We start from the raw sequence: 144,179 nt of genomic DNA on the forward strand, positions 1-144,179 counted from the left end.
CCAAAACTTTCACTCTCGCTGATCCCTGGAGGGGCCATAGCAACGACTAGTGACTAGATGAGTTTCTGTGTTCGGTGTGATGGCATTTAATGTCCCCGACAACCTCTAAAGTCTCATTTAGCCACTTGTAAGCAACCACCGTTTTTAGGATACGTAAGCCCTTCATAATTTAGTTTTGTCGGACACTTGTGAATTTTATGTCATAGAACAAAATGTGTAAATATCTTAAGCCCGTGTTAACCACAGACATTATTTTAGGTATTTTAACAAAAAATTCCTCAAAAAATAACAAAGATGTGTAAAAATGCAAACTATTTCCCGGGTTTTGGGACTTCAAACTACACCATCTATAGAAAGTCGAAGTCACGCCCTTTCCAGTTTCCCTTATTTTGGAAAAAAATATGCCTGGCAGTGAATTGAGGAAGACAAATAATTTTTTGATACCGCTTGAATTGTGCCATGAACTACACATACGATGTTTGTCAATTTTTGATAAAAAAGATAATTTTTATACTTGAGAAAGCTGCAGTTTGTCATGTAACTAATGAAATATAGGACTGTGAAAATACGTAATTAAAAACACTGGTTGCTAAGAATAGAAAAGCGCTAAGCTATGTAAATACAATCCATTTACCATACATATAAAACCATGAAACGGCAGTGCATGCAAATGCAACGGCTGGTAGCTCCTTCAGATTTTTTCGGCATTATTGCTGAAACAGTTATTACCTATGACAGAATTTATTCTTCAGCATTGAAAAATAAACCCTGGGCTTTGGATAAAGAAGAGCTGACTTTGTGATGATGAACACTGCCCAGGGCATCTTTCGACCATAGAGCCTGACCAGCCGGACCACCCCAGAGAAGAGAGGGAAGAGATCCAGGATGGGAGCCACAATAATCCAGTTTGGATTTATGGCTGCTCCTGGTTGATGTCTGGGTAAATCAGAGACTGTAGTGACTACAGTGGGACAAGAAGAGGTGGACTCTGTGTCTACATCATAGTCAAAGTTGATGAACAGTGTTACTCAGATGTCGAACTTTTGATGTGAAGATGCCGACAATATTTTTATCACTATCTTTTTGCTGCTGTTTACGTCCCAACGCAAATTCAGAAAATGCACTAATGCACCAAATTAACTGGACAGAGAATTTGAGTGAGCCCCTTGTTGTACCCAAATAAAAGACAAACCCAACTAAATATACCTTCCCAAAACACTGACTCATTCAAACCCTCCTCAGACAGCTCTACAGTAGAACTGGCAGGAGAATGTTGCATGTCACAAAGCAAAACATATTTTAATGATTAAACACTCCCCACTTTTCTTGTATTTAATTGTATTATTAACTAGGCCTATGTTTTCTACTTCTTATAAATAACTTTATTCTTTGTCAAAATGTTTGATCGTAAACTTCATGCCAATTAAGCCAATTGAATTGAATCGAATTGAGAGAGAGAGAGAGAGAGAGAGAGAGAGAGAGAGTAAATGCACTAAAAGCTCAAAGAGCCCTACATGCAATTAAGAGAAATGTTTTAAATTTCCAAATTCCAGTCAAAATCTGCCTTAAAATATTTGATAGTGTCATCCAGCCCATTGCGCTGTGCGGTAGTGAAGTATGGAGTCCACTCAGTCATCAGAGCTAAACCCGCTGGGACAAACATCTAACAGAATCTTTACATGCAGAATTCTGCAGACACATTTTACACAGAAACACACCAACAAATGCATGTAGAGCAGAATTAGGCAGATACCCACTGATAATTAACATTCAAAAGAGAACGCTCAACTTTTTAACCACCTGAAATCCAGCCAGAGACACCCTCCACTCCAAAGCCCTCCAAACTCAAGAGCTGAGCCCAGAAAAGAGTCCCCAATGTCAGCTGGTACTGAGGCTAACTGCCCCCTCTCAGACAGTCTGACCAGCCTCACAACAACACTGCTCTCCAAACACCAATCAGAGTAAAGCAAATTATAACACAATGTAAAGAAACCTACCTGGAACTTTGGAAAGAAGAAACTAAAAGCCAAAGTAGATCAGAATGTGATCTAGCCCTAAAAAGAGATGATGAATGAACAGTCAGAGATAGAAAGCAGAGACAGATGCTCACCAAGTACAGGCTCAGTGACCACAAACTGACAATCCAAACAGGAAGACACAAACAATCATGGTAACCAAAAGAAAACAGAACATGTGGTCACTGCTCGACAGGTGAGGCTGAGACAGATGCACTTTCTCCTACAATGTAAAACATTCAACGAAACGAGGAACATTTATTTTAATAAGTTTAATTCGGTAATCTCAGAGTTCAAAGAGCTAATTAAAAATACTCCTGGGAGAAGGAGACAGGGCATATCTGCTGCCCAATATGTGTCAACATGCCACAGCCTGAGGGACAGTGAACGACCGACACACACACACACACACACGCAGGCACACGCACACACACACTGTATATACTGCATAATTAATGTAAATCAGTCTTGGTGTTGTGTTTGTGTTGTTATTTGTTATATTCTGTCCGAATGTTTGGGCAAGTTGTGTTTTGATGCTTTGGCAACGTTGTTGTAAAACTTTCATGCCAATAAAGCCCCATTGAATTGAAAAAAATAATTGAATTGAGAGAGAGAGAGAGAGAGAGAGAGAGAGAGAGAATAAGCCCCTCCCCATTTAGAGAGCTAGGCCTGGCTGGCAAAGTGCTGGGTCGACTTCGTATTGCCATCGGATTGTGATTCCGTGGTGCGGTGATCTACACGGAGATCCTGCCGTCGCTGGATCCTACTGTAGGTAAGCGTTGTCAAAGACCCTATCGCTATTACACGTCAATGACCAGCCGGGTCCACAGCGAGAGGTCCTTGCGTCAGACCGCGGTTATGTCGCATGACTCAAATAATTGACACTGACTCTCTTCGTCGGCGATTGTTTTTGCTGTTAAACCGTCAAAGCATCGGGCTGTGCATCATTCTACAGTACCCATCCATCAGGAAAGCAGCTGACAAAGCATCTGCCTCGACCAAACAACATATTATTAAGTGCTAAACAGTCCGATAAAAATTCATAACCAGTCAGATCAAGTCAGAACCAGATTTCTCAGAGGACTAGACACGCGAAAAACACTTGCACAAACATCCCTTTGAACAAGTTTAAAATTCCGTAATCATATTAATGCACACTCACTCTCTAATGCCTGATATTTTTTAGTTTGTGCTTAAATGAAATGTCTCAGTAAAATGTTTCTTTCTTGTCATTGTTGCGATGGCAGAGGAGCAGACGGAACGTGTAGTTTATGTCGTTGGATCAAATAGCTTACACAATTTTTTATTTTTTTTATTACTGCCTTTATTTTTTTCCTTTGCCTTTACACCATTGGCGGCTCCTGCCAAATCTCTTGTGGGGCAACTCTTGTGATGATGGCTAATATGATAATTATATGTTAATTGTCCTAATTCAGTGACTATTGTCATATTGCATTGTACTAGTTCACCCTCAAGACAGCTTTGGATGTAAAGGCAACCACTTACTGGAGCAGACTGAAGAACAGCCTAATAATGTGCATTAAAAAAATAAATGCCTACTCACTTTACTGGAGTATTTCAGTTTTATACTACTTTATGCTTCTACTCAGCTACATCTCAGAGGCATATTTTACTTTTTACTCCACTACATTTGTCTAAATGCTTTGGGTACTAGTTACTGTTTCGATTACATTTCTCTTCCTTTTCCTGTCCAGTGAAAACCATGCATCTCCAGATTTGTTGATTTCGAACATTTCTGATAAACTGAAGGATGAAATGTTCTTTGTGTTGAGAAAATCTCCTCCTTAAACTAAATAAACTATTAGAAAACCCTTGGATTCACTGAAAAATTGTCACAAAGCTAAAAAAAAAATAAAAATAAAAAAATGTTTTCTGACTTTTTTACTGATATGTATAGTTCTCACAGGACAGCCACGCCACAAACATAAGATGATTTTTTTGTGATGCATTGGTGTTGATTAAACAAGCCAACAGCATATAATGTTAAAATAGGCTCAACCTTAACTATGTATCTTATCTATGCAGTAAAACGACTCATACACATTAATGCAGCAGTAATATTTATCCAGAAACATCAGATGTGGAAAATATAACAGTCGGACTGAACGCTATGGGCAAGTAGGTGCAGTATATGTTAATACACAAAAACAGCAAATGACAACATTTTGGTGCTCTTATTTTTCACACATTTGTAACTTTGTAATTTGTAACTGAATAAGGGAAACATTATTGAAATAATAATAAAACACACAGAGCTTTTGATTTTTTTCTCATCCACATACAAACTAGAGATGCACTTATTCATAATTTTCAGTCCAGATCCGATTGGATATCCGCTGATACCAATGCTTGAACCGATACAGAGCTAGTTTTTGTCATTCTTCTTCTTCTTCTTCTTCTTCTTCTTCTTCTTCTTCTTCTTCTTCTTCTTCTTCTTCTTCTTCTTATTATTATTATTATTATTAATATTAAACTAAACTTAAGTTCAGTTTTGAACCGCGATCCAAGGTGTTGATTTTGGATATCTCTAATTTGACTGGTATAGTGATATATATGTAGAAGGTAATATAGTTCGTAATGGCAACTGGCAACTGGCAACAAACTGTCTCAGTTAGTACATGCCAAGGACCCTTGAATGGGGCCATTATTGTAGCAAAACTATGTGTGTGGAGAGTTATATAACTGTATCTCAAGGTGTCTGTGCGTATTCATGTCTGTAAATGTGTACGAGAATCTCTAAATGCGTACTTAGATTTGTGAATGTGTAAAGGAATCTACAAATGTGTATTCAGAGTGCGTGTGTGCATTTGAGATCTGCAAATGTTTAGACAGATCTGTAAATGAATGAATAGATCTGTGAGTGTTTACACAAAGCCAGTTGTTCCCATGAATTAGACACTGGCGGGCCCGCCATGTCTAATTTCCCCCTCCATAGTCTCATATTGATCTGAAAAATATTTTTCACTTAACATAAAATATACTCCATCTAGTAGTTCTAAATGTTGTTTTGCAGCGTTGCTTCAGCAAAGCATCCTTCACTCCCAATCGGTCAAGATGGAAAGCAATGGATTGATACTGACTACTGACTATAGCCTATAGGCTAGTGTTAATATTGTATAGCCAAAGCAGCAGAGCCAATGCTCAGTGTTATATTTTATATTTTCCTAGAGTTTCTCATTTATGTTTATGTTATTTATGATATAGTGTCTTAATTTTTCTCTTAGAGTGCACAAGATTGATGAAAATGTGAAAAAAAACATGAAAATGTGCAAAACTTTCTTTCGTGGGAGCATGCCCCCGGACCCCTCCTAAAGGGTCTGAGGTCAACCCACCATAGTCTCACGAATCCTATGGGAAACATTGAAATCTGTATGCATTTACAGATGGTTGAAAAGTCTATGTAGCTTTGCTTGAAGAGCTGGAAACACAGACTAGTTACCAGTTCCAACTGTCAGTTGACTGTCTTTTACACATGACTTTTGCTACACTTCTGCCATGGCAGAGATCTGCAAATGGCTATAACAATTTCTCTGTGTGCCTCTGCCTCAGTAGCAATTACAATTACAAGTATACAATTCCTACACACCACCAATCTGTGTTTTTGTGAGAGAATTGTGCTTCCGCATTAAAACAAATTATAAAACAAAAAAACAAATCGGAAGTGATGTAAGGCAATGGAGACTGGCAAAGTTGTTTTTTTTTGGCTTCACTTTATTGATAATCTACAAATGTAAAGAACTACAAAAGTATGGCAGCATTAACATTTGATTTCACAGAGAATACAACAAATGTAGGGTAAACAAATGTAAAATCTCATAATATAAGAATGACAATTGAATTGAAGTGCAATTATAGTGGAATATAATAGAAAAGAAACATAGAAGACAAACTAAAATAAATAAACATACAAGGGGGTAAATAATTTTACACCAGTTTTCTAATTCAATGGGGAAATGTTTCAGATCATCAAAAACCAATTTTTGTGCCATTTTTTCTTTTATCAATTTTAAAGATTTAAGGTACAATTTTCAAATTCATTCAGAAAAAAAACAATATTGTGGTATTTCAAAACTCGATTTTTTTGTGTATGAAAAATTGACACAGAATCACATTAAGACAGAATTCATCATTTTAGTTTTTGTGTTGTGACTTTTTGTGTTATCCATTTGTGAATATCAACCCAGATCATATTAATTACATTACATGAGAAAAATATATGGTCTGTAGTTTAAATATAATTTTTGAAAAATGAGTACATATTATAATCAATATTAAATCGTAGCCTAGGCAATTGTTTGGAAGTATAAATGTCATTTATAATTTTGAAATGTGTTTCTTTTGTTTCTGTAGGTATAGGAAATTTTAGATACATACACTACCAGTCAAAAGTTTGGACACACCTTCTCATTCAATGGTTTATCTTTATTTTTATTATTTTCTATATTGTAGAATCAATACTGAAGACATCAAAACTATAAAGGGACACATAGAATTATGCAGTAAACAAAAAAGTGTTAAACCAGAATATGTTTTATATTTACAGCTTTGCACACTTTTGGCATTCTCTCAATCAGATCCATGAGGTAGACACCTGGAATGATTTTCAATTAACAGATGTGCCTTGTCAAGAGTTAATTTGTGTAATTTCTTGCCTTCTTTATGTGTTTGAGACCATCAGTTGTGTTGTGCAGAGCTAGGGTTGGTGCACAGTTCAATACAGGGAACAGCGCTATTTGACTACTGTTCTAATCCATATTATGGCAAGAACCACTCAGTGTCTCTCAAGTAAAGAGAAATGACAGTCCATCATTACTTTGAGACATGAAGGTCAGTCGATCTGGAAAATATCAAGAACTTTGAATGTATCCTCAAGTGCAGTAGCGAAAACCATCAAACACATGATGAAACTGGCTCTCATGAGTACTACCCCAGGAAAGGAAGAGTTATCTCTGCTGCAGAGGATAAGTTCATTAGAGTTACCAGACTCAGAAACCACAAATTAACATCACCTCAGATTAGAGCCCACATAAATGCCTCACAGAGTTCAAGTAGCAGACACATCTCAACATCAACTGTTCAGAGGAGACTGTGTGAATCAGGCCTTCATGGTCGAATTGCTGCAAAGAAGCCACTACTGAGGAAGAACAACAAGAAGAAGAGAAGTGCCTGGGCCAAGAAACACAAGGAATGGACATTAGACTAGTGGAAATCTGTACTTTGGTCTGATGAGTCCAAATTTGAGATTTTTGGTTCCACCCACCATGTCTTTGTGAGATGCAGAAAAGGTGAGCGGATGGTTTCTACATGTGTGGTTCCCACTGTGAAGCATGGAGGAGGAGGTGTGATGGTGTGGGGGTGCTTTGATGGTGACACTTTTGGTGATTATTCAAAATTCAAGGCACACTTAACCAGCATGGCTACCACAGCATTCTGCAGCGACATGCCATCCCATCTGGTTTGTGCATAGTGGGACCATCATTTGTTTTTCAACAGGACAATCACCCCAAACACACCTCCAGGCTTTGTAATGGCTATCTGACCAAGTAGGAGAGTGATGGCGAGCTGCGTCAGATGACCTGGCCTCCACAATCACCCAACCTAAACCCAGTTGAGATGGTTTGGGATAAGTTGGACCGCAGAGTGAAGGCAAAGCAGCCAACAAGTGCTAAGCACTTCTGGGAATCTGATTGAGAGAATGCCAAGAGTGAGCAAAGCTGTCATCAAAGCAAAAGGTGTCTACTTCGAAGAATATAAAATATAAATCATATTCTGGTTTGTTTAAAACTTTTTTGTTTACTGCATTATTCCATCTGGTTCCTTCATAGCAGTGTTGTTTTGATGTCTTCAGTATTGATTTACACTCTAGAAAATAATAAAAATAAAGACTATTGAATGAGAAGTTGTATTCAAACTCTTGACTGGTAGTTTGTTTTTATTGATTTTTTTATTTTATTTATCAAATTTGTGTAAAATGTTGTTTTTGTTTTGTCTTCCAGGGAATACATTTTCCTAATGAAATAATTTACACATACCACTTTGTCACAAAAAACATCCGTGAAGTTTGGTTAAATAATGAACTATTATAGATCTTTTGAGTCAAAAATATACATACAGCAACTTGAACTATCAGTTTAGGTGATTATAGAAATTTTCTTTGTAGCATGACCTCTTAACTTCTTTTGAGTAATTATGATTGATAACGGCTGATGACTTTCTAGGAACCTTTTTAATAGGGCTTGTTTGATACACCCATTAGACTGGCTACAAACACTACATTGGGAAAGTCTCAGGAGCTCATTGAGCACATATTGATTTGAACAGTCAGGAAAATCACTTCAAGCCATTTCAAAGCAGTTACAGGTCCCTGCATCAACTGTGCAAACGATTGTTTTATAAGTATAAAGTGCATTGCACAGTTGTGTCACTGCCACAATCAGGAAGAAAAAGCAAACGATCACCTGCTGCTGAGAGAAAAGGATGGTCAAGAGTTTGCTGCTGATCACATGGACAAAGAAAACACTTTCTGGAGAAAAACTTTGTGGTCAGATGAAACAAAAATTGAGTTGTTCGGCCACAATGACCAGCAATGTGTTTGGAGGTGAGAAAGTGATGCCTTTAACCCCAAGAACACCATACCAACTGTTAAGTATGGTGTTTGTAGTGTTACGCTGTTGGGCTGTTTTGCTGCCAGTAAACCCCAACCTGAACATTTGAACTGTGCTGGAGAAACAAGTCTTTGCCAGTAACCTAACAAATTTGGGAGGACTGTCAAAGTTAACGTGATAATAACTCCATAATAATGCTACATTCAGGTCAATATACCCATCTGTTGTTGCTTGTTGGGCCTGAGTTTGCCTTGTTGTGCTTTCAGGATATTTTTTGAGCATGCAGTACCTCTGATGTTATTCTGCAAAATATTGGGGACAGTATTTGTCATTGCTTTGGATTGTTGCAATAATGATAAACATATATCTGCATAAAGCAAGTACTGTATATGTATCTACTCCCATGTTAAAAGTATTAAAAACTTGAAAAATATCACTTCAATATTTTAATTGATTGACAGCCCTAAAATTTAGTTTAGAGTGATTAAAAATTCAGCATCTAATTGAGGTGAAAATGGCCAAGGGACATTTAACCAAATATTAAAATTACTGTATGTATATCTTTGATTTGGTCACATTTTTTGAAGATCTATAATAAATTCATTATTGAACCAAATTTCAAGATTTTTATTCTCATTCCATCACAGAAAAAGGAGAGTTGTAGAAATCACCGGAACTCAAGTCTGCCACATGTTCTTTACAAGTTTATTTAAACTTTTGACCATGAGTGTACATCTCTTTGGAGCCATGAATTTAACTTTGCTTTACATATGTGTTCTACATTCAATGATTGACTTGGTTTTTGGTCCTTTATAAGATAAATTCCCAGGTATTTGATTTCTGACTTGACAGGGATATTACCTTTTACTGGTGTGTCAAGTATAGCAAATTGTTCACATTTTCTTCAGTTTAATGGTAATCCAAAAGCCTTTAAGATTTATCTTCAATAGTTATTAGAATGTGATGCCTTTTTTATTCTTGAAGTGCTGTGACTCAAATAAGCTTTGTCTCCCCAATGCTGAGACAAAAATGAACTGTCTTTATCCTTCATCCAAAATAATGCTATCATTCTTCCTTTTAAAGAATATAAAAAGCTTTTTTGCCACATTCCTTAGACCCCTTGCATTAATAGAGATAAGAAAGATGTAATTTTTTAGTTGAAACATAGAACAAAAAATACGAAAATAGAAACAGAATAATCTGAACTGTAATAGAACACGAGTAGATGTGTTATCTAATAGGTAATTTTTAGGATTTATTATCCAAGCATTTATTATCCCAGATTAATTGGGATAATAAACTGAATATTTATGACAAGGGTGTTTCGACATTTAAAAAAACTTGACACCACAGGACATTTCTGGCAGGACCACAACAGCGGGGCCAGCCCTACAAACATGTTGACTAAGCGACAGAGTTTAATTTGTCCAGGCAGTCAAGTCATGTTTCATTGACCAATGCCCTTTCAAAAATAATTTGCGTGAATGGCAGCACTTTCTCCTTCTATCCAACTGTTTGATCAATTCTCCAGTTAACATCCTGATTTTCTAGTGATACGAATCAAATGGGTGTTTCTCAGTTTCTGTGTGGGATATGTGTTGTGGTACCTGGCGACCCACCCCAGAGGAGCTGTGAGCAAGTGCAAACTGGCTGCTTGATGTTTGTCACTCATCCTTGTGTTTGCCTCCAGGCTTCCAGGTTTGCCCCTGCATTTAATAATCAATAATTCAAATCATAAACTCTACCGCTGACTACCTCAGTAACAAATTGGACACATTTCTGCACTTTGACTAACCATATACTGTACTCGGTTTTGACTAGATTTGTAAAAGCGACCTCAGGACACTTTCTAGCTGTCTGTGTGGCGACAAAGAGCGGATGTTTTTGACGGGAAGTCAGGACATCTACAGTCGTGTTTGTTGCGACCAAAACAGGTAGCTTATTAAAGCCAAAACACAAAAAAATATCATTTTTTGTCTTAAATTAACTTTTGCAAAGTAGCTATTTTTTACTATTAACTATGGTCAGCCAGCACCACCACACTCCTAGTGACTGCTCCACAGACACCGGTACTCAGTGCTAACGTGCGTGAGTTGCAGGTTGAAGGGCAGTGGACTCAACTACTGTGAGGCATTAGTAGGGGGGGGACCAATCTGCTCAGTCACAAACGAAGAGCTGCCAGGACCTTGCAAATACGTTGTGCTGATTAAACTTAGAGGGCACTCAAACTCGTATTGAAATCAGCTGGAGGAGAGCTAGTTGGCCCAGTTAGCTGTTTGCAATCGGTCAAAAGCTAAGAGTTTACAGCAGAGCTAACGTTAAAAAAAAAAAAAATCCTTACATTTTGTTTCTGTTAAGAGGGACATTAATGGAACACAACAGGTTTAAACTAAATAAATAAAAGAAGAGAAAAAAGTACTTTGAGTTTTGAGTTACAGACACTTCATCTTCATCTTACTAAACTGCTATCAGAGATGGAAGTGTCCAGGTACAATCAGTGAACAGGTGGTGGTCACAAAGACCTCAGTTCAGTGCCAGACAGCATTTTGGATAAAGCTGAAGTTGACTGAATGTGACTCTTGATGCAAAGAAACGCTCATAGTTGGAATCATGGAGGCCTACTTGCTTTATATGACTTCTATATGATTATCTGTTAATGACCGCAATATATAATTATGCAATAATTTCTTGTTACAAGATGGCAAATGCAAGCGAAAAAAACAGCCTATAACAAAACACTCAAGCACTTTAAATATCAACAAAAATGTTGCTGTGGATCCAAAAGAGGCGTGGCGGTACACGTCATGATGATGACGTCCGTGTGTTTTTTTCAACGTGTTTCCCCGGCGTCTACCTGTTAATCTAAACATGTACCTGCTGACTGTTTATAATCATATGGATGCTGTTATAGTGTGTTGTGATTGAGATCCTGACACACCATGCATCCTGGAAAGTACATTTTTCGCTCTAAATAACATAATTACAAAATCGCGATCAGTAAACAGGACGCTGTCTGACTCTCTCACTCGTGGGGAGTGATGCTGTTTTCTGGGGGAAAGTTCACAGTCTCGGTCGCAAGGGCTGACCGTCGCTGTGATTTTTTTCAAGACAGTAACTACAACAACACAATAGTGGAAGGAGACAAACACTTGGTGAGTTAAAGTTTTTTGCGGGGGACAAACGCTGTTTTTAAGGCAGAAATGTGACAAAGAGTCGGTAGGACAGACAGGTTGACAGAGGCTTTTCAACGTATAACTGTGGCAGTTTTTTCCTCATGTAAGTTGCCAAAGACACTACCAGTTACTATGTTGCTGTTGTTTGGTCATGTAACGTTGCTTTGTGGGTCATTTCTCTTTTATTTGATGAGTGATGGATCTGTTTAGCTGTAAGACTGTGAAAACCCTTCAGACCGACAAGCCCGCACTCCGCACTGCTGGGTTATCCATTCACACATGTACAGTTTGCTTCTGCTGCGCCTCTGATACTACCTCCGGAGGCGCATCAGAGCCGCAGCCAAATTTCACCCCTCGCCGCATCTGACACTTCCACATAGTGCTGGGCGGTATACCGGTTCACACTGAATACCGGTGTATATTTTCGTTATGATGTGAATTTTTAATGTACCGCCATACCGGTGTATTTGATTACACAACGTTCGGAACGCTATGCTGTGCCGCGCGACACTGTTTCAGACCGGACCCTTTTCAATGTTGCGCTTCTAAACACGCATGGTGCGACTGCGAGGCGTGGTGAGGGTAAACAGTAGTGCTCTGGTGTTACGCTACGGTGAAGATGGATAGGATAGACATTAGCCTCATTCACAATGCCATTTGTATACGGGGATCCTGTGCCAATTCTCCGCATCCTCCTTTGTGTGAAAGTCTCAGATTCGGCGAGGGGTGAAATGTCGCTGCGCGTCTGATGCGGCTCCGGGGGTAGTATCAGAGGCGCAGTATTGGCAAACCGAACCAGTGTGAACGGATAAGCCGGCGGCACGGAGCGAGGGTGTGTCGGTCTAATGGTGTTCACTGTCTGAAAACTGTACAGGTCCTTCACTCAACAAAATATAGATAAATGTCCCACAAAGCAACGTTACATGACCAAACAACAGTAACGTAGTAACTGGTCGTGTCTTTGGCAACTTATATATGGAAAAAAATACAGCAGTTATTCGCGGAGAAGTGTCTGACCGACTATTTCTGCCCGATTCTGTCCCCGGCAAAAAACTTTAACTCACCAACTGTTTGTCACGGTGAAAAAATCACAACGATGGTCAGCCCTCCCGACCGAGGCTTTAGCTAACTTTCCCCCATAAACAGCCTCCCTCCCCGCGAGTGAAAGAGTCAGACAGTGTCCCGTTTACTGATGGCCATTATGTAATTATGTAATTATGTAATTAAGAGAAAAACTCATTTTCCAGGGTGTTTGGTGTGTCAGGATCCCAATCACAGCACGTTATAACATCATCCATATGATTATAAACAGTCAGTAGGTACATGTTTAGATTAACAGGAGGACACCGGGAAACACCTTGAAAAAAACACATACGTCATCATCATGACATGTACCGTCACGTCTCCTTTGGAGCCGGCCTCTTCACTAAGTCACACTTGTTTTATATTAGCTTTTTAGATTTACTTGAATACTGTGTAATGTACCTGGGCTTGAACTTGAAGCAAAAGTATAATTATTACAAGTTGCACTACTTTTTGTATTGGTCTTATAAAAGATGTTTGTGAAATTTGCACAGTAAAAGTTCTGTATTTTGACTGCAGTTGTCTTTGCATTCTGATTCCTCACTTCATTAGAATCATGAGTGGCTCTTCTTCGTAAACAGCATCATTTTCTGGGGCCATGCAAACCTGTATTACTACTAGTGTGGAATTATTCTACAATATTCACTCATCATGACAGTAAAATAGACCATCCTAAGTCAATCTACTGCAGTAATTCATCTCTCAACCAGTAGAAAATGCTGTGAACACCTCATTATGCATGAAAAAAAAACTACCCTCATATACCGTGAAACCGTTAGAATTTAGAAAAATACCGTGATATACATTTTTGGTCATTCTGCCCAGCACTACTTTCACACAGAGGAGGATGCGGAGAATTGGCGCAGGATCCCTGCACTCAAAGGGCAGTGTGAATGGGACTAGTGTTTGCAGGAGCAATTAACATTTCCTCAGCTGGTGACAGAATGTCAGTGGAGTTAGAGCACTATTTTGCATGTCTCCCTTATATAATTGTCACCTCCAAAGTTGATGTTAGATTTTTGCCCCTGCATGTTTGTTGCATTTTGTTTTTGAATGAGTTTAAAAGACCCCATATGTACTTTTTGTATGAAGACATCAAGAGCCCCTCTGCTGCCGGCAGACACATAGAATCCTCCAGGACAGTGGACTTTGTGAACACAAATTAGGGGAGCCCATGTCTTATTAAGAGGAGCCAAGCTTCCACTGGCTTCCTTGTAGTTCTTACTCTGCCTAAACCGGTCACACCAGACTGGTAGAGACATGTACAGTAATGCCATGCATGCAGCTCTATTGTAGTTTTGTTGATAACAACACAGAAAAGAAGAAAATGCTAAAATTAATAGTTCCACTTTTGAATTAATACTCTGTGTTAAGTCTCCTCTGTGACGGAGAGTACACAACAGACAGGATAAAGTGTACTTTTTGGGATATCTGCTTATGAGAGCTAGCCTTAGTTAACATGACTACACTTAGCCTAGCCACCGTAGTAGAGGTGGACGGGATACCGGTTTTGTCACCATCACCAGTGTCACATTTGACCACAACATGGATTTTGCAACACCATTATGACCGTGTAGTGCATGTTCAAAATAATTTGCTTAAGAGGGCCAAACTTCCAAAATTCATAAATTAAAAAGTTCTGGATTTTGGGGGAGTTGGCATAATGACCCACGGGTGAAAAGTTTTCAGTGAGGGAATCGAAATTGATGTGGAAGGTGAATTTAAAATTAAGTTAATAAGACCTTGGGAGGAATGGAAGGCCCAGTAATTTTGGCAGGAGACTTCAATCAGGTCCCAGATGCTTTTTTAGACAGAAGCAAATTTAGTGGCCTGGTAATGCCTAAGGATAGAGCTGCAATGCAAATGTTCAGTGAAGACATGGGTTTGGTGGACATAGGTGACTGCTATACCTCAGTGAAAGGGAATATACTTTCTTCTCACATTGCCATAGACATTTTTCTATTATGCATTTATTCTTGATATCAAACAACATTATAAAACAAGTCATAAATTGGCTCATAAATGCAATGGCTCTTTCTGATAATGCAGTAGAACTTGGCATTGATATAAATACGGACACAGACATAAAGCTAGATGGAGAATTATTTTGCTGTTACCAGACAAGACTTTCAATTCATTGCTGAAGGAGGATCTTAAAACTTTCTTTGAAATTATTGTTGGATGTACAAAAGCAGTGGAATGGGAAGCTTGAAACACTTATATTGGGGGGGAATGATAGCACAGTCACAGAAAAAAGAGGATATGAAGAAAATTAAGGAATTGTAATCTGAAGAACAAAAAGATGCACTGTAATGCTAATGATGTGTTTGGGCTGTCTCACTTCCCAAGAAGGGCAGAGGATGTTTGTGAACACACTTTTATAAACTGATTGCATCTCTTTTATCAGCCGCCACTGCGTGAGGAATTTCTGATAGAATATCTAAAAAAATATATATTGCAGCGCAATAAGAATTGTTTCTGCTGAAAATGTGTTTGCATTGAATGTGGCACACCTGTCCCCTGAGCGTAAAAGTTCATGGGTCTTGTAACCACCCACACCCAGTGAAATATTCAAACCAAATACTCTCAAAGTTGATATTTAATGATTATTAGGCTACATTGAAAAGTCCAAAAGTAAAAATATATTGAAAAAAGATGATGTGATAATTTACAAAATCCACAACATGTTTTTACCTAATGAAATATTCTGCTTCAATCTAAATCTGCTGGCGTTTAGCCTTTCAAATACATTTTCACTGTGGCAAAAAACAGTTTGCCCCAGTTTACACACCTCGCAACTTGGTCTAGCAGTAATCTGACACGTAACTGCAATAACAAACAAGGCTCTTACACTATAATAGTCTGTCCTGGTTCCACAGCAGATAAAGTCAGCCACTCAGACGAGCGCCGCACATGCAGCTTTTTTCTTCCTGATAAATCATTCATTTCCGAACCGCATTACTTTAATTTTCATGCAGTACTGATGAAAAACAAAGAGCTGATAATATTTATGACCATATTTATGATATGGTCATAAATATATATAATATAATATAATATAATAATAATAATAATTATTATTATTATTATTATATATTATATAATATTATATATTATAATCATTGAATATGCTTTGTGTGGGAATCACACTCTCTCAATCACATCAAATACTGTGTGCCTGTGATACAGTGAGAACAGCTGATTTCATGCTGAAGCAATGCCTCAGCCTCCATCATCACTGCTCCCCCTGGTGGATAGATAAACCATTGCAACTGGTATCCACACATGGTGCTAAGAGGTGTTTTGATTCAGCCCTGTGTTCACTATATCATCGTGGGGGACCTCATTCCAGTACAGGACCCGACCAGGTCCGAGCTTGGACCCGTCACGGATCGGTTAGGGCCCCGTCATGGAGGAACCTGAAGTTTGAGGGGCCTGCAACCATACAAAATTAATTGGATAAAGCCGAAAGCTATGCGTCTATCTGGATTTTGTAACCCAAGGTCACAGTGGCGCCCCCAGAACATTTTCATAGGGGTGGCCAGATTGGGCCAGTGAAAGTCTTAGGGTGGCACACCAAATTGGTCCTCCTTGTGGCAACTCAGATTCAGTTCCAGTCTGTGGCTGTGTATTGCGTGCCCCTTGACTCTTTTTCATTAAAAAAAAAAAATATGCATCCAACACATTTACCTCAAGTTTGAGAAACACACAAACATTTCAGAAAAACACACAAATGTTTCAAATAATTTTCACTCCACCTTGATTTAGCTGTCACAAAACATACATCATAAAAAATAAACAGGATGTATCCAAAACCAAACAGTGCAATTCTAACAAAAAGTGCAATTCTCTCTCATCATTCTTTTTAGAACAGCTTTATTCTCCTGTTGCTCTGTCTTTTGGCGAAAACATCAACAAAATCATTAAGGTTGATACTCTTTGCTCTTTTTGACTCAACACTCAAGACACCCAAGTTGCTCAGTCGCTCATCGCTCATGGTGTTTCTCAAGTGAGTCTTGATTAACTTGAGCACAGAAGAACTGCGCTCACACGATGCAGTGCTCACAGGTAATGCAAGTGCAATTTTGCAAAGTTTAAACATTGTGTCAAACACCTCACTATATGGCTCAAGGAAGACTGTGAGCTCCATCAAACTCTTTGGGATTTCCAAGCCACTAGTTTTCTTCCTTTCCAGAATTCGTTTAAGCTGATGTAACTCATATTCTAGATCCTCAGAGTTGCAGTTGTATTGTGAAGCAAATGCAAACACTGTATTTTTCTCACAAAATGTGGGACAGGGGCATTGCCAGACACTTTTTACCGGGGCACGTGCCCCCCTGTAAAATTCCAGATGAAATTTCATGAATGAGTCTATTTTTCATCACAGACAGTTTATGATCACAGAATAATATCCGTACCCCTGCGCTATGACTGACGCGTCTAGGAGTAGTTGACAGCTCCTGTGACAATGTACATTCATGGTGGTATTACCATGAGTGAACACAATCAAACAGGAAAACTCCCTTATTGTGACACTGAGAGCATGCGCGTCGCCAGACACTTTTTACTTTGTGTGTGTGTTTGTGTGAGTTGTGGGGATTGTAGAACATCTGAAAGAAATTTTACCTCACCAAAAATTTGGGTGAATGACACAAGAAGGCCAACAAACTTCAAATCTATTTGGGCTAATAGACCTCTTGCCTCTACAGCTCTGTCACCATTTCTCTCATAAGATATTTCTTTCAGTAGTTGTATGATGGCTGGCAGTCCTACATGCCCACCGTGTCTCTATCAGCCTTTGCAACTCTCTTGGGGCTGTCCCCGGAAACATCTCCCTCTGTACCTCTAGCCACCTTTGGTGCACATACGACCCTGAGACAAACACATACAGTCTCTGCAGAAGAGAAAAGAAACAGTAGACTTCGGGGATGCTTTTCACAGTGTCCTAGGGCTGCCACTAACGACTAGTCGACTAGTCGTTATAGTTGTCGATGACTTGTCGACTATCAAAATAGTCAGATTATGAATTGCACAAAAAACAATGGCTCTTATTTAGTTGGGGAAAGTGAGATGTCTCACTCTGAGCTATTTCAATTGGCTATGGTGAAACAATGTTTAGCGTGGCATTGCATGCCGTGGGATACACACACGATGATGTCACTAACGACTAGTCGACTATTAAATTAGTCATTGACTAATTTAGTAGTCGCATTTCGTAGGCTTGTCATTTTTCTTTTCACCTCGTTATCATGTTTGGCTAAAAGTTCCATGATGGACAGGAAATTGCCTTTGTTCTCACCTTCTGTTTCATTAAGGCCTCGCTATGGAATATTTTGTGTCGCTGTGAGAAGCAGGGTTTCGGCAATAGTTTTGATATATTCTCTATTTTCCCTCACTATTTTTTGATATTCTGCATTTAAGGTCGCTGAAAGAGAGCTATGGCTTGCAGTTGCCTTCTCATATTCTGCCCAAGCTAACATAGCATGAACATGTGGTTCAGATTTAGCATGGCTTGCAAATCCCCCATCTTTATACATGGCCTTCCAGTTACTGAACACGTCTACAGAAGCAAACGTCTTCTGTCTCCCTGAAGAGTCCTGGGGAAAACCTTCAGGTGTGGCTGTTTCGGCCCCTCTGCTCTTGACTGAGATAGATCTAGGATACAAAAGGAAAAAACAATTAATCTGATTTTAAAATACTGGCCTATAACCTTTTCTATTCAGACTATTCTTAGCCTTAACCACTGATAGAGGTGAATCATAAAGGTTTTATATAATTACCATGAAATTTCCTCACTCACTCTAAACATACTATAAACCATAGATTTTTAAAAATGATTTTACCCTGTAGCCATCCATTTCATTTCATTATCATGGGCGCACACAGATAAATTCACCTGTTGGTCGAGGGACAGGTTGAGTGGCTGAAACTTCACTGCTCTCTGTGGCTGAACTTGCTCCCTGTTCCACACTTTCAGGTAACTGATCTGTCTCTGAGTGTCCTTCATGCTGTCTTGCTGCTCCTGCCTCGGCTACATGGTCATCCACCTTCACACTACTGTCAGGAAACTGCGTCTGCAGTTCCTCCACTGTCGACTGAGTCCTCTCTGTGCTTACTTTCTTACTTGAAAAATAGGAGGAAATTGGTGGTGCGGCGGACTTTCTCTTCATTGTCTGCAAATTAACATGGAAGCCATGCACATCACGGTCAGCAGCACACACATTGACTAACATTGCTCATAGACTAGGCCAGCGTCCGCTAACGTAACTCTCTCTCAGCTGTATGAAAATCGTCATAGAAAGCCATGATAACATAAAGGCTCAGGCTGACACTGCTTAAAAACGAACCTTACAGCATTAACGTACTTACCGGCTACTACCAGCGTTAGCTTGCTGTCAGCTGTGTCCGTGGACCGGGGTCATGCCTATGTTCCCACAGCCCAATGGTCCCACAGCCCTATGTTCCCACACTTTTTGGGTTAGGGAAGGGGAAGAGGTTAGGGTTAGGGTTAGAGAAAGGGAAGGGTTGGGTTTAGGGAACGGGAAGAGGTTAGGGTTAGGGTTAGAGAAAGGGAAGGCTTGGGTTTAGGGAAGGGGAAGAGGCTAGGGTTAAGGAAGAGGAGGTGGTTAGGGAAGGGGAAGAGGTTAGGGTTAGGGAAGGGGAAGGGGAAGAGGTTAGGGAAAGGGAAGTCATTAGGGTAGGAACATAGGGCTGTGGGAACATAGGGCTGAAGGAACACAGGGCTGAGGGAACATAGGCATGCTCTCCGTGGACCGTGGACTGTGGGAAGATTCTGGCAACAGAGAAGCCAGAGGGGAAATTAGAGTCAACATGTGTGAGGCGACTGAGTTGTGATTAAAGTTTACAAAATGTGGCTTCTTTTCAATTTAATTAAACTTACGGCGAGTGATGCTGTGGTGCCCAAACTGCACTGTTTCTGCTTCTGTTTCTTCTTCTGCTTCTTGCGCTGACTTTCCGGCAGACTGCATGCCTTTCGGGACATTACCGCCCCCACAGGTGGAGATTTAAATTGCTGTTCCTCATTGAGCCAGCGCCTCAGTCAGTCAGTGAAATTGGTGGGCCCTCTGGGGGGGCCAGTGGGGTGGCCAGCAATTTTCCAGGGGTGGCCACGCCCCCCCCGGCCCCCCCTTGGGGACGCCGTTGCAAGGTCATTAAGACATTTTGGCTTTCAATGGATAGTAAAGGGGATGGAATACTTGGTGATCAAATTAACAAAAAATGCTACAAAGAAGACCAGGATGAAACTTTGTAAAATGTGTTCTTCTAGGGACAAAGGAGGCCGAGGGTTACCAGATTCAAGATTATACTGTAATTCCTTTTAAATGGCCAAAATAGCCAAACACTGGGATATACCTGGTGCAAAGTGGTGCACAGTGCAGTGCAAGTGTCATTGCAAGTTTCAGACCGATGTAGTTGTCATTCTCACGCCCAGTGCCCAAGTTGTGTAAACAGCAAATGTACAGGCGCCCAGATGTGCGCTCCTGGACGTGTTTGTTTTAAAGTGAGGTGTGGTCAGGCACACTGATGGCGCACTGCTATCTTGAGGCACCATAGACCAACAAAAAGCTTGTCGAAAGTCAAAGTTGCAGTATATTTCCTTTAAAGGACACACAGTAAGATGCACCTACACAGGCAGGTTCACAGGCGCGTACGCTCTGATTTTATGATTAGAGAGGCTGCTTTCAGTCATTTTAAACATTTCCATTTGCACTGTATAAAAATTTAGTGGCCCATCAGCAAAACTAAAAGCTGTAGTTATGAACTCGGAATTAAACTTTTATCTTCTGAAATTGATATTGAAGGACAGGATCTCAGGATTTATCAGGAGAAAAGCTGCTTCACTCTGAGCTATTTTACTGTATGAATCTGGACTGCGTATGCAACCTTTCGTTATGTAGAAGAACACAGACCATTAATTACCATGAAATACTAACCGATCCTGTTGAGAGTCAGGAGTTTTAAACAACTCAGTTTACTAAGGTCCCTTGTGCACAAATGCACATGTTAAGGGAGAGATAAACATATTGTTTCTTCTGCTGGAGGATTGCTACAGGTAATGTCATTAATGTTTTCCTCATTAGAGACATATAACCCATCTGCATCCCACCTGCACCCCACCTAATCAGAATGATAATTTTTATGACCTGTCCCTCCCGATCCATGGGCTGAGATCTGCACATCACTACTACACACAGGGGGACATGCAGCAGCGCTCCTCTTCCTCCTTAGTTGAATATCAGTGTATTTTCTTATATGCAATCAAACAGAGTTGTTGATTGGACAGATGATTGTGAAACGGCGGGGCAGAGGGTCCGGGGACCACATCCCTGTCCTCGGGAAAATATTGAAAATTGAAAATAAGCTATAATTTCCATTTGCCCCATTGACATATGGAATCCCATCATGTCGTGTTTACAACTATGTTCTCTCTTATGGCATAACTCTGTGATTAGTATTGGAAAGACACTAGTGAACTGGAAGAACTATGTTTTACAGATCAACCAACCAACCAATTGCTTGCTGATGACTGTAAAAGCCAACAGAGAATTTGGGAAAATGAATGGCTGAAAATGATATCTAACAACGGGAGGTACATAATGGAAGCTAATTGGAAATTTACCCAATATTTCAGTATATTGCCATATTGATATTTTAGCACAGCTCTAATCATAACCTACTTTTTATAGCACATACATGCATGAAGATCCTGTTTAGAGCTTATCTTTTCATAAAGCAGTAACATCAGTGTTCTATCATAAGCAGACAGTCACACTGACTAACAGCCAGACAGCAGCTTGCTTGGACCTTGCCCCCTGCCAAAGTCAAACTTACAAATATGAATTCACTTTTTGTCTTGCAACCTAGCTTGTTGAACAAACAATTACCGGGGAAAAGTGTTTAGCTAACGTCAGTTTGCAATCCATCTATAGCTAAGTAACTGCTCAGCTGCAACACATCAACCTGTTAATGCCACTTAGCCCTGCTTAGTCTTTACAGTAACACTGCTTACAACAAACTATCTGCTAGTGATGCATGGGTCGACCCGTAACCTCTGGGAACTGGGAACTCACCTGATCAAAAATATCATGGGTGCAGGTGGGTGGGTCAATGACTGTCAAAGGCAGTCAAAGTTGTTTATAATGTAAAGCAAAAACTTTAAAAAATAAACTGTGCAATAGTTCGCTTTCCACTTTTTTCCCCCCACTTTTCCCTCTTTCTGTCACTCTCTCTGTCTTTCAGTCAATTCACAGACACACACACCATACGCACACAAGCAGTATTATTGTCACAAGGCTCACTGTGAGTTTTTTTCCCCTAAGTAAGTGGCATCCGTATTTTTATTTTTCCTATCGACGTCCTTGCCTTTTGGAGGATCACCGTTGTGCATACCCTCTCCTCTCTGAGTGCTGCGGTGTATTCCAGCAACAAGCGCATCCAGTGAGTGCACCTTCAGTTCTGCTTGCCGTGTACTCGAAGCGTGTCCAAACAGGTTTAAAACCTGGGACTGTGGACTCTATTCTTTTTTTGCACAGTGCAGCCAAACACTAGGCTAAAACAGTGAGTAGTCCGACACATAAGGCTACTATTTTGGAACAGTTCACCGTTACGATGTGATGAGGGCCATTCCAAAATTGGAGGACATTTTACATCCCACCCATGAAATTTCAAATAATACATTTACAAAATACAAAATCATGCAGTTGTTGTGTAACTTTTACATGTACTTGTCCAGAGACTAACTCTAAATAAACTGGGAGAAAAAAAATAATTTGAAAATATTTTTTAAAATACCAAATAAGTCTGCAGGGTCGAGGTGAAGTCTGAACAAGTGAGTCTTGAGTCTTTTGCGAAAGATGGCGAGCGATTCTGCTGTCCTGACGTTGGTCGGAAGTTCATTCCACCATGGGGTGCCAGAACAAAGGAGAGTCGGGATTTCACTGTGCGGTTTTTGTTTGCTCTCAGCGATGGCGGTACCAGCCGGCCGGCCGATGTAGTAGAGCGAAGTGCTCGTGATGGGGCGTGTGGTCTGATCAGTGTTTGGAGGTAGACAGGTGCAGCTCGGTTGACGGCCTTGAAGGCCAGCACCATGGTCTTGAATCTGATGTGGGCCGCAACCGGAAGCCAGTGGAGGTCACGGAGTAGGGGGGTCACATGGGAGAATTTGGGTAGATTGAAAACGAGGCGTGCTGCAGCGTTCTGGATAAGTTGCAAAGGTTTAGTTGCAGAGGCTGGGAGTCCAGCCAATAGCAAGTTGCAGTAGTCGAGGCAGGAGATGACCAGCGATTGAACCAGGAGTTGCATTGCTTCCTTTGTGAGGAAGGACCGGATCCTGCGGATGTTGTAGAGGGCAAATCTACAGGATCGGGCCACCGCGGTGATGTTGTGGGTGCAGGAAAGTCCATAGTCGGATAACACCCAGATTCTTTGCAGTTGATGAAGGCGATACTGTGACGTTCTCGACAGTGACTGACAGGTCCATGTGAGGGCAATCTTTCCCCGGGATGAAGAGGAGTTCAGTTTTACTAAGGTTGAGCTTGAGATGATGGGCAGTTGTCCAAGCGGAGTTGTCTGCCAGACAGTCCGAGATGCGCGTGGCAACATGGGTGTTGGAGGAAGGGGGAAAGGAGAGGAACAGCTGGGTGTCATCAGCGTAACAGTGATAAGAGAATCCATGTGATGTGATTGCAGAGCCTAGTGATGTAGTGTATAGTGAAAACAGAAGTGGTCCGAGTACTGAGCCTTGAGGGACACCAGTTTCCAGGGAGCAGGGTTTGGACAAGGAGCCATTCCACATGACCTGGAAGCTGCGTTCTGTGAGGTATGATGTGAACCAGGTTAAAGCAGAGCCAGTAATGCCAAGTTTGGCCAGTGTGGAGAGGAGGAGTTGGTGGTTGACTGTGTCAAACGCAGAGGATAAGTCGAAGAGGATGAGGACTGAAGAGTGGGATGAGGCTCTGGCGGCCTGGAGCGACTCAGTCACTGTGAGGAGGGCCATCTCAGTGGAGTGAGCAGTCCTAAAGCCTGACTGATTAGAGTCAAGGAGGTCGTTTTGCAAAAGGTAAGCAGACAGTTGGTTGAAGACAGCACGTTCCAGGGTTTTAGAGAGGAACGAAAGAAGAGATACAGGTCTGTAGTTTTGAATGTCAGCTGAGTCTAGAGTGGGTTTCTTTAGGAGTGGTTTTACTGTAGCTGTCTTGAAAGGAGCTGGAATATGGCCTGAAGTGAGGGAGGAGTTGATCACGGTGGTAAGGTAAGGCAAGATGTCGTGCGAGATGCTTTGGAGAAGAGAGGAGGGAATCGGGTCAAGGGAACAGGTGGTGGCACGGTTAGACGTCACTAGTGTGTGAACATCTTCAGAGGAGAGAGGGCTGAAGCAGGTAAGGCTGTCATAGGTGAGGGTTGGGGGAGGTGCTTTCTGGTAGGGCATCGGAGTAAATGAAGAGCTGATGTCTCTTACTGTCTTCGTAAAGTAAGTTGCAAAGTCATCAGCAGTGAGGGAGGATGGAGAGAGAGCGGTAGGAGGGGTGAGGAGAGAAGAGAATATGGAGAATAGTTTCCTGGGGTTGGAGGCAGAGGAGTTTATCTTTGACAGATAGAAGGCAGATTTGGCTGCTGAAACAGTTGATGAAAAGTCAGACAGGAGGTGGAGGTAGTGTGCAAGGTCATCTGGATGATTTTTGTTCATAGATGTCTTGTAGATGGGGAAACATCTTTTTAATAAAACAATGTTTTAAATAAGTATTGTTATGCAAGAAACCGTGTCCCACAACTTGCATAAAGGGTTTCCCAACAGCATGGGTAGAGCAAAGGTATGTCCTCTCTTATATTCTTCATATTTTTATAACATTGTCAGCCTTGCTTGAATGTCTCACTCTACCTCACGCAACCCTGTTATGCATATTTCTAGAACAATATAAATACTTAAAGTTCCCATATTATACTGTTTTTCATCAATTTCACACAGCTGTCAGAGGTCCAACAACACTGTATTCGAAATGTATTGCCCCAAACCCATCCGTGGTCCTGAATTTCAGCTGTCTAAAAGTGGCTCCAGTGAGCTCTACTGAGAGCAGGCTGTTTCTGTGCCTGCACCTTTAATGCTAATGAGCTCCGTCCTGCTACACGCCCCTCTCAGGGAGAGGATGCCGTTCACGCTAGTGGTAGCATGCGCTAATGTTTACGGTGGATGTATCACTATGGCTCTCCGAGATGCTGTCGTTCAACCACACCAGTTTGACCCAGAATCGGACCCAGAAGGAGAGGCTCAGAAAAATACAGACTCTGCGGCTGCAGCAGGACTCCCCAACACAACCACCCGGCTCCCATCCCCCACTGACCAGCAACAGGTAACCTCTAAAAACAGTTAGCGAAAGCTGTGTTTGTCTCCAACACAGTCTCCAAACTCTTGGACACTGTCCGCAAAGTCTCTGTCTCCAGTCTGCACGTTTCCAGACTTTTTACTGTGACAACCAAGCTCCCTCGTAATATTATTGACATTAAACTCGCTTCAAACGCGGTTGCATAGCAGACCGAAGCGGAGCTAACTAGTTAGCCAATTTCAAGCTGACTTCACCATACTCGTAGGCAACAGTAAATACTATCAAAACATGGCGACACTCACCTGTGGCTCGGGTGCAGTTGCTGGGTCCCGTATGGTTGTGACTGATCCTTTTAGGAGGGTCAGTGTCGAGGCAAAGCCAGCATTGTACTGACCCTCGTTACTGAAGCAGTCCGATGTGAAGTAGTTAGCACACACAAACAGACTCACAAGACTTGTTGCGCTTCAACATGGTGCTTTCGATAGCGTAATGGCGGATCTCCGAGATGGTAGTGCTTTACCTGGTGGGTGGACACTGTGGGTGGGATTATTCAAATGACCGGTCGTCGACGTCGATGACCAAAGCCAAATTTGACTCGCTCATCTGGAAATTGCAGGCAAGACACCGTCAGAAATCTGTATCTCACTCAAAAAAGCACGGATGGTCTTTTTTCAAAGTTTGTATGCGTGTGGCAGCACCATAGACCCAAAATAACACCCCAAATCCCAGAAAGAGTTTTTCATAATATGGGACCTTTAAAAAAAAAAAACTTTACTTGTTTACTGATGTAAGTTTGTCATCTTGGTAAATGCAAACAGCTAGCTAAACAGCTAGCATAGATGTATTTGCATGTATTTGCAACCCTGTTACTTGCAACCCTGTTACTGTGATTAGAGAAACAGGGTTGCACTGCATTAACAGGGTTGCATCTCCTCAGTTTACACAGAACTGACAAACTATTATTTATGGTTCAATTACATATTTTACATAATATAAACTAATTTAGTTTAATCTACATATTTTAAACATCACTGAATTTAAAGTCTATCTTTTCCTTAATTTCACTGACTCAACATAAATTAAACTGTATTTAAATCATGAGTTACAATTCACACACTAAATTTAAGATAGTAATATACATATATATTTTAATTTTTATTACAGCGTGATGGTCAACTAATGAGCGCTGCTGAAAAGCAGATATGCTACCGTGCCAAGCATGATGCTGATGTACAGAGGAGACAGCAGTACTTACAAACAGAGAGAAAAATGGAAAGAAGACATAGCAACAGGGAAGGGTTAGGGTCAAGAGGTGAACGAGACCCACTGCCAGGTGAAATGCATGCACAGAGTGGGCAAAAAAACCTTTTTATGGCCGCTGAGGGATGATCTCCATTGGTATCCCTTTGAAGATATGCTGACCATCATTCCTCCACCACAGAAAGTTAATTCACGCCACGTGGCCATTGCAAGTGAAATCTGGAATACTCTGGTCAGCCATGAAAAGTAAATTTGAACATTATTAGATCGATGTTCTAAAACAGATGGCAAGTTCTCAGCCAAGTGTTAGTGTTAAGAAGCTAGATGTTTGTTCCATGATGCATGTTCCCTTTTGGACTTGGACTTGCTGTGGGAAGTTCTACCATGACAGTTGTACCTCTTAACCAATGTTTACAGCACATTCAAAGAATTTAAATATTTTTGCTTTTTTGCTTGTTTTTTTGTTTTTGAGGAAAAGTAGCAATTATTTGTTTTATCTATTGTTATTTGAATTATAGTGCAGACATACAATTATGAAGAATTATTCAATAAACATATAAAAATTATTCCAAGAATATTTATGTGGCCTTGAGCATTTATTTATTTTTCTCTATAATAAAAATAACATAGCTATTCAACCATCTTACTTAATGGAACCCTGTTACTCTAATTTCAACCCTGTTACCATATAATTTTAATCAAAAATAATCATAAATGACATTCTGAGCTCAAAAAGGTTTGACCTTTTGTCCTTTAAGCAGCTTAAGTTATGATATGCAGGAAGTCTTATAGCAAATATTTGAAAATAAATGCTGAAATTAGTAAAGTGAAACATGCCAATTTTGAAAAGTCGGGTACAATAGATTTTTAAAGTTGCTTAAATTAATTTAAATCAACTCAAATCTGAAGTCAGATGGTTATTCAGAGAGAATGTAACTTCCTTAACCTAAAGGTAAAGGAATTATATTTAAAAAATGCATTTATGTACTTTTTCAGGTTGCTGAATGTTGGTAACAGGGTTGTGCCAGATTTAGCAAATATCAAATGAAACATGTAATAAAAAAATCCTTTTATGCCTGAGATGAGCCAATAAAGCTTTTTAAAGTTTAATACCTATTATTGATGAATATGTAACAGAAAATTGTCAAATGGAAGGTACATTTTTTTAAAATTCCAAAGCCCAAATGTCCTCCAATTCTGGCATGACCCATGAATGCTTTGTTCATGTGTGAGAGAGGAAGAAAAGGCCAGATTCATGTTCAAAGTATAAACTTGTTGAAATGTTCAGACCTTTTTTGTTGCTTTATTCAACAATAAATACCAAAGTTCTGATATTTCCCCAGACAACATGGCAACAATAGTCGTGAGTGAAGTGATTGAGCGAAGTTACAGGATTGGTTAAGGCAGTCGAGTAGTGACGAGTAACTAGCGACAAGTAGTTACTGCATCACGGGGGATTGTTTCCCACTCAGCTGCTGCACATAGGTTATAGCACTGATGCCCTCCCCTTCCCACACACAGAAGCTTGCTGACTGTGAAAACATGAAGAGTGACCAAACAGTTGCTTGGAAGAAATGAGAAGGAGGTGGAAGATGATGCTTTTTATGAGTATTAAAACGTAATTTAGACGCATAGTGTGCAGCTTTTAGAAGTTGACACAGACAAGGGAGACAAAGCAGCAGCGGTTGAGCAAGTGATTTTGTCACAGTGTTCTAAAGCAAAAACATTTCCGGTGTGGCGGACACACAAAAGAGTTCAATTTGACTTCCTGTGTCCACCATGTGGTGCCAGACAATATTCACTTATTACAGTTAATTTCAGTGGGTGGCATAATGACTTTACCTCCTAATTGCATGTAGATGTGTTTTGGCTTGGACTGTGACCAAATACATCAAAATTTGGGGAAGACTGGACAAAGTATGGCAGTTAATGTGTTACGACAGCAACAACATCAAATGAGAAGCCACAATGTTCACCACAAAGCATTATCATGGCCTTCAGGATTTTCTGAGCAAATTTAAGGTGAATCTGGTCAACCTAGGGAGAGAACAGAGTATAGAGAAATTATATTTTCAATTGCCACTAGGAGGCACTATGACTAACAGAATATTGGCATGCTAATATCTTCAGGCAGGGTCTCTTTTCAAATGTAAAGATGAATGTGAACATGAAGTTTGAACCGATTCGACCGTGTATAATGAAGTTAGAACAACCTCCTGTGTCAGAAAATATTCTATCTTCACCATGCTGCCATGTCCACACTGTTTTACAAAAACTCACAATCCTCACAATACAGGATCATTAAGGACTTAATTCAAAATGGCTGACGTCCTGTAGGGTTTAGGTCATACGCATGTGTACCGAATTTCATCAAACCAGCTGCAGGGGCTGCTGTAGGAAGTAAAGAACAATGTAATTTCCTGTTGCCACTATGTGGCATTATGACTATAACAGAATATTGGCAGGTAAATGTCTTCAGGATGGGACTATAATGAAGTTCCAACAACTTCCTGTTTCACTATGGATCATCGACCTTCACACAATAGCAAGCCACTTTGCCCCGTCCATTTTCGGGAGTTTTTCTATGTTTAGGTACTCAAAAAAGCAATTTACTTAGAAAGAATGATAATTCCTTGCATTTCAAGAAAGTCCCCACACCGTTTCGGTGTTTGTGCCCTAATGATTCCTTCAGTTTCAATGGGGTCTTTGCTCTTCTCTCTTTACTCAACTCTGGTTAAATTAGTTGGCTAAGGATGCAACCAGACTATCAAATTTAAACTTGGAGACAGTTTTAAGCGAACGACACGGCAAATACGGCTCCATGTGTGGTTTATATCCACGTTATCAATCAGAATGTTTTTCTGAGTCGCGCAGGAATTCTAGTGCTCGTGTTTTGAAGAAACATGAGGGAATGTTGCAAGATGGAACAGGGCAAACAGAATGTCCTTGGATTGAAATTCTCTCTTAACTTGGTTATAATCCTTCCTGCGTTTCATGAGCCTGGTGCTCAGTTCAGGAAAAAACAACATAGGCTTCTCCTGTACATGATAGGACCTTTATATTCTCTCAACTGTGTGGTGATACGTAGGATTTTGTCCTGATCTTGATAATTGCGCAGGTCTATAAGAGCAGGTCTTGGCCTTTGGTCGGCTGGTGGATGGGGTGCAAGAGCCTGATGTGCTCACTCTATAATCAGGGGCTAGGTAAATGCTCCAGGGTTCCCACACATTTTCATGGACAAAATTTCAAAACTTTTCCGTGACTTTTCAAGGACCCATAATAAAATTTCCATGACCATTCACAACCTATATAAATACACGAACAAAACTGTATAGTATACTTTACTCCAACTGTTAATTATTGTATGAAAACTAAACAGTAAACCTTTTTCAATCTCTAATAGTTGGTTATGTTTGTATTCACTTCATATATTTCATTTCATATACTTCATTTTATATATATATAAAAAGCAGAGGCTAATTATGTTTATATGTTGATATGGTTTCAAGTAACTACTCCTGCCCTCCACATGTGCGCTGAGATTGCTTGTATAGTTAAAACATATAGTCTCATCTCTTCAAAAGATCTTCAGGTTTACAGTACAAGCAGACACATAAGCTTCTTGTGTCATGAAATACATTTTCCATATTAAATTCATATGTTTGTACTAAACTACTGTTACACTCTTCAAAGGTCAATTATGTATGAAAAGCATGGATTAAAGTAAAAAAAAAAAAATCTTTCGACTGAAATGTTTTTTTTTTCGAGCTGTAGCCAAGTCATATTCCCAGTTTGTAATTTGTGAAACATTTTACAGGACACGTTACTTGACACGTACTAAAATAATAAGTTTCAGGGTGTTCCTGTAACCATGGTAACTCACGGTGCCCGAGGGGAGGGAGAGACGCTGAATGAAGCCGTTAACACAGATACACTGCAGACAAAGTCCAGACTATAGTTGTTATTTCACACATGTAGCACACAACAGGAGACTCTCCGTGTCAGACGAGTTCTCACGTGCTGACTAAACTCAGTTGATAACGTAGCAGCGCGACGAATCCTTGCTAGCTAAGCAGCTAAACTTTAGCGCCACTCCGTGTTGGGATCCCGCCCCGTGTGGGTCACTGCACTGTCATTGGTCAGGCGCGCACATGCTGTTAACAATACAATTGGCTGTAGAGTGTGACAATCTGTCAATAAAAATCAGCCAACAGTTCTCCTCTGATCTACACTGATCTCACAAGTCGCCTCTGTGAAGTTTGAATGACGGAAATCTGTCGTAGCGACGGAGAACTTTAATCCATGGAAAAGTATGTTTTTTGATAAAGACAGGAAGAGGGGCTTTAGGCTTCAACTGTCCAATCAACAAGCTTAATGTTTTTCTATGAACTGACGGCGCTAAGCTACATGGACGGAGTCATGCCCTATTGACAGAATTAATGTAACGTTGATGGCAGACGTATTGAATCGATATGTTGCTACACTGATATAGATGTTACATGCTACGTAGACAGAATTGGCAAGATCAACATGTATGCCACATTTAACTCTTGTGGGAATCTGCAGCCTCCAGGTGTGCAGAGATATACTATTGTTACAAACCGCTAACGGCAAATCCTACCATTTCTGCCGTTATGTTACATTACATGGGAAGTTATCCACTGTAACAATTAATTTAATTTCACACAACAAAATTCCATGACTTTTCCAAAACTTTAAAGAATTGTACTAATTCCATGACTTTTCCAGGCCTGGAAAATTAGTTTTCAAAATTCCATGACTTTTCCAGGTTTTCCATGACCGTGGGAACCCTGATGCTCTCATCCTAGGGTGCCTGGCATCCAGTTGAAAAAAAAGTTCACCAGGTCGTTTCAGTCTCTCTTTTCCGAAGATTTTAGACCATTGATCACTGGTTGACTGTAGTTTTCCATTTTTTTTCCTTTTCATTTGAAAGTTGTTTTCCACTCATCCTTTGACCGCGAGAGTCCAGCCCCACCAATTGGTCCTACATCATGCCGGATGTGCTACTCTGCTAGCAATGCGGATGCTGGGTTTATATATCATAATCTTTTCGGTCCATAGATGGATTAATTAATTTCTGCAGTTTTAGAGTTGCATTACTATAGAGGGTTTGGTTACCATTCCTTATCTCTTGAAGGATAAGTGAGTCTTGACTGTCAGTTGTTCTCGTGCTGCTGCAATTATACAAACTTGTTGGTCTCCAAGAAGAAGTAGTTTTATCTGCAGATGTTGGAATTTGCTCACTAGCTGAAGTTCGTTATTTGTTCCTGGATTTTAGATCCGCACTACAGCTGACCAATCAATTTAAAAGTGAATTTGCTTTCTGTTCTTTTAAAATGAATTTTTGGTCACTTCGCATCAGAAGCTGGCTTTACAGCACACCTTCGACTGTGGCTATTCAACAGCTCAACAGCTATTTACACTTTAACATATTTGGTAGTTCTTTTCACAAATAGCCCAGCCTAGGGTGTCAATAGCCAGACAAGACAACATTCTTATTGTCACTGTTACAAGAACTTGATTAATGAAAATAAATGTATGAATTCACAAGGCCAGATAAATGTAAATGGCATTTTAATGTCAATGGTGCTTTAAGTATCAGTCAGTAAAATCATTTCCTTTTGCATAATTTCTTTTTTATGTTGTGATATCTATGTTTAGGACCACCAAAATCTCCAAACCACCATGAGAAATCAACCTTGGTTTCAGACTCCCAGCTCAGTATTCCATTAGGCATTATTGCTTTGCACTTCCTTTGTGTTCAATTCCAGCTAATCCCAGTTCAAACTTGCTGTGTTCTTTCAGCCCCCCTCCATCACTTGATTATACACACCCCTCACATAACCCACCCTACCCCTCTTGGGCATATGAAGATGCAGTCTTGTGTAACTCATACACTCTAAACCAGTTTCATCCAGTTCACGAGGTGTTGCCAAGACACTGGCTCAGTGCTAATGTGCATTCATGCATTCGTGTGTGCGTGCGTATGTGTGTGTGTGTGTTTGCGCATGTGCATGTGTGTTGGCGCATGTGTGTGAAGGGCCGGTTCATTTGCTGTGTGAAAGCAGATAGCTGGAATTTTCCTGTTCCTGCTGCCAGTATTACATAAGAGCTTGGAAGATGAGAGAGCAGAGTGCCGTGCCTTTTGTGCTTTCACTCTGCCCATGATATCTTACATGTATTCTTTGATAATGAAATGATATTGCCATAGCTGTTAACAAGAATGTCCAATTTTGAATTGTTCTGATGTGTGTGTGCATGTGTATATCTATCAATATTGTGTTTAGCTATTGAGTATCCTACTGATTATTATGGTGATGAATTGAGTAATTAGATAAGAAATAATGTGTGCTTGGAAATTTTTTTATTAAATTACTTTTGCTTCATTCAAGAGCAATAGTAATACACAAATGAGAAAATAAGTCTCTTAAATTAGTAAATAAATTGGTTTTTAAGTGTGGGTCTGTGTATCATAGCTTCATTTGATTTTCAATTGAGAATCCACAATCAAAAAATGAAAAAGAGATTTGTAATTTGTTTATGAATGTGATACAAAAAACAAATAAAGCTTTTTGTACTTTTAATTTTATACTCAGACCAAAAATAGGGAATGAAGAAAACAGGCCATCAGCCGAATTACATTTTGAGATTTGATTTCTTCGATTTGTGTGACCCAGAAGTTATTTATTATGGCTTTATTGACTCACGCAATAGGTCTGGCTCATAAGCTGCTCTGTTCATGGCAGTTTGTGAAACTAAAAAAGTTTGCAAGTCCCATGAATTTAATAGAACTGTCAACAATTATTATTATAAGGGCCCGAGCAGGGAACCTGCAAGGACCCTATTGTTTTTGTAGTGATAATTTTTTGTCCCAAATGATCGCATTTTTCACTGCCTGACCATACCCCAAAACTCACCAAACTTGGAATATATGTCCCACCTGGCCAAAAATTTTATAATCTGTTGTCATTGTGAATTTCCATAACTAGGTGGCGCTATAATCAACGAAAGTGCGTTTTGGCTAATAACTACCACATACTTTGTCGCACATTCAAAAACCTTATATCCACGCGTTCAGTCAATTGTACTGAATCTCCTGATGTAGGCCATGCCCATATCCGCTTAAAGTTTTTTTTCACTAGCTCGCGAAATGTCGCAAACCTACTTTTTTGAACTCCTCCCAGCCAATTTCACCAATTTACTCCAAACTGTGCAGACAGCATCTCTGGACCGTTCTCACAAAATGTTATTAAAAGAATTTTGATATTCCAAAGAATATTCTATTTATTAAATAACAACTTCCTGCACATTTCGTTCAAAACAGTAAGTGTTGCATATCTCCACATTGGTTCGTCCGAATTACATGAAACTCAGTATACTACTTCCCCATGAGCCCCTAAGGCTATGTGCAAAATCTTGCCCAATGACCACTAGGTGGCGCTCTTTAAATCGAAGTATTTTATATCTCCACATCGGTTGGTCGGATTAACACAAAACTTGGTACACTCATTGCCAATGCCCTCCTTAGGACATCTGTTGAAGGTTATACCGATCCATCACTAGGTGGTGCTCTGGTGGCTGTTTCATTAGGACCCCAGCAGGCAACCTGCCATGTCCCTATTGTTTCTGTAGTGAGCAGTATTCTTCTTTTTCCGAAATGATCACATTTTTCACTGCCTGAACATGGATGAAAACGCTATTTTATTTGACAAACACATTAGGCCTGGTGAAAAATTTTAAAATCTATGGTCATCCTGAACGTCCATCACTAGGTGGCACTATAATCAAGGAAAGTGAGTTTTGGCTTATAACTCCCATATACTTTGTCGCACATTCAAAAACCATATATCCATGCGTTCCCTGAATTCTGTTGAATCTCCTGATATAGGCCACGCAAATTTGCGCCCTAGGTTTTTTTTTCCGCAAATTTGCTAAATTTCGCAAACCTACTTTTTTCAACTCCTCCCAGGCTATTTCACCGATTTGCACCAAACTTTGCACACTGCATCTGTGGACCCTCCTGACAAAAAGTTATTAAAAGAATTTTGATATTCCAAAGAATACTCAAGTTATTAAATAACAACTTCCTGCAGATTTCGTTCCAAACAGGAAGTGTTGCATATCTCCACATTGGTTTGTCCAAATGACATGAAACTCAGGATACTACTTCCCCATGAGCCCCTAAGGCCCTGTGCAAAATTTGATTTGACATAAAACACTCATTGCCAATACCCTCCTGAAGATAGCTGACGAAGGTCTTACAGATCCGACACTAGGTTGCGCTCTGGTGGCAGTTTCATTTTATATTTGGCACTGTGCCCACACCATAACACTTATGGATATGAAACTGATAGGGGTGGTATAGACTGGCGCCTGTAACTCACACACCAAAAATGACCAGCAGGTGGCGCTATTATCAACACAAAAGCATTTCTGGCTAAAAACTCCCACATAATATGGCGCACATTGTTAAAACTTATATCTATGTTTTCCCTGCATACAGCTGAATTGTGTGATGTAGGCCACGCCCACTTTCACACTAGAATTCCATTTGCAAATTTGCAAAATGTCGCAAACCTACTTTTTCGAACTCCTCCCAGGCAATTTCTCCGATTTGCACAAAACTTTGCACACAGCATCTGTGGACCCTCTTGACAAAACGTTATTAAAAGAATTGTGATAGTCCAAAGAACGCCCAAAATATGAAACAACAATTTCCTGCACATTGTGGTCAAACAGACAGTCTTCCATATCTTGATGAAATACATTCCCATCAACACTAAAGTTTTTTTAATTGTGTTCCATGGCCCGATGACGGTTTGTGAAAAATTTGGTGCCAATCAGCCAATAGGTGGCGCTTTTATTGCTAAATGACGAAAGAACCGCTTCACTGCCTTCACTTTTCATTGTAAATTCAGGCTTTCTCCAACAGACGGCACTGCTGCATTGCTAACGGATAAAAACCTCTGTTTAAGACTCTGTAGGGTCACACAGTGTAGTTGTCTCATTGTTTGTTCTTCATGTAGATTGCAGGGAGTTCTTCCAAATTCTGCATACATTATTTACTACAGGCAGGAGAAGCCCACCCAAACACGGACAGTTAAGACATGTGTGCATAATAATTGGGCAATGGGGCCGGGTAAGCAGCACGCTCCGACAGCAGCGCACCCCGACGCGCGTGGACTGCGAGGGCCCGTTCATCGCTGCTTGCAGCTTTAATTTTGTATATTGTAATTCAAAGGTATACAAAAACCTTTGCATATGACTTATACAGTAAATGGGTCACTCCATGCCAACCCAAATCCAGAACTATTCAATGTCATGGATTTTCTCAAAAAAAATAAAATAATAACTATACGCCCTATACGCCTTTTTTTCGCTAGCTCGCCAAATGTCGCAAACCTACTTTTTCGGACTCCTCCCAGCCAATTTCACTGATTTGCATGAAACTTTGCACACAGCATCTGGACCCTCCTGACAAAAAGTTGTAAGATGAAGTGCAAATATGGGCGTGGCCTATATAAGGAGAATCAGCACAATTCACTGAATGCGTGGATGTAAGGTTTTTGAATGTGCGAAAAAGTATGTGGGAGTTATTAGACAAAACGCGCTTTCCTTGATTATTGCGCCACCTAGTGTTGGAAATTCAGAACAACAACAGATGTTTCACCAGATGTGACATATATTCCAAGTTTAGTGAGTTTTGGGGTATGTTCAGGCAGTGAAAAATTCGATCATTTTGGCAGAAGAAAAAAAACAAATAACTAATAAAAAAAAATAATAATAATCACTACAAAAACAATAGGGTCCTTGCAGGTTCCCTGCTCGGGCCCTAATAATAATAATAATAAATAATGATTGTCACAGTGTTCAACTTGTGAATTGACTGCGATTACTTTGACAAAGGTCAAGTTGTTTGTGGGCAGCCCATTTTCTGTTCTTATCCATTTCATAGATAAGGATCACTAATCCGCACTCCCTGTTTCTCTCTCTTTCTCTCTGTAGGATACTTAGTGAAGTTGGATTTAAGAGCAGTTGCTGCCTCTCTCTTGCGCTTCTTCCTTCATCAACCATTTTGTCATGGCATCCTCCTTGATCAGCCGTCGGTTTGCTCTCTCCCTACAGACAAACTTGTGGCTCAGTGCTTCAGGTAAATCCAACACTCTTCAATTGAAATCAAATCCTTTAAATCCACGTATGTAGTGTGTCACCAGGTAAGTGCATGTTGCTTTGCTACAAATATCACCTCAAGGATTAACCTAGAAATGTAAGTAGGACTACTTCTTTGCTAAAATGCTTAAATACTTTGTTTCACGTACCAATTGCCTTTTACCCTGAAACAGAATGTTTAAACCACTTATGTGTCCTTTTGTATTTGCTTAACTGGTCTTGTAACAGAAAAGTCTGAGAAAGCAGCATCATCAGTAAATTCTACCAAATCAGATTTTGGAAAAAGATGCAAAAAATGTGTCTATACCTCACTTTTATATTGCTCCTATCCATGCTACATCTGCACAACTCTAAGGTCTGTTATGCAACTTATTTCAGATTTTACTTCCAAGTGAACTTGAGAGTAACTTTAATTTTTTAAAACAATTTTAATAAAATATTATCACTGAATGAAGTCATAATACCTATACTTTTCTAAAGAATAAAAACAATGAACTGCATTTCAGTGAAAATAGAACAGTAGTATTTAGTCATTGTAAATGATTGACTGACTGAGATAATGGTTATCATAAGTGTACATGCATCTCAAAGGTTGGAGACTTAGTGAGGTCTCAAAGGTCTTCTCTCTTGTCAATCATCAATAGGCTAATCGGTTTGGATAAGATTTACTAGTTCAATTCAAGTACTTAGTAGACATTGTTAACAATACTAGAACATTTCTTGGTTATCAATAGCATGACAGGGCGATGGAAAAATTCTGGGACTTAATGAGCTCTGGCTCTATATCTATCAAGAGTGTCAGAGTTGGAAATCTGTACTAGATTGCTAAAATTGCCAGAGTGATGCATATTTGGTCCTCCTTTAAGGAGGTAGATGGTGAGGAGTTACATTTACTCCATTACATGTACTTGAGTATGTTTTTGGGGTAAATTGTACTTTTTGATTAGTTTTAATGCTGCATACTTTTACTCTTACTGAGTTGATTTTCTGAGAAAAGTCTTTCACTCCATTACATTTTGTTGAAATTCAATGGGAATATTAATTGATTATCGATTATTAATAAAGTTATTAATGTTAATCAATGAAATGTATGTTATCACTATTCATTAATAATCACCGGAGCACCACCCTGGAATCAGGGATCAATAATCAATTGATGTGCTTTTAGTCTCAATGCCTGAAATTTATCACAAATTGTTAATATCACAGGAATATCAATAATGAGGGAAATAGAAGGCATAAATCCGAACACTGGACTTCTCAACCAGCTGTTATTACAATATCAAATTGTGCAAAATAATCACAGGAAAATGCGAAATTATAATCAACAGTATTTATTAAAGCTTGTCCTCAATCCACCAACCACTCACTTCAACAAACAGTCGCTAACCATAACTAGCACATCTATAAAACAAAAATAAGCAAGCACAGATATAGGAATGGAGGTAGACCTGTGTGTGTGTGTGTGTGTATGAACAATGGCCGACAGTGAGGTCTTTGGAAAGACTACAGCAATGGCCGAACCGGACGTCGGACTACAAATTTGCAGACGTGACGTAGGGGAAGTCACATTCGTAGGACTACAAAATGGCCGGAACGTGATTTGGTGAAACCACGCGCGGACACAAATTCAAAGGGGTGATATTGATTTTGCTGAATCATATACCTGGAATTAAAAAATGGCGGACTGAAAGCGTCGGCCAAAGGTAGTCACTCTAACGAGAGCGCAGGATTTTGAAACAATGGTGGTGGTTACACCACCATGGCCTTATATGCACTTTGATTGCACACAAGATGAATTTAGAGGGAAAATGACCCACTGTTCCACGAAAGGTAGCCGTGCTACCAAGAGGCGTCCGCCTCTAAAATTATGAATGGGAATACTAGAGACACGCGTCTCTTATGCTATAGCGAGGTTATTACCCGTAAGTTTACACCACGTTACTCATAAGATCACGACACTCGGACATGTATCTGTGCTCCTTAATCCCTCCCCTCCAAGCTCGTATTGCTCTTCCCTCGGAGCCTCCCGCAGCACATCCCCTCCCGCAACAAGCACCAAGAGCAACAAGCTGGCCGGCAGAAACCAAATATAGCGCCAGCTTTTTTTTTTTTTTTTATAACTTTTATTTATCAAGTGCAAGTCACAGACATAAAGTGCATACAGGAATATAGTGTCTTTTCTTTTTTTTTAACTTAAATGAACAAAAAACAACCTTAAAACAACTTACTTCTCAGTCATCAAAGCAAGTTTGCTATGTTAGAGTGTCTTAGGGCGGACAGATCATGAGGGGACGGCTGTCTGTCGCTGGCAGACCGGAACAGAGGGGAGAGTAGATATATACCCACACAGCGGAACTTTACAAAGAGACATCACGAGCTGGCAGCCCATCTAGATAGTTAAGTAGTGGCCGCCAATGAGTGTAGAACCTGTTAAATGACCCTCTAAGTGAGAACTTGATCTTCTCCAGTTTCAGAAGACCTAAAATATCATGTAAGCAGACTTTGATTGATGGTGGTTGAGGAGATTTCCATAATAAAAGAATTCTCTTACGAGCAATAAGGGAGGCGAAGGCAATAACGTTATTTTGAATGGCTGTAATACGGGAGCCGTCTGGGGGTTTGCTGAAAATAGCGATATGTGGGGTTGGAATTAGTGTTATGTTTAATATATCTGAAATTGTTTTAAAGAATAAATGCCAGAATTCTGACAGCTTGGGGCATGCCCAAAACATGTGGGGAAGCGAACAAGCATCTATTACATTTCTCATCAAATTTGTCTGGATAGAGCTTTGATAGTTTTTCCTTACTACAGTGTAACCTGTGGAAGACTTTAAATTGTATTAAAGACAGTCTAGCGCAGCTGGATGACGAGTTAACAGCCCCCATGGCCCTCTCCCAGAAGATCTCGGAGAAATTCAATTGGAGTTCTGACTCCCAGTTCATCTTGATCTTATGTAAAATAGATTCACTGCCTGAGGACAGTAAATTATAAAAATAGGAGATATGGCCCTTTGACAGGGTTTTAGCCTTGAGAGCCAGGTCCATCCCGCTCGGTGTTGGTGTCTGTGGGAATGACGTAGCATGTGTTTTTGCAAAGTCCCGCAGCTGGAAGTACTGGAAAAAGTCTGATTTATGTAGATTAAAGGTTGAGAGTAATTGGTTGAAGCTCGCAAATATACCATTAATGTACAAGTTTCCCAAACTATGTAGCCCTTTGTTTTCTAAGACGGAGAATCATGATTCAATCTTTGCTGGAATGAACAGGTGATTATTGCAAATAGGAGTTGCTAGATGAAGGGTGAGCCATCCAAAGTGGCGTCTTATTTGTGTCCAAATTTTTAGTGTTCCAACAACAACTGGATTAGAGGTAAAGCTTGACGGGGAGAGGGGCAAGGTACTACATGTTAAAGCTAGCAGTGACAAGGAACAGGAGGCTGACTCACTCTGACACCAACTGGATTGAGGGGAAGTAAACCAAGATATTATCTTATGCACGTTGGCCGCCCAATAGTAGCCCGATTAGATTGGGTAGACCCAGTCCCCCAGCCGATCTATCTCTATAAAGCAGTGTACGACTTGCCCTTGGCCATTTACCAGCCCAGATGAATGATGAAATAATGTCATTTATAGCTGTAAAAAAGGATTTGGGAAGGAAGATGGGCAGACATTGAAAAACATACAAGTATCTTGGTAGCACATTAATTTTTATAATTTGTATCCTACCGGCTAGGGACAACGGCAGGTAATTCCATCTTTGTAAATCGGTCTTGACCTTTGTTGTTGATGAAGTAAGATTTTGCTCTCGCATTGTTCGCAAGGATCGTGTAATTGTAATGCCAAGGTATTTAAATCCTGTGTTAGCTATTTTAAAGGGTATAATTGATGGCGATATGTCTACAGCCAATTGGTTGATTGGGAAGTATTCGCTTTTAGAGATGTTTAGCTTATATCCAGATAGATTACCGAAAGAGTTTAATAATGTCAGAATATGTGGAATGCTTGACACAGGATCACTTACATAGAGAAGCAGATCATCTGCATATAATAAAACCTGGTGTTTTATGCCCCATCTTTCAATCCCCCCAAATCCCTCCCCCATTTTTAGAGCAGCTGATAGTGGTTCAATCGCTAGCGCAAATAATAACCGGGATAGTGGACACCCCTGTCGTGTTCCCTGAAAAAGTGGGAACGGATTAGAGCGTTGGTTGTTTGTGCACACTGAGGCGCAGGGAGAGGAGTAGAGTAATCTGACCCATGATATTAAGTTAGTATTAAAACCAAACTGTCTCAGGGAGAAGAGGAGATAGGCCCACTCCACCCTGTCGAAGGCCTTCTCGGCGTCAAGAGATATTATTACCTCTGGTACGTTAGAGGAAGATGGAGAGAGGATGACGTCGAGAAGCCTTCTTATGTTGGAGTATGAGTGTCTTCCCCCTATAAATCCCGTCTGGTCCTCTGAAATGATCATGGGCATAACAGATTCCAATCGCCGAGCTAAGATTTTTGCGAGTATTTTAACATCTACCGGGAGGAGTGATATTGGTCGATAAGATGCACAGCTCATTGGGTCTTTACCTTTCTTATAAATTAGGGAGATGGAAGCTTGCATAAGAGTGGGTGGCAGGGTACCTTGTTTAAATGAGTGGTTAAACATTTCGAGTAGTAGAGGGGCTAACTGATCTGAGAATTTTTTATAAAACTCGACCGGGTATCCGTTGGGGCCTGGGGATTTACCACTGTTCATTGATTGTATCGCCTCTTTGATTTCTGAGAGAGCGAGAGCAGCTTCTAGTCTTAGATTGTCCTCTGGTGACACTTTAGGTAAGTCCAATTTTTCAAAAAAGTTATTTAGTTGGTTTTCATCTGAGAGGGACTCTGAAGCATACAGTTGGGAAAAGAATGATCTAAAAGTGTTATTTATTCTGTCCGGGTCAGAGGTTATTGAGCCTGATTCGTCTGTTATCTGAGTAATTTGATTCGATGCTGATTTTGCCTTCACCTGTTGAGCCAGAAGGCGTCCAGCCTTGTCACCATGTTCGTACACCAACCCCCTAGAACGAAGGAGAAGCTGTTCAGCTTCAGAAGTGAGAAGGAGATCAAGTTCCGTTTGGAGCCTTATTCTTTCTTTATATAAATCCGGTGTGTTTGCGGATGAGAGTGAGCTATCTAGATCTGCGATGGCTTCCTCCAGCTCTTTCTGCCGAGATCTGCGTAATTTATTTGTATGAGATGTGAAAGAGATAATTTTACCCCTTATGTAGGCTTTAAGAGTATCCCATAGTATGGATGGGGAGGTTTCATCATTTTTATTAGTTTCACAAAAGAAAGTGATCGATTCGGAAATCTGCTTGTAGAAGTTGGCATCTGTCAGCAAGAGAGGATCTAGCCTCCAATGTCTGAATCCCTTTGGCTTCATATTAAAGTGAAGATCTAAGATTACCGTGGCATGATCCGACACTGTTATGGGTAAATACTGGGTGGAGACAATCGTTGGAATAAGTTTTTTATCTATCAAGAACTAGTCTGTGCGAGAATGAACGATGTGGGGAACAGCCTGACATTCCGAAACCCCTCCATTGCGAAACCCCTCCATCCCGACACACCCCACTCCGACACACCGCTGTTCCGAATCCGACTTTCAACTTCCGATTACTTCCCAATATGGTTGGGGTTAGGGTCAGGGGTACCACAATAGCCTTTTCGGAATAGCGGGGTCTTTAGAAAAAACGAGAAACCACGCCATTACGATGAATGGAAGTCTATTTTCGGAACAGCGGGGTTTCGGAAAAGCGGGATGTAACCAACGATGTGCATGGGAGAAAAAAGAGTATTGTCTTACAGAAGGGTGCGAAAATCGCCATGGGTCCACCAATCCATATTGACTCATAAACGTGGAAAGAGCCTGGGACATTTTCATGGACGTAGTTGACCGTAGGCTAGACCTGTCCAGTGCTGAGTCCATCACACAGTTCATGTCTCCTCCTATTATCAGAAGGTGAGAATCTAAATCTGGAATGGTAGTAAATAATGAGCTCACAAAGTTATGGTCGTCCCAATTGGGAGCATAGACAGATACCAGGATTACCTGCTTTTCGTACAATGTACCGGTAACAATAACATAGCGACCGTTTGAGTCTGTCCTTACTTTATCTAAGGTGAAATGAACATTTTTCCGAATTAGTATGGCCGTGCCCCTTGTTTTTACATTGAATTGAGAGTGGAAAGTTTGGTCAATCCAAGGTCTATTTAATTTTCTATGGTCAGAGTTGCATAAATGCGTCTCCTGAAGAAGCATTATGTCCGCATTTAGATTTTTGAAGTGTGTCATAACTTTTGTACGTTTGATTGCAGCATTTAGCCCACCAGTGTTTAGTGAAATAATCCTCACAGCCCGTCCGCCCACGGCACCCCCCTCGGCTACACTAGCCATGGTTCAGCGTCCAACAGTAAGATTGTCAGGTCAGTCTCAAGGAGCAAGCAGCGAAAAGCGAGTGGAATCCTCTGTACAGAAACAGCACAATGCAAAATGAATACACACATAGCACAGAACTCAAAATAAACAAAATCAGGAGAAGACATCATTCCCCGTCCCCTCTCCCCAGTTCCATTCATCAAAACTAAACCCAAGTGGTCATACTTCCCTTTCTGCGTCGTTTTCCTCTTTTCTTTTACTTGTCCCAGCTCCTGCAGCTTTAAAGAGCCAGTTGGGAGTAGATATCAAGATAGTCTGAATACTAAAAGTGATTCAAAAGCAATAAAGTAATTAAATAAAAAGTTGAGAAAATAAGAAAAAGTAAACGCAGAGTAAAAATAAAATACAGGGTATTAATCACTCAGAATAAAACATTGAGTGAACTGCAGAGTTAGTCCTCCTTTCCTCATAATAATAGTTTCAACCGTGTATTAGCTTGACAACCTTTTAACTTAAATTATATGCAATAAAACAAAATAATACAAGTTATTATTTTCTTTAATTAACGTTAACTTCAGATTTGAATTGAGTGGCCCCCTGGTGGCCACGGGGGCCCAAGCAGCCCCTTAGTTCGCTTATGCCTCGGGCCGGCTCTGCTTTTCCCTTTGTTTTACGGGCTTCGTAGTGCATGGGGGCCGCATGTTAGGCTTTGGTTTACATGCAGGCCTCTCTAATGATCGGACCACGTGGTGAGGTCCCAACACAAGTAACCAATCAGATAGTGTTGCGAGAGCCAAAGTTGTGCATTTTTAAATGAATTTATTTTATCGTCAATAAAACACAAAAACAGGGGTGCCTCAGTAGCTTGGTTGGTAGAGCGTATGCCCCATGTACAGAGGCTGGGTCCTCGCTGCAGGGGGGAGTTTCGACCTGTGTCCCTTTGCTGCATATCATCCTATTTCCTGTCATGTCTCGAGCTGTCCTATCGAACAAAGCCATAAAAAGTAAAAAATAAATAAAAAATACTTAGAAAAATAAAATAAAACAATAAACAGTGATACTGATAATTGAAAAAATGCTGTATATCGGCTTAACTGATATTCACTTACAGAAGGATTTTTCTTTCATCCACTGTGGATACTCCAGTGCTTGGTCTTCTGCAGGCTTGTGAGTTTTTGATCGTAGTGCTGGGCGGTATGACCAAAAATGTATATCACGGTATTTTTCAAAATTCTAGCGATTTCACGGTATATGAGGGTAGTTTTTTTTCATGCATAATGAGGTGTTCACAGCATTTTCTACTGGTTGAGAGAGGAATTACTGCAGTAGATTGACTTAGGATGGTCTATTTTACTGTCATGATGAGTGAATATTGTAGAATAATTCCACACTAGTAGTAATACAGGTTTGCATGGCCCCAGAAAATGATGCTGTTTACAAAAAAGAGCCACATATGATTCTAATGAAGTGAGGAATCAGAATGCAAAGACAACTGCAGTCAAAATACAGAACTTTTACTGTGCAAATTTAACAAACATCTTTTATAAAACCAATACAAAAAGTAGTGCAACTTGTAATAATTATACTTTTGCTTCAAGTTCAAGCCCAGGTACATTACACAGTATTCAAGTAAATCTAAAAAGCTAATATAAAACAAGTGTGACTTAGTGAAGAGGCCGGCTCCAAAGGAGACGTGACGGTACATGTCATAATGATGACGTATGTGTTTTTTTCAAGGTGTTTCCCGGTGTCCTCCTATTAATCTAAACATGTACCTACTGACTGTTTATAATCATATGGATGATGTTATAACGTGCTGTGATTGGGATCCTGACACACTAAACACCCTGGAAAATGAGTTTTTCTCTTAATTACATAATTACATAATGGCCATCAGTAAACGGGACACTATCTGACTCTTTCACTCGCGTGGAGGGAGGCTGTTTATGGGGGAAAGTTAGCTAAAGCCTCGGTCGGGAGGGCTGACCATCGTTGTGATTTTTTTCACCGTGACAAACAGTTGGTGAGTTAAAGTTTTTTGCCGGGGACAGAATAGGGCAGAAATAGTCGGTCGGACAGACACTTCTCCGCGAATAACTGCTGTATTTTTTTCCATATATAAGTTGCCAAAGACACGACCAGTTACTACGTTACTGTTGTTTGGTCATGTAACGTTGCTTTGTGGGACATTTATCTATATTTTGTTGAGTGAAGGACCTGTACAGTTTTCAGACAGTGAACACCATTAGACCGACAAACCCTCGCTCCGTGCCGCCGGCTTATCCGTTCACACTGGTTCGGTTCGCCAATACTGCGCCTCTGATACTACCCGGAGCCGCATCAGACGCGCAGCGACATTTCACCCCTCGCCGCATCTGAGACTTTCACACAAAGGAGGATGCGGAGGATTGGCACAGGATCCCCGTATACAAATGGCAGTGTGAATGAGGCTAATGTCTATCCTATCCATCTTCACCGTAACGTAACACCAGAGCACTACTGTTTACCCTCACCACGCCTCGCAGTCGCACCATGCGTGTTTAGAAGCGCAACATTGAAAAGGGTCCGGTCTGAAACAGTGTTGCGTGGCGCAGCATAGCGTTCCGAACGTTGTGTAATCAAATACAACGGTATGGCGGTACATTAAAAATTCATGTCATAACGAAAATATACACCGGTATTCAGTGTGAACCGGTATACCGCCCAGCACTATTTGATCGCCTGCCACATATCTTTAATATTGTTGATTGATTGATTGATTGATTGATTACCTGCTCAATTTGGAAAGTGTCTTGAGATGACTTTTGTTGTGAATTGGCACTATACAAATATTGATTGATTGATTAATTGATTGATTGATTTTGAGGTCTCTCTCCGGTCTCTGCTGATGTCTGCGGTTTGCCTCATTAATACCAACTTTCAACACTGTTGTTTTGTTGTATGCTTCCTTGTCACCTGACCAAAAGACAGTTGTTTGGCTCTGGATAGTGCCTTCGCTTCTGCATACACCCTGGTCAGCATCAGAATTCCTTCATTTGTCCCGCAAATGGGGAAATTTCTTTGTCACAGCAGCCAAAGGACAGTAATTACAATAAACAACAATAAAAAGTAAAAAATAAACAATTTAATAAGAAGATAAGAAATAAAATTGACTCGTATATACACAATATTTACAATGAACAGTGTAACCATAAACAGTCTGGTATCTTTATTTACAAATAATAAATAATAATTATGAGTATTAAAAATTGTCCAGTGCAAACCAAAATGTATATGGATATGTGTAGAGTTTTTTATGGCATAGTGCACATTTGAGGTCTACTGGGAGCAGTGCTGGTTGTACAGTCTAACAGCAGCAGGAAGGAGGGACCTGCGATACCTTTCCTTCACACACTTGGGGTGTATCAGTCTATGGCTGAAGGAGCCAGGTGCTGCAGCTGGACCTCCATCTTCCTCCTGTAGCTGTTCTTCCCCTCTCTGAACTTCTTCCTCAGCTCCTTCTGCGCAGCCTTCAGCTCCTCCTTGTTTCCTGACCTAAAGGCCCTCTTTTTCTCCTTAAGGAGAGCCTTTATGTCAGGATTAATCCAGGGTTTGCTGTTTGAAAAACACCGTACAGTCCTGGTGGGTACAGTGTTATCAACACAAAAGTTTATATAGTCCGTTATGCAGCCTGTTAAACTGTTGATGTCCTCCCCATGAGAAACACAGTTCTTCCCACACAGTTGAGTCAAGTCCATGTCTTAACTGTGCTGGTTTCAGCTGGTTGCCTGTTAACAAGGGGCTTGTAAACAGGCAGGAGATGCACCAGGTTGTGGTCAGATCTTCCCAGGGGAGGGAGGGAGGGGGGATGAGTTGTATGCCTTCTTGCTGTTGGCATAAAATAAGTCCAGTGTTTTATTGTCTCTGGTGTGGCAGGTGACATATTGTGTGAATGTGGGCAGGGTGGAGGACAGAGAGGCATGACTGAAGTCCCCAGAGATGAGGAAGAGCCTGTGGGTGCTGTGTCTGCAGTGAGCTTGTGACTGAGTGGAGAACGTCACAAGCTGCATCAGCGTTAGCAGAGGGGGGTATATACACAGCAATTACAATCTCCTGTGTAAACTCCCTCGGGAGGTAGTACGGCCTCATGCTAACCGCTAAAAGTTCAATGTCCTTACTGCAGACCTGTTCTTTAACAGTGATGTGCCCAGTGTTACACCATCTGTCATTAACAAACAAAGCAGCGAGCAGCATCGGCACGGCACCCGCTTCTCCTCCTCTTCAGCTCGCGCGGGCCATCGGGCCGCTTGAGCGGCGGCACCGCAGAACTACTACTGTCTCCATACTGCCTGGACAAAGAGCTCCAAAAAGAAGTAAATAAAAAAAAAAAAAACAGTTAAAAAGTATGAAAAGTAATATAAAAAGAAGAAAAGGCTGAAAGGTGAGCGAGAGCTGCTGTAACAGGCTGCCACTCATGTAGCGCCATCTTACCAACAATATATATATAAATATATATATATACAATATACACATATACAATATAATATATAGCAACAACAAACACACTGTGTTTACATAAATAATGCTTGGTGCTCAAACCCAGATTCTGCCTACTGTCCTCTTACCGGAGTCTGTTCTGTTGGCTCTGCCCATCTAATGCAGTAGCGTTATCTAGGATGTTTCATCCATTTTGTTTTCCTGTGATGGGACAGAAGTAGATTTAGTCTAGGGTCAAAAGCTCATTTATCCTAGCTCTGATCCTAGCTGTTGTACCTCTCTTCATGATAGCATCACTTGCGGTAATGTCTGGCTGGTCTTACTGGCTGGTCAGGAGATGACTTTGGCAGAGATCATCTCAAGGTCTGATGCCTTTAAACCAATCCCCACATTTTCTTTCCGATGTTGATGGCTGTCATAAGTAATACATGCTTCAGTGATAAAGGGTAAAAAATGTAGTAAACTTTGAGTGAACTACTGGCCACATATATTTTATCTTTTGATGTTTTCTGTGTTTTCTCCAGCATGCAGGTATGTCAGCAAGGCCGCACCAAAGACCCAGGTGGACTTTGACTATGATGGACCCTCCATGAAAACTTCAGTCCCTGGACCACGATCCCAGGTAACAAAGACACACACAAATCAGTACATTCTTTTCCTTCGGCAGGTATTACTGACTATAAGTAACTACTTCTAACGCTTTTTTTTTAATTTATTTGTAGGAGCTGACAAAACAGCTGGGAGACATCCAGGTGAGCTGTGTGTGTGTGTGTGTGTGTGTGTGTGTGTGTGTGTGTGTGTGTGTTGTTGATAATTTGATGATTTTTTTGTAGTTCAGGGTTTCTCAAATGTATTACTCAAAGGTTCACATCTGATTTTAATTCAAGGTCAGGGGTCTGGAACACATTGACAATAACATTAAATCAATTAATTACTGTGATATATTTCTATTTTATCTCTTATGTCTTACGTCTAAAGTATTACATGTTTTTTAAAGTGGTATAGGAAAACAACCTGAAAATTATTGAAGACAGGCCATGTCGGGACCTGTTGTACAATGTGGTCGAGTTTTCTTTCTCCCTTCTTTCAACCCTGTCCCTTCAACAATACTGTTTGACTGTATTGAGCAAATGCACCAATATTTAACTATGGAGGAAGAGGAGGAGGGCTGCTGTGCCTCCCTCTGTGGGTAATAGTGATACTCAAATCAGGTGGGATGGGTCATAAAAGTTATCATTCTGATTAATAGTGGATGGGATGCAGGTGGGCAAAATACAGCCCGGAGCCAAATTCTGTCCCATCCAAAAACTCAAGAAGAGGTTAATGAATGTTACTGAATCTCGAGGCAACGACTAAAATGAGTCTGCATTGCTATTGCTATTGATTCTAACAGAGGGCCCTGTCTACATTTTGATTGGACAATAGGCCTCAAGTTGACTCTTGCTCATTCACCTCAAGTAACAAGTTAGAACAGCGGGTGTAGAGACGGAGATATGATTTTACCACTTTGGCTGTCACAGCTGCAGTGTCTCCGGGCTTGTAGGTGGCGCAAACAGGGTGCCCTAGAAGCGGTGGTAAGAGTCGGTCTGTCCGCTCTACCTAACGAGCCCGGACATACTCCAGCAGCGAAGAGCGGTTCCGGATGACGAATGACACCGAGAGGAGCAGCAGAACACTGGGACAGAGGCCGAAGGGGTCGGTGTGTTGGCTGGCATGGCTGCGGCTTGTAGGTCACTGTATCAGACAGCATGAAAAGCAAACATTACTACTGCGTAAATCAATGATGAGGTATCTATCGCCAATATATATTATCGTTTTATCGCACAGGCCTAGGTGGCATGGCTTTTCATGTTGTCCTTCATAAATATCTTAGTTATCATTCATTCTCATAGGTTAATTACAGTTACATCTGTGAAACAGAAAATAAGTTAATGTGATCTTAAACATGAAGTTTAATGGTTTGTTGAGACCAAATGCAAAGAAAAACCTTGCGTTGCATTACTCACGTACGTCGGGCTGTGGCGCCGTCGGAGGCGCGTACATCCTACCTAAATAGGATACATGTCACCCAAAGCACAACAGTGAAATTTGCAGTGACTTCCTGTGTCCAGTGGGTGGCGGTATGGATATGACACAGTTTTGATGCATAGTCGTATTCAGGGCAAACCCCTCTCCATGTGTGACGAATTTGGTGTAGATGGGAAATTGTATGTTGGAAAAAAGAAACTGGCAGCACGCCAATCCAAGATGGCCGACTTCTGTTGGGGCGAGAAATTCCACAAAATTAATTCCTGTCTAAATCGATGAAACTTATGAGTCCTGCAAATTTCATGAAGATCGGAGAAAGTTGTTGTTCACGTGACCTGGCGTTAGGGGGCGCTATAGATATGACACAGTATTGATGCATAGACGTATTCAGGGCGAACCCCTCTACATGTGTGAGCAATTTGGTGTAGATGGGAAGTTGTATGTTGAAGTTATAAGGACTTCCTGCTTTATGGCGAAGGATTGAAATTGACCGCACTGCCACGCCCACCAGGTACAATGGAGGCAAAAGCTTTTGATAACTTTTCATCTTCAAGGTCTGAAGATCCGTGGTAGTAAATCTGTAGGACGAGTTTGTTAAAGTACGAGGTGGGAAATGGGTCAAAACGGCGGTGAAATCTGAACTTGGAATCATATCAGATATCAATGTTCGTGACTGGTGATGGATCCGCAAAATTTGGTGTTAGTAGGAGTTTGTCTGTACATACCAAATGGGAAAAGGCATTAGGGGGTGCTACTGAGCTGTTGTGCTGCACTTGTGGGCAGTTGTGGTATCAAATTAAAGTACTCCTGATTTTGAACCTACGTGTCAAATTTGGTGAGTCTGCGAACATCCCAAAGTACTGTAAACGGTGTCGGAGCACACAAATGTGACGTATGTTCCGAGTTTGGTAAGTTTTGGGGTATGTTCAGGCCGAACGAAAAAATAATCCTTACAGATACAATAGGTCCTCGCGCTGACAAGCGCTTGGGCCCTAATTATAAACAACTTTGGCAGTGTATTGTTATTAATAAATAATAAATATGGGTATGAACATTGCCCAGTTGAGAAATGGGTTATGTATAGAGTTTTTATTGCACAGTGCACGGTGAGGTCTACTGGGGGCAGTACTGATTGTAGAGTCTGACAGCAGCAGGAAGGAAGGACCTGCGATACCTCTTCCTCACACACTTGGGGTGTATCAGCCTGTCGCTGAAGGAGCTGCCCAGTGCTGTGATAGTGTCCTGCACTGATGTTGATGCCAGATGTTCTACCGATCTGAACACAATTTGACACAATTGATAACTAACATGTAGAGTGTGTCATTTTTGGTAACATTTGTTGTTACCAGTGGTTTATTATTTTTTCATATTTTGAAAAATATAGAGTGATGAAGTTTTGCCACAAATTAGTGGATGTATGAAAAAATGTCAGCTCCGTAAGACTTACATGTGATTTTAAATGAATTTCTGTTGGTTGGAAGGGGAAGGTTAAATTAATTATTATAAGCCACGCCCACTTTAATTTTGCACAGTGACTCATTGCAGCATCAGAAGCTAGGGTCATGAGTTTCGTGTTAATCAGAGTTACTGTTGCCTAGATATGCAACACCTCCTGTTTTGACTGCTGGCTACAGGAAATGAATACACTCTTCAAAAACAACAGGTTCCTTGCACCTCTGGTGCCAGGCATTGTTCTTTTGGTGCTCGGGCTCTAATAAATGTTTTGTGGTTTTCAATACATCAAAAGGTCACACACACAGTTCAGGTTCGTACAGTAAAATTATGTGGAGAAATGCAGCCATCCTGAGCTCCATCAGAGCTGTCTAAAAACAATTTATTTAATTTTGATTTAATTTATTTTAATTTATTATACTATTTTTAACCCCACAATGGGGAAATTCTCTTTTTCAGAAGCTAAAAGCTTAATTCTGTTTCCTCTGGAGAGTTTCCTCTGTTTATAACTACAGCTTTTAATTTTGCTGCTTAAATGTGCCACGATGATTGCTGCAGTCACATTATTGCATGCATGGAAAATGTCCAATGAGTGACTGAAATTGCAAGAATGACATAGGAACCAAACTCACACCAAAAACAAAAAACAGACCTTATAACAGATACAGCAAAAAAGTGGTTTTCCACCAAAAACAGATTGCTGTCTGCTTTAAAGATATTTAAACTTGTCAAAAACACTGGATTGGTTTTAATCTAAGGCTGACAGCCAATCCAGCTGTGACCAGCCGCAGCCTTAATCAGAATCCGATGTCGCTCTAGTGCCACTTCAGAGAAAAGGACGTCTCATTTCTCTTAAAACATATTTCTTCATCTACTCTCTCCTTGCATGGTTTGGAAAAGACACAAGTGAGGGGTGCATGGATGCAGTTTAAGGGAAACAGGATGTACCCATGGACTAAATATACAAGGACTGATTAACTATTGAAACGCAGGTGAGCAGAAAAAGGGTGGGGAAAAGACAAAAACAGGAACAGGAAGACAAAATATGACACGAGTTCATTAAATAAAATTCATTTAAATTCAAATGTATCCAAAGTCTTATTCCTGAGTACAACCATCTCTTCTTTATATAGATACATGTATCTAGGATAACACACCAACTGGTCAGAGTGCAGCAGTTCCTTCACAAATTAAACAAACCATTGATAAACTAATTTTATCAATGGCCGCAGATGGAGCTATTGGTGCCATTCTTCAGTATGTTGTGCTCATGTTCACGGAGGGCTATTTTTCAAGTTTCATCTTGTTAAAAACAACAGAAATGTACAGTGTTGGTGACTTACAGTGTTTTGGTGATACCAGCCAAAATTGGGGGTAATTGAATCTTGCCTTAAAGACATATGGTGGCAAAGCCACACGGTAGGGCTGTTAGTACTATGCTTCAATATGTCATGCACATGGTAATGGAGAACTTGTACCAAGTTTCGTTTTCTTAAAGACAACAGAATTGTAGAAATATGACTACTCTTAAGAAATCCTAATATCCATGTTGATAATGAAGTTTACAGTTGTAGCCATGGCTCTATGAACCCTGGATAACTGCCAGAGACAGTGCTTGTCATTGGATATCTTCCGTCTCTCAAAGGCCCAGGCCGAGTATTCATATCAACAAAATCACATGTGACCTTGGATATCCCCTGCCCAGGTACAACTACCAGTGTCATCCTTCTTGCAGTCATCCAGGGATCATAGAACCATCCATAACCGCTATCCTATTCCACCTTTCCTGACTGGCAGAGGCAGTGCTTTTCACTGGGTGACTTATGACAACAAAGTCTCAAGGAATCCAGAATACCTACCTTATAAGGATGAAGCAGAGGAGCTCGGCTGAAGTACCGCACCCAATGGATGGGGGGTGGCCACATTCACTCTGTAGTATCTGGAAAATGTGAGGGGTTTAAAGGTTTAACTTAACCTCTTTATTTTGAATTGAGCCACTTTATCAAGGCACACTAGTCATAATTTATGTTAACACAGCAAGGAAAACCACACAAATCAAATTACATAGATAAGTAAAAATACTGTCATACAGTACCAGTGAGAAGGACAAACAGGCCGGGTGGGGGAGCAGTGGCAGTCAGAGCCAGCCTGAGTCCTGCAGCAAAGAGCGGCTCCAGACTGAAACTGAGAGGAGCAGCGGAGGATTGGGACAGAGGCGGACCCCGGAGGGGTCTGTGTGTTTGCTGATTGGACTGGTTTGGCTTGTAGGCTGCCATATCAGAAAAGCAGACTTTAACACAGCCACTGTGTGACCTAACTCACTTCACACTCTTCTGTTGTTGTCAGTCACATGGCAATGGTGTAACGATTAGCTTGTTTCACTCGTAGCACCTAGGGATTTGATAAGCAGTTTAATTGAGCCACGGAGAGTGCACACGTAGGATTTGTCTGTTCAATGATTGGCTGTCCGTGTGTCACTCGTAGCTCGCTCCTTTATCAAGGGATATGACAGGCTTTTTATGAGCCAGGATGGTGCTTATAGGCCATTAGTTTGCATGTAATGCATACACGTGAAACTATATAACATTTAATCAAACTATGTTCTTTTTGCTATTGATGACATGTCTGATCGCCAAGGCCCAGGCTGGGGCTGCATGTGGGCATGGGCTGCTCACGTCAGAAGCCACATGCTTCCCCCTCAGGTATGGCAAGATGTGCCTGAGTGCACAACCCGTAGCTCCAGCACATTGACATGCTCTCTGTAGTCCTGGGCAGACGACTGCGCCCAGTTCGGCCACACTGCACTCCATCCTAAGAGGCAGGTGTCCATCATGACAGTCTCTTGGTGAAACGGAATGGAGCCCATGGGCACGACTCTTGAGAGATGCAACCTCTCCATCCCAGAGATAGAGCAAGGAGGCACCACCATGACACCCTGAGCTTCCTGTGCATGTGCCACTTCGGATCCAAGTTGAAGCTGTTCAGCCACCTTTGCAGGGGGCGCAATTTAATTTCTCTCTGAGCGAGAGCACTTTAACTAACTGTGAGAACAAGATATCAGACAAAGTATAACGCTACAGTGATAGGGGAGTGAGAAGACTCTCTTTACTGAGACCGTACGTAATGTTAGTCAGTATTAGCCAACATTGAGTGGATACGCTCTCTTCAGCGCACCACTGATAAACTGTTGGCTTCAGAGGGCACTCGACAACCTTGAAAACAGCAAGGTTACAGAAAACAATACATTCAGTAAGAGGGAACAGAAGATGCTCCTCTCACTGACACAATAAGCTATATAATGCTAATTGATCTTACCATTGATGTCCACAGGTGAAACAGGTATTTATCACGCTGTTGGAAACAGAGGCATTAGGTTTGGTCGAGGCAATGGCTAAATGGAAAACCGCTCTCCCATCAGAAAGAAACAGCTTTTCGCAGTCTTTGGAGGGCGAGCAATCTGCAACTCCGACTGCTGTGATCACAACACTACACGTAACAAGCTTTCAGTAAACTTAACGACAGGTGATTCAACTCAATGCTACTACAGCAAGTGACCTGCATAAGCGAGAACATGATAAGGGAATGATCGGGAGGATGATTTAAAACCTGGTCAGTGGTCACACATGACTTTGTTGATATAAATACTTGACTTGCGTGTCTGCAAGAGATAAGATATCCAGTGACAAGCACTTCCTCTGGCAGTCAGGAAGGGTGAAATAAAACAATTAAATTCAGAAAGACAGAAGCCAGGTATTATAAGGTGTTTAGTCATCAGTGTTATTATTAACATCTCTACACATTTCTTTATTCTTCTGCTGTACATTAGAATAATCTTCCCTTCAAGCCTAAAATTGATTTAGTGTGAATGCAACTTCAAGTAGCCATGAAAATATAGTTACTCAACTTCTTACCTGATTTGATATTATGGAGAGAGCTTAGAACATATTGACTGTGCCACTACACTGTTGTATGTCTATTTTGTCTTGACTGGTGTTGTGGTTTTATGTTCTTTATGTATTGTTTGTTGTATGCTAGAGGAAGAAAATGGAAATTAGGCTTTGTGTTTTTATCTGTGATTATTGTAGCTATTGCTTCATATAGTTATTCTGTTTTTTTGTAATCAAGGATTCAATTCTACTGTATGCTGTTCTTAATGCAGAACATGTCTCTTCCCAGAACATTGGTGCAATCAACTTCTTCTGTAACTATGAGGAGAGCAGGGGGAACTACTTGGTGGATGTGGACAACAACCGCATGCTGGATATCTACACTCAGATCTCGTCCATCCCAATTGGTTAGTAGTAAAACATCAAAAACACATCTTGTATGAGTGGTCAGTATGACTAAAAGCTTGTGTCACAATAGATGCAAAGTATCCCAAATGTGACACAAATTGTCAGTTGGTAATTCTAGAAAAAGAATTTAGAGACTGTTCATAGAATGGACAGGAATGTCTGTTTTTGGCTGATTCAGGGAATTAAAAATAATAAAATAATATAAGTAATAAGTTCATTGTTAACATCATACATTGGCAGTCAAAGAACAAAACAGATTATTAATCTTTGCTTATTATATAAGTACGAGGAAATGCTGAGAGTTAGATGAGAAGATAGATGCATTTGTTATGTCTGTATGGTCACTGCAGCTTCTGCCGCAGCTGAATAGTTTAGCTATACATAATGAATGGAGACAGGGAGAAAGGGCTATCTGGCTCTGTCAAAGGTAGGCTGAATGTATGTAGGCTGTTGTTCCACTATACCAGAATGACAATTGGTGCAGCCTTTCTCCAGCACTGACACAGTGCTGTTGAGATAGGTCTGGCTATGCGAGAGTAGCACAAAGGTTACTAAATCCCTGTAACAGTACCCCCAAAAGGCCACTTATAACATGTTATATCTTGGTTGTTTAATCTATTGAAAGATCAAAGTGTAAAAACTGAGGGGAGGGGTGATACAGATATGATTAACAATTACTAGTTAACAAGGAAATCAATATTACACCAGATACTCATTTTCAGTAAAAAAAAAACCCTCTTTTTAAATATATCTATATCGAGTATATCTTTAATGAAATGCTTTAAAAGGACTGCAGAGAACGCAGCTGCAATTCATTTAAGTTCGCTGAAAATTTAGGAGGTTTTATGGTGTAAAAAAACTAAAAGTAAAAAAAACATGTAACACTACACACAGTTTGTATTGTATTTCCTACAAATTCTTCAGAATAAAGGTCCCCCAGTATTCAGTTATTTAGAAAGCTTTTACTATGAAGCAGCAAAATAAGGAAATGTTGTATTTTGCCAGCAGTAATTTGACTCGACTCCTGAAACAGCAGAAAGAGAACATGATGAAACAATAAAGTATACATCTGAATGTATAAACAGGGAGAAAGGAGAGAAACTGAAGTTCAAACCACAGAGATTCAGTTAGAAGCTAGTACTGAGAGCGGAACAAACAGATACTTTTGAAAATGTCTCTCTCTGGCAGGGCAACAAATGAACGGTGGCCATGCCCCCTCAGTGTCCTTGCTAATTTCAGACTGATGCAGTTGTCATTTTCACACCCTGTGCCCACGTAGTTGAAACTGCAAATGTACTTGCACCCATCTGTGTGCCCCTGAGCGAAAAGATTTTAAAGTGAGGTCTGGAAAGGTGTGCTGATGGCACATTGTTATCTTGAGGCAGCAGACAGCCACTGTGCCATAGACCAACAAAAAACTTGTCCTAAGTCAAAGGCACAATATTTTTCCTGCTATTTAAATGGCACACTAGTCAGATAGGAAGATGCACCTACACAGGTAGGGTCACAACGTACATTCTGATTTTATGATGTCAGAGGCTGCTTTCAGTCAATTTAAATGTTTCCATGTGCCCAGCAATGTTACTGATGTTACAATATTGTAACAATGTTACAATATCGTATCACATTTAATAAGTAAAACTAAAGCTGAAGAGGAAACTCTCCATAGGGAAAGGATATAAACCTTTTTTACTTTCTGAAATAAATACTTTAAGACAGGAGCTCAGGAATTATCTGGAGGGTGGCTGCTTCACTCCAAACTGTTTTACTGTTTGAATCTGCACTGTGTGTGTGTGGCCTTTTGATGTGTAGAAGAACACAGAACATTTATTAACAAGATCCTGATCCTGTCGGCAAGTAAGAATATTTAAATAATCATGAGGGTCGCCGCAGATAATGTCATAATATTTTCCTAAATAAAGTATGTATTTCACCCACCTGCATCCCACCCACTATTGATTGGAATAATAATTTCAATGACCCTTCCTGTCTGATCCACGGAGTGGGGCCACACATCACCATTACACACAGAGGGACACACAGAAGTGCTTCTCTGTCTTCTCAGTTAAATAGCAGTGTATTTTGCTCTTATGCAGTCAAACAGAGTTGTTGACGGGACACATGATTGTGAAATGGTGGAGGAAGAACATCCAGCAGCCAAGTTATTCAGCAACTCGATATGATCAAGAATGACTTTGCCACAAGGTTTGACGGGGTCCTGAATGCAATTGAAGACATCAAGAGAGATATACGAGATTTCTCAGGGTGCATGGATGAGGCAGAAGAGTGTATCAGCAATGTCAAGGATGCAGTTATTACGGATAAAGGCAAGACTGAAGCGCTAGTTAAACAAGTGGCTCTCCTCACAGGCAAGCATGACGAGCTCAAAAAACGCTCCCAGAGATCATACCTCAGACTGGTCAACATCCAACAACCAAGAAAGTGGAAAAAAACGACCCAATCGTTTTTCTCGCAAAGTGGCTACCTGAAACACTGGGATCCTCAACTTTGGAAAGGCTGTCCTGTTTGAGAAGACAGCTAATGGGATTTGTTTATGGCAGATTTTATTTTTTCTTTGATTCTTTGTCTATGTGTATTCCTGTGTATGTCTATATGTATTTCTCACAATATGATGTTTTGTACTGGCACACTTGTAAGATAACTCCTACAAAGTAACAACAGGGCTATTTACAATCACAGCTGAAAATATGTCGTACCATCTGGGTTAATATTAATTTAAGATCACTTCAAATAAGGATCTAAAATTAACTTCTTGAAATGTAAGGGGGATGGTTAGAATGACTAAAATGAAAAAAAGTTATTACTAGGCTCAAACAGCTTGAGTCGTCAATAGTTTTTATCCAAGAGACTCATTTACTTTAAGATGATTTGCTGAACGTACGGAGGAGGTGGCCAGGCAAGGTACTGGCTTTCTTGTTTCTCTTACCACTCTAGAGGGGTTATGGTGCTGGTTCACAAGTCTGTGCCTCTCCAAGTGAATAACACCATTTGTCATACAGTGGGTAGATTCTTAGTGGTTCAAGGAGCTCTTTTGAGAGAAGACATTAATTTGGTTAATATGTTTCCGCCTAAACGACGACAATGCATCGGCTTTTGAAAATCTATTCCAACTGATTGCCACTCTTCCGGGAAAAATGATGCTGGCAGGCGATTTCAACTGTACTCTAGACCCGAAACTGGACTGTTCATCAGGTTAGGACACCTCTCACTCTCAAAGTAGAAAGAAAGCATCACAGTTTATGAAAGACCTGAATCTTTGTGACCCAACCAAAGTAAAAAAGAATTCTCATGTTACTCTTCATCCTTTAATTGCTTTTCGCATAAAGATTATTTCTTAGCTTCAATTTCTCTGCTACCAAATACAACTAGCTGCATATATGATAGATTGTTCTTTCAGACCATCCCCCAACCACACTATTTTACAAAGATTCACAATTAAACAATCATTGTTGGCGCTTACATCCTAAATAGTTACAGGACGCTTAATTCATAAAATGTGTGACCACATAGATTTTTACTTCACTTTTAATACAGACCAGACAACTGTGACAACAAGGTGGGATGCCTTTTAAAGCATATATCAGAGGGCAAATGATTAGTTTCACTAGTTCCAAATCTAATACATTTAAACAGATAATGAATTAAAGGTGACATATTATGCTCATTTCTGCTTGTTGACATGGGTCCTTGGTGTCTAAATGGAATGTTAGTAACATGCTTTGGTCAAAAAACCGAAGGATTGAGCACAGCAGGGTTGTTTACACACCAGTTTCACAGCCCTGCTCTAAGCGGCCGGTTTGAGTGCCTTTCCCTTTAATGCTAATGAGCTACTGCATGCGCCGCCCACCTCTTCCTGCCGGGCGAAGACGTGAGGACGGCATCGCGTGACCAAGGCAACAAGCGATACACAGCAACTTCAATAAAGTTGAGAAGAAAAAAACAACAACGAGCAATACACAACGCGACGCAACTTTCCTGTGTCCATGCCTGCATATAACTGATAGTAGCACAGCGGACATGTAGCAGGTAGCCCCTGTCTCCAGCTCCAAAACAAAGTAGTGATTGCTTTACTGCAGATAACGTTTTGGTACTCTCAGGTCTCATGCCAGCAGCTAACGCTACAGCTAACGCTACACACGTAGTTAGCTGTAGTGTTAGCTGTGTGTATACCAACACACAGTAAGTCGTACGACTGCCAAGTTACTCCTGGGCATCTAACACACTGTCATTTAGCACAACATGCTAATTAATCAACGTAGCTCAATGGCTGTGAATAACAGACCATTTCATACCGTCTCCTCTGTCTGTTCAACGTTGATAACTTCACATGTAACGTTAGTTCAGCCTCATATTTACATCAACAGTTAGCGTTAGCTCATGTGCTAAACGGCCAAAGTAACACAAACTATACTGTTAAATAAATACTTACAGTTCCATCATCTGTGGCGTTGCCAGCGTTATACTGACCCTGGTTGCTGAAACAGTCCGGCGTGAAGTGACTGGCACAGACCATAACGCTTTTGCTCACTGAAGCTGGGACGTTTCCCTGATAAATGAAATGTAGCCACTTAGCTCTGATATCCTCTTTGGTAGGGAGGCAATGTAGCAAAACATGAGGATCCGTGCATCCAACGACAGAGCAGCAGTGCTTGGCTTTCGGGTTGTACATGGTAGCGGTCAGGCTGTTGCGTACAAGCGAAGCAAGAATGTGAAAATGGCGGATCCTCGTTCAGGTAGCTGGCGTAGTGTGGGAGGAGATACCCAGCGCGAGGGCCGGAGTATTCAAATCACCCGGACTGTTACGTAACAATCCGGGTGAAATCCAAATGGCTCGTTTAGAGACTCAATTCCTGACTCTGGTAGTTTACAAAATATTGACTTAGTGGTCGAAAATCAAGCTTAAGGGGTGGGGAGGCACTCCGGATACGAAAATATCCATACTAAAGCAAGGGAAAAGTGAGTTTTGCATAATATCTCCCCTTTAATTAAATTCAAAAATCAGAGAGTTAGAGACAGTGGCTAGCTTAACGTGGACTAGTTAGGCTTAAACAGACTTTTTATGATCAGGGTGAGAAAACAGGTAAACTGCTGGCTTGGCAAATTAAAAAAACTTGACTCAGAACAATAATTGCAATTAAAATCATGCAGATTGCCCACTAAATGTGGTCAACCTGAACAGTTTTCTAGATGGTCTGGATATTCCCTGTATCTCTGAAGATACAAAACTTGAAATGGATAAGGAACTCAATTTAGATGATATTTCCAACGCTATAATTAACATGAAAGGTGGCAAGGTGTCTGGACTCAATGGGATCCCAATATACAATTTATAAATTGGATTGCCTCCTCACGTCATTAAGAGGCACCTTAATCACTCTGATTCTGAAGCCAGGTAAACCGCCAACCAATGTTCCCCCTAATTTTTCATGTGTCTGAGCATACACACAAACTCCCTGAGAATTCCTTGGACCACTGTGAGCAACATCAGACGTGCACACTGTGGCCACACCAGTATCACACCTGTCCAAAACCTGAGATCATAACCAGTTACATGGCTTATTAAAAGAATCAAATTACAACAGTAATTTCTGTTAGATTACTTTTAATATAAGTGATTTGGCCCACTTACAATGAAAAAGACAAAAATCTCGTTTTTCATGAGCTGTGTAGTATGTACATCAGAAAAAAATCAAAAGTGACCATCTGTATAGTTAAAGATACACTACAAAAATTCTGCAATAAAGTAGGTTCACTTTAGACAGCTTCTCTGCCTGAATTTTAGTCTGCAGCTGTTCAGAGGAAGTCCATCTCTGGGCTGAGGCTGTGAGGGTCCAGGTGCACAGAGAGAGCTGCTGCCACTTCTGGGTCCAGGTCTGCACACTGGGACTCCAGCTAGAGCAGGAAACCCACCAGCAGACAGAACAGACACAGACAAGGAGGGATAAAATTAACACACAAAACCTAAGATCATAACAAGTTACATGGCTTATTAAAAGAATCAAATTAAAGCAGTAATTTCCGTTCACCTTATTTTTCCCGTCTGTCCTTCTCACTTCTCCAGTGGTTGTAGACTTTGTCCAGGTTGATGGCCCCGTCTGCTTCTTGCTTTGACTTTATGCGCATCAGCTGGTCCAAATGTGCCACTTCAAGACGATTTCTGGATGCTGTTTTGATATGATTCATTAAACTAAAGCCTCTTTCACAATCTGCACTGGATGCTTGAAATGTAGCACAAATATCCACAAGCTGTGAGATCTCCTTTAGCTCCTCACATCTAAGTACTGCAGCCACCATATCTGAGAATGTGCTGATTGACCCTTGTTTAAGTTTTTGCTTCACTATGTACTTGAATTCAGCATATTCACTGTTAATGGCCTCCATAGAATGTGGGTGGTGGAGAATGGCCTCATACTTCTTTGCCATTGTAGCAATGTCTGTTGATCCATACTCAAAACTGATGTCTGAGCTCAATGCTTCGATGTCAAATGCAGACCACTCCTTTAATTCATCCTCTGGAAAACGAGCATCCAAGTGATCACAGAGCTTACGAATAAAAAGAGTAATCTCACCGGTATTTCTGCCATCAGCTGATGAGGTCCTTATCACCTCTTTGACACGGTCACTCCACTGAACATCCTTCTCATCCTTCAAGTATTGGGAACGCAACTTCTCAATCTTTGCTCTTGCAAAGCAGTGTCCTTCCATCACAGTCAGGTTGCGTCTTTGAAAAGAAAGGCAGAGTTGTGCCAGCTCGCCCAAAACATCTCCCAGAGCAGTGAGAGTAACCTTGAACTTTGAATCACTCAGCTTTTTGTAGCAGTATTTTGCCACTGGATCTCTGTTATCACTGGATTCTCTCTTGCAGTATTCTTCAAGCACAGTGTAGTTCCTCAGAACAGCATTCACAGCTTGGTGCCGCGACAGCCATCGCACTTCGCTCAGAGGCCTGAATGACAGTGTATCCTCATCGAGAATCTTTGCTAGGTCCTCCATTTTGCTCTTCTTCACAGTGGACCGAGAGAAAGTGGAATATACAGTTCTAAGAAGAGTTTCCACATCTCGCATCAAAGGCACATCTTTCCAGGCATCATCAATGCCCAAGTCCTCTCTATGGGCCACGCAATGTTGTTCCGTTAGGTGTGGTATTTGCCGCTTTAATAAAGCTGCAACTCCGTTGTGCCTTCCTAGCATTACTGAGGCGCCATCGGAGGTCAGCATCACCATTCTCTGCAAGTCCAGTCCATGCTTGGAGTAAAACTGAGTGATTGCCTGCACAATATCGTGAGCAGTGCATGCTGTCAACTGGATGATGCCGCCGAACACAGTTTTATAGTTGACGTCATTTTCCTCCCTGTATTTAATATATAGGACTAGCATTTTGTGCACTGTTATGTCTGTGCTCTCATCTACTATCAGGGTATGCCAGGGTGCATTTTTAACATTGCACATCGTCTCATTCTGCACTATCTCATTGATTGAGTTCACAAATTCAAAGGCATAATTTTTGCTTCGCCATCCTTCTGGTATACTCACATACTTTGCCATGTGATCGTGGATTTGTTGAACCGACAGCATTGATGCATTCATTTTGATGGCGAGTAGAATATTGTCGATGAGAACTTTAACTTGCTCGGGGTCGGATTTCTTTTTGTGTGACAGCTCGTTCCTCTTCTCTCGATCTTTTGCGCTCTCCTGCAATAATGTACCGATGCCCATTCCCGTCTTGCGTCTTCGTACAATTCCAACAGCATTCAAATGACTTTTCGGCTGAATGTGACGCTTGAGGTAGTCCAACTTCCAATCGGTCCACACTTTTCCCTCCGAAAACTCGCTTGCCACTTTGGCTTCGCAGCATGTTTTGCAGAGCAGCCCTTTCTCACTCGAAAAAGAAAAAATCTCACCCAGTTTCACCTCTTGTTCTTCTGTTCGCACATACTCCGACAGCCATTACATCTTAAAAGAACCGCATTTCTTTTGTACTTTGGCTTGGTGAGTGGATTTGCCACTGCCCGTTCGTTTCGCCATAATAAGGGGTTAGCACTGCAGCATTTACCTCTGTTAACTCCGCCGCACCGTTAGCTATACGCTAACCTGCAAAACAGGGGCACGTACGCATAAAGCGCTGTTAATGACATTGATTGGCTGTGTAAGTAAATACGTGTGAACCGCATCATATCATTGGCTGGACAGTGTTAGTCATTGTTTTACTGTAGTTACCGCTTGTTGTCACCTGTCACTCACTGAGTTGCATTGCAAAATGGTACAGAATAAATTGTTATGTGTTTATTTTATTTACAGTTCAGGTTGGATTTTATTTTATGCGCTGCATAGATTTGCTGTGCGCAGAGAACGTGGGAGCAGTGCGCGATTGCGCAAGCGCGCAGCTTAGAGGGAACATTGCCGCCAACCAAACGTGGCTCTTACAGACCAATTTCATTGTTGAACTCGGATACAAAAATTATTGCTAAAGCTCTGGCTATGAGACTTGAGAGGGTCCTGCCAGCTATTATACATATGGATCAAAATGGCTTTGAAAAAAAACGACAGGGGTTCCACAATGTAAGGAGGGTTCTCAATAGAATCCATGAATGCGAAGGTTCCCCTGACATAGCCATTTTATCACTCAATGCAGAGAAGGCTTTCGACCATGTCAAATGGCCCGAATTTCTGGAAGCGCTTAAGCTTTTTGGGTTTGTGCATTACTTTCTTTCTGGGTTGAGGTTCTGTTTGTTGTATCTACAAATAATCTTATTTCCCAATCGTTTAAACTTTTTAGAGGCACAAGACAAGGCTCTCCAATTTCACCTTTACTTTTTGTGTTAACCATGAAACCCCCCTCTAAATGAGTGTGAAAGGAGAAACCCATCAGTACCGATATATGCTGTAGAAGGTTTTGATTATCTGGGCATAAAAATAACTCCAAAGATAAGTAATCTTACTTTAACCAACTATGAGCCGATGTTAGCTAAAGTATCCAAAGATGTCACAAGATGGACAACATTACCCCTGTCTATTGTGGGAAGAATTAATATAATTAAGATGAGTATATTACCAAAATTTGTACATGTTTACCAATCAATTCCTAACCCTACCTTCATTTTTCCCGAAATTCAGTAAGCTTTTCTCAAACTTTATTTGGAAGAATGGGAAGCCAAAACTTAGACTCTATCTTTTGTATTTGCCCTACGATAAGGGAGGGTTACAACTGCCACATTTATAGTTGTATTACTGGACAGCACAATTGAGAGTGCAATGTTTGGGTTCTCTAAGGATGTCACTTTGCCCTACTTGGAAATTTAATTAATGTCCTCTTAAGGTTTAACACTATATAGCTTTTTATGTTCTGCTCCTGTTGAGAAATTAAGAAAAAGCACAGTTAATCCGTTTGTGAAAAAACACTTTTGCTGTCTGGTATAAAGTACATAAATATCCAGGCGATTCTCCTGTGCTATTTTTTCGATTATCACTTCAGCCCAGCTAAAAAATCACATGCGATTCAAAACATGGTTGAGTAAGGGCATAGTTTCACTAGAGGACCTGTATAAGGATAAAAATCTACTGCGTTTGAGGAGTTAAAGGCAAAGTATGATTTGCCACAAAAACACTGCTTCGAGTATTTACAACTTAGACGTTTTATTCTAACACATCAAAAAAAACATTACAACAACTTCCAATTTCCATTGGAGAAACATTTGCGACAAAAACATAAAAAAAAGGGCAGATCACCCAATTATATAACTTAATGGTCCAAAACCACAAAGACAACTCTGAAAGACAGAGACTAAAGTGGATAAGAGACTTAAAAGAGGACATTTCAGTTGATGAATGTAAAATATGTTCAAAGGCACAGACTCAAACCAGTAACACTTGAATGAGATTAATACAATACAATGGGATAATGAGAGCATGTCTCCCAAGTAAAATTAAACCAATTTGTTTCCAATATCCCTGACCAAAGCTATAAATGTAATATTCATCAAGGCACTTTTTTTCACTGCTTGTGAGAATGTGAAAAAATGTAAAGATTTTGGAGTTCAGTGATGAAATATATCTCTCGAACTGTGTCTTCCCCAATATCTGTATGTCCTAAATTATGTATATTAAGCATCTATCCAGACAATTGTCCTATCCAAAAGAGAAACAAGTATGGTTGACCTATTTCTTTTACAAGCTGAATGCTCTATTGCTCTATGCTGGAAAAGTGTAAGCTGTCCCTCTCTTGGTCACTGGTTAAAAAACCTCAACATCAAGTTTGGCTCTTGAGAAATTGACTTATAGGATTAGGGAAAAAAGCCACTGAGTTTGACAACATCTGGGGGATGTTTTTGGATTTTGTAAAAAAATGTGTTTTGTGGAGGCATTGGAAGTGTGAAGTATTGAAAATATCAATCTAATGTGAGGAATGTGTGGTGTACTGTGATCAACATTTGTGATTATATAGATTTTATTTTTATATGTATGTGTGTATGTATATGTTTATTTATTTTTTCTTTTCATATACTGCCATATGTTCTCTCTGTGACATAGTTCTGTATGTTGAGTTGATTGTATTGTAAAAAAAATAAATAAAAAAAATACATGTTTTTTTTTTTAAAAAAGTAATTGCTTTTGCCTTTATTGAGTGAAATACTGTGACTTTGGGCATTTTCAGTGGGGTAACTGGGAGTGCTTGTCCTCATAGGAAAAGATCATAAGATTGTGGTGTTTTTGCAACTTCAGTAATATCTGCTGCCTTTTCAATCATTGTTGATAGACTATTACTTGTGATGTGTTATCAATAGTAAAGGTAATCTGGGCAGGACATTGAGCAAGACTACAAAGTCATTACTACAGACAGAAGTGGCAGCATCAGAGTCAAACTAGTGCATTTTTTAAATTAATTTCAGATAAAATTGTAAATATGCTGAATATCAGAGACCTACTGAAAACGACACATTGTGATATGCAAGGCAACCAGCAGAGGCTCATTAACATACTATTCAAAACAGATGAAAGACCTACTGTATACTAAATATAAATATGCTCCTTCGTTGTGCTCAATGATGGGGACAACTCTATGTCACTGAATCATGGCAGAAAAAACACTGTCCTGTGGAAATGCATATTTTCTTAAAATATTTAATTATATGACATGAAATGAAGATATAAGATAGGACCACTATTCTTAAAATATGAATGCGGTGTCATATTCGTGTTTATTGCTGAGAGTTTTTAAAATATTGCAGACCACTAGTTTTCTAATTTGGGACTCTCTACAGATTGCTTGTATCACAGATTGAACAGAATATATACTATATAGCATAGTCTTTGAGGAGTGGAGTCTTTGAATGATTTTAAATGGAATGAGGCAGTGTCTGCAATAAGACCTGCACTGTGAATTGCTAAGTGGCAAGGGTGAACAGATACATATTATAATGATGGTGGTCATAGTTACCCTCACAGAAGGATATCATGAAGAGGTTGATACAATGTGTACATGCACAGATACATCAATTAAAAAGGCAGAATGAACTAGATGACCCCCCCTGCATCTGGATTAGGGATTTATATCTCTACCACTGAGGCCGATTCGATACGCATCTTGATACGCTGCCACCGATATGATACATTTACAATACACTGAAGCACCATGTCGATACGATGCGATACGATTCACTCCTGTTCACGATACGATGCGATTCAAAAATGATTTGATAACGATATGACTTAATTATAAAAGGATTCGGTTCGATATGATGTGATCATTCCATACAGTTAGTTGCGGTACAAGAGTGTATTAGCCCACATCAGGTTTCTTACCTCAATAGCACAATTCTGCTTTATTCTCTGTATGATTTGAGGGATGTATTTAATATTTGGTTGTTTTTTATGGAGCAAACCAATAAATTCTATTTAGAAAAAAAGACACAATTCAGTATGTAATGTACAGACAGAGCATTCAATTTTATTTATAATAAGCACTCATTACTAGGGTTGGGTATCGGTTGGGTTTTTTCCGATACCGGTTACTACTCGGTAACAATACAACAATACTGTATCGAAAAATATAATAATGGAGATTAATGAGGAGCTCCATCTTAAAACTTCGTCAGCATTACTTTATTATTATTTATTACTACTTTATATTGCGGCGTTACTTAGGCTACCCGAAGAACAAAGGCTGCTGTCATCATCATCTGTGATGTCCATCACACTGGCAGCAGGACTGGGGCTTTCTTCACGAAGTCCGGGAGGCGCAACACTGGCGGGAGCAGTGGCAACCGTCGATGTGCTTGGCACTGGGTCACGGAGTTTGTCAAACACGGTGCACAGTTCGGCTTTTAAGTACACGCCGTGTGTCGCCATGTGTTTCATCAAATTTGACGTGTTACCCCCGTTGCACGCAATTGTTTTGCGGCATTTATTACAGATCGCGGAGTCTCCATCCTTAGCTGTGTAATGAAGCCAGACTTTTCCTTTCGCCATCTTGTTGATCCTCTCACCTTCTCATCAGCGGCACCGAGCAGCGTCACCGACGTTATGCGCAACACTTGCGACGTCGGTGCCATCAAGTGCGGCACCGAAATGAGGCACCAAAACTTTTGTTTTTATTCGGTCCAGTTACTACCGTTTACGTCGGAACCGGTTCCATACTCATACTGGGTTTCGGTACCCAACCCTACTCATTACTCCTAATTATGTTCTCGGTCTCTATAATTATACAAAATGTATAAAACTTCACAGTTGAACAGTTTCAGAAAGCAAAGTATTAACAATGTGCATAGTGCAAATAATATGACCAGCAACACATACTACTGTGTGCCAGACTGATGTGCTTGACGATGTTTCAGTTAGTTGACTGAATAGTGAACATAAATGGCTGTGTAATTCCATTCTTACAAAGAATGAAAGGTAAATAACAATATCTTACAGACTCAAGTGTAAAAATGAAACTATAACTGGCAGCCAGTAACAGCTGCTGTAAACAATACTCTCACCAAGGTGCTCAAATAGAGGTATTTCTTTCCAAAGTGCAATGTCCATAGTACTCCTGTGTACAACGAGGAAAAAGTATTGGTGTAATTTCTATGAGAAATTGAACATGTAAATAAAATAACATTTCCCAACAAGTCTTTAACTGCTCACAATGTAAGCAAAAAACATCAACTACTGGCAATCAACAATGCCGTAGGTGCCATTTACTGCCAACACCTAGAACATGAAATAATCGATTTAACAATGGTATTTACCGGTGCAGACAGGCTAGAAGAGATGCTCTGCAAATTCACCCGTAAAATATATCCGACGCACCTTGAATCTACCGGTGCAGTCGCATTGCAAACGTTTGTATCGGACCACCGATATGAATCGGTGAATCTTGACATCCCTAATCTGGATATATCATCTGAATAATGACACCTGATCATGGGCATTTTGTACACTGAGTATGTTTTTCCTCACATTTTTTACAAGTTGAGTTTGAGCACAAATTTGCTGAAATTCGTTTAAGTGAGCACTTCTGATTTGCCAAAATGATCCATCCAACAGACAAATGTGGCATATGTGTCCGCCGCAAAATAATGAATACCAGTGGCTCTCACTTCTAATATTATGAAACACTGGAGGCTGCTCCTGGCTAATGTCCGGATGCAGGAAAATGAAATGAACAAATAGGACTTAGGCTTGCCAAGCAAAGGGAAATCAGACACTCTTTTGCCCACATGTCTACTGAGTCCTGTCTCCACCAAAACACTTTGCATCAAGATGTTGAACTCAACATGTTTCAAGCCGACAAGAGCGTTGGACTACAGGGGGAGGCGAAGATTTGGACTGTGTTTACAGAATTAATGCTGCTCACACGCAGTCAAAAGTGAATGGGCTGTATACTTGATTTAAAACAGCTTATTGCTGCTATTTACACCAGATGAGTTTATGTATATACTGTATGTACAGTAGGGTCAAAAAGTCTGAGACCACATTAGAAATGTTTCATATTTTTACTTTAAACTTGAAAAAATCTGTTGAGACCTGCACTCTTTTAGCAGCACATTTAAGCATATTTATGGTTTGACAAACTCCTCTGTACAAAAGGTCAGATATACTTGAACTGTATCGCCTCCCATTGAAGTATGCATTAAAGGTGGATTCGGTTTACTCATTAGGGGTTCGTTTATAATTGTATCATTTATAAGTAGCATTATGATAGTGGAAAACATGGCATCGGAACTAAACAATCTCAGATGTCAAATCATTGTTTTAAGCAAAGATGGGTTTTCACCGTGTCAAATCATGGTGAGACTACAGGTTTATAAGGAGGCAGTGCATGGAACTCTAAAATGCTTTTTAGAAAACTGGATCAGTTGTATCCAAAGAACAATCAGGCAGACCCAACATGACCACACCATCAGAAGATAAGCACATCAAGTTTAGTCCCCAGAGAGATAGAAAAGCAACCTGTTTTGTAGTACACTTGAAGGTCGAGTAGCAGTTTCTAAACTACTTCTCAGGAGGGGAAACGGGGGCCAAACGCTTGACATGGGTAAAGACATACCAGCATTTCCCAGTGGATGACTGGAAAAGTCCTATTTACTGATGAATCCAATGCTGTTTTTTTATTACATCTGCCAGCCTGGCTCTACTCGATCTGAGTTGGCACTGCGGTTTTGCTTTTCCATTACAACCTGTTTGAAGGTGTGTCCCAATGTCCGGATCCCTGCAGTACTATCACTGCTAACAAAGTGGCTCTGCTAATTCAGTTACAAACATGTTTAATTTACTATAACTTCTTCACAATAAAAGCCCCCGATATTGAGTCACATAAAAGCTTTTATTATGGAACAGCATTACAGGAAATGTTGTGTTTTCACCAGTACCAACTAAACATGACTCCTGTAACAGTAAAACACAGCAGATGTCACCGCAGCCCGCTTGGAGACGGGGCTGCTCCAGAGCAGGTCCATCGCTGGAGTGGCTCGGCTCAACTTGGCGCAGCAAAACTGGTAAAGGAAAAACAAATCAGTGCGGCTTGGTTTGACTTGGCGTGGCCAAAACTGGTAGTGGAAAAACGGCACAAGTTTGAGATTATTATTTTTTGGGCCAATGCTGATTCTGTGTTAGGAAGTAAGACATTTGATCCCCCAGATATGGTTAGCAACCACTGGTGACAAAGATATGTAGGATGATCAACCGTGTGTTCATTTGGACACACCAGCCTCTGGGAGACATAAAACAAGCCCCAACTACTTCAGGACTCCCAAATCCTAAAACTAAGATCCCAAATGACAGAGGTAGTTTATTGGTGGATGGAGCCTCCAGAAGCTGATAAACTGTCACTGCCACACATCTTAAGACATGGTGCAAGATTCACAAGGAAGTGTGAATTTTACAACCTAAGAAACAAAAAGACAAGCACTTCGGACTCCCAGATGAAGACACCAATTTACCCAATTACAAGTCACTGTACCATTCAAATTATTTTGAATCTGTTATATTTAGGTTAAATACACTGCCCAGCTAAAAAAACCCCACTAATTCCATTGGACCGCCTTGAGCATTGATGTCGGTACACATTCGCTGTGGTATCGTTTTGATAAGCTTATGCAATGTCAAGGTATTTATTTCCATCCAGAGTTGCATTAATTTTTCGTCAAGATCTTATATTGATAATGGGAGAGTCAGGCCGCTGCATAAAGGCTTCTCCAGCACATCTCAATGATACTCAATGGGATTAAGGTCTGGAGACTTTGGTGGCCAATCCATGTGTGACAATGATGTCTCATGCTCCCTGAACCACTCTTTCCCAACTTGAGCCTGATGAATAGTGGCATTGTCATCTTGGAATATGCCCATTAGGGAAGAAAAAATCCATTGATGGAAAAATCTGGTCATTCAGTATATTCAAGTAGTCAGCTGACCTAATTTTTTGGGCACTTAACGTTGCTGAATCTACCCCTGTCCAATCTTTATGCTCCCAAGAAAATTGAAGCCATTTTTTCCGATTAGCCTCACTGATAAGTGGTTTTCTTAAGGCTGCACAGCTGTTTAGTCCAAATTCCTTGAGTTCTCTTTGCATTGTGCATGTGAAAATGCTCTTACTTTCATTATTAAACATAGCTGTGAGTTGTACTGTTGATTTTTTACAATTTGATTTCACCAAATGTTTAAGTGATCTCCGGTCACAATCATTTTATTTCCTTGAAGAAAATGGTTCACCACTATCCTTTGAGGTTTTAACATGTTGGACAGTTCTTAACCCAGTTTTAGTAGTTTCAGTAATCTCCTGTTGTTGGTTTTCTTTGCTTGATATAGGACAATAATTTGACCCTTCTGAAACAGAGTAACATCTTTTCCACGACCACAGGATATATCTTCCGACATGGTTGTTTTAAGAAATGAGAAGCTACTCACTGCATCAGTTAGGGTTAAATAACTTGTTGCCAGCTGAAACATATAAAGCACTGCAGTAATTATCCAATGGAAGGCCCTTACGTATTTGCTTGGTCAAATCCAAGTGGTGATTATTTTTTTTTGGGCAGGCAGTGTACGTTTTTATTCTATGTTATGTATTGTATGGGATTTTGTCATGTATGGTGTTTACTTTTTATTTTGATTAAGCACATTGAGCACATTTTAAATAATGATGAAAAGGTAATAACGGTAATAGAAAAAAGTGCGTATGCTGAGCCTCAAAATGTAAAACCAGAGCCTGTTGACACCTACACATAATCCATTGGTACAGTTGTTCAGTCTGATATTTTCTCTTCTCCTATCTATCCCCACTCCCATTATGTCCTCCCTCAGGCTACAACCACCCTGCTCTCCTCAAACTGATGGCCAATCCCAACAATCTGGTAGGTTATCTTCACATTCAAGGTAATCCATGTCATGTAACGGTATTATCTGGGTCTGAATCTGAAGAAATGGTGAATTCTGCTTATCACATACTGTAAGTGTGTTATCATTTTTCTAATAAAGATGCTTCTGCTTTCAAGTGTGTACACTCCACGGCTCATGTGTCATAGTGGCAGAAGTGTTTATTCCCAGGTTGACAAAGACATCACATAGCTCACATCTAAGAGAGGGCTGCTGCAAAATATAACTGTGTACATTCCTATTGGTCCTGCGTGTGAGCGGATTAATCCCCAGGAATGTATGGCACTGGGTGTAAGAACAAGGAAATAGATTTCTGGTTCTTATCTTCTATAAGTTGCCTTATCTGCAACAATCGCATGGCTTCTCATTGTTCATCCCATTCATGTAGTGGTCTATTGTCACCACTGATGTAGTACAGTGTAAACACAAATTAAAAGAACTTCTTTTGTATAATACAAAAGACATTTTTTTGTTCTTAATTTGGACAAGCTAACTGATGCATGCAGTGATAGCTGTTGATACAGTTGGAAAAAAGTAGTTATTAGTTATTGGTTGATGTTATCAATAAATGGAGGTAATACTGTTTACCCTGCTAAAAAAATACAAGTGCATTGCAATGTAATCGTCTAGATAGGAACACTTTAAAAGTTGATGAGAGTCTAACTGAATAGGGTTTGGAGAATAAATGTTTTATATCAGTTTCAGTTGTGCTTTGTCGACCAAAATGGTGTGTGTTTGCAGTTCGTGTATTCATGAATTTGTCTCTGTTTTCTGTTTTTCTTTCAGAGTACACTTGTGAACCGACCTGCCCTGGGAATACTGCCACCTGAGAACTTTCCAGACAAGCTCACTGAAAGTCTTCTTTCAGTTAGTAACAACACTCACACAGTTACATTTATAATGCAGACTTCAAATAACTATTAATACTAAGTACTACTACTATTAGTGTTTCTTTTCTTGTTGTTGAAATGAAATATTTTATGCCTATCCACAAGGGATAGCTGTGGCTGTAGGCATTATGAGGACATTTCTTAAAATTTGGTACAAACTTCCACTTGGAATGTTTGATGAACTGATTAGATTTTGGTGGTCAAAGATCAAGGTCACTGTTACCTTATGCATCTAATTCTTGTGAATGTGATATCTCAGAAACACCCTTGGCGGAATTTCCTTGAATTTGGCCGAAATACCCACCCAAATAAACTGTTTTCAATTTGGGGGTCAATGGTTGAGGTCATTGTGACCTCACAACATAGTTTGGTCATTACTCATGTTAATTATGAGTAAATTATTATTTCACACAAATGTCTAATAGGATAAAGTGAAGAAGTGATGACATTTTACTGTATACCCAAATGGTCAAAAGTCATCTTCACTGTGCTATCACAATGTTCTGTAAAAAGTATTTTCTGGCCATTATTCATGCCGTTACTGAGGAACAAAAGGGGAGATTGTGACCACATTTCACATTTGGCCAGATAGTGAAATGTGACCTTGGGTGCCCACCTTGAAACTGTGTTGATTTTATAAATCTTATACAGTGTTTCTCATGTGAGACTATGGTGGGTGGACCTTTGACCCTTTAGGTGGCATGCTACCCCCCGAAGAAAATTTTGCATATTTTAAAGCATCAATGCTCTGCACTTTCAGAGAAAAATGAAGATGCTAGACCACAAGTGATAGGGACATAAGTAAGAAATTGTAGAAAAAAAAAATTAAAATAATAAAATATATCACTGAGCTTTGGTCCCCAGAGCCAAAGCTGAGTGATATATTTAAAGGAGACATATTATGCTCATTTCTGCTTGTTGACATGGGTCCTTGATGTCTAAATGGACTGATAGTAACATGCTTTGGTCGAAAAAACCGAAGGATTGAGCACAGCAGGGTTGTTTACACACCAGTTTCACAGCCCTGCTCTCAGCGGCCGGATTCTGACTTTTTTTTCATTATGTTAATGAGCTACTGCGTGCGCCGCCCACTTCTTCCTGCTGACCGGAAGACGTGAGGACGGCATCGCGGGACCATGGCAACGAGCAACACACAGCAACTTTCAATAAAGTTGAGAGAAAAAAAAACGAAAAAAAAAACAACAACAACAACAACAACGAGCAATACACAGCGCGGCGCAGCTTTTCTGTGTCCGTGCCTGCATATAACTGATAGTAGCACAGCAGACATGTAGCATGTAGCCCCTGTCTCCGGCTCCAAAACAAAGTAGTGATTGCTTTACTGCAGATAACGTTTTGGTGCTCTCAGGTCTCTCATGCCAGCAGCTAACGCTACAGGCTGTAGCATTAGCTGTACCGTTAGCTGTAGCCTACAGCTAACGCTACGGCTAACGCTACACACGTATTACATGTATACCAACACACAGAAAAACGGTCAGAGGACAGACTCCCAGGGCCATGACATCTGCCAAACTACAGCAGCTCCTCGGCCTGTCACACAGTCAGCAGTGCATTCAGACAAGACACGCTTCTAGAAGTTTGCTTACACACTGTCCTTTAGCACAACATGCTAATGAATGAACGTAGCTCACTAGCTGTGAATAGCAGACCAGTTCATACCGTTTCCTGTGCGTGTTCACCGCGGAACAGCAGCTAAACGTCCGCGAACAACTGACACACACAACTGAGACGATGTCACCCCGTCTCCTGTGTTTGTTCACCGCGGAGCAGCAGCTCACTGTCCGCGAACAACTGAGACATTTCACCCCGTCTCCTCCCCATGTTCACGGCCGAGCAGTGGTTCACCGGCCGGTTAGAAGCGATAAAATTTCAATATCCTAATTCATTGTCTCAATTCACCGTCATGTTTTAAAAGAGTGCTGATATGACAAATAAACGTTTCGTATCATTAACATTATCGTGAATCCTCCGGCCTGTAAGCCCAACGTTGATAACTTCACATGTAATGTTGGCTCAGCCTCATATTTACACCCACGGTTAGCGTTAGCTCATGTGCTAAACGGCCAAAGTAACACAAACTACACTGTTTTTTAAATACTTACAGTTCCGTCACTGACAGCGGGTATGGATCCATCTTTCAAGGGACAATCTCGTTGCCAGTCCAGCGTTGTACTGACCCTGGCTGCTGAAACAGTCCGGGGTGAAGTGACTGGCACAGACCATAACGCTTCTGCTCACTGAAGCTGGGACCCTGATAAATAAAAAGTAGCCTCTTCGCTCTGATATCCTCTTTGGTAGGGAGGCGATGTAGCGAAACATGAGGATCCGTGCATCCGACGACAGAGCAGCAGTGCTTGGCTTTCGGGTTGTACATGGTAGCGGTCAGGCTGTCGCGTACAAGTTAGCGAGGGGAAAAAAATGGCGGATCCTCGTTCAGGTAGCTGGCGTAATGTGGGAGGAGATACGCAAAGAGTATGCAAATCACCCGGACTGTTACGTCACAATCCGGGTGAAATCCAAACGGCTCCTTTAGAGACTCAATTCCGGACTCTGCCAGGTACAAAATATTGACTTAGTTGTCAAAACTCATGCTTAGGGGGTGGGGAGGCACTCCGGATACGCAAATATACATACTAAAGCAAGGAAAAAGTCAGTTTTGCATAATATGTCCCCTTTAAATATATATATACATATATATATATATACATATATATATACATATATATATATATATATATATATATATATATATATATATATATATATATATATATATTAACTGGGTGATTAACCCAGTCCCCACAGTTTTGACTGTACAATGTTAACAGCCTGTAGGCTTTAGTCAGTGGAAGGGATTGAATGATCCCAAAAACTCATGATACGATAACTTCCTACCTCTGGCTGTCGTCCAGCAGGCACAAGCTCCGGAACTGGGGGTCCAATGCAGTGCTCTCAAGCAGACACTTGGTTTGCTCTCCTTGGTATCGCTCTGTCAAGTCCTTCAGTATGGCCTCCTTCATTTGGGCGATAGTAGTGGAGCCTATGTCATGCTTTGTTCTATCTTGACCTTGAGGGGCACAATGAGAGATACTGTAGGATGAAACTTGTCTCAAAGCACGGTGGTTGCTTTTTTTCAGCGGTGTGAGAAGCATTACTATGTCCTCTGTGTCTGTGATGTCACCTCTGTCCAGACTGACCGCATCACACACGTTGCGCTTAACCTTATCTTAACCTCTGTTTGGTGGCCAGCACAGCCGTAGGAGTTGTAACTGCGGTAAAAAAAAATGCTGCTACACGCGCCTCACTCGCCCAAGCAGAAGGCCAACACGGCCTACTCAAATTTGCTTTTGTAGCATGGCCTCTTAACTTCTTCTGAGTGGATATGATTGATAATAGCTGATGACTTTGGGGCCTATTTTAATAGGGCTTATTTGATACACCCATTAGACACAGCCACAAACACTACAATGGATAAGTCTAAGGAGCTCAGCATTGATCACATTATTGATTTGAAGAAGTCAGGAAAGTCACTTGAAGCCATTTCAAAGCAGTTACAGGTCCCAACTGTGCAAACAATATTTTGTAAGTGCGTGGCACAGTTGTATCACTACCATGATCAGGAAGGAAACGCAAACTGTCTCTTGCTACTGAGAGAAAATTGGTCAGGATAGTTAAGTGTCAACCAAAAATCACCACAAAAGCAAGTCCGCTATGAATTAGAAGCTGCTGGAAGACAGGTGTCAGTGTCCAAAGTCAAGTGTGTTTTGCATTGCCGTGGGCTGCTGTGCAAGAAAAAAAAGCCCTTGCCCAAGACACGGCACCTTAAAGCTCAACGGAAGTTTGCTGCTAATCACATGGACAAAGAATAAACCTTCTGGAGGAAATCTCTGTGGTCAGATGAAACAAAAATTGAGTAATATATTTGGAGGCAAGAAGGTGAGGCCTTTATTCCCAAGAACACACCTTCTGTCAAGCATGGTGGTGGTAGTATTATGCTGTGGGGCTGTTTGGCTGCCAGTGGATCTGGTGCTACAAAGAACATAAATGGAATAATGAAGGAGGAGTGTTATCTCCAAATTCTTCAGGAAAACCTAAAACATCAGCTAGAAGATTGTGTCATAGGTGCAGTGGGGTGTTCCATTGACAATTATCCCAAACACACATCAAAAGTGGAAAAGGAACTAGAATTGAGGTTTGGAATTGCCTTTCTAAAGTCTTGACAAATTTAGTTGAACTGATTCTGTCAACAGGAGTGTTTAAAAATTCAGCCAGAGGCCTACCAGAAGCTTGTAGATGGCTATTAACAGCACCTCATTGAGGTGAAAATGGCCAAAGGACATTTAACCAAAAATTAGAATTACTGTATGTATGTTTTTTTTTATTTTTAGATTTGGTCACATTTCAAGAAGACCCATAATAAATTAATTGTTGAACCAAACCTCATGAATGTTTCGACTCAAGACTTAAGACTGCCATGATATACATGTTCTTAACTTGTGTAAACTTTTGACCACGACTGTAGCTCTGAGTAGCACGTGTCTAGCCATCTATTGTTATTTAGATGCACTCTGCCTCTTTGAGTCTCTGAGTCACTTTAGTTTTTGTCACTTGATACAGAGCTGATAACAGTAGCCCCATTCACACTGCCTTTTGAATCATGAGCCGATTCTTTGCATCGTCCTCTGTGTGAAAGTTTTAGATGCGGTAGTTAGTATCAGAGCCGCAGCAGAGGTGAGCCTGTGTGAATGGATAAGCCGGAGGCGGGGAGCAAGAGTGTGTCGATCTGATGGTGTTCACAATCTGATAACTAAACAGATCCTTCACTCATCAAATACAAGAGAAATGACCCGCAAAGCAACGTTACAGAACCAAACAACAGTAATATGGTAACTGGTAGTGTCTTCGGCAACTTACATGAGGAAAAAAATACTGCAGTTATACGTGGAGAAGTGTCTGTCATCCTGTCTGTCTTACTGACTCTTCGTCACATTTCTGCCCAAAAAACAGCGTCTGTCCCTGGCAAAAACACACCCTGTGTTTGTCTCCTTCCACTATTGTGTTATTGTAGTTTCTGTCTTGAAAAAATCACCGCGATGGTCAGCCCTCCCGACCAAAACTTCAGTGAACTTTCCCCCAGAAAACAGCATCACTCCCCGCAAGTGATAGAGTCAGACAGGGCCGCTATTTCCTGATTTACTGATTATGTAATTATGTAATTTATAGTGAAAAACGTAACTGTTTCTCTTTCCAGGATGAAAGGTGGGTCAGGATCTCAATCACAACACATAATAACTGCATCCATATGAATATAACAGTCAGCGGATACATGTTTAGATTAACAGGTGGACACCAAAGGGAAAAACATGATGTCAACGTCATGATGTGTACCGTCATGCCTCTGTTGGATCCACTGTGCTGGCATGTCATATGAATTGACACACTGGTGTGGCTTTACGCCGGAGCTGCTTGGTTCTGTGTGAACAAACAAATGCAGAGAATTGGCAAGCCGTCGCTGCGGAGATGGTGCAGAGTCTCTGACTCAGAGGTCTATGGTCTACAGTTTGAAAGATTGGTCATTATTATTAACATTATTTAGATGGTGGCTATGGCCGAATAGTACGACCTACACAATGTGAAGAGTAAAAGGAACCAAATAAATCCATTCTCTCTAGCGCCTGCAAAACTGAAAAGAAATTGACCAATAGGAGCCATCCAGTCCGGATGGCTCCTATTGGTCAATTTTCCCATCCATTCCCCTCGCTCACTCTCCTGCTCCTGCTCACGTCTCGTCCCGACCCACTTCTGCATTTGAAACTACAAGCGGACAAGAGGTTTGTTTTGCCCTGAGCAGTTCAGGTATTGAGGGAAAACAGAGTGACAGCAAGCGGCCTCTGCTTTTGCAGACAAAAAGCGGAGATGTGAAACAAAGAGGGGTTTCATTCATCCTGTCCAGATTTATTTCTCCATAACAACCTCTCGCCCGTCACTACTCAACTGTTTTGCTAACCCTCCTCCCGGTCTTGTCCATTTGTTTTCAACGAAGCCTTTGCTAAATCAATATGAATTATCGTATACGCGTTACGATGTGTGTATTTGTGTGTCTTATCTGTCATAAACAAGAGATTACGGTTTATGGGCACGTTTGTGTCGCGGTCTGGTGCTACTCAGACAACAGCTGGGACACACACAGCTGGTCTGAGACTCACACAGGTTTATTTTTCAGCCACAATGTGGAAGCAATCGTTGTGATGAAAGCTGACGGCAGCATCTGTTAGTCTCTTGGCCCTCATAACTTTTAGAAGTGGCTAACTTAGCTGTTGATAAATAGTAACTTATTACGTAGCTGTAACGTAACGTAGCTGTAACATGCTAATGACGTTATGCTAGCTTGGCTGTGGAGCTTAGCTGTGGACATTGTAATGACTTACATGATTTACGTTAGTTTCAACGTGCATTGTAGTAACTTTACCTGTGAATCTGACATCGTTACTCCGCATTCAAAGCTGGCGCCATATTGGGTTTCTTTGACCGGCTTGTTGTTTGTTGCGGGAGGCTCTGAGGGAGAGCGATACGAGCTCGGAGGGGAGGGGTGTGTTGGGGGGGATGCTTTTTTCAAATCTTTCTCAGATCGTAGACCATAGCATTAAGTAAGGCTGCAACCGAATGGTGTGCTCCAGTGCGTTTACTAACCTCTGATACATCTTGTTATTTCTTCAGCTCTCAGACTGTTTTGGGGAAGTGGGCCGCTAAATGCTTCTTTCAGAGTCCTTTGACCTGGCTGAAGTGTTTTCCTCATAGCAGCTTGATGTGGTGACCATAATTTTTCTGGGTGGTGCTGCGCTCAATAGCTTCTAATATTTGATGTATTTCCCGTATTGTAGCTGATCATTGATCAGCTGTATTTGCAAATTGTTCTGGCTCTAGGCTTTACAAGTTGATGGTGCATCTGCAATATGAACTTCCTCGTTGCCACACTCATTCGCCATTTTCTCGTTGGGATTGTGGTTTTGACTTGCATACGCACAAAGGCTGACAGGAGTCTGTCCTCTTGACCAGTATGATTACACCCTCTGCTGTTCAAACAAAACTATACAGTGACAAGGAGAGAAAGAAGAATACAGCTATAGGGATTTTCCTTGCTAGATCCATTAGCTTTATGAGCAAAATAACCATGTGACATGTTGGTGGATTTCGTAACAGTGCAATGATGGTATTGAGAATTTTTTTACCGCAATATTGCTAAATTCGATATATCGTTACATCCCTAGCTAATGGTCAGTATCAATCCATTGCTTTTAATCTTGTGTTAGCCCCATGTGGTAACCTTGATTGAGAAACTAGATAATCTTTGTCTCACCTCATCTCATCTCATTTTCTTTCCGCTATGTCTCTATTGGGGTCGCGAGTTGTTGCCGCTTTTATCCCCCCTTTTTTGGGGGGTTGCGGGGCTACTGGGGCCAAATCCAGCTCTCACAGGGCGAAGGCCAGGGTACACCCCTGGATGAGACGCCAGTTCATCCAGAGCTGCTGTAGGTGTTATTTTAGCCAACTTCCTGTCCATTTTGCAGTTAGCAATCCCCTCCCTCCTCTCTATGTCACCACATGAACACGCAGCGGTAATTGCCAGACATAGCAGAAAACAGGAGGATCCTGCTCTGTGCACGTTCAGAAACAGACACGACCACCTCTTTCTGAAATTCTCTTTCCTGATTGGATACAGGGATACAAGAAAATTGTATTTCTCTTAACTGCATGAGCAGGGGGAGGAGAAACATGGGTTACTGTACTCTGTAACAGTGATTACTGTTGAATATAGAGCTATTTTAATTTTATTCTAATAAACAGTATATGAATCACAGCAGCTTTAACTATATTCAACACAGAGGTATCTATTGGAAAATAAGAGCTTTGTTTCATGCTTGTTCAACACATTTTCACATGCCATTCATAAACAATGTTGGCCGCTGGAAGTGGCTGGTAAATTAAACAGACAAAAAGATATATATCATTATCATTTGGATCATAATGAGACTATGGCAAGGGAAATTAGACTTTGGCGGGCCACTAGAGTTGGAAAACACTGTTTTGTGATGCTGTGTTGAAGATGTGTGTGAAGCATCTGCATTTTAGAATATGTAGCTTACTGATGTTCTCTCAGAATAATCTTTATTGGCCAAGCATTCAACAATCTGTTTTGTTTAGATTAGATTAGATAAGATTAACTTTAATTAAATTTTCCTATGGCTTCTCCAATAAAACAACAAAAGTACATAAAGGCACATATACTATACATAGCACAATGTACCATTAAAAACATGAATATAAAGAGTACAATAGTGCAAATCAGCAGATAGCAGCAAATTAGTTAAGTTATACAAGGTCGCTGGTTCTTTCTGATATTGGCTTCAGGTAATGGTTGCATGTAATTCTTATCAGCTCTTTGTACTACTCTCAAAAAGTAGTCTCTAAGTAAATGGTCTGCCATGCAAGGAGAATCATCAGAAGTATAAGTAATACTTTTTATTATATTCTTGTCCTCGCTATATAGGCTATATAAGGTGAGTTTGGACAGACATGGATGTGACCTGTAACTTGACTGGTGTGTGGAGCCATATTACCAGGAGGTGGCAATTCTAGTTAATTATTAGCCTTTAACATCAGTAATATGATTTGTCTATCCTCCTGTCAGGTGGCTCCCAGTGGAATGAGTCGTGTTCAGACAATGGCCTGTGGCTCCTGCTCCAATGAAAATGCTTACAAAGCAATGTTTATCTGGTACAGGGTAAGTGAGTACAAACTTTGACTATGTCACATGGTCTAAAATAGTAGTAGTAGAAGACTAAGTTTAGAAAAACATCTGTCACAGTCCAAGAAACAAGACGCTGCAACAAAACAGCTGGGACAAATTACAAAAATAATGCACACCAGCATAAAAAGGCAAATTATATGATACTATCAAGTGCTGTGGATGTGGATGTAAAATTAAGGTTTGTTTCAGTCAGCTATCTTTCTGCTTGCTTGCTTGCTTGCTTATAAAAACAAATATTATCTCATCAACCAAAAGTATATTTAGCTGTGTTTGCTTTTGCTATAGAACAAAGAGCGAGGCCACAACACACCATCCGATGAAGACCTCAGCACCTGCATGATAAACCAGGTGGGTGAAATTAATTGTTTTGTATTGACTGCTCACAATATTTTGGGATTTCCAGCTATATTGTATTAAAAATGTATCTCCCCCTTTTTTTTTATCTCCATGTCTTTCTGTCTCAGGCCCCAGGTTGTCCAGACCTCAGCATTTTGTCTTTCATGGGAGGTTTCCATGGAAGAACATTGGGTACATAAAGTAATATATGTAGCAGGATGCAATGATTCAATCATAATTTGTTTTTTTTAAACCCTTGTTTAAAAAACAACAACTTGCTGTTTACCAGTAGTGCTGTGTGATGAGACCTGAAAAAGACCTTTGAGCTCTTCCCTGTGCCTGTTTCCAAAAATATTCCTGTTGTGCTTGAATGGAACCAGAATGGAGCTTTTTTTTTTATTTACACCCTTTGAGCTAGGTGTAGAGATATAGACATATTAGCTATATTATATCTAGATGTATTATTGCTTGATATAGATGTATTATTTAGATATATACCTGAAGGTAATATTAGCTACAATATTGTGACAGTGCCGATTATTTGCTTACAAAGTGCTTTTGCTTTTTTAAAGGTTGCTTGGCAACGACACACTCCAAAGCAATCCATAAACTGGATGTGCCATCATTTGATTGGCCAATGGCCCCTTTCCCCAGATTGCAGTACCCACTACAGGAATTTACCAGAGAGAATGCACAGGAAGAGGCTCGCTGTCTTGAGGAGGTAGGCTGCTTGTGCAGATGGGTGTGTAGAGCTTTAGACATCAATAAACTGACTGTTGTCATCACTGTCTTTTCACTCCCCCCTGCAAATTAAAGTTAAAAAAAAAAAAGGCAACAAAGGTAGAGGCCATCTGGTGATGGTATCGCATCAGGCACGATACCCGTCAGCATGTTGTCTTTCTGACCCATGACTTCACTGTAGTCATTACTGCATTATTATGAGTACTCAGTAATCATGGGTCGGACTATTCCATCTTCAAACTCAGCCTTCATTTTGATCTCAACTACACACCTGTAAAGGTTTTTGACTGCGCCACTATGAATGTGGGCCAGGGGATTTAAGTGCACACCTTCCTATTTCTGGCGCCCTTGCTCGGACCACGGCGATCTTTAATCTCAGCCTTAATTTTCATCTTAAATGCACAATGCAAAGTTTCATGACTGCATCTTGCATGGTCTGTTCCCTGACAAAAATCTGTCCAGGGAATGACAGATAGATAGAAGCACACATACATTGCAAAGTACTCACACTTCTGTGGTAGTTCCATCTACAAGTGTCTCCAGGACCACATTTTGCTATGATGACATGCACATACAAAAAATCACAGGGTGAAAACAGCACCGAGTTGTCACTGTCGCAGCTGGTAAAAAGACACTGGGCCCTATTTAGATGGTCTAAAGCGCAAGGCAGTAGTACGTTTAGTCCATTTTGCTACTTAAAGTGAGGCGCACAGCGCAGAGGAGTTATATTTAGATGCTGACATTTGGATTTATGCTTGTCAGTCATGCTTGTGTTTTTTTTTGGTGGAACATAAATTAAACCAATCCTCCCTTTAAGAGCCAGGTGCGCCAGGCACAGATTTAACAGCAGCACTCGTCTTCAGTGAGGGATGTGTATGTGGTTCTCAGTTGCTGAACCCTCTGTCCCGCTGTTTCACAACCATCTGTCCCAACACCTCTGTTTGACTACAAATGAATAATACACTGATATTTAACAGAGGAAGAGGAGGAGCGCTGCTGCGCATCTTTGTGTGTTTGTGGATCTCAGTCCATGGATCAGGCGGGATGGGTCATAAAAATTATCATCCTGACCAATAACGGAAGGGATAAGAGGAGTGAAATATTAATGACATTACCTGCAACGATTCTCCAGCAGCAGAAACAATGTGTGTATCTCTTCATAAACATGCGCTTTTGCGAACAAGGAACAGCTGATAAACTTTATTGATTATTTAAAACTCCTGACTCACTGACAGGATCGGTTAGAATTTCATGTTATTTAATGTTATATGTTCTTCTACACATCGAAAGGTCACACACATGCTGTCCAGATTCATCAGGTAAAATAGTTTGAAGAGAATCAGCTGTCCTGATAAATCCTGAGATCCTGTCTAAACTAGGGCTGTCAATCGATTAAAATATTTAATTGCGATTCATCACATGATTGTCTGTATTTAACTTGCGATTAATCGAGTATTTATTTATTTATCTATTTATATTGTTACCACCACAGGATTACATCTGAGCAACGCTGGAACATGGAATAACCAAATGTAATTTTAGTCAGATCTACTCTTGGCCTATTGATGGGTCAGTAATATTGTATGCCTCATAGCTTACGTATACACACAGTCAGCAATCTTATTTGCCAGCTATCCTCCCTACATTTGGCAGCTGCAGCTATGCTTGGATCACATGTTTGACTTCTTCGCATTTGTCTAATATAATTTGTCTAATCCGTCTTTGTAAATGTTAACATGGTGCTCTCTGAGTGTGTGTGATTTTTCTTTTCCTTTTTTTATTATTATGCAGAAAGTATTGCCAGTATTTATGATACATGTTGCTTTTTCTACATATAAAGATATTTGAGTGTTAGATTTAAATTGTAATGAGATTAAATGGCGTGTGTGTGTATGTGTGTGTGTGTGTGTGTGTGTTGGGTGTGCTGGGACTCTCATGTGTGTCTCCAGGTGGAGGATCTGATTGTGAAGTGGAGGCAGAAGGGGAAACCTGTGGCAGGGATTGTAATTGAACCGATCCAGGCTGAAGGTGGAGATAACCACGCCTCCCCAGACTTCTTTAAAAGCCTCCGCAACATTGCACGCAAGGTAACAGTTATTACTATGGCAATCTGAAGCTAAAATAGTAATAGTCACTTTTAAAGGCAAAAGCAACTCTAAATTAGCTCATTTAGAGTTGCATCAACTTTGAAGGTATGCTGGTTTATAGCCTCAAACACCACTGTGTTAACATGAAATGCATCAAATATTCCCAGTAATAACTTATGATAGATTAAATAACATCTTACAATAGTGTAATAATTGGATAATCAAAACAAGATTACACTGTATTATTTCATACAACAGTGTAATCTGACTCAGATACAGAGTGAGATTGTGGAGCTCTTGTGGGTGCAACAATCTCAGAGAATACTTTTAATAAAGTGTTTCTTCTTATTATTGTTCTTCTTCAGTCGATGATTACTGATCATACTCTCTCACATTGGTCATATGAGGCTGTTTATAAGCAGGGGAGATACGTTTTTGGACTCTTTATGTGGGTGGTATCCAATTTCTTATATTGTTAAATCTTTCCTAGATTTTCCGGCTGTATACAGTGTTAACACCAGCTGATTACAAATCACATTGGAGGGCTATCAGGGAACTGCCAATCACTGCTACACCATTTTCCATGTTATTATGTTCATTTTAAGGTATTGTCTAATTTTAGCTGAAGCACTCACTGCATGTAACTTATTTGTTGTTAAGTATTTTGTGCTGCATTTGGAGTTATTTGAGGCATTACCTTGTTTGGCTGTCACCTTCTTCATGAAAATTTTGCTAACAACTTGCCACGCTTTACTGACTCTCCCTTGTCATTCGGTCGGAACCCAAAATGCTCCCAAATTTGCAGCAGTTGCACTTTTTGGGTGGACCAACTCGCTTGGGTTCGCCATACGCAAGTGGCCTACACATCAGTGATAATTTATACTGTCCACTTACGCTGGTGTGTCTGTGTTGATGGCGGTGGTGAGCCGATTGCCAGCTGTCCAGCGTTAAACACACCTACCCTATATGTATGTATATGTACATTTATTAATATATATTTATATATATTTAATATGACCTTTGTCTCTCTTCAGCAAACGTGTGTAGAACAGGGCATCATTGCAGTCTTTGACCTCATGTTAGATGAATGAGAATAAATCAAAGTGAGAATAAATCAGCCAAATGAAGGCAAAGGCATCAGCGACTGCAGTGTTGTGATGCTCTGTTGACACAAATTAATAATTGATAATAATAATTAAAATTAAATTGATCAAAATTAATTAAAATGTATAATCAAATCATTAAAACGGGGCAACACCCTGGAATTAGGGACCAATAACCAGACCAAAATAGTCTCAAGAGAAGGGTTCACTTTAAATGTAAATATTTGTAAAATAATGTTACTACCATTTTTCATGAGCTGAACTCAAAGATCTAAAACATTTTCTATATACACAAAAGACCATTTACCTCAAATATTGTTCACAAATCTTTCTAAATCTGTGTCAGTGAGCACTTCTCCTTTGCCGAGATAATCCATCCCACCTCACAGGTGTGGCATATCAAGATGCTGATTAGACAGCACGAATATTGCACAGGTGTGCCTTAGGCTGGCCACAATAAAAGGCCACTCTGAAATGTGCAGTTTTGCTTTATTGGGGGGGTCAGAATACCAGTCAGTATCTGGTGTGACCACCATTTGCCTCATGAAGTGCAACACATCTCCTTTGCATAGAGTTGATCAGGTTGTTGATTGTGGCCTGTGGAATGTTGGTCCACTCCTCTTCAATGGCTGTGCGAAGTTGCTGGATATTGGCAGGAACTGGAAAACGCTGTCGTATACGCCGATCCAGAGCATCCCAAACATGCTCAATGAGTGACATGTCCGGTGAGTATGCTGGCCATGCAAGAACTGGGATGTTTTCAGTTTCCAGGAATTGTGTACAGATCCTTGCAACATGGGGCCGTGCATTATCATGCTGCAACATGAGGTGATGGTCGTGGATGAATGGCACAACAATGGGCCTCAGGATCTCGTCACGGTATCTCTGTGCATTCAAAATGCCATCAATAAAATGCACCTGTGTTCGTTGTCCATAACATACGCCTGCCTATACATAACCCCACCGCCACCATGGGCCACTCGGTCCACAATGTTGACATCAGCAAACCGCTCACCCACACGCGACACACACACTGTCTGCCATCTGCCCTTAACACTGAAAACCGGGATTCATCCGCGAAGAGAACACCTCTCCAACATGCCAGACGCCATCGAATGTGAGCATTTGCCAACTCAAGTTGGTTACGACGACGAACTGCAGTCAGGTCGAGACCCCGATGAGGACGAAGAGCATGCAGATGAGTTTCCCTGAGACGGTTTCTGACAGTTTGTGCAGAAATTCTTTGGTTATGCAAACCGATAGTTGCAGCAGCTGTCCGGGTAGCTGGTCTCAGACGATCTTGGAGGTGAACATGCTGGATGTGGAGGTCCTGGACTGGTGTGGTTACACGTGGTCTGCGGTTGTGAGGCCGGTTGGATGTACTGCCAAATTGTCTGAAACACCTTTGGAGACGGCTTATGGTAGAGAAATGAACATTCAATTCACGGGCAACAGCTTTGGTGGACATTCCTGCAGTCAGCATGCCAATTGCACGCTCCCTCAAAATTTGCGACATCTGTGGCATTGTGCTGTGTGATAAAACTGAACATTTTAGAGTGGCCTTTTATTGTGGCCAGCCTAAGGCACATGTAAAATGTTCTTACAGTTCGAGTAATTGACCAGCCAGTGGATAGTGGGCAAGACAACAACAAGACAGATAGAATTTAAATGAGTCCTTTATTATTCTTAAATTTCTAAAAAGTTAATTAAGTCCAGGGGAAATTCATTAAAAAAATACTAGAGAGGGATGGCTGAAGGTGTGGGTTCTGTGTGACCTGGTGAGTGGCCGGGCTTCACTGTCACCAGGCTGGCAGGCTGGATCCGGCTGGTCGACTGATGCACTGGCTCGGTGTGGCTGTACTACAGCTGCTGACGCCGCATGCTGTGCTGCTGATGAATGCTGCACTCAACTCTGTGTGGCTGCAAGGCGCTGCTGCTGCTCAGCTGTTGCAGTTGCTTCCAGTACGACCCACCGTCCTACAATTACTCCAGCCCACGTCACACACCACACACTATCACAAAGAAGAGCAGAGGGAGACTCAACACAAGATAAGACATTCAACTTACAGCTTCCTAGGTAGAAAGGCCTCAGAACACATGCACACAGGTACCTGTCACAAAGAAGAGCAGAGGGAGACTGAAGGAGAGTGTGTGTGGGGGTAGTTAAGCTGGCTGTTTCATCATGCCCAGCACACCTGTTTAAGGTTAGCCCATCACCATGAGATCACTGCACACACACTCACTCTGTGAAGCCACACCCACACATGCACCACAAAATCCACCACTAGTGCCAAACAAAATACACAAAATCTACTAGTGATACAGGTCTACCCTGTTACACACACCTGTGCAATATTCATGCTGTCTAATCAGCATCTTGATATGCCACACCTGTGAGGTGGGATGGATTATCTCGGCAAAGGAGAAGTGCTCACTGACACAGATTTAGAAAGATTTGTGAACAATATTTGAGGGAAATGGTCTTTTGTGTATATGTAAAATGTTTTGGATCTTTGAGTTCAGCTCATCAAGTGTTTAAAGCGTTTATATTTTTGTTCAGTGTATGTACAATCTTAAATTGTATTACTTTATGTTTTAAACAGCATAAGATTTCTGCATCTTTTTTAAAGGCAGGATGTCCCTTTTGCAATGTTACATAGGTGGAAGAATGCAGTCCTCGAATTTTGTTTCACGTGGGAGTTAATGGACATATCCTAATCACAGAATCCTTACAGTTGTGCTGGGGGCCAAGGTAATGCTGTTCAGAGTGACTAATCATCAGATAATGTGTATCTTAGGGCCTGGCACAGTAACCTCTGTTTTGCCAGAGTTTAGTTGCAGAAAATTGCAGGTCATGCTGTTTTTTATGTCCTTAAAGGAATAGTTCACTCTAGAACGTCCGGTGTAGTTTTTCATTCCTCAAAGTGCAACTGGAGACCCGCAGGAGTACTGTCCTGCAGCAAAAATCCATATAACGGGGGTCAATGGTGCCCGAGAAGAAAAGGTCCATAAAACTACACAAAAACTTTGTAATATTCCTCCATACTGCTCCTCCGCTGCAATCCAAGTGTCCTGAAGTGGCGACATCCAGAGTTTACTCAAAACGACGTCATTTAGTACATTTTATAGCCTAAACAGTCACTATACTATATTTGCTAGTCTCCCTCACACCCTCGGAAGTCCTCGGACATTTTTCCTTTTTCTTTCAAAGTTTCAAATCACTAATGCAGGCAGATCCCTCTTGTGTTTGTGTGTCGCTCGGTCACTCACAGCTAGATGTAAATACAAGTGTCTATTGCGAGTTTTCGTTGATCTTGTCTGGCACGGCTTCTGTAGGTGTGAGGGAGACTCATGGCGGGTGTGAGGGAGAGTTGCGTGCACGCGCGAGCGTGCCTCCAGGAAAATGTAGTATAGTGACTGTTTAGGCTATAAAAATGTACTAAATGACGTCGTTTCAAGTAAACTCTGGATGTCGCCACTTCAGGACACTTGGATTGCAGCGGACAAGCAGTATGGAGGAATATTATAAAGTTTTTGTGTAGTTTTATGGATCTTTTCGTCTTGGGCACCATTGACGCCCATTATATGGATTTTGAAAATGCTTTTTTAACATTCCGCCTTCATTTCAATGGGCCGGAAATCGCAGAAAACGTTGAATATTTCTGAAACTATGAATGAAATCAATGAGAAAAGTAATAGCATAATGGTCCTAATTTAGATGAATATTTTGATGTTTGAATGGCGTTAATATGTTAAAAATATTGGTTGTGAAAAACAGCATTCACAACCAATTGAGAATTCCGTGCGTAGAAGTACATATGTTTTGAATGCCTTCAGCTAAAGACAACACCCACTCCAGCCACAGTCTGCTCAATTTCTGCATTTATTCAACTTATTGTCTCACCTTTCCTCACTGAAACACGTCCAGTTGCCTGGGATACAGCACTTATAATTACCGTGAACTGGATGACTGAGAACCCTCATCAACATCTTACCTTTCTTCCCACCTGCACTCATGATCTGTCTACCTCAGTCATTTTCTTCATGTCTCACTCTGTTAACCTTTTCTCTATCCAGCATGGCTGTGCTTTCCACGTAGATGAAGTCCAGACTGGTGGAGGGTCCACAGGAAAGTATTGGGCCCATGAGCACTGGGGCATGGATGACCCTGCAGACATTGTCTCCTTCAGTAAGAAGCTTCTGACTGGTGGCTACTACCACAAGGATGAACTACAGGCAGATAAGGTTCTTGATATTTAAGTTTTTAAGATGAAATTCAGACCACATAATCTTATTTGTGAAGTTTTATTTATTTTTGAAAAGCCCTGTTGTGTCCACATAGTATGAATCTATTGGACAGGTCAAACAATACACTGATGATCTAGGTTTTCTTTGTTTCTTTACTCATATACACCGATCAGTCACAACATTAAAATGACTAACAGATAAAGTTAATTCCTAGCTATGTCTTTTTCTGGGGAGTGCATATGAGCAATTTAAACAGGAGTCAAAAACACTGTAATTTTACTTGGCAAATGCATCTGAATCAGATTCTGAAATGGAGACACATGTTAAGTTGGAGTGTAACACCATTGTCATTTGACACTTTTAGATGTTAAAATATGTTAATAAGATCATTTTTGAACTTACAGGTGTGTTAGCTTGTCTAACTGCTGTCAAATTTTTTTTCAGCCATACCGGATTTTTAACACATGGATGGGTGACCCTTCAAAGAACTTGTTATTGGCTGAGGTTCTCAATGTGATTCGCAGAGAAAACCTTCTGGAAGAGGTGACCCGTTCTGGGAAAGCCTTGCTTAACGGTCTTTACGATCTACAGGTAATGTATTCGTGTGTGTAGGTGTGCAACTGTAAAGCTGCAGTTTGATGTACTAGGTTCTAACTGTTGGAAATTTTAAGTCATCAGTTGCTTTGCTTTAGACCGTCCAAATTTAAGTTACCTACTTAAGCTAGCCATGAATACAACAACATGATTAATGCAATGTGTACACTATATACTCTGTGCTTTCCTCATATTTTGGAAAGTGCACTCTTTGTGCTTCTTCACCTCAAGAACAACTGGCTTTCCGATGTCAGCATCAGTCTTCATAAGCCCATAATATATTGTGCTTGGAGGTTGTTGGTTGTAGTAAGTTGTGCACTATGATAATATCGTATGCCATGAGACAATAAGTTTGTCAACCCTCACAATCTTACCCAACCCTCAGAAGTAGAACCCTAGATATATATATGAATCAGTGTACCTTTGTCACAATCAATTTTCTATTTGGAAACAAAGATCAGAAAATTAAACAAAGGATTAATCACTCAATGTGGAAAACATTTAAAGTAATTTTTGACCCGAAGTAGAATTTTCATAAGTAACACTCTTTCAGAATCAGAATCAGAATCAGAAATGACTTTATTAGTCCTGCAAACGGGGGAAATTTGTGCGTCACAGCAGTCATAGGATAGTTCAATATAACAATAAACAATAATAATAGTAAAGGTGTATAAACATAATATGTACAAATATAAACAGTGTAATTTTAAACAGTGCGAGCAGTGTATTGTTATTAATAAAATATAACAAATATGAGTATTCAAGGATATTTACCCTTACCCTTCAACATTACTGACAACAGCAATATTGACAGTTAGGTAGGCAATGTTCAGTCTATAAATAAGTACTGAATGGCTCACAAAGAACGCTCAAAACAGTGGTCTGCATACAGTTTGCAGGGTAATCTCCAGACTATTTTATCAAACTTAATAGCTTATCCACAGCAATGTCATTTCTCATCGTGAGATTTTTCTATTCCCCAAAACTTAAATGATGATGTAAAGCCATGGTCAGCCTGTTTATAATGTCAGGAATTAGCATAAATCATGTTTTGTCTATGTTCACATATGCAATTTTTTAAGCTTTTTTTTGTCCAACATAAACCAAACCACAGGAACTTTTCAACCTGTAAACATGTGTACTACTGCAGAGCTGCTGTAAGTGATATATCTTAAATAAGTCTATATTCCAACATTAATCACTGTTATATAGTGTTTGGTTTGTAACCTATGTCTCTCCTTCCCCTGCTCATGCAGTTAAAGAGACAGGACATTTTCTGGTATCCCTGCCTACTTTAACCAGTCAGAACAGAGAACTCCATAAATAGGTAGTCATGTCTGCTCATGAATGCGCAGAGAGCAGGATACTCCTGTTTGCTGCTCTGTCTGGCGATTACTGCTGTGCACTCATGTGGTGACATAGAGAGGGGGAAGGGCTAACTGCAAAGCAGACAGGAAAATGACAACAATGCTTACAGCAGCTTTAACAACGCTTTTATTGAGGTATTATTGCACCAGTAAGGGGACTCTTAAAGTACGTGGTGTACGTGGTGTCTGATGAGTCAGAACACTATGCACAGTGACTGCGGTGGAAAAAAACAGTAGGTTGATCAGATAGCCAGGAGTATTGCCAGAATGAACCAGTCCGTCTGTCATACCACTTTTACACTGAAATTTGCTTTTGTACACATGTTTTTTGATTGCGGGTAAACCCACTAAAAATGTTCGATTAACTCCTTTCACATCACATAGTGGGTGTTAGTGGTTTTTTGACAAATGTGAAAGGGGTTTCTGATTGTGGTAATGTTTAAATGTGATCAGGGGAGGCACAGTACTAATAATGTAGAAATTAAAAGCATCCTTACTGGAAGCATCACAAACTGGCATGGTTTGTGCTTGGCCCAGGACAGGAAGGCTCTGTAGTGGGTAATTAAAACCACCCAGAACATCGTTGGCACCCCTTTACAGAGCATGAATGCCATCGCTCAATTTATGCATTTATTCAGTTTATTTCTCAGGGAAAGTGCATATGCACATTATTGTAAATATGCCAGAATTAGCCAAAAGGCTAGTTTTTAATGGAGTTCTTTTAATGCCAATTAAATGGTCCAGCCTTTGTAACAGGGTGTGATGGTCAATTGGATCAAATGCAGCACTTTGATCTAACGAGACTAAAAAAGTTGCTTATATGAACTATTATGTAAAAAGTCATATCACTGAAAGTGATGATGACTAAGGGCTGCTCTGGCATTACAGAGGGGCTTCTTATACCCTTGTACAGTCTAATATTGATTTAGTTGTTTTTTTAAAATTTCTTTTTGGGGGGGGATTGAATGTACAGTATGCCCAGGTGGGGGAAAAAAAACTAGCCAAAATATTAACAGAACATAGGCTATGGTTTTAGAAATATCATTCAGTCATGTGAGGACAGTATGTTTGTGAAAGATATATTCATATTGCTTATTTTGAGTTGTCTCATTTCATTATAGCACCTTGGTATAATGTCCTTTTAACTGATATTGTTTTATGATGTGGTATAGTTATCAGAATAGTCACTGTGCTCCAGTTCCCTACACAGAGTATTTTGCCCCCCAAAAAGCCCAGTTTTTTAATCTTCCAATTTTAGTTTCTTAAGATGAAATCGATTGAGATGAAGGTACACTAATTGATACATTTTACTTGATTTAATGAGAACTTATATTTACTGCTGTAAGTGCAAAACAACCCTTCAAGTAATAACAACTGATACTTCTTACTGTAAGTGCAACAAATTAAGTGAAACATCTATTCAACAGAACATAAAATTACAACAGAATTCTACTACTTTTCAACCTCATCTTCCATTTACCACTTGTATATTTTACACAGCCAAGTGTGCTTGTTAAAGCCAATTGTGATGAGCAAGCCAAAACCAAACTGTCTGTATTTAGCATGATTAGTGACTAACATCTTTTGGCAAATTCTTGTAGACAGTCCCCACTTCCAAAATAGTCCCTTATCCTTTTAGCAGCAGTACCTTTCATTCAGTGAATCCACATCAGCAGGATACATTCTTTTAAACCTCAAGGCTGTGTTTTAATGTTAAGTATATTATTTATTTTATTCAGAAACATTTGCTTTCAGGGCCAACAGTAGTACTGAGTTTACAGTATATAGCAACTTTGTTTTGCACCTCTAGAATCATAAGTTATATTAAAAATATTTAAAAAATTCTAATCCTGTTCTTAAATGTTTTTTTTCTCACACAGCAATAAAATGTAACCAATGAGAATATTAATCAGACTGACCACCAGACTGATGGCGAGTATCAGTAAGAGTAGTACTATCGATACTGTTCCCTAACCCTCAGATTTTGCCATACTATTTATACTATGGTAGCAATTCCTATCTCTAGAGTATAGTAGTAGTATAAGACTATTGTATAAGTTGTGAGTCAAGGATCAGAGTAGAATTTTTGTATTCTTAATCATACATCTGTTTCTTGTAGATGACTTGGATCATATTTGACATGATTATGACCTAAATGTGCTTGAACTTAAACAACATGCATCTGGTCCCCAGGCTCAGTACCCCGGCATATTAAGCCGAGCTCGAGGACAGGGGACCTTCTGTGCAATTGATATCTGTGATGATGCAACACGTAACAGCATCCTGCTCAAGGCCAGAGACAAAGGTATGATTCATTCATTCTTTTCTTCTTGCCATTTATTCATTTATTATGGCACCCTCATTTTTAGTGGTTTAGAATGTTGACAGTCATGGTTTGGCCCTGCTGTGAGGATGCACTGGCAATATAATGAGCATTAATACATTTACTTGTTGATTACGTAAATTACTGTGTAGGACAGGGATGCACATTTTACATAACCACTTTGACCCATGGAATGAGGTAGCAAAATTTTGTCCTCACTCCAAGTTAAAGCCCTGATCCAAAATATTGTATTCTATCATCTGATGTCTAGCGCAAAACTGCACTTAATTTGATGCTGTTCCATTTAGGTAATACATTCAGAGGGTCAAATTTAAATGCGTCTTCATGCTCGCTGTTACAAAATAACATGTCTCAGGATTTTGCAGTGCTGCTCTAAATGGGCTTAAAACAATGGGCTATGTTCTGTAGGCTACATACTGTGTATAGTCTATGTATGGGCAGATATTAATTGAAGGCCATTTCATTAGAACCCCTTAGAATAGGAGAGTGCAGTATGCTGCAATTACAATCTGAAACTGTTGGCATTCTTGCTAACATCACTATTTTAGCTGAACTCAATACGCCTCTTATCCCTACTGCAATTTACATAATGTATGTACTGTAGATTTGTACATTATGTGTATTTACAAAGAAACAAACTCTAATATCATTCACCACACTTAGCCTGTTTGTTTCAAAGAGTGTGTAAAGATCTGTACACATAAGGAGCAAATAAGGAGACACCACAATTCTACAACATTAACTGTCATATGGGTATGCATAGCAACTGGGTAGAAAAATCCCATCTTCATGATAGCCTATATGAACATTTTCAGTATTAAATAAAACAACTTGGTAGAAACCAATAAAATTGTTGTTTAGGTGCACAATGTTAATGTTGCTCTCATCGCTTTATTCCTCAAGTTTTTCTTTTCACCTCATGCAACACTTTGAAAAATGTTCAGCTCAAAATGGCTAATATGACTCAGTCCAGTGAGAAACTGCAGCTATTAGCAGTGAAAGTAGCACTGAAAATAAAAAATAGATCTGCGAGTGGTGAGATATTAACTGTGTTTTTCAAACCATCAACACACACAACAGTAAACATTAAAAGTAAAGAAGCCCCCTCACACAATTAATGTAAGCATTAAGAAAAAGTTAGTTAGTATATTTCTGATGTTTGCCTGATTCACAAGTTAAGAGCACATAACCTCACATATTCAGGGTATTATTTTCACACTTCATGAAGATGATGTAGCTGGGCAAAAAGTTTCTTAAAAGATCAACCTTATCTTAACCATTCGGTAAAACCAGATTGGCATCTTCTTTAGTCAGCCCAGAATATTATGATATAATATCTGTCCTTCCTGTTTTTTTATGCATTTGAACAGTGGAAACACTGTCTGTACATGGATGCAGCTAATCTGATTGTGTTAATAACTCCATCAAATAGAAAATTTACTTTATCACTATATTGTCTGAAAATGTTTGACACTGTAAAATACAAAAAGAGGTGGAGATGGTGGATGACAGCAAATAAATTGTCATTGAACTGTGTGTACATTTATTAACAGTATTTGTCATTGATAGGTGTCCTCCTGGGAGGGTGTGGGGATCGATCAATCCGTTTCCGTCCAGCTCTGGTTTTCAAGGAGTACCATGTTCACATGTTCCTCAACATCTTCAATGACGTGCTGGCCCAGCACAAATAAATCTCGACTTTGAAGGAATCTGACACTACATGAGCCTCAGTTAATCCAGAATAGTAGGAGAAACTCAAGACAGTCCATCTCATGATAAGCACAATCCATACAATAACTCACACAGAAATCCTTTACAACATCTGTTTCAAGATTCAGGGCCTGATGAGTTTCTAAGAATGAAGACTGACCAGTATCACTCTGCTTAGCTAGAGCTGTAATATCCTCTTACTTTTGCTGCCATAAAGATGTTCTGGCAAACCATTTAGAACTGGTGCCAGTGGTTTCTTTAAAATAAATCAAAATTGAAATTACTCCAAACTCTAGAATCTTTCACATCTGGTTTCAATTCTAATATGTAGTCTGGATTGTCAAAACAGACTATCAATCATTTCTGCAAACCTACTGTAGCACCTTCTGTTTCACAGTTTTACTGCCTGAGATTTAGAAGTATGGAGCCAGGTTAAAATGTAGGTCTGCTCATTTAACAGATGCACAGAGCGGCATCAGATACATGTAAATAAGATAGATTTCCAAGATTATTAACCATTCTTAATGGCTCAGAACAAAGTCTTGAGTACAGCTTATTTTAGAACTCAAATACCAACATCCCACAGTCACTGGAGTGATTATAGTGTGAGATCACACAATATAGCCAAGACACTGGCCTGCATGTCATTTGATGCTATCCATTAGAAATGTCCTTGTTATGATTTTGACTTTTGTATTTCTCTGAACTGGAATGACTTTTCATCTTGAAATGTTGTAGCCCAGAAAAATGTGAATCTTAAATTGACCATGAAAATGTCATAGATTATGTAGTGCCTGCATGTCAGTTAAATGTGCAATTTAAAAAAAAAAAATGTAATGGCTCAAATAGAGCAGCAATTGGTAACCTTAATTGAACAAAAACTCTGAACACATTCTCTTTACTCTTGAACAAGAGCTTCATATCAGTTGCTACATTTATTTCTGAAAACGTATTTACCTTTCATTTTCATGGCTCCCTTGGTTCTGATTTCAATTTAACACTGTGTTGTCACGCATTTGTTTCTACAGGCTAGAGTGTAAATTAAGCATAGTGTGAAACTGATCATTTTCAGTTTGCATCATGTTCAATGTTCAGTAGCCCCTAAACATGTCCATGGGGACTTCATGTGATGCAAGGCTGTGCAACGCTTCCCAGCTTTGCATGCCTGACCAGAACAGGCTATACCCTTTCTCAACCACAGAAACACTGGAGTGGAGGTGGAGCCCCATTCATTCCTATGAAAGCAGCTCAGTAGCGTTTTGAAGCCAAAATGGCGACTTCCAGCTATAAGATTTCCCTGATCTTCCGCTTTGTGGGGCACACTAGAGACTTTTGTGACCAAGCCAGCTAACTTCCGGTTTAGCACCTGGCTAACTTGAATAAAAATAAAATTATTTAATTTTGTGGTTCTACACTCCAATTTTATTGGACCAAATGGCTTAACTTATGATAGTCAAACGAATCATTTCGCAGGGGTTGTGATGCTCAAAAAGATGTATCCACTGTTTCACAGCCACTTCTTTCACAATGTAATCGAAAAAAGCCAGTGCATCACGTGACGTAATTACATGGTTTGGCCACTATGAAAGTCTCTTCCTGAGGGCTTGCCGTTGTACTGGGATTTGAAACCGGACCAACATGGCAGCTGGTTTGAAAACTGTTTCATAGATTACAAAAATAGCTCAGCGAAATGGTTTCTAAGGACATTTTAGGCCAGAAATGAGCCATACAGTTGCTCGATTGGTCTTCATTTTAACTCTATCATGTTTAGTTTTTATAGTTTTCGGAGGTGTTGCGTTGTACCGGAGGCCACTGAAGTGCCCAGAGCTTAAGTTAATGCAAATGAGGAGCGGGCCACGCAATGCCCCGTCTCCTAAAAAACAATGCGCCGCTTCTGGAACACATTGGATGGCTTCCTACAAAGAGAATAAATGGTACCTCAAAGACAAAGCACATAAAAGGACAGTATTAACATTAAGGAAATATGCTCTAAATCAAAACTGCTACAAATTGTAGCACATGTTCAAAAGTGGTTACACTAATATTACATGATAAAAATCCCATCATACTGACACTTCTTGTGCCCTTACGTCCTTGCTCAGACCACACCCATCTTCAAACTCCACCTTCATTTTGATCTCCACTACACACCTGGAAAGTTTCATGACTGCATTTTGTACAGCAGTGACGATGCTGAGTTGACAAAAATCTGTCCACAGCAGACACATGAACACCTGGCAAAGTGCTCAAAATTGCTTCTATGGTTGTTCCCATTGTAAAAGGTGTCTCCATGACCACATTTTGCCATTTCATGTTGCTTGTCTAAATTTTATAGTGTGGCATATCTCATTGTGGTAGGCCAATCCATAACAGGCTCATTACTGCCCCCTGAGATCAGGATCACAGAAAACACCCACTGGTTCTTGATGCAACGTCAGTTGTTTTGGGTGTTCTTCCCCCAGCAGTCTCTAGGGGCAACAATGAGCACAGTCCACACTCAAAATCAAACTTCAAGAAGCAACACAAAGGTGATGTTTGGGGTAAATTCCAAGCCCCCAGGAGGAGCGCCAGGCTCAGAAGCCAGTTTTCGTAGTGGCCAAACCATGTAATTACAACGTCATGGGATGCACTGCGGCCCTTTTTCCCATAAGCTAACATTGTGAAAGAAGGGGCTGTAAAAAGGCGACTAATTTTTTTAGCCTCACAACCCCCGTCATAATTTCAGCCATTCGGTCCAATTACATTTGGAAAGTCTAGAAGAGCTGCACGATTAAATTATTTTATTCTCATTCAAGTTAGCCAGGCGCTAAACAGGAAGTTAGCCGGCTCAGTCAGTGGAAGTCTGTAGTGTGCACGCTCTATGGGATGCACAATGCGGAAGGGCCCCGGCCGGAAGTCCAGCGTCTTTGGCTTCATGTGCCACTGAGCAGCTTTCATAGGAATGAATGGGGCTCCGCCTAAAGGCCTGTGTCCAGTAGTAAAAGGTCCATGGTACATTCAGACCAAGTGCGGTGGTGTGTGTGGTGTGTTGGGAACCACCACTGATCAGTTTGCTGAAAGGTGAGGCTGCTATGTTGGTATGCTACTAGCATGCTGGTCCTACAAGTGACTCTTTGTCCTCATCAACGGATTAAAAATAACAGTCAACAACCAGGATGCGAGGCATTACTGTGTGTTTTAAACTGTTTGGCACAAGACCAAACTGACTGATGCAACATCACGCTACACAGAGAAATGTCCGTTGTGTTCCCTCTGTAGCATTTAGCCATGCCAAATAACATGCCCAGCTACTGACCACTTCTGCTTTGTTTATGATCTGCGGTCATGCTTCTGCCACAGTAGGTTAAGCATGCTGGTCCGACAGTGATCTTTAGCATCCACATAAGTGTCTTAAACTGGTGCAGAAAGACAAACTGAGTGAATACACATGACGCACTACGTTACAATTCACTGTAGTTTCAGTCATTCATGCTGCTAGTCTGATCACCAGCTTATGTGATTGGCCACTGCAACATGACATCGGGCTGCGTTTCTCCAAAAGTTGAGTCAGTTTCAACTTTTACGCCACCCGCAGTGCCCCCCACTGCCACAGCCAATACGGAGTACCTTTATCGCTGCACTACCGGATTTGGTCTGAAACCACCCTTATGCTATTGGAAGTATTTTGAAAGCATATTTTTGATTTTACAAAAGAAAATCCAAGCATGAAAATTGTTTGGTTTAGTAAATACCTGTCTGGTTATTTTCCCCACCTCCGATAAAGAGCAGAAAGCAGCCACTTCACTGAGCTTTATAGGAACTATCCAAAACTGTCACCCACGCAGTGGATGACAGAGACCCAAACAGGGCTAGCACAAACTATAGGTAAGTTGTTGACTTGAACATTAAGCACAGGCCCATTGAATGGGATGCTCTATGTTAATAGAGCATCCTGTTCACTAAACCCCCCCTTTCAGAGTCTGTGAGTGTTCCATGGAGCTTTTAGGCAAGTGTTAGGAATGTGTCGCAGTTAAAAATATACCATATTAATTAAATTTTTGTTAATTAATTAAAAATCTAATATAAATATATACATATGTGTATGAATATATTTACATCTTTTTACATTCATGTTGCAGAAATGTTATTTAGTGAGCCTAATGTAAAGTATTTGTTATAAATAGTTTACAGTGTCTGTTTGTTCTTCTTTTATGAAGTACACTTAGCCCTAAACGTACATTTTAATTAAGATTTAACAAAGTAAGTAGGGTTGTAGGGTGTCAAGGTTGAGCAATATGATGTTGATGATGACAACAGTGCCTGTCTCCTTGTTGTATTCATGAGTATCCATGACCTTTAAATATTTTTCACATTAACTATTTACACTTGTTATCTGAGATAGATGATTATTGGTGTAATTTTAAATGGCTCTCAATGTTGTAAATCATGTACTGTGATAAATAAATGAAGTTTTGAGTAAGTTAATACAGAGTCTTACCTAAGTTCCACTTACAAGCTATTTTCAGACTTTGAATTACATAATAAGTAAGTCATATAATTTAGTAATTTCAGCACATTTGTAATCTGTAAATATAATCTGTGACAAATTAGATTTCAAAAATACCCGACCTAAAGCAGGGATTTCCAGGTCTTGGGTTGTTTAGGACTGGCTTTGAAAACCTAGTAGGAAACTAGAAACAGCTTGCTACCAGTAGGAAGCGTTTTCAAGTTCTTTCAAGCTTCTGACTAGGTTTTTTGCAGTAGGAAGCTTTAATTCAGCTCAAGCTTGTACCTGTCTATAAAAATGTTCAAAAAGGCACTTATCTAGCAGAGAAAAGCTCAAAATGGACATTACTGACTTGGACACACAATATGAAGTGGAACTCAATAAAAACCATGTTTGGCAACATTTTTATCCAACTTAACATGTTTACTGATAAGAAACAGGAAACTTGCTTGAAAGAGCTTCTTTTACTGAAACACAGCTTAATTTATAATGAGGGGCAAAAGGCACTTGTTCCAGAGAGTTAAACCCAAAGTCACACTCAATTGAAACCATATTTGCCATTATATTTAACCAACATTACACGTTTCTTTGCAGGAAACGTGCTTTAAAAAGTTTGTTTCACTGAAATACAGCTTTAATATATAATAATTTGCAGATGGGCAGAGAACAGGTTGTTCTCATACAATGTTTGTATGATATCATTCGAAAAGTTAGGCACCAAAATTTGTGTAGAATCCGACAAATGCCCAGCAACACAGGCAATCAGTATGCTTGCACAAACCCTGGCAACAGCTTTAAGTGTAAATCCAGGTGCTTTCTTGAAATGACAACCTGCAGTCACCTGTTTTGTTATTACTTGATTAAATATGCGTAATCATTAATTATCAGCGATATAGTAGATATGGGTTAGAAGAGGCCTACTCGACTAAATAATAGGTTCAGAAAGCAGTTGTAGTCTATTTATAAGGATTCAAATAACGTTACAGGAGGACTACAGAGGACACCAGTCCAGGAGGAATATAACTCACTGCTCCTGAAGCCAGGTGGATCCACGATCTTTGCGGGTAAGATGATTTAAAATATGAAAAATACACGGAGGGCCTTCTGTCCTTGTGGCTTCTGTAATCCTGTCCATATATTTATGCCTGCCTTTCCAGACACAGAGAATGCAAAAGTAATTAACCTAACATAATCAACCTCTCTTAGCCACATTGTATATAACCGCAGTATATTATGCATATCATATATGTCCCCTTTGTGCACTGATCTAAGTTTCAGTGCTGGTTCGGCTCTGTTTTAAGATATAATTGAAAAAATATTCTTTTCATTTATTTATGTGAATGGGATCGGTCATTGATTTTAGAAAATACATAATAACATGCATGCATACACCAAGGTTAAGCAAGTCATGATACTTAAGAGTGAGGCACATTGTGGATATGCTAAAAGCTTTTAACTGTGTATGGACTCATTGTTCTCAATAATGGTACGTTTTTTCCTCACATACACCACAGTAACTGGCACAATCATTATTGTTGTGTGAAACAATAAAAAATATTTTTCTTTTCATTTCTTGCAGAACTGCTCTCATTTTAGTGCAGTCGATGGAGGACCCACCCCCATGACATGTCCCCCCATAAAAATAGTTCATGGCATTTGCCAGATAAACCATGTGATGTATCTTCTGAAGCGAGTTCGGCCAAGATATAACAGGTTAATGTATTTAATATATTAACTCTCTAGTCTCCAAGATATAAGTCAGAGCACACAAGTAGGACAGCAACAGATCTGGCTTGGTTTTGCTTAATCTGGCTTGGTTTTGCAGTCCAATGAATACAATTAGCATAAGAAATGGTTGAGGATGCCATGTGTTTGCACTCTCACCAGGACAATATGGGATTTAGTACTGACGAAGATTACAGACATTCCAAATAAGGGAATAACAGTACAGATTGAACTAGAAAGTCACTTTTAAATAAATTCTATATTTTTATACAATTGTGCTGTACACTGCTCAAGATGGTTGTGAGAACATTAGAACCCTGAAGTCTACAGCTTGGTGACTTTTCAAACTGTTAGCACAGTTTGTACATCTGTATTTTCACGTGTAATGTAATGTGTTTAGGTTCTGAGAGACACTGCAGTAATGAAGAGACGGATCATACAGTGTTGCAGTGCTTGTAGACCTGGAACAACAGGCATCCTCTCCACTTACTCCCTCCTCACTGTGGCTCACAGTCTAGTCAGGTGGTGTAACTGCACTCTGAAATCTAGCATTAATCTAGCCCTATTCAGACGGTCTCAAGCACGGCGCGCTAGTGCAGTTAGGGCGTGTCCAAATCCATTCTGCTAATGTGGTCAATAACGGGTGGGATGAGATGGAAGAAATACGTGTTTCATTAGGAAAATATTAATGACATTACCTGCAGCGATCCGCCAGCAGGAAATGATATGGGTATGAGCACGAGGAACAGCTGATAAACTTCATTGATTATTTAAAACTCCTGACTCGTTTCCTTTGGAGAGTTTATAAATACAGCTTTAAATTTTGCTGATTAAATGTGCCACGATATTTGTTCCAGTACATGACTGCATGGCATGACATGATTTATATTATATTTTTATTAATTATATTTTTGAAAATCTACATCAGAATGTCCTGATATTGTCTGAGTGACACTCTGGGGTGGTGTACTTTCAGTGTGAAGTGACACTGGTCTGTGGAAACAGATAGTTTTCTTTTATTATCTATCTGAATGTTGAGACAATTTATATTATTATTAATATATATTTATATACAGTATATATGAAATAAGAATGAAAAGAATAAACTTTGTGGTCACATTCAGTGACTACACTGTAAATAATTTTCCTGTAAAATAACAGTATAGAGCTGGCAGCAGAGACGCCAGCAGTATACCGTTATTTTTACAGTATTCATATGTAAAATGACTTTACAGTAGTAGTCTGTAAACCAGAAAAACTGTTTATTTCTGTATTTCTATAATTTACAGTAAAGAGCTGGCAGCAGGGACGCAAGCAGGATACCGTTATTTTACGGTATTCATTCGTAAAATGACTTTACGGTAGTAGTCTGTAAACCAGAAAAAACTGTATATTTCTGTATTTCTATAATTTACAGTAAAGAGCTGGCAGCAGGGACGCAAGCAGGATACCGTTATTTTACGGTATTCATTCGTAAAATGACTTTACGGTAGTAGTCTGTAAACCAGAAATACAGTATAGTTATGTCATAAATGATTTCACAGTCTAATACAGTAAAAAAATAAATGCAGCATATTTCTGTGATTATTTGGAAATTACAATAATATTCTGTTTGGGTTGTTACTTTAACTTCTCACAGTTTACTGTAGACAAGCACAGTAGATAATACAATCAATATTGATTGCAATGAACTTCACTATTCTCAGGGCTATAGACAATTGCTTAAGATGTGCATTATTGTAAATATTATGCAAAATAAGCAATAAAAACTTAGAATCAAAATCAAATACCTTTATTTCAAAGAGCAATATCAATGTCAACATACATACCGCTACTTTCAAACGATGAAAAAAAAGAAAATAAACCCTGTTGGATGACGGCTGAGAAGAGATTTCTAGTAGCAAACAGAAATAGCCTAGTAGTGTCTGCTTCAGACTATGGCAATAAACTTAAATTCTTAAATTGCTCATCAGAGACTGCCCCTAACCCTTACCAAACGTGAAGGGCATAACCTATAGTTGACTTTTTTTTATTTAAGACATAAGTTTTAACAAATTCTTGTCATAAGGGATTTATCTTACCTACAGTAATTTAAGCTTTACCTTGAATAACACAATGGGTCTAAGAAAAGGACCAAGGCATTTGGAAAACTACACTATTAAGACTAAGGAATATTAAGACCTTTTTGATTACATGAGTAAGAACATTCAGCAAACAAGCATCTTCGGCACATTTTGGGGGAAAAAATGCCCACAGGCTCGTGCTTTTCGTCTTAAAATAGTCCTGTGAGTTAGATTAAAATTTCCTCAAAAGTCAACTTAAAAGATTTACATTATGTAATCTGCAATGTATTCTCTGCTGTCTGTGAAAATATACTTTCATAATAACATTTTGAACATATGCAGAATTGGCAACATTTGGAAAACAAGCTTAAGAACATTTTGAAAATGTGCATTAAGGCCATTTTTAAACTATTATAGTACAGTAGAACATTTTGACAATATGCATCAATAATATGCATCAATAAAAACATTTAGGGATGAAACTGTAAGGTAGGCACCTGTGCCACTGCGAGCTAGACTTGCAGGTTACCTCTTAAAATTGTCCTGTGAGGTAGGCTTGTGTTTTTACCTCATAAAATTGTCCTGTGAGGTAGGCTTGTGTTTTTACATCTTAGTTCTTGTGGATCCAGGAGAGATGACCATCACTTTGGTAGCCGCTGTTCCTCTCTGCAGCATTATTCCAGTGTTGCCACTGTCAACAACAACAAACAATCATAATCATAATAATAACTAAACTATACAATCAGGAATGTACAGTATACACTCCAAGCTAATTCTTATAAAGTTAATAATACCAGTTCTCTTGTGACTTAATGTGGCAATGCCAAACAGTCAAAACAAAGAGAGCGAGATTAAAGAGCTCACCGATCTATATGAAGTTCCATTCAAAGTCAAGGAGGTTCTTCAGTAGCATGGCGACGTGTGTATTGACTGCAGAAGACTTCTTCTGGACGATCATACCTTTCTTCTTGGAGACAACATTGCCCCTTTTGGCCTTTGTCCCTCTCTCTGGATTTATACCAATGAAGCGCCTGAAATCAAAATAGTCTAAGATCAGAGTGGGGTTGCAACAACATACTGTTTTGTGTACATTCAATTAAATGCAATGAATTGTTTTTTTGTCTTTCTTCATCGCACAAATAGAGTGGACTTGAATGACATATAGAAGTGACATCGAATGGAAATATAATAAACCCTATAGTCCAACAAAATATCCAGTCTGTGTGTGTGTGTGTGTGTGTGTGTGTGTGTGTGTGTGTGTGTGTGTGTGTGTTGTGGCTTGACATGTACAGTACTCATACCATTTTATGCAAAATAATTTAATTGTATATATCCATATAATGTTGACAAGGAATGAAGGGGTTTTACCTCTGAATGAATTCCAGAGTGCAGGCTGCCTCTTCTTGATATTGAAGGTTGAATATGTAGTAGATTACAAACACAGCAGCAAGTCCCATTGCAAATGTTGGTGCGATGCCCTCAGAGATTACACGGCCCTCAAAGGTGATCATCCAGCCTCTAAATGTTACTTGCCCTGTTGCACCTGAAACTTCAAGTCATAGTAACATGGGAATGCATGTTACCTTGTGTAAACATTTGTAAACTCAAGATGAATGGCCAATATGATAATAATGTGTCTATCAATGAATCTAAATGAAATGTATACCAGGCAGTATCAGGCGAGGACTTGCAGGAAGACTGAGAGTTGTCTCAACGTCAGCTGGAGTGGCAGACACCTGTAGGGAACAAATACATTATGCTTACCATAATAAGATTTTTTAAGAAGAAAAATTATAAAAAGGTCAACAATTAGTAAACACTAGGTGAGAGTAACCTAGAGGCAAATGACGTAGGCTTCTGAAGTACCTACAGTCAAACTGTGAATAGATTTGGCATTCAAAATTTAAGGGGTAACAATTTTATTTTTACAGGTCTTGGGGAATTCTACTGCAAATGTCTAAAAAGTAGTATGAACCCTTTTGTGGCTCCAGAGGAAACTGCAGATAATCTGATACATTGCCTCCAGTGATGTCACTCAGTGGTTAAGTTGCATTGTGGATAATGTAGGCACCAGATTTTGAAAAGGAAGAAGAATATGTGCAATAAAAAGGTAATATTTCTGTTTCTGCTGTATTGATTTGATCATTTGCTTTTAAAACGTTCAACAGTGTCATAGGGCAAAGAAGACAAGTGAAATACTTTTTAAAACCTTGCACCCACTTTACCCATAATGCAATTTACCAACTGTGTGACAACATGGAGGTCATTTATCAGCTTACATGCAGCTTCCTCTGAGCCACAAAATAATTTATACTATTGTTTTCATACATGTAGTAGTACTCTCCAAAACTAGTACACACATTAGGTGTCTGGACACTTAAGTCTGGTGGAGTCACCCTTTAAAACACAGGGTTAGAAAGAAAAAATAAAACTTACATCTGTAATAAGGATCAGCCCGGTTAGGTCCTCTCCAAAGTGTGCCATGAGCAGATGAACAACACGAAGTGCCATCTCATTATCTTCACCATTAGAGAGGATATCCTTGACAGCTTTGTTGGTAGGTTTTCCCCTGAAGTATTCTGTGATGGCTCTTCCACATTCCTCCATACTGAGTTCCAAGCTACGAAGCACATTGATGTCTGTGAGCAACTCAAAATGTGCATATATATACCTTGGCGTGAAAAGAAAAGGCCATTTGCTTTTCACATCTTCAATGTCAGGTGGTGGAAGTGTATTTATATGGCGACGTTGTAGAGAGAATGTGAGCTCCATTAGATTTTTAACTTCTGCTCTTTCTGCTCCACCTGCACCCTCCTGTCTGTAAATCTCCTCCAGTCTCTGGCGGTGCTGCTCCACAGTCTCATCAGTTTCTTCTGGGGGTAGCTCTGGCTGAAATCGTGTACATCCATATGTGTCAGTTGGACCCCTCTTGCCTGTAGAGGATTGGTGGCGTAAGAAGCTTCCTTCACGGTTCACATTCTCAATGTGGTTTTTCACTTGAATCAAAAGTGACGTATAACCTCCACACAGAAGTGACCCATCTGGTGCAATATCAGCAAAACTCTTTGGGTACTGCCTGATGATATTTCGAACCACAGTTAGGCACTCTGCGCGAGTGGGGTTAGCTTCATACCTTCTCATTTCATCCGCGAGTTCTGGTACCATCTGGCGTCGCTCCACTGGTTTAGGTCTCTTACCATCTGCAATTGCAGAACGAATTTCCTGTGGCATTTGTTCCCAAGGGACCTGGAATGTTTCTGGCCATGTTTTCAGTATCTGAGATGTGGAAGGTCTGTTGCTTGGCTCGCTGTCTCTTGCCTGGCTTGAACATGATGAAATGGCCGATAGCTGTGATGAGCTAGAATTAGGCGGAGTGCATAATGATGGTGATGAAGACCCAGACACCGACCAATCACTACTTACTGGTGACGAAGTTGGAATGACTTGAAAATCCAATGTAACTGTCTCGGTTTCTAAAAAACAAACAAAAAACAAACAAACAAAAAAAGAATTAGGGCACATAACTAATAAGCTATATCAGAGTCACTGCAGGCCAAAAGTCTACTTAACTCTCCTTATATTAGGCATATTTGAAAAGTTTAAAGGTGCATTATGTAGTTTTAGAAAAAAGAAATTCCACAACTGAATAAACAAGAGAATATAACAAGACAATGCCGCATTAAATTAACCATACATTACCTAATTTGAATGCATCCAGGAGTTTTCGGCACTGGATAACAGGTAACAGATCAGCAATGTCTTCCTGTTGTACATATTTTAAATCTTCTTTTGACTCCAAGCCGGAGCTCTGAAGTTTCGATATTATTTGCCACTGGGTCTCTTCCAACAAATTTGGCAAGGTCTTGCAGATGATCTCTTTGATCTCTTCACTCATGTTCGCCATCACTCTGGACTACAGGGAAAGAATGGTGAAGAATTATCAGTGGTGTGCCATGGACAGTGTACTCAGGCAAGGGATAGTAATCTAGCAGATTCTCCTGATTAATACAACAGTAGCTTCTCTGCATCAGTGTGAGGCTGTAAACACCCATGTCAGGAAAACGCAGTGCATGATACTTTTCAGCAATAAAATATACTGCTGAATCCTTATGAACAAGAACCACTTTGATTTTTCCAGTAACAAGCCCCTCATCATCATCATCAATCACAATGAGCATGTTCTTTCTGTATTTTGTCCCCTTCACAGTCACTTAATTGGCTATCAGAGTGTTTGTGGACTCAAAATTGTGATGTGCAACTACCTCTCTGATTACATCATTGTAGTCATCTGAGAAAAACGGTGTGCCCCTCTCCACTGAAACACCTGGAGGGAAGAAGGTACCAGCACTCAGAAAGGCCTGTAGAAACTGGTGTCTCTCTGCAAGAGTAGAACATGGATTCTTAAAGTTGCGTAATTTTCTCAAACACTGCTTAAAATAGGTGTGTTTGCTCTCGAATCTTAAAGTCCATAGGCGAATAAGTGGCCCAAACTGGATAATGAGCTCAGGATAATGACTGACATAATGATGTTTGGGCTTCAGTGGGTTGTCAGGAAAAGTTTGTATTCGGCAATGCAAATATTCATCAATCAGAACTCTTAGGTAGGCTATCTGGCCATTTGAAACTGCAGGTGCACAACTGAGGTCCACAACTTCTCTAAGTTGCAAAACCAACAGCCATACTTTGTTGTCACCTGGATTTTTTACTTTGTCTCCGATCAAAATGGGCAACATTCTCAGCAAATACCAATTCTGCACAGCATGTCCCCCAAGTTTTCCACCCTCTGGATTAACCTCACACGGTTTGTCATTAGTCCTACCGAGATACTTGAACTGATTTATTTGTCGATTCAACTCAAGATAGCTAAACATTTTATCCACCTTAACATGATGGTTAATTTTTTTTTTTTTTTTATCCCCCCCCCAGTGGGGACCTTTTTTTTTCCTTTCTCATTAATAATTTTTTTTTTCTTCCTTTTTTCTTTCTTTTCATTCTTTTTTTTTTCCATTTTAAGAAAAAATGACACACGTAATCAGGGGGCAGTAACATACAACCCATCAACATCACAAACATACGGGAGGACAGAAAAACAGAAAACAAACCTAAAGGACTGAAAAGCAAAACAAGTTGTAACAGGACAATATAAAGCAACAGGAAAGTATCCAACTAAAAAATACAACAACAACAACAACAAAAAACAGAAACAAACAAACAAACAAACAAACGTGTGCAGACACTAAAAAAACAAAAACAAAAAAAAAAACACAGTCAAATTTAACACCTCCACTAGATGTAGACTGTCCTTCACTGCTCTGAACATGACCACTGTATGACTGCACTGTGCGTTTTGTGCCCTGGATAAGAGGTTCTGCATGGAATGCTTCTCTGCTGATATCACAATATCTGCAGAAGTGTGTACTCCTGCTGAAGTCCTCCACAAAGCCTCCTATGTTATGTGAGCCCAAGTTGTCACCTGCAATGGCACACAAAGTTCCCTTGTAGACCTTTAAATCAGACAGGGTAACACCATTGAGCTCAAGATCTTTAAGGTCATTGACGAGGGTGCCCATAACCAAGTCTTGACCAAAATACTTAAAATCGTGTTCTTTACAGAGAAGAACAAGTTGCATTTGATCAGTGCTGGATCTGTTGTGTGCCATTAAATCTGCAAGAGTTAGATACACTGCAAGTATCTTGTGTTTTTTCTTTCCAGATCCCAGTGGGTTTACCACTTCAAATGCAACCTGATACAGGATAAAGCTCAGTGATGAGCTCTCCGTCTGGAAGAGCACATTCTCAGCCATATTTTTGCCATACCACACATCCTTAAGAATATCCTTAGAACGAATACTGGAGTGTACTTGCTTATATTGTTCCTGAACTGATTGGCAATGGAATAGAGACTCAATTGTCTGTTTAATAGGTACATACTGTACTGGGCAAAAACACTCTTTGCCTGCCTCATTCTGACCTAGACAGATCTGAACTGGCTCAACATAGTTGAAGCTGTTCTTGAAAACTGTTTTTTTCTGATCAGTTTTCAGTGGCTGAGTGTTGCAGGTCCTAAAGAGATTAGAATGTAGAATGTAGAAGAGTGTAATCAACTTCTCTTTTAGTTTGAAAAGCAAATGTGACTGGCTTATATCATGTATTTCCTGAAAATCTTCAATAATTGTCTGGATGACAGAGGATGGAAGCAAACACTTTGCTTGCAATTTCAAATAAAAAAGGGCTACATTTTTTAAGAACTGTGACTCATCAGCAATTTCTGGGTAAATCTCTTGTTCATCACTGGGAGGATCAATCTGCATATCAGACTGATCTTGAAAAGTTTCGAAAAGTCTGACTGCAATCTGGCAAAACACACTTAAAAGTTAAATTAGGTGTATTTTTATGAATTCTCTTGTGCCTTACGTATGTCACTATTGTGGCACAGTTATGGCAACAGATCTGACAGGGGAACATTTTGTTACTGCCCGATAGTAAGTTCCTTTTCGTCAAGAAAAAAAGGATTGGTCTTGATTACGGCTGCTAGCTGCTTTTTAGTGACACCGTATCAGTCTTCACGCAGTTTAACCTTAACTGAGTTGCAATGTTAAGATTGTGAAAGAAAAGCCACAGATGATGCAAAACAGTTTGACAATAGCTACTCTCAAACAGTTGGGAGAAGTAGTCTGTGTGAGACGCGCAGCGACAGATAAATAAACAAAATGCATTCACAAAGAGTCCAGAAAGGCAATATTTTCACACCAATTTTCCGTTAAAACAGAAAAATGCAACCCTAAGCCTTGAGGATTCAAGTGTCTCTCTTTAACCGAACAACAATTAGCTTAATTTCCTTGTTAACTCTTCGTAAAACACACTTCATTAAAAGTCGACACAAACAAAATAAAACTCACCAAAACCATTTCGGTTCACCGATGTTCCAATAATCCTATGGTTTGGTTGAAATAAATCCTTAATCACCGGGCAAGATGTAGGATAATTATTTTCCTGCTGCCTCCATCTGCCGATTGGCCTCTCTTACCGGTTAACAAGTGTTGTTCCTCGGATGCAGACGTTCGGCTAATGTTACCAAAATTAAACAAAAAAACACCCAAAAGTAATATTGTTTTGGTTATTCAAATCTAAGCCTCACTGATAAATGACATGTTCAAATCCCTAGCAAGACAAACTCCTGAGCATCAGTTTGATATCAAACATTCATGGCAATATGAATAAGATTTTAATTACCGTTTTATTTGTAGATGCAAGACTCGATGGATGTTGACGAAGAACACTCGATGATGTGTAGCACATGTCATCTAAATTGTGCGTCCTCTTCTTGAAAATCTCCTATCCAAATGATGGTTCCTGAGGTCCCTCCAGGAGTTGATGGCAAATTATTTCTGTATTTTTTAAAGAAAATTGACCAGCAGTAGCCTCAATTTAAAAGACTAACGTTGTATCAAACTTCTGCCAGTGCTCCAAAGTCCCCAGTCAATACTCAGTTTCCAAAAAATACTGTATTCTATAGTGAAAGTGGGCGTGGCCTACATCACATAATTCAGCTCTATGCACCGAACACGTAGATATAAGGTTTAACAATGTGTGCCATGTTATGTGGGAGTTATTGGGCAAAAACGGTTTTGTGTTGATAATAGCGCCACCTGCTGGTCAATTTTGGTGTGTGAGTTACAGGGGCCAGTCTATACCACCCCTATCAATTTCATATCCATAAGCGTTATGGTGTGGGCACAGTGCCAACTATATTCCATTTTATTCCTCTATTTTCCTTCTCTTGGACAGCGTTCTTCAGTCCTCTTGGACCCCCTGCCCTGCCCCAACACACCTGATTTAAATGAATGGGTTGTTGTCAGGCTTCAGCATAACATGATGATGAGCTGATCATTTGAATCAAGTGTTTTGGGGCAGGGGAACATCTGCAGGACAGGGAAGGATTGAGAAACTCGTCTTTGGGACACCAGTTGAGATGTGGTATCTTGCCTCTGGCAGTTGAAACGGGACGTTTCCATTCAATCCCAGAGGAGAATAGAAAGTGTCACCTGTGTGACCGGAGAGAGGTTGAAAATGAAATGCATTTTTTGTTTTACTGTCCTTTTTACCATAAATGTAGACATATCTCTTTCTTAAAATGACCCCGGAATGTACTGATTTGTTTTCTGTGTCTGATGACTGTAGACTAACATACCTGTTTAGTGAAAAACTGTTTTATTTAGCTCAATATGTGTTGAATGCTTACCAACAGCGCATGGGTGCACTTTATGTTTGATTGTGGATTATGCTTTCTGATGACTGTAGATCCCTGATTAATGTATGTGGTGATGTTCTTTTGTTTATTGTTCTTTATTTCTTATGGTGTGTCTTGTAAGCCCATGAGGGCTGGGCACCTCTTTGGTGTATGACACCGTGAAAATAAAATACCATACCATACCATACCTTTTGGCTAAGTATTATAATCTGTGCTGATCTGCCATCAGTGTGGCGATTGAAAGATGAGCAGGTCAGGTCAGGCTGTACCATTTCATGGCCTCATATATAGTTTGTTGTTTTTCAAATTCTGATAAATCAACCTTTTTGTCATCCTTCCTAGTTTATGGTTATAATGGTTACTGTCACCTGCAGCACTCTGAGTACTCTACTTTGGTGTTTTCTTATGTTTTATGCTCAAAATGCCATTTTAACCCCAACAGTTCTAGTAACAGGCTCCAGCCAGTCATTATGCACATGATCTAAGGAAAGTCTGTGTCTCTGCATCTTTGATTCAAACATTCCCCTTTCCAGGTGACAATGGTAACCTGTGAGTTAGCTGAATGTGTATATGTGCTCAGGAGACTATTAGTCTAAGGGAATAGTACAACTTCATACATGTATTGATAGCTATACTAGATCAAACTTAGAAAATGGTTAGGGAGAGGATGATGATGGTGATGATGATGATGATGATGATGAAGAGGATGACAGAATTTAAAAGGAAAGAAAGTGAAAATGGCATATGTACTGCATGCTGCGGGACAAACAACCTAAAGCTGTCAGCATCAGACTGGCCAGGCTGAAGAGCCTCTTCATAGGTGCACAAGACAACGTCGCTGTGTTGAGTTTCGTGGACATCAGGAGAGGCCAGGTGATTGTTTCCAAGCAGTAATTTTCCATTTGCCAGGCTTATTCCAGCAAAAACCAGGCAATAAAATGTAAATTCAACAAAAATTGCATAACAGGGTATCACTGACTTTAAAAAGGTTTAAATGACCTTGTTAGATAAATCACAGGAGCAGGATGCAACAATGCAGTGTTTGTTGACACAGAGAAAAGCAGCAGGTGCTCTCGTACCGCAGGGTAAGAGTCTAGGTGGAAATGTTCACTTGACTTACCCAGTTTTGTTTTGCACCTCTGATGTTGTCAATGATGCATAAATTAACATTTAACCTTTTAAGATCAGCTAGAAAAGAAGCTTCACGTACATAGCAACAGTGTTGGGCAAGTTACTTTCAAAATGCAATATATTACATATGACTAGTTGTCTTCATTTCAAAGCAATATATTACGTTACAATATTACTGTCTGTGTAGAGTAATAAATTGCTTATTACACTACTTTTTATTACTTTAAACAAAATGTACAAATAACCTGCATAGAACAATTGGATAGCCGAGATCTTTTTAAATAAATGAATGGTCTTGGACACAGGGATGAGCAGACAGAGGATCACAGTCTAATATATTATGAGACGGGAATAAATATTTTAATTGTAGGCTCAGTCACATGAAACATAACAGACCTATATCTTCTATAATGTAGCCGATAATGACATGACAAGACAAAAATCTCTTCTTCTATGTCTTTATTTTAGACCAGCGATCAAGGAATGCCTGGGCATATGTGATTCGAGAATGTAAATTAAAGTGCGCTCTGAGGATCAGGCTTCATCATTAGGCCATGAAATACGGCTCATTTCAGTCACACAGAGACTGAACAAAGAACTTATAGGCTCGGCTGTATTAAACACACACAGCCTATATTAACATGCTAAACTATGGTCGGTAACGTGGATTGTAACGCCTTACATGACATAACTGTAGTGATATATTACTGAAATATTATGAGTAACGCCTTATATTACTCCTTTACCGCTAAAAGTGTAATGCATTGCTTTTGTAACGCGTTACCCCAACCCTGCTTAGCAACTGTAACCAAGTACTATTATTGGCTATCATATATCAGTCATGTTGATGGTACAGTGTGTTGTAACAGGGTGAATGGTGTCTGTCTCTTGTTTCTGCTCTATGTAACTTCATGTTTACTTCAACATACACGTTTTCAACACATCACATTGTTCTGATGTCATGAGTTTAGTTTGTAGTTAGCACCTACATTACATCTGACAAACTGTTACACAAAAGATTTTATTTACTGCAGTGGTGTTGCACTCAGAAATGGTGGGGGGCACCAAATAACACAAAATGACACAAAAGCAAAATGCCATCATGTTGCTTTAAGGTATCAGTGAGACAATGAAATAGGATGAGCTCTTATTGGAGTGGCGGGCTTAACGTATTTCAAGTGTTTCTATTTACACTATAGCGTCATACTCATGGTTGTATGTCCTCACTGGTTCGGATTGGGCAGACAACCATTAAATAGCAGGGATGGCTGAGCGGTCTGTGGTGCTGGTTCAGGTTGCAGTCTTCCCTGGAGGCGGGGCTCAAGTCCAACTTCTGACAGCTTTGGTGTTTTTCGCTGGAACCACTGCTGGTCACATGATATTCGGAAAGAGCAGCCCATCTGACAAAATACAGTATTAATAGCAGTGGTCTGACTCCAGCATTACCAAAATGGGGCATATTCTTGGCATGAGAATCTGTTCAGTAGTTTTTGTGTAATCCTGCAGACAAACCAACCAACCAACAAAAAGACACCGGGGAAAACACAACCTCCTTGGCAAAGGTGATAGAAGTTTGTAATGAAACACAACATCAACGAATGAATGTCTCAAATGAATGTCTACATTATCGTACACAGACCTTTGCCTGACAGACACTTGCGACATCTTTAAAAGGTTTGATTGGTTCAGTAGCTGCTCACAGCCATATCACCCTGAACGTGCCCAATCTCGTCTGTTTAGTACCTGGGATCAGCAGGTGCCAAAAGCTTTTTCAGTTCTCTTCACAGACAGCAGAGGGCACTGCTGTTTCTTCGGTGGAGCTTTGAAAAAACAGAGCTCATTGTGAAGGGGTTTTTCCGTCTCTCAGCCCCCCAAGACTGTGTGCACTCATCAAAAAATACAGCTCTCTCCAGGCACACAAACATGGGTGGCTTTGTCCACACAACACACCTGAAATATCTTCACCCATGGCCGAAGTTTTCCAAAAGCTCTGTTTTCTGTGAAGCGCAGAGGTAAATGCTTTGTTTTTAGAAATACTTGTATGTGTGGGGACAGGGCCTTAATATGGCACCCCAGCTCCACCAGTCCAATGAAGTCATACAGGAGGTGGTCAGAAGTGAGGGTGCACCAATTTAGCTATCGGGATGTTATGATCTTTAGGTGACAGGATGAATTGGAGACAATTATAGATCAAGAACAAGCAGTCCATGTTTTGCAATTGTGGTCAAAACGATCGTATTTATTACAAATATGAGTTATCAAATACAGGTCATACAGGTCCTCTCCACTCTGCAGCAAGGAGGTACAGAACAAGGTGGCTCCTTAGTCTCAACAGGCTTCCTCTCCCCTTAAAAACTCATGCACAGTAGAGCTTCTTATCTAGCTGTGATTTCATTCTGCAAACATGAACATCAGCTGAAGTACTACAGTTTCCCTCCCAGCCAGACTACTTTTCAGCCGTCACTTCTTTGATGACTTTTTTATAGACCACGAGCATCAACATCTCAAAAACAGTTTGAGAGAACCAGTACTGTATTGGACTTGCTTGATACGAACACACAACACTTTCTACTCACTGTACATGATGCCTGTGTGTGTGGAGACTGCAGAGTGTTGATTAGGGGGGAGAAAGAAGTGACTTAAGACATAAGAAACCCACCATGGAGGCTCATCCTTGTTCTCAGGAACTGTCAGATATCAAATCCAGACAGCTCTGTGGTGGGTTCATGGCTCAGGTTTGTATGAGGAGGGGGGATTTGTCCCGGGGGAGGCCGGCTCAGGTGCTTGAGACTCCGGCTGTGGAGAGGGACTGGCTGCCACTGCTGGTTCTTTCTGCACCAGCTCAGGCTCATCCTGGCCTGCCTGGGGCGGGTGGACCAGGACTCGGTCGATGAGACCAAAGTCCTGCGCCTCCATGGGGCTCATATAGCGGTCCCGTTCCATCACACTCTCTGACAGGGCAGGAAAGGCAAAAAGAAATGAGTATCCATATACAACAGGTCTTTTCAATCTTACCCCTGCAGCAGCTGAAGTCACTTATTGTGATGAGAATTTTGTACTACATGTAGAGGAAGGTGAATTGATGTTACAAAGCTCCCTTGTGAGGGACTGTTAAATGTGAACTGTGTCCTGTGACTTGTGACCTTTTGATATGGTCTTGTTTTGTGACTTGTCTTATGACCTAAGTAAGGTACCGACACTAATGGTAAACATCCTCCTCTCTGTAGGAAGGCTTGAATCAGCATTTGTTATAGTGATGACACACCCAGAGTGAGAGAGAGAGATAAATACCCTGATTCCCTCCATAGAAAGTGAGTCTTCACTTTGTAACTGATCTGCGTGTTGCTCTGTGAATGCTCCTCTTGTACAAGATTAAAACCCTTGTTTGAACTTTGAGCTGAGTCCGATCTCCTTCCTCCAGTTCTAAATTAACGCAGAATTGTTTTTTTTAACAAACTTTGGCGCCCAACGTGGGGCCCCAACATCTGTCTCTCTCTCCACACCAGAGGACCTGAAGACCTTGCAAGGCAGAGTTAAAAACTCTTGGAAAGACCTCCACCGCAGGGCTCCTAAAGCCTCGTTTGGTAAGGGAGGCCAGGTCCCCTGGAGAGTGGGACAGTAACGGGGTTAACCAGAGGGGAGACGGACCAGCCAGGCAAACATTGAGTCAGGGGCTCAATTAATCAAAAAGGGTAAGAATTAATTCCATTCCATTCATTTTTTGGGAGATCAGAGATCTCTTAAAATTTGGATATAAATTTAGAAAATCTAGTCAGGGACTAGGGAGAGCAGGTATCTCTTAATTGGAAAAATGAATAAATGAAAAATTTTAGAAAATCTAGTCAGGGACTAGGGAGAGCAGGTATCTCTTAATTGGAAAAAGCAAGTCAGGGACTTGGGAGAACAAATTGTCTCTTAGAAAACTTTAAAAAGTCTTTGGAAGGACAAAGTTTAAATTAATCCTTTAGGCCTGAGTAAACAAAAAGACGTCGGGGTCAGGGACCCAAGAGTTAAAGAGTTAAAGAGTATAAGGAAAAGAAATGAAAAAAACGGTAGAATAAAGAATAACGTTAAAAAGAAGGGTATCAAAATGGGAAATTGTAAAAGTTGCTGTAAATGCCGTGGTGAACCTGACGAGGTTCAATATGAAGGAGACGTAAAACGGATGGGCCAAAGAGCACCAGATAATGTAAAATATATAAAAAAGTGGGAAAAGAAGGGGTTTACAGGAAAGTTACAGGTAGAAGAGTGCAGAGAATTGGTAGAAAAAATAGAGGCAAAGTCAAAGGGAAGTAAGAAGAGACAGAACAAAGAAGGTTACACACAGGCGAAGGCATGGTTAAATGAGGCAGAAGCAAGAAAGAGAGGAATGCAGAAGCAGAAAGAAAAGGAAGTGAGACAACGTGAAGAAGAAAGGGAGAAAAGAGAAGTTGAAGAAAGGAAAAGACAGGAAGAAAAAGAGAGTTAGGCGGTAATAAACTTTATCCTGTTTTGTACTCCAACCGAGATAAGCAGGAAGATGATGATTATGTGCCTCTGGGTCTCCATCCCAATCCTCCGCCGTTACTCAAACCCTCAACTACCACCACCTCCTGCCGCAGCTGCAGCTCCAATTCCTCCCCCTCCCTCTCCCTCTGCACCTACTCTCTCCGCTCCTACACTGACATAAAGGGCCGTAGGAAGTCCGAAAGCAACAAGGTCGGGTAGGTGGTATGATGTTTCTGATCCTATTCCCATGCCTATACTCTCTCCTCCAAAGGAGTCAGTGAGTTTAAATGATGACATAGAAGAATCATATCCGATGATAGAAATGACTAACCCGAGAGCTGGGGATGGGCAAGATGCAACAATTAGAGTGTATAGAGCATGGACAGAGGGTGACGTGAAAGACGCAGCATGTGGCGTTCCGCACCCAAGGGAAAACACAGGAGAGTTAAAGAAGCACCTAATAGGTGTTGGAATAGCTGGGATACAAGCTACGACCGACCATGCAGTGCATGCAGAAAATGTACTGAGAAAAAAAAGAGCCAAGACTGAAGTGTATTTCCGAGGCAATGTCAACCGTGGAGGCTGGAGAGGACGAGGCAGAGGAGCAGGACAAGGGGGACGGGGAGGATGGAGAATTGGAGAAGATGAGAGCTGCTATAATTGTGGAAAATTTGGGCATTGGGCTCGAGAATGCAAAGCTCCAAAGGGCAGAGGTCAAGGAGGTTGGTGGGGAAGAGGAGGAGAAGGGACACCCAGACGAGTTGATGATTTACCGGCATGACTGGCCAATAAATCAGGTCATGCACAAACACATACACACACACAGATCGAGACACAGAAGATGAGGAAGAAGTATGTCAGCTAGAAAGTGGTGAAGTATCTTTAAGCATGAATAAAAAACCTGATAGTCACCTTGTTAGTTGAGAGTTATAAAACTGTTTCCTATGCCTACACATATAGAGCATGACATTTTAAGGGTATTTTAATGTAAAACAGCTCACCTAAAACTGAGAAGAATATGTGGTGAAACAAAGGAGCCAAACAGAGACAAACAGGTATTTGATAGAGCCTTGAAGGAAAAATCAAGAAATGTATTAAGATTTGCTTAAATTTTGAGTCATGGGATTACCCATGTCTCAACAGGAGGGATGGTATCCATAATAGAGAACATTTCAAAACTAAAAATCATGATTCATGATTAATATGTTCTAAGCACAATGCTCCAGGTCGATTACGTCTAAAGCCAGGTAAATTCCTAGAAGCATTCACCATGCAAAAATTAAAACTTTGTGTAATAACTGTTTTATGTACGAACACGATTGCATTCATTATTGTAAGTATCAAGAGAGATTTTTGAATTTTACTGAGGAGGCAGTTGGGCCATACATCAACACTTAGATAAGACTAGTTTAATGGCATGGCAGAATAGGATGGCGTTAGACATGTTGTTGGCCGAAAAAAGAGGAGTATGTAGAATGTTTGGAGATATGTGTTGTAAGTTTATTCCTAACAATACAGCACCTGATGGCAGCACCACTAAGGCATTGGAGGGATTAACCACCCTATCTGTAGAATTAGCCAGGACATATTTGGAAAATGGGCAGGTTTTATAAAAGTTGATGATGTTATCTGTAGCCGTAATGATTGTTATTCTAATGACTTGTGGATGTTGTTCTATCCTTGTTTGAGAGGACTGTTACAGAGACTCATTGACACCGCTGTGACCAAAACGACGATGCTGTATGAAAGGGACCCCACCATCGATGACAACCGGGGGGACTACGAGTGCACAGCACAAGAATATGTTACATTACATTTGACAGATGATGATCTATATGGCAACCTGTTTGATGAAGACAAGGACACCACAGTTTAAGGGATAATTGCTGTTTATGTGTTTATTCTACTGAGTACGTATTGAAAATAACCCCATTTCTTTTATTCTTTTACGTGCAAGGGATAGCTTAGTTAGGTAGGGACAGGTCCATAGCCAAGTACGATGGGTTGACCAGCTTGGTGAGGATGCTTATGTTTTGTTTAGGGGTAACATTGTAGTAAAAAGTTTTTGAACTTATGTTTATTCTTATAACTTCTGTGCCTTGATGAATGGAGTACCTGTGTGTGGTTGCCGTGGCAGCGGAACTGTGAGAGAATTTCCCTATCTAGAATGTTTTGAACTGCCTGATAGGGTTTTCGCTCTCACACTCCACAAAATTCATGTAATAATTATGCTTAAAATCAGCATAAACAGGAGGGATATGTGATGAGAATTTTGTTCTACATGTAGAGGAAGGTGAATTGATGTTACACAGCCCCCTTGTGAGGGACTGTTAAATGTGAACTGTGTCCTGTGACTTGTGACCTTTTGATATGGCCTTGTTTTGTGACTTGTCTTATCACCTAAGTAAGGTACCAACACTAATGGTAAACATCCTCCTCTCTGTAGGAAGGCTTGAATCAGCATTTGTTATAGTGATGACACACCCAGAGTGAGAGAGAGAGATAAATACCCTGATTCCCTCCGTAGAAAGTGAGTCTTCACTTTGTAACTGATCTGCGTGTTGCTCTGTGAATGCTCCTCTTGTACAAGATTAAAACCCTTGTTTGAACTTTGAGCTGAGTCCGATCTCCTTCCTCCAGTTCTAAATTAACGCAGAATTATTTTTTTTAACACTTATCATTTTCTTATTGAAGACGTGTAAATCACGCCTTCAATAAGCAAGCCTTTATATGTTGGCAGAAATCGTAAACCAGAAACCGTATCGTAATCGTAAACCCTTCAAGAACACTAATGTGCATCACACCTGCATGGTATCTACGGATGTCAGCATCATTTAAAACTTAAATCTCTATTGGAGCCATTTGCAGGTGATGTACAGGCCCACTGTATTAAGCCTCATTTCCACCAAGCAGTCCCATTCAGTTCAGTTTGTTACACATTAGTTATTTTAGCCTTTCCGTTATCACAATTTGAGGATGACCCCCCCCCCAAAAAAAGGCTTCATGCCATCCTGTTTTTTCATAACCCTTCTGTTGAGGTACCCGGCGACGAGCTGAAAGATGCTGAAAACCTGGTAGAAAGGCTTCCTTCCTGCTCCACTTTATCTGGTGGCAGTAAACCTACAGTACAGATCACAGTTTGAATGAATAAACTCTGCAGCTCCTTACTACCTGACTACTCGGTTCTCCGACAACAAGGATCTGTTCCAAGATGACATCAAGCTATTTGAGTAAATAGTTATGTTGCACTTAGGCACACATTGTTTGTAGGTAACAACCTAGTGTTGCAGTAAAGCCTAAACTGTTGTTATTTTACGTAATATTGCACTGAGGGCTGCCTTGTTCACAGCTGTTACCCTCCAATAAAATTCATGCTGCACATAAGACCACAGTGAATGTGTAGTATACAAACCTTTGCAGTGCGACATGTTTTATTTCATATGTCTTGCTTATACTATCAAGTACATTTATTCACACACTGTGGGTTAGGTTTATTGAATAAAAATGATCTTTTCAATCATTTGACGTGTTGATACGTTGTTTTTGTTTGTTTGTTTTTTCTGAAAACTGACTTTACAACCAAAAACTGAAATCTGTAATAAAAAGAAAAATGGCCACAGTCTCTAATACACATTTCATTTAACATAAATATGAAAACATGTATCTATGTTTGTATATACATACAGTCAAGCCCAAAATTATTCATACCCATGGCAAATTTTGACTTAGACCAAGCATCATTGTGGAAAAAAAAATTCTCAGCTTTTATTTACATTTGAACAAAGAGTGGCATGTCCAAAATTATTCATACCCTTTGCAAACTGTCACAGTCTATGGGAAAATCCAAAATTAGCTCATCGCTAAAGATGAATGGGCAATAATATCAGTGGGGACATGCAAAAAGCTGGTCAGTAATTATGGGAAGCATTTGATTGCTGTAATAGCCAATAAAGGCTTTTCTATTGATTATTGAGAAGGGTATGAATAATTTTGGACATGTCACTTTTTGTTCAAATGTAAATAAAAGCTGAGAAATATTTTTTTCCACAATGATGCCTCTTGTACATCATCTTACTTTTATTCGACCAGCAAGTTTTTCTTGATTTCTTGATACAGGTGTCTCCCAGAAGATAATAAGTTTAAGTCAAAATTTGCCAGGGGTGTGAATAATTTCGGGCTTGACTGTATATCTGTAGGCCCTACAACAAAACAGACATCTGAAGCCCACGATTTTTGGCTCTGACTCTACGCTTTTATGTCAGATTTACGACCAAAAACTGAAATCTGTAACAATACAGTGTATGATCACAGTCTCATATATTTCATATAGCATCAGACTTATGTACATCTGTAGGCCCAAATGGATATCTAAAGCTTAAGCTCTATGACTCAACGTGTTGTGTTTTATGGTTTTTATTTAGCAAAATGTTTTTGTTTTTTTTAAATCCGTTTTGAGTGACCTACAACACCGTTGATGTGTGGATGAGAGGCCAAAATGTACAGGAAAAATGTTAATTTAGCAAAATATCCTTATGGGTGTGGACGAGGTCTGAGGCTGAAATTTAAGGCCATGACTCACCGCTTTGAGTGTCGCCACAAGCTGTCTGCTCAGCTTCCGGGTCACTGACCTTGATTTTTCAGCAGTGTTTGTGGTGTTGGTGCTTTTTGGTAGAATGTAAATCGGACAAATAAAACAGTGAGACCAAAAGAAAAAAAAAACCATTGTTTTAAGCAGCCTCTAGATGTGAAAGCAGTCACGGCCAAAGACATTACCTAAACAACAGCATTTACATCACATTTAATTATTTTATTTTTTTCATCAGCCCTGGTTAAAATATAATAACTTAACAATATAATAACTAACTAAATATGTAACTTAAACGTCTGTCAGTTGAAAATAAATGAAAAGAAGTCTAGCCTTATTTTTGTAACAAACTCATAGAGAACCATGGCCCCAAAACAGAGGTACCTACCTAACCATGACATCTGTATGCCATCACACCCCTACCCCACCCAATCTCCTAGACATTGTCACGGCACACACTGTATTCCGATTGGCTGTCCTGAATGGCTGTCAGGCTAGGGGGGTGGGCTTACCTCGAGAGCCGGTGGTGGTTTGAAAAGGGGTGGCCCGGAGGAATTACGGGGAGGTTTTGGAGCAGGTGTGTGAGACCGAAAGATGGTGTGTTTGCCGCAGCGGAGAAGGCCGAAGTTTTTTCCTTCTACCCATGAAATTGGTTTATAGTTTTTGTCCACGTGTATCACTGTCAACTGTACTTACCGTACCGACACTGAGCGGGGCATGGAGAGCGGGCTGACCGAATGACGGACCCGGGCAGTGCCGGGGCCGCGAGACCACAGGTAAGCCCAGTTACCTTACCTAGTTTGGCAGCCTAACGCTCTTTTTGGAATATGTGCGTCGAACAAGCCCTGGAAGCCCCAGATGAGCGAGTCCCATAAAAGCATTGTTTCTGCAGGGTTGTGTTTGCCGTGACAACATGCAATCTAAAACTCCTCCAGAGGATTAAACTTTGACATGTTGATCCATTTCAGTCACCTGGGCCACTTCTGACAGCATGTAATGTCTGCTTGACATCTACCTAAGATGTCAAGCAGACATTACATAGACACTACAACATCTGCTGCTCCTGACATTGGGTGTGTAAAGAACTTTATGCATAAGGTTAAGCTGGACGCCAACATCATACCAGTGCGTCAGAAGCTGCGGCGTTTGCCTTTTGCAGTCAGAGACTCTGTCTCTGCTGAGCTCGATCGCTTGCTAAGGGCTGGTGTGATAGAGAAGATCGATGCTTCTGCCTGGGTTTCCCCCATCGTGGTCACTGCTAAGAAAAGTGGTGGAAACCGGATGTGTGCTGATCTACGGGAACCAAACAAGGCGGTGGTCACCAACAGCTACCCACTGCCTCACATTGATGAACTGCTGGCCAACCTGCGAGGAGCTAAGGTATTTTCCACGATTGATCTGGCAAATGCTTACTATCAGTTGCCTCTCCACGAGGACAGTAGAGACATTACTGCCTTCGTTACACACAAGGGTCTCTTTAGATTTTGCAGGGTGCCCTACGGCTTGGCGTCGGCGTGTGCCAAAGAGACTAAATCATTCATATGGACTGAAGCTGCTCAAAGCAGTTTTGAGGAGGTTAAAAAGCTCCTGGTAGCTAGTCGGGCCCCTGCCCTCTACGACCCCACACTCCGCGCAGTTGTCTCCACAGATGCATGTGATTATGGTCTGGGTGCGGTGTTTGCTCAAAAACAGCCTGACGGCACTGAGAAACCTGTGGCTTTCGCATCCCGCACACTTACTACAACAAAACCAAGTACTCAATAGTTGAAAAGGAGGCATTAGCATGTGTGTGGGCTACAGAAAAATGGCGGACATACTTATGGGGCCATCGTTTCACTCTGCGCACAGACCACCAGGCACTTACCACTTTGCTGACCACCAAGGGGATAGGCAGAGCTGGGATGCGTGTGGCACGCTGGTCTGCACGCCTACTCTGCTTTGACTACGACATGGTGTATCGCCCAGGGTCTCAAAACTACACCGCTGATTGTCTTTCTCGTCTCCCCTTGCCGCTGCCTGCTGAGCCATCTGCTGATGTGTAGCCTGAAATAGTGGCTCTGATCTCCTCCACACTGCAAGCTCTTCCGGTGGCTGATTTCGAAGCTGCTTGCTGTTCATGCCCTGAAATGACAGCTCTGCCTGAACAGATTCACCGTGGCTGGCCTCCTTCCATCAGAACGGTGAACCAGGACATGAGCCCCTACTACAAGGTGAGAGAGGAGCTCTCAGTGAAAGACAGTTTCATTTTCAGAGGCTTGAGACTTCTGGTGCCATCCGCTGTGCGCCAGACCTTGATAGCTTTGGCTCATGAGTATCATCAGGGAGTTGTACGTACAAAACAGCGCCTGCAAGATCTATATTGGTGGCCGAAAATGGACTCCGAGGTTCAGACCTGCATAGCCTCCTGTGTTGCTTGCCAGTCAAATGATAAAACGGCCTCCACTCATCCTGCTCCCCTGCAACCTGTCCAGCTCCCCGAGGGCCCGTGGCAGAAACTGGGCCTTGATATAGTAGGGCCATTTGAAACAGCTCCCCCTACCTGCCATTACACCATACCACTCCATGGCAAACCTGGGTGCATTGTCAACGACAACGGACCTCAGTTTACCTCTGCTGAGTTTGCTGAGTTCATGGATTCACACAGTATGCGCCATATTCGAACGTCTGTATACTATCCTGTAGCCAATGGCGCTGTTGAAAGATTTCTCCACTCTCTGAGAGGCTGCCTGCAGACAGCCATCTTGCAATCACAGCCATGGAAAGAGGCTGTGCTATCCTGGCTTCAGGTTTACCGGGCGACACCGCATGCCACCACCTCTGCTTCACCCCATGAACTGCTCTATGGCCGTAAAATGCGCACTAAGCTGGACATTCTGCCTCTGCCTCCCACTGTGATGCCTTCACCTACAAAAGTATGCGACACAGTAGAGAGGAATCAGGACAAGATGAAGCGCTACACTGATTCAAAGCGAGGCGCACGTGATCCTCCATTTCAGGAGGGTGAGAAGGTGAGGTGTAGTGGAAATTCTCCTTTGTGAGGTTGAGAGTTGCTAAATCTCAGAAGAATTGTAGACTCAGCGTGATGAATCAGATCTCTTTAATACATGCAGCATGGAGAGAAGACCTGACGTGTTCTCTCCAGTCTTCCAAATGTTTCTGCCTTAAATACAGTGGTTGCATACTTTACAACAGTCATGAATTACTTCTTCCCTATTGTCGCGAATTCGCCTCAAACCACTTCTATTCAGAATGCAGCTGAGATAGTGCATGTGTTCCCCCAATGTCGGTTCATTCCTCTTCGATACGGACCTAGGAATGTTTTGCAATCACTGGTTTCTCGTAGGACCAGTCAAAGTGGGAGCCACATCTGGGTGACGATCGCGATCACTTACGGTTTTGGCGGTAGCGAGTCGAAGCCGCAAACGCGGATGGATTGTCTTATTTGAGGTTAGGTATAGTAAAATAAAAATACATGTTATTATTGTTTGTCTATGTAGCTAGCAAAAGCAAAATAGAGTACTTTTGACCAATATTTTTGAAGATATTTGAAGTTTTCCGTTTGTCGCGAATTTGCGACGTTAGGCCATATTGGCTAAATTAGCCATAGCGGCTGCATGTAAACAATACTATATTTAGATGGCTTTCAGCAGTCACACGCAATTTCACATACACATACATTTACTGTATGCTGCATCTGGGCTGTCATTGAGGACATACACAGACAGTCAGAAACAAGTGGTTGACGTCGGCTCAACCAGGCCTGCAAGTCACGTCAGGTCCTGCACTGAACTACACATACATACACGCACATATTTTTTTTATTGTTGTTTTGTTATCATTGTCATGATGAAGTTTTGAATGTCTGTCATGAAACCAGATTGCAATTTAAATTTAAATAGTATGTTGGCATTAATAAAACCAATTTCATGCCTCAGATGGGAAATGTGTTTTAATTACTACTTTATTACTACTTTTAATGCCTGTTGTCGCTAATTTGCATCATACCCAAATTTATAACTATTCTATGTGCTACAGTCAAATTAATAATCTCCACTTAATTTAGTCTCTGCTTGAAAGCAAAAACACAAATAATTCATTTTTTAACATAATTGCATATAAATTCAGGCGTCAAGGGGTTTATGAGTCACCTCTGTCTGCCACTAGGAGGCACCACTGAATAATACAGGACTATGTATGCATGTGCGGAGAGAAGAAGAAGAAGCTGTTGTTGTGATGCTTGTACTTCCTGCTGAGCATGTCGAGAGTAAAGTTCCCTTGAGCTACAAAGTTGTTTTTCATTCTTCACTACACCACAGAAAGCACTCAGGGATATCCATCCATAATGAATGCAGTGGAAGCATATTTACACAGCCACCATCCTCATCTCTCAGGCGGTGGTGTGTGTGTGTGTGTGTGTGTGTGTGTGTGTGTGTGTTTTATCAGATTATCATTTTTCTTTTCTTCTCTGCCCTGCTTTCCATCATCATCTCAGGACCCCCTACTGACCTCTGGATAAAAAGGTGTGTATTCCTTGTGTGTGGGAGTGGGGGGGGGGATCAGTTTGTTTATACCTGAATACATCTTAGTTGTCTTTCCTCTATAGTATTCAACCCCAGAGATAAGAGTATGGCACAATGTAGTGTGATGTACATCCACTTTCTATGGTGATAACTCTACTATCTCAGTGCTTTTTCATCCCTAGTAAAAAAAAACTTCATATATGGATATATAGATGACCATTAGCGTTGTTATGTTGCTGTGGCTTTTTCTTACACTCGGTGCTTGGAAAAGCTGCCAAAAATGAAAGTGACTGACTGTTGGTGACACACCATCTTGTGAAGGCATGAAGTAAAGCTCTGACCTCATTGCTGGATAAGGGATTTAAATCACACATCAGAGAGAAGGGTGACTGGTTCTACTATGACGTGTATATTCAGAGCCTTTTAGGAAGCCAGCTAGCTGACAGGCTTACATTGCTAGTTAAAAACATTAACATGATATATAATCAAACTGACATTTGAATTCTCCCCACTTTGTAAGGAAATGTTAACCTTGAACATACTGTAGCTATTTTTCCAAATTTTCTATCTTTCAAAAGGGGATAAAACTGTTTTTTGACATATTTGTGGAAACAACTTGGGGTGGGCATTTCCCACTATGAGTGACGCATAGCTTAAGCAATGGCAGAACATGCTCTGTCAACTTGTGTTGTGAGCCACTGACTGGAGAACATCATACTTTATAGACTTTGAATAGATAAAAGGCATTTAGCAAGATGTTAGTTCCTCTTTTTTCATGTAGACGACATAGCATTAGCTATCAACATGATGTCTGTCCCTTTGCAACATTTAATATTTAGATGATTAAGATCTATTTTCAAAATATCTAATCTCCAAATCTGACATAGCTGTGTAGTTCAGTCATATCCTGCAGAAATCTTATCCTGCAGCGCAAGCTCTCCGTTACATTTCATAGATGCTGTGGTCTGTCTGCACTGTGTATCAACAGGCTTCTGCTGATGCAGGAGGGGTTCTTGGATTCCAGAAACAATTTAAAACAGTGTGGACATATAGAGACCTCTAGTGTTTCATTCATAATATTACACACAACTAGGCCATGACTGTCCCCACTTGTCCACATCTACTCTTCATAAATGTGTGTCAGTGCTTTCTGATGAAGAAGTGGACAAATAAAACAGGGTCCATGTCAACATTTACATTAATACAGTTTTAAATTACACTTGTACCGTAGGTTTGTTCTTGAACTTGGAAAAAGCAGCCTGAAAGAAATTAATCTCTAGGTCCACGAAAGGCAAGTCTACATGAACAACATGCAGACTGCACTGTAACAAATGTCCCTGTTAAATTATGGTGAAATACTGGCTGCTACAGTTTTCCTTCTGTAACCTACAATAGGAGTTAATTACTGTAAACAATGGGATGTAACGAAACCAAAAACTCAAGGCACGATAATATCACAATAAATGTCCGCGATACAATATTAATCACAATATTAAAAACAAAAAAGATGACTTGAACAATGTCCTTTTAATAATAAATCTGTGTACAGAATTTATTTGTATACAATTGGTTTTATTTGAGGTCCTTCTGCTTTCCCTCTTTAGTAAAACAAAAGTAGCCGGCTAGGACAAAAAGAAACCATGAATTGTCTTTGGCAATGATTGATTGGACTATAATTTCAAAACAATGCAGCAGCCAGTAGCATTCCCTCCCTCTCTGTGGTTGTACAACAGGTGTTAACACAGCATCACTTTGGCTGCCGCGGCTGTAGTGCCTCTGGGCTTGTTAGGTGAAACCGGCAGGTCGGTGGCGGAGCAATGGTAGGGCAGCCCTCCCTGTGGACAGCTGGCCTCTTCAAGCCACCTAATGAGCCTAGAGAAACCTGCAGCAAGGAGAGGCTCCTGAGGATGAGTGACCGCAACCGGAGCAGCAGAAGACCGGAAGAAGTCAGTGTGAAGAATTGTGTCACTGTAGCTCAAACACCACCGAAACCAGACATTACCAGAGCTACTGTGTGAGCTAACAGTTTGGGTGAGAGAACCAAAGAAACAAAGCCAACCAATCAGAGGCGTAGTATAGGGTGGGGCTTATTAGAACTCACGCGTCCTACTACAATATTGTGTGATTTTTTTTCTATAACTATATTGTGAAATTCAGTATCATTTCATCCCAAGTAAACAATAATGCAGTACTGTTCATTACTGTAAAATATATTTAAGTACTGCATAATGTGATCTTTACTGTAAAACACTGCTAGAAGCTAATGATTTTAAAAAAATAATGACATTTTTGTAAAATCAAATCCAAAAAACATGACCTAGTCCATGAATCCCCAATTCAGTTTCCTTTTTTTCTTGAACTATGACAAGAGGTGACCATGATATAACATTGCATTTATTAAAGCCACATCAAACACATTCAGTAACTAACACATTTCAAGCAATGATAAGTCAAACAGGTTCTCAAAAAAGTTTATACAACTTGCATACCTAATGTACGCTGTCTTCAATATCAGTGTTTAATGAGTTGTGATCGTGCAGTAGAGAGCGAGTGAAAGAACAAACCTGGAACGGCACATCTTAGACAACTGGAATGAAATACACTGAACAATGCTGAGGCTTGTTAACTTAAAATGACAACATGATCATCTCGTTGCAGTGTGGACTGTTCCTCTGTGAAAGTGAGGCCCTATGATGTATTTTGGCCCCCACATAGAACCCCACTCAAAGTCTGTGAGGTTTTCTATCAGGGTAGCCACATGGGGATTCACAGTCCCTTGCGTATTTTTTTAAAAATAAATCAATGGTGGATTACATCTTGCCTCAGACTGATTGCAAATTAACATCAGTTAGCAAACCTAACTTTGCTGATTTGATTGCTTAGAAATGTAATCCTGTGGCCATGAAAATCAAATAAATCGACACTAGTGGTTTAACGGAAAGCTATAAAATTGTGTATACTCAGCAGCTACAAGCGAGTATCCTACTCAGCTATTACTTGCATGCATGCCTGCAACATGCAGCTAACACCAAGTAACATCAAGCAGTAATTTTACATTTGTCAGGCTTACTCTGGCAAAAACCAGGCAATAAAATGTAAATTGGATGCAACATGATTTAGCTCAGATGAGTTATGTGCGGACTCAACATGCAACAGAACTGAAATAGACACAATTTCCTGTCTAACAAGAGAGAGCACATTCAACAGAGTCATCAGACTGAAAATGACATTCACTGAGCATAATCATACAGGAAGTGGAGCTTTTCTGACTTGAGGAGGGTTGAATTAATAGGTTTATGAAACATTGTTGCTAATATGCTTGTATCAACAGAATGTATAAAACTCCAAGAAACACATCTCTGCGCACTGTGATAGTGTGTGAGCTACTGGAGGGGTAGAGGGGGTACCTGCACTCTCTCCGCTCGATGAGGGCATGGCCCAATGACAAACCACTACTTTGTCCTGTTTCAATGTACAATATTTTAGTCATAGTGTTAAAATAATTGTGCGTTAATTTAGAACTGGAGGAAGGAGATCGGAGTCAGCTCAAAGTTCAATCAAGGGTTTTAATCTTGTACAAGAGGAGCATTCACAGAGCAACACGCAGGTCAGTTACAAAGTGAAGACTCACTTTCTAAGGAGGGAATCAGGGTATTTATCTCTCTCTCTCACTCTGGGTGTGTTATCACTATAACAGATGCTGATTCAAGCCTGCCTACAGAGAGGAGAGTGTTTACCTTCAGTGTTTGTCGGTTCCTTACTTAGGTCATAAAACAGACAAAAAACAAGTAATAAAACAAGGTCATAGAAGAGGTCACAAACTACAGGTCACAGTTCACATTTAGGGCTGTGTAACATCAATTCACCTTCTTCTACATGTAGAACAAAATTCTCATCACATATCCCTCCTGTTTATGCTGATTTTAAGCATAATTATTACATACATTTTGTGGAGTGTGAGAGCGAAAACTCTTTCAGGCAGTTCAAAACATTCTAGTTTCTCACGGTTCCGCTGCCCCGGCAACCACACACAGGTACTCCATTCATCAAGGCACAGAAGTTATAAAAATAAACATAAGTTCAAAAGCTTTTACTACAATGTTACCCCTAAAACAAAATATAAGCGTTCTCACCGAGCTGGTCAACCCATCGTACTTGGCTATGGACCTGTCCCTGCCTAACTGTTATCCCTCGCGCCTAAAAGAATAAAAAGATGGGGTCACTTTTAATATGTACAGTATTCACAAATACTGTGTGTAATTTTCTCCTACGTGGCTTTAGTTTGCCAATTCAAAAAGCTACAACTTCAGTTAGATTTTCTCTGTAGTTCTATCATAATCAGTAGAATAAACACATAAACAGCAATCACTCCTTAAACTGTTGTATCCTCATCTACATCAAAGAGGCTACAATATAGATCATCATCTGTCAAATCAAATGTAACATATTCTTGTGCTGTGCACTTGTAGTCCCCCCGGTTGTTATCGATGGTGGGGACCCTTTCATACAGCGTCGTCGTTTTGGTCACAGCGGTGTCAATGAGTCTCTGTAACAATCTTCTCAAACAGGGGATACAACAACATCCAAAAGGGATTATTATAACAGACATGAGTAATCCCATGACTCAAAATTTCAGCAAATCTTAATACATTTCTTGATTTTTCCTTCAAGACTCTATCAAATACCTGTTTGTGTCTGTGTGGCTCCTTTGTTTCGCCACATGTTTTTCTCAGTTTTAGGTGAGCTGTTTCTTAAAATGTCATGCTCTATATGTGTAGGCATAATGTCAGCGGTACCAATGTCATCTACAAACATCACAATATCAGCAGTATTGAGTGGTACATCGGTAAGATCTGGTCTTGGTGACTACTCTAGCACTAGTTTCTCCTACACAATCATGTGCTATTCCATCTGCTTCATTTGGCAGCAAGGTTGATGGATTCAATGTAGTACATCTCTCTATAGTGAGATGTGGCTGCAACAGTAGAATAGTCAAGCAACTTAAGATGTCGTACTGGTGACATAAAAACTATTTTGTTCTGCATGTTCCTGTGTCGCATAGGAAACAAGTTTTATGACTATCAACTAACAAGGTGACTATCGGGTTTTTTATTCATGCTCAAAGATACTTCACCACTTTCTAGCGAGCATACTTCTTCCTCATCTTCTGTGTCTCGATGTGTGTGTGTGTTTGTTTGTGCAAGACCTGGTTTGTTGGCTAGTCATGCCGGTAAATCATTCTCTCGTCTGGGTGTCCCTCCTCCTCCCACCAGCCTCCTTGACCTCTTCCCCACCAGCCTCCTTGACCTCTGCCCTTTGGAGCTCTGCATTCTCGAGCCCAATGTCAAAATTTTCCACAATTATAGCAGCTCTCATCTCCTTCAATTCTCCATCCTCCCCGTCCTCCTCCTCTTCCTCTTCCTCTCCAGCCTCCACAGTTGACATTGCCTCGAAAATACACATCAGCAAATGTATTAGCATAATTTTCATCATCATCATCATCATCATCCATGACAAATACTTCACTTGCCTTTATTCCACCTTTCTTGGCTTTCTTTTCTCTCAGTACGTTCTCTGCATGTACTGCATGGTCGGCTTGTATACCAGCTGTTCCAACACCTATTAGGTGTTTCTTTACAAACTGTGAGATCTCTGGCTTCATTCCATTCAGGAATGCATTTTTTAACTGCATATTGTAGGGACCGTTGTCAGCATTATCCTGTTGCATACCACTATTTGCTGCAAACACTACTTTCAGTCTCTCTGCACCTTCATCTGTATCTTGTACACACCGTGCTATTTTGCTATAGTCTGCTCTTCCCTGATAATGAGTTATTATTCTTTGGACCAAAGCAATAACTCGGACAGTCCATTGAGCATCTCCATGTGGTATGGTAGTATTATTACGGAATGGATCCCATGCTCCCCAAATCAAACACCAATCTTGCTTTACCATGCACCTTAGTATTCTTTCTGCCTCTAAGGTGTTCAGCTGGAAACTTTCAAACAATCTTTCAAATTGCTCTCTAAACTCTCCTGGGTTTTCCCTCGGGTGCGGAACGCCGCATGCTGCGTCTTTCACGTCACCCTCTGTCCATGCTCTATACCAGGGAGTCGGAAACCTTTGACACCCGTGCCATGGGTGACCGTGTCCTGCAATCACAAAATGAAAGAATCAGTTCCGTTGATAATCTTGCCACGGAACTGAGGGAATCACTGAGTGAAATAACTGTACACTAAAAGATCTTGTGAACATATAACAAGTGTATCCTTTATCTACTTCATAAAACGCACAATGTTAACTTGATTTACCGTGTCCAGAGTTGCTGCTTTATATCAAGACTGACTGGGTTCAACTGTTGAGCCCCTGGCCTTGCATTCAGCCGGAAAGGGTCCACCGTTCCTTAGAGCTCGATTGTGCAACACAGCACACGGCCTTATAATTGTGCAAACCTTTGGTGGCTGGTAGAGTAGTCTACCACTGCTGGCATCCAGGCATAGCCATCTCCCTTTTAGAAGTTCAATGCAGCGCGATATAAAATTAGTGTATGTAATGTTTTCCATTGCACAAAACGGAAACGGAATAAATAGCAGAGGTAAGATATTAATCACATTTTACCAGTAAGCCATCCATCTGCACTGCTCCAGCTTGAAGTCTCCTCCCCACACAGCTTTGAGACAGTATAAAACAATCGTGACATGACCCAGGACATTTAACAACCACATTGGTGAGCATCATTTGCACTTCACAAATGACCCTGATGTTGATGGAGTGAAAATGTTTAAGATTAACATAAACTAATTCATCCTCCCAAAGCGACCTTATCACAACGTGTGTGCAGTCGATACATCAGATTACATTTGGTAAACCATACTTTGCAACAAATTGCATTTTGATGTAGGCCTGTTCAACTGCTATGTAAGGGAACCTGACGTTGCCAAAAACACGATTGTGGATAATACCTGGAAAGGGACGGGGATGGCATGGTTTCTTCTAGACTGTTGTTCCATCACAGGGCCCAGTTCAACACACAAATCCAGCTACAGTACAGAACAGTTCTTGGAAATCAAAAGCGGCACATTAGCCAGTCATCATCATGGGAAGGAAAATAAGTGTGGTCCGTAAAAACCCTATTCTTCTCACCTAAATTGGACACTGGCATTGTCGTCTTGCAACGCCAAAGCAGCCATTGTGTCATGTGGCACAGCCATTGGCTAAAGCCCTTATATAGTGTTGTTTGGGGGAGGGGGGGCAATATGCCAAATGACTGCACCTGTTTTGATTATGAACAACTAATGCTAACAAATGCTTCATTGTAACTGCAAACAAGGCTGAACACTTGGACTGACAGAACAGTTTGTGAAACCATCCTTATTGGTTAAATGAAGGGCAAGCCTGTTTATTTATTTGTTTTGTCGTTTGTCTATGGGCACTGTGCAAAAAAAGCTATAAAGTGCATGAGATATTTATTTAAATATGGTACTTTTATGTTGTGACATGTCTCGATTGTCATCTGCTAAATTAGAAACACACACCTCTGGCCATTTATTTATGACTTATTTCTGTTTTATTTTTCCTCTGTAACGTTTAGTTTATCTCATCTTTTTTTTATATACATATTTTCAACTTTTTACATTCACAAAAGAGAACAAGAACTCCCTGTGTTCCGTGTGACATCACTTGGAATTCCTCTGCTCTTAGAGAATACCTTTGATCTTACAGAATCCCTTTGATCTTATGAAAAACTCCTTTGATCTTAGGGATCATAGGCACACGGAATGTCACAAAGTTACTTATAGTGTGGTTTGAAGAAGTTTTTACATTCTTAAATTTTTAGCTTGATAAGCTCAAGTTAGTATAAAATTAACTATAATTAACACTTGTATTCTCACAAGGAAAAGAAATGGTTGAGGACGACTTAAAAGACCTGTTAGACCAATTCTTTGGGTCGGTTGGGGCTTCCCAATTTCAGAACCAATCCACTCTTCTCGCTGCTATGGTTCGGCAATTGGGTAAGGTGAAGACTGAGCAGGTATCCCAGCAATGTGTAGACTCTCTGAAAACAAGCATTAATCAGCTCTCTGAACAACATGGGGAGATATTCTCTCAGATTAATCAGCTCTCTGAACAACACAGAGAGGAATTGCGATCTCTGAGGGAAACTACCCTGAAGAAGCTGAATAAGTGTGTGACTTCGGACGATATGCAGTCAGCTCTGCTAAGAGAGAGACAAAGCCTTCAAAAAGAGATTGTAAATTCAGGGCACAGTGCACTCGCCCAGCCAGCCACGGAGGTTCCTTCTGACCTGACTGAGCAACTGAGCCAGATGAAACATATATTAGAAAGCCTCATCACTGAAAAAAGCCAGGACAGAGCTTTAATAGACACCCTCATCGAGGAAAAAAGCCAGTACAGTGCTTCAATAGACACCCTCATAGAGGAAAATGGCCAGCACAGAGCTTTAATAGACACCCTCATCGAGGAAAAAAGCCAACACAAAGCTTTGATAGACACCCTAGCAGTGAGACTGGACAGTTTGGAGGACATGTTTTTCAACCAAAGACCAGAAACCGAAACAACCTCAGCAACTTCAGAGAGTTTAGATTCACACCAAAAAGCCTCTCATGAGCTCAGGCAGCAAATATTCTCCCTCAAGACATCTGTCAAGAAGCAGAAAGGGGACATTAAGGAGCTAAACACTAGACTGGCTCTATGTGAGGAGAGAAACACAGATCAAGACCTGCAAGATAAGATGGAAGAACTGCGAGGCATGGTGGAGAACACAGTGAAGTCTTTGATCCCTCAGCTACCTAACAGCCTCCAAGATGAGGCTGACCAAGACGAGAGCAAAGATAGGTCTGATTTCACGACCAGCCTAGCAGAAATTGACAGCAAGTTCAAATTTCTGTTCCAACACTACAAAGAGCTGCAGGACACAGTCAAAAGTGTTTGCCAACAGCAGATTGAACGTAGTAAAGATACAGTTAGGGATACGAAGAATGCAGAGTTGATTAACAATTTGCAGAATGCAACCCTACAGCTTCAAAGACAGTTTGAAAATCTGAATAACTTGATCAGATGTCAGCACGAGGACAACAGACAGAAACAGAGCCACATAGAGGAACTCAGCCAGTTGGCAAAGAAGCTGGAAAGCAAACTGAGCCATCTGCACTCTGACTGTGCGTTCAAGCAGTTAAAACTCTCCACTGAGATGGAATCTAAGGTGACCAGGGCTGAGGTAAACTCAATAATGAAGAAGCAGCTCAACGATCACATGGGGCTTCAGGAAGCAGGGAATGCTGCTGGTTTAAGAAAAAGGCTTGGAGAGACTTATTACTGCCTCTCATGTGACCGACCTGTTCTCAAACATGTGCCACGACCGCCCTCAAATTCTAGACTTCCTGCAATTAAGACCACTGGTCAATTATGTCCGTCTACTGCTACTACTCTGGAGCTGATTCAGCAGTGTCCCAGGAACGCAGATCAAGCGCACAGCCGCATCTTTGAGTTAGCTTTCCATAATGGAAGAAAGGTGAAGCTTCCAGAGATCTCTCATGTGATGGACAAGCAGGTGTTGCTGAGCTGTGGCGGGAAAGACACACTTACCACTGCCAGCAACAGGTCCCAACTCACGCGCAAACCTCTGGCTGTGAAATATCCAGAGCCAATTGTTCTCCCACCCATTTATTCCAGCAAAATTCTACCAACACCTCAGCAGCAAAGATAAAAGCGAAAGGAGCTGTGAACTGGGCGTCAACCGAGCCGGAAGTTATTTCTTTTGTCAAACCTTACCCGTAGTGAGTTAGAGCATGTATGGTTGGGTTTACACCGGGTGCTCCGGTTCTCCCACTTGTTAGGTGTAACCTAAAAAAATCCTCACATCTTTAACCAAATTCCCTTTCAGCATCTCCTCTCTCTACACTGCCTCCCTTCATTTCCATCTTATTCCTCTATTTTCCTTCTCTTGGACAGCGTTCTTCAGTCCTCTTGGACCCCCTGCCCTGCTCCAACACACCTGGTTTAAATGAATGGGTTGTTGTCAGACTTCAGCATAGCGTGATGACGAGCTGATCATTTGAATCAAGTGTTTTGGGGCAGGGGAACATCTGCAGGACAGGGGAGGATTGAGAAACTCGTCTTTGGGACACTATGGGGCCACTAAAAGTGCCCTACAGTCAAGTTCTGGTTCAGGCCATACCTGTCTGTGTGAAGTTAGCACACTCATCACTATGTGTGGTTGGGTTTACGCCGGGTGCTCCGGTTTCTCCCACTTGTTAGGTGTAACCTAAAAAAAGTTTTAATTTTTTTAATTTTTAAAAGTTAATTTGGAAAACTAAATAAAACATTCATAAAATATCTATCCCTGTCAAGATGTAACTATCTGTGATCCGTCTATCTGTTTTTTTAAGTGTTTGTTTATGCTCACACAAGTTATGTGACATCACTGTCATTGTCATGTCTTTCTTTTGGCTAAGTATTATAATCTGTGCTGATCTGCCATTAGTGTGGCGAGTGAAAAATGAGCAGGTCAGGTCAGGCTGTACCATTTCATGGCCTAATATATAGTTTGTTGTTTTTCAAATTCTGATATATATAAATGCAGACCATTTACCATTTACCATTTGATAAATCAGCCTTTTCATGATCCTTCCTACTTTATGGTTATAATGGTTACTGTCACCTGCAGCACTCTGAGTACTCTACTTTGGTGTTTTCTTATGTTTTATGCTCAAAATGCCATTTTAACCCCAACAGTTCTAGTAACAGGCTCCAGCCAGTCATTATGCACATGATCTAAGGAAAGTCTGTGTCTCTGCATCTTTGATTCAAACATTCCTCTTTCCAGGTGACAATGGTAACCTGTGAGTTAGCTGAATGTGTATATGTGCTCAGGAGACTATTAGTCTAAGGGAACAGTACAACTTCATACATGTATTGATAGCTATACTAGATCAAACTTAGAAAATGGTTAGGGAGAGGATGATGATGGTGATGATGATGATGATGATGATGATGAAGAGGATGACAGAATTTAAAAGGAAAGAAAGTGAAAATGGCATATGTACTGCATGCTGCGGGACAAACAACCTAAAGCTGTCAGCATCAGACTGGCCAGGCTGAAGAGCCTCTTCATAGGTGCACGAGACAACGTCGCTGTGTTGAGTTTCGTGGACATCAGGAGAGGCCAGGTGATTGTTTCCAAGCAGTAATTTTCCATTTGTCAGGCTTATTCCAGCAAAAACCAGGCAATAAAATGTAAATTCAACAAAAATTGCATAACAGGGTATCACTGACTTTAAAAAGGTTTAAATGACCTTGTTGGATAAATCACAGGAGCAGGATGCAACAATGCAGTGTTTGTTGACACAGAGAAAAGCAGCAGGTGCTGAATGGTTCTCGTACCGCAGGGTAAGAGTCTGGGTGGAAATGTTCACTTGACTTACCGTGACCAGAGTCGCTGCTTTATACCAAGACTGCTGCTGCTGCTGCCGGTGCTCTGCAACAGGTTCAACTGTTGGAGCCCCTGGCCTTGCATTCAGCTGGGAAGGATCCACCGTTCCTTAGAGCTCGATTGTGCAACACAGCACACGGCCTTATAATTGTGCAAACCTTTGGTGGCTGGTAGAGTAGTCTACCACTGCTGGCATCCAGGCATAGCCATCTCCCTTTTAGAAGTCCAATGCAGCGCGATATAAAATCAGTGCATGTAATGTTTTCCATTGCATGAAATGGAAACAGAATAAATAGCAGAGGTAAGATATGAATCACATTTTACCAGTAAGCCATCCATCCACACAGCTTTGAGACAGTATAAAACAATCGTGACATGACCCAGGACATTTAACAACCACATTGGTGAGCATCATTTGCACTTCACAAATGACCCTGACGTTGATGGAGTAAAAATGTTTAAGATTAACATAAACTAATTCATCCTCCCAAAGCGACCTTATCGCAACGTGTGTGCAGTCAATACATCAGATTACATTTGGTAAACCATACTTTGTAGCAAATTGCATTTTGATGTAGGCCTGTTCAAGTGCTATGTAAGGGAACCTGACGTTGCCAAAAACACAATGGTGGATAATACCTGTAAAGGGACGGGGATGGCATGGTTTCTTCTAGACTGTTGTTCCATCACAGCGCCCAGTTCAGCACACAAATCCAGCTACAGTACAGAACAGTTCTTGGAAATCAAAAGTGGCACATTAGCCAGTCATCATCATGGGAAAGAAAATCAGTGTGGTCCTAAAAACCCTACTCTCACCTAACTCTCCCCTGTCGTCTTGCAATGCCAAGGCAGCCATTGTTGCGTCATGTGGTACAGCCATTACGCACGGCTACGGCCCTTTTATAGTGCTGTTTGGGGGGGGATCAAGACTTTGCCTTCACTTCTCTCACAGATATGGGCACTGTGCAAAAAAAGCTATAAAGTGCATGAGATATTTATTTAAGTATGGTACTTTTATGTTGTGACATGTCTGGATTGTCATCTGCTAAATGGTATTAGAAACACACACCTCTGGCCATTTATTTATGACTTATTTCTGTTTTGTTTTTCCTCAGTTCTCGTCTTTTCTCTGTAATTTTAAGTTTATCTCATTACTTTTTCTTTTTTTTTTAAAACATAATTTGGTAACACTTTACTTGAAGTATCGTCATAACAGTGTCATAACACAGTCATGACAATGTCATAAAGATTATGTCAATGTCATAAGCGTTTATGACTGCTGTCATTAAGTGGCATTCGGTTTTGTAATGACAACTTGACATTAATCAAAGTGACATTACCTGAAAATGTATTTGTCGTGACAACTTGACATTAAATTTGTTTGGGATGTCCTTATTATGACAACTTGACATTAATCAAAGTGACATTACCTGAAAATGTCTTTGTCATGACAACTTGACATTAAATTTGTTTGGGATGTCCTTATTATGACAACTTGACATTAATCAAAGTGACATTACCTGAAAATGTCTTTATTATGACAACTTGACATTGATCAAAGTGACATTACCTGAAAATGTCTTTGTCATGACAACCTGACATTAAAAAAATGTGCACCCATTTTTGTGTTTATGGCAAATTGACATAATGATTATTATAATTAGATGTGCAAGGTTACAGACCAGTTCTAGCACTTGGTCATTGATGTTTGACAGGATATGGACAGCATACCTAAAACTGACTGTCACCACACAATTATGACAATGTAATGAAGATATTCTGCGACCTCTAAAGTGGTAGCATTTTGATTTCTCATTAACATATCATGAAGGATAAACTGACTGTGACGACACCATTATGACAATGTAATGAAGATATTCTGCGACCTCTAAAGCTACCTCCAGCTTGCCAGGCATTTTCCAGCTTTTTGACAGATCTTTTTACACCCACTATATATTATGTACTATTACTACATACACATTCAACCCATCAAATAAAAGAATACGGACTCTACTTTCCAGCAATAAAACTGTGTTTCTTGTTCCAGTCATGAGAAATTGGTGGTTGAATATAGGTTAGTTTAGCCCAAAATGCTATTTTGGCACCAAAATCTTGAGAAAAAGAGGTTTTTGTGTCGGCTGTCATTTTCAGGTGGACCAGTTCAATTGGTTCCATTATATTTTGCTTTAGTGACACCTCAACATCTGTACAATTGTTCTCTTATAAACAACCACAGAATCAACACTGACAAATTATTTTTGATGACAATAGATGACAAAACATTTATTTACTGACACACACGACTCCAGCCTTTTTTTATTTATTTTTTTATTTTAGAGTTACAACAATGATATAACTCGTCTTTGGCAGTGAAAGAGTTAAAGAGAAATCCCATCCATTTTTCACTGAAAGAATCTATGGGGGTAACATAACTGTAGCTGAAAACTGATCTGATTGTTAATCAACATTGTCCTGTTGTTTGAGGTCTCCGCGTAATAAGTAGTAGTAAAAAGAACAAGAACATTTGGCACTACATAAACCAAGTTAAAGTCAGGCAGCTAAAGCTTACTTTATAGAGCATATAGGTTAGAACTGAAACTTAAGGCCATACTCTCCATTAGATCAGCCTCTATGTTTTCCTGTGGTGTCTTGTTTTCAAATGTCTAGCAGCTGCTGCAACAACATTTGCCCATTTCGGGACAATAAAGAATGTACTTACTTACCATCACACTTACCAACTCGGTGTACTTTCTTCTTTTTCCTATGGACCGCACGTGATGAACTTGAACAATGGGGCACACCAAACCTCTCCTTTAAGGAAGTCAATCAGAACTAATTCAACTTTTGTCATCTTCTATTCAAAGTGACAACCGTCAATGGTGTGATAAGGCGGTACAAGGAGGCTCTAAAAAGGTTCAAAAAAAGTGGATCCAGGAAGAGATCGTTTGAGCAATTGGGGGTTGACTGCAACACCATTGCCAGGATGGCTCCAATCGCAGAGCTCACATCTGTTTTTCAGATGTATTTATCAGTTTGTCGAGAGATGGGCATGAAAAAATCTCCACATTCACGGAGAGGTGCAGGGCAGCTATTACTTTAGAAATGGCACGCAGAATAACACAGAAAAAAAATGCAGGAGAACTGCTGCCAATCACATATAAGATCACCTAGGTGAGGTCTATACATTAAAGACTAGTGATTAGTTTTTATTGTATTATGTTATATGCTTACTATAGGCTTACTGTTATGAATGTTGTTGCAGTACAGTTTATTTAGTGTTTGAGTGTTTGTTGGTTTTAACTTGTGCCACTACACGCAATGTTAGCTTTAAACTCTGTTAACCTAAACCGTGAAAAAATGGTTTCTTCATTTATTAATGACAAAATAAAAATGCTGAATTTCTTCATCACATTGTCATAATGGTGTCGTCACAGTCAGTTTATCCTTCATGATGTGTTAATGAGAAATCAAAATGCTACCACTTTAGAGGTCGCAGAATATCTTCATTACATTGTCATAATTGTGTCGTGACAGTCAGTTTTAGGTATGCTGTCCATATCCTGTCAAACATCAATGACCAAGTGCTAGAACTGGTCTGTAACCTTGCACATCTAATTATAATAATCATTATGTCAATTTGCCATAAACACAAAAATGGGTGCACATTTTTTTAATGTCAGGTTGTCATGACAAAGACATTTTCAGGTAATGTCACTTTGATCAATGTCAAGTTGTCATAATAAAGACATCCCAAACAAATTCAATGTCAAGTTGTCATAATAAGGACATCCCAAACAAATTCAATGTCAAGTTGTCATGACAAAGACATTTTCAGGTAATGTCACTTTGATCAATGTCAAGTTGTCATAATAAGGACATCCCAAACAAATTCAATGTCAAGTTGTCATAATAAAGACATCCCCAAACAAATTCAATGTCAAGTTGTCATAATAAAGACATCCCAAACAAATTCAATGTCAAGTTGTCATGACAAAGACATTTTCAGGTAATGTCACTTTGATCAATGTCAAGTTGTCATAATAAGGACATCCCAAACAAATTCAATGTCAAGTTGTCATAATAAAGACATCCCAAACAAATTCAATGTCAAGTTGTCATAATAAAGACATCCCAAACAAATTCAATGTCAAGTTGTCATGACAAAGACATTTTCAGGTAATGTCACTTTGATCAATGTCAAGTTGTCATAATAAGGACATCCCAAACAAATTCAATGTCAAGTTGTCATGACAAAGACATTTTCTGGTAATGTCACTTTGATTAATGTCAAGTTGTCATAATAAGGACATCCCAAACAAATTCAATGTCAAGTTGTCATGACAAAGACATTTTCTGGTAATGTCACTTTGATTAATGTCAAGTTGTCATAATCAAGACATCCCAAACAATGTCAAGTTGTCATTACAAAACCGAATGCCACTTAATGACAGCAGTCATAAACGCTTATGACATTGACATAATATTTATGACATTGTCATGACTGTGTCATGACACTGTTTTGACAGTGTCATGACACTCTTATGACGATACTTCAAGTAAAGTGTTACCCATATTTTCACACCGTTTTATTTAAAAACTGTTGCTATGCCAACTGATTGATGGAAAGGTATCTAATTTTACAATCACAACAGAGCTCAGTTTTGTTTTGCACCTCTGATGTTGTCAATGATGCATAAATTAACATTTAACCTTTTAAGATCAGCTAGAAAAGAAGCTTCACGTACATAGCAACAGTGTTGGGCAAGTTACTTTCAAAATGCAATATATTACATATTACTAGTTGTCTTCATTTCAAAACAATATATTACGTTACAATATTACTGTCTGTGTAGAGTAATAAATTGCTTATTACACTACTTTTTATTACTTTCAGCAAAATGTACAAATAACCTGCATTGAAACAATTGGATAGCTGAGATCTTTTTAAATAAATGAATGGTCTTGGACACAGGGATGAGCAGGCAGAGGATCACAGTCTG

At 40.4% G+C, this 144,179-nt stretch overlaps 1 protein-coding gene across 1 annotated transcript; it reads left to right on the top strand.

Annotated features, from left to right (window-relative positions):
* The first annotated feature begins 2,656 nt into the window (after nt 1-2,656).
* abat (4-aminobutyrate aminotransferase) lies at nt 2,657-100,941 on the top strand. The gene is made up of 16 exons (XM_084372322.1): nt 2,657-2,787; nt 36,525-36,669; nt 48,105-48,202; nt 48,303-48,332; nt 55,237-55,354; nt 72,156-72,205; nt 73,014-73,094; nt 81,828-81,920; nt 82,233-82,295; nt 82,412-82,475; nt 82,856-83,004; nt 84,974-85,111; nt 90,292-90,459; nt 90,907-91,053; nt 94,617-94,728; nt 96,337-100,941. The coding sequence occupies exons 2-16, from the start codon at nt 36,600-36,602 to the stop codon at nt 96,456-96,458; spliced, it is 1,503 nt and encodes a 500-aa protein (XP_084228448.1). The 5' UTR covers nt 2,657-2,787; nt 36,525-36,599; the 3' UTR covers nt 96,459-100,941.
* The last annotated feature ends 43,238 nt before the right edge of the window (nt 100,942-144,179 follow it).

The sequence above is a fragment of the Pagrus pagrus genome (assembly GCF_965226575.1).
Source record: "Pagrus pagrus genome assembly, chromosome: 13".
Classification (NCBI taxonomy): Eukaryota; Metazoa; Chordata; class Actinopteri; order Spariformes; family Sparidae; genus Pagrus; species Pagrus pagrus.

What these genes read in the sequence shown, in the direction of transcription:
- abat (XM_084372322.1), top strand. Translation starts at nt 36,600, where the DNA reads ATGGCATCCTCCTTGATCAGCCGTCGGTTTGCTCTCTCCCTACAGACA. An exon ending in AACAGCTGGGAGACATCCAG is followed by an intron (nt 48,333 to 55,236) that starts GTGAGCTGTGTG and finishes GTCTCTTCCCAG; the next exon opens with AACATTGGTGCAATCAACTT. An exon ending in GATCTCGTCCATCCCAATTG is followed by an intron (nt 55,355 to 72,155) that starts GTTAGTAGTAAA and finishes GTCCTCCCTCAG; the next exon opens with GCTACAACCACCCTGCTCTC.